The sequence below is a fragment of the Ziziphus jujuba genome, chromosome 1 (genome assembly GCF_031755915.1).
Source record: "Ziziphus jujuba cultivar Dongzao chromosome 1, ASM3175591v1".
Lineage (NCBI taxonomy): Eukaryota > Viridiplantae > Streptophyta > Magnoliopsida > Rosales > Rhamnaceae > Ziziphus > Ziziphus jujuba.
The window spans coordinates 14,633,843-14,778,021 of record NC_083379.1 but is presented as its reverse complement, the minus strand read 5'-3'; the positions used below and the strand labels follow the sequence as shown (position 1 = coordinate 14,778,021).

General features: G+C 31.0%; 13 protein-coding genes across 23 annotated transcripts; 5 read left to right on the top strand and 8 right to left on the bottom strand.

Annotated features, from left to right (window-relative positions):
- Nucleotides 1-10,598: 10,598 nt before the first annotated feature.
- On the top strand, nt 10,599-11,544 carry LOC132799945 (glycine-rich protein 5-like). Its single transcript, XM_060812671.1, has one exon. It carries the CDS (start codon nt 10,789-10,791, stop codon nt 11,272-11,274), a length of 486 nt encoding a protein of 161 aa, XP_060668654.1. The 5' UTR covers nt 10,599-10,788; the 3' UTR covers nt 11,275-11,544.
- Nucleotides 11,545-14,469: 2,925 nt separating this feature from the next.
- Nucleotides 14,470-15,480, top strand: LOC107419149 (glycine-rich protein 5-like). Its single transcript, XM_060820020.1, has one exon. It carries the CDS (start codon nt 14,690-14,692, stop codon nt 15,224-15,226), a length of 537 nt encoding a protein of 178 aa, XP_060676003.1. The 5' UTR covers nt 14,470-14,689; the 3' UTR covers nt 15,227-15,480.
- A 7,733-nt stretch (nt 15,481-23,213) lies between these two features.
- LOC107420176 (cell wall protein IFF6) lies at nt 23,214-24,170 on the top strand. Its single transcript, XM_016029079.4, has one exon. The coding sequence runs from the start codon at nt 23,326-23,328 to the stop codon at nt 23,872-23,874; it is 549 nt and encodes a 182-aa protein (XP_015884565.3). The 5' UTR covers nt 23,214-23,325; the 3' UTR covers nt 23,875-24,170.
- Nucleotides 24,171-28,833: 4,663 nt separating this feature from the next.
- On the top strand, nt 28,834-29,569 carry LOC107420096 (GPI-anchored hemophore cfmA-like). The gene has a single exon (XM_016028965.4). The coding sequence runs from the start codon at nt 28,984-28,986 to the stop codon at nt 29,356-29,358; it is 375 nt and encodes a 124-aa protein (XP_015884451.2). The 5' UTR covers nt 28,834-28,983; the 3' UTR covers nt 29,359-29,569.
- A 4,728-nt stretch (nt 29,570-34,297) lies between these two features.
- On the bottom strand, nt 34,298-40,927 carry LOC107419043 (uncharacterized). 5 transcript variants are annotated; one of them, XM_016027764.4, is made up of 8 exons: nt 40,794-40,927; nt 40,344-40,439; nt 39,554-39,621; nt 37,993-38,065; nt 36,989-37,104; nt 36,129-36,233; nt 34,751-34,850; nt 34,298-34,530 (listed from the first exon to the last, which is right to left on the bottom strand). In XM_016027764.4, exons 2-8 carry the CDS (start codon nt 40,425-40,427, stop codon nt 34,354-34,356), a joined length of 723 nt encoding a protein of 240 aa, XP_015883250.1. In that variant the 5' UTR covers nt 40,428-40,439; nt 40,794-40,927; the 3' UTR covers nt 34,298-34,353. The 5 variants fall into 5 exon arrangements, with proteins under 5 accessions (XP_015883250.1, XP_024925849.1, XP_060669895.1 ...); XM_025070081.3 differs by lacking the exon at nt 40,794-40,927 and adding an exon at nt 40,535-40,772; XM_060813912.1 differs by lacking the exons at nt 40,344-40,439; nt 40,794-40,927 and adding an exon at nt 38,508-38,602 and having other exon boundaries at nt 39,554-39,614.
- A 3,707-nt stretch (nt 40,928-44,634) lies between these two features.
- Nucleotides 44,635-45,057, bottom strand: LOC107419140 (protein DOWN-REGULATED IN DIF1 11). Its single transcript, XM_016027887.2, has one exon. The coding sequence runs from the start codon at nt 45,055-45,057 to the stop codon at nt 44,635-44,637; it is 423 nt and encodes a 140-aa protein (XP_015883373.2).
- A 13,962-nt stretch (nt 45,058-59,019) lies between these two features.
- Nucleotides 59,020-60,982, bottom strand: LOC107420538 (UDP-glucuronate 4-epimerase 1). Its single transcript, XM_016029530.4, has one exon. It carries the CDS (start codon nt 60,603-60,605, stop codon nt 59,310-59,312), a length of 1,296 nt encoding a protein of 431 aa, XP_015885016.1. The 5' UTR covers nt 60,606-60,982; the 3' UTR covers nt 59,020-59,309.
- A 15,304-nt stretch (nt 60,983-76,286) lies between these two features.
- LOC107419018 (uncharacterized) lies at nt 76,287-82,331 on the top strand. 5 transcript variants are annotated; one of them, XR_007237831.2, is made up of 9 exons: nt 76,318-76,730; nt 76,884-77,008; nt 77,158-77,195; nt 77,905-78,015; nt 78,145-78,224; nt 78,559-78,595; nt 79,428-79,496; nt 80,272-80,313; nt 81,856-82,331. XR_007237831.2 is itself a non-coding variant. In XM_016027737.4 (8 exons), exons 1-8 carry the CDS (start codon nt 76,419-76,421, stop codon nt 81,924-81,926), a joined length of 816 nt encoding a protein of 271 aa, XP_015883223.3. In that variant the 5' UTR covers nt 76,339-76,418; the 3' UTR covers nt 81,927-82,331. The 5 variants fall into 5 exon arrangements, 2 of the variants coding, with proteins under 2 accessions (XP_024922287.3, XP_015883223.3); XM_016027737.4 differs by lacking the exon at nt 79,428-79,496 and having other exon boundaries at nt 76,339-76,730; XR_007237833.2 differs by lacking the exons at nt 79,428-79,496; nt 81,856-82,331 and having other exon boundaries at nt 76,292-76,730; nt 77,808-78,015; nt 80,272-80,294.
- A 2,923-nt stretch (nt 82,332-85,254) lies between these two features.
- Nucleotides 85,255-87,868, bottom strand: LOC107420974 (cinnamoyl-CoA reductase-like SNL6). Its single transcript, XM_016030080.4, has 6 exons — nt 87,481-87,868; nt 87,152-87,309; nt 86,798-86,986; nt 85,916-86,069; nt 85,588-85,780; nt 85,255-85,471 (listed from the first exon to the last, which is right to left on the bottom strand). The coding sequence occupies exons 1-6, from the start codon at nt 87,596-87,598 to the stop codon at nt 85,387-85,389; spliced, it is 897 nt and encodes a 298-aa protein (XP_015885566.3). The 5' UTR covers nt 87,599-87,868; the 3' UTR covers nt 85,255-85,386.
- Nucleotides 87,869-92,032: 4,164 nt separating this feature from the next.
- On the bottom strand, nt 92,033-101,781 carry LOC107420960 (uncharacterized). 2 transcript variants are annotated; one of them, XM_016030070.4, is made up of 15 exons: nt 101,446-101,781; nt 101,332-101,365; nt 101,095-101,157; nt 100,915-101,025; nt 100,694-100,830; nt 100,432-100,581; nt 99,207-99,308; nt 98,061-98,225; nt 97,775-97,885; nt 96,553-96,650; nt 95,492-95,615; nt 95,233-95,322; nt 94,367-94,411; nt 93,087-93,407; nt 92,033-92,340 (listed from the first exon to the last, which is right to left on the bottom strand). In XM_016030070.4, exons 1-15 carry the CDS (start codon nt 101,491-101,493, stop codon nt 92,311-92,313), a joined length of 1,629 nt encoding a protein of 542 aa, XP_015885556.2. In that variant the 5' UTR covers nt 101,494-101,781; the 3' UTR covers nt 92,033-92,310. The 2 variants fall into 2 exon arrangements, with proteins under 2 accessions (XP_015885556.2, XP_015885548.2); XM_016030062.4 differs by having other exon boundaries at nt 100,915-101,157.
- Nucleotides 101,782-102,327: 546 nt separating this feature from the next.
- Nucleotides 102,328-105,419, bottom strand: LOC112491651 (MADS-box protein defh21). The gene is made up of 7 exons (XM_025073734.3): nt 105,309-105,419; nt 104,590-104,818; nt 103,772-103,853; nt 103,331-103,495; nt 103,080-103,121; nt 102,918-102,959; nt 102,328-102,794 (listed from the first exon to the last, which is right to left on the bottom strand). Exons 2-7 carry the CDS (start codon nt 104,775-104,777, stop codon nt 102,516-102,518), a joined length of 798 nt encoding a protein of 265 aa, XP_024929502.2. The 5' UTR covers nt 104,778-104,818; nt 105,309-105,419; the 3' UTR covers nt 102,328-102,515.
- A 3,260-nt stretch (nt 105,420-108,679) lies between these two features.
- LOC107420420 (protein NAP1) lies at nt 108,680-129,106 on the bottom strand. Of its 2 annotated transcripts, XM_016029379.4 has the most exons (25): nt 128,938-129,106; nt 127,839-128,258; nt 127,681-127,755; nt 126,383-126,463; nt 124,992-125,072; nt 124,766-124,848; nt 123,378-123,462; nt 122,082-122,207; nt 121,852-121,959; nt 120,053-120,097; nt 119,826-119,968; nt 118,240-118,372; nt 117,544-117,654; nt 117,348-117,426; nt 116,374-116,567; nt 114,954-115,099; nt 114,061-114,142; nt 113,820-113,930; nt 112,711-112,836; nt 112,487-112,626; nt 112,283-112,379; nt 110,991-111,982; nt 110,142-110,354; nt 109,267-109,802; nt 108,680-109,104 (listed from the first exon to the last, which is right to left on the bottom strand). In XM_016029379.4, the coding sequence occupies exons 2-24, from the start codon at nt 128,229-128,231 to the stop codon at nt 109,301-109,303; spliced, it is 4,146 nt and encodes a 1,381-aa protein (XP_015884865.1). In that variant the 5' UTR covers nt 128,232-128,258; nt 128,938-129,106; the 3' UTR covers nt 108,680-109,104; nt 109,267-109,300. The 2 variants fall into 2 exon arrangements, with proteins under 2 accessions (XP_015884865.1, XP_015884873.1); XM_016029387.4 differs by lacking the exons at nt 127,839-128,258; nt 128,938-129,106 and having other exon boundaries at nt 124,992-125,082; nt 127,681-127,740.
- A 5,429-nt stretch (nt 129,107-134,535) lies between these two features.
- Nucleotides 134,536-136,917, bottom strand: LOC107419649 (patatin-like protein 7). The gene is made up of 3 exons (XM_016028419.4): nt 135,845-136,917; nt 135,360-135,422; nt 134,536-135,244 (listed from the first exon to the last, which is right to left on the bottom strand). Exons 1-3 carry the CDS (start codon nt 136,820-136,822, stop codon nt 134,960-134,962), a joined length of 1,326 nt encoding a protein of 441 aa, XP_015883905.2. The 5' UTR covers nt 136,823-136,917; the 3' UTR covers nt 134,536-134,959.
- Between the last annotated feature and the right edge of the window lie 7,262 nt (nt 136,918-144,179).

Here is a 144,179-nt window from a genome sequence, read left to right as displayed (position 1 = left end):
TTACAAAATTTTCAATTGTCCTATCCTTGTTAAGGTAGATTGTTTGCTATATTACAGTATAAACATCCTCCTTAATTTCTTATATATCTTATATTATAATAGTTTAATTACTTATGACATTGCATGTACATATAGTAACATTTTTAATCAGAGAATCAAATCAAGGAAATGATAAAGGAAAGGGAAAAGTTGAAGAAAAATACAAAATATGGAGGAGGTAGAGAGCAATAAGCTGCTAAAACTCATGGTTATGCCGCCAATCGTGGGTGATGTGATAATATACTAATGGTTTATTGAGTAAGATAACTATAGGAAAAAAAAAATAATAATTCTTCCTGCTTTTAATGTGGATCTTAACTGACTTATGCCCAGTATCAAAGTTGTTTGAAACGGTTCAAAAATGGGTACAACAATTTTGTTGAGCTTAAACGTAGTATATTGTATTTGGATGGGATCCTACGATAACACTCACTGCTAGTGATGAAATAGGGGAGAATTACTTAAAGGTAAGCCTTTTTATTCAAAACAATAAATGTAAATTAATAAATGTGTGTATTTCATATATTAACACTTTTTGTATATTTGTTTCCTTTTTTATTTTTATTTTCAGTCTCATCCGACACATAAAAGTTATAGCACAAATGTTTTTGTGGACTATGAAGATTTGCAAATTGCAGCTGAAAATGAAACTGTTGCTGGGAGATGATCAATTGGATTAGGGGATGACACAGATGCAAGAACATTTAGGGTACATGAAAGTATAAATAGCGGTTTAGATGACTTGAGATATGATTTAACTACTGGAGCATTTTAAAATACTGATAAACAAGATTCTCAGTATATGTCTTCATCTCAAGGGCATTTACACTCCAACGTTATCCTTTCATTCTATGAGTTCATAAGTTCCACCAACAACTAAAAAATGAAGTACAACTGAGCTTGAAGGAAAGTCTATGTCAGAACCTTTCTAGGACCCCATATTAGAATCCTAAGCTAGCTCTGACTAGGAAAAACCCCATCAAAAATTTTGTAGAAAATTCGGCAGCATCTCTTCTAAGACTTAGACTTATCCTAGAAATTCTTGCAAAGAAAAAACACTCAAAAAAATACAATTATCTTATTCTTCCCACCTTATTATACAAGTTTTTCCCAAGATTGCAACACTCTAAAAATATAGGAAAAGGCACAAAAATAATAATTAATAAAACAACAATAATTAAAGGAGTTCCACACCCATAATTTAGTACTAGAGCATTCTAAAATTTATTTTAAGAAACAAAAGTAGCATAGTGCAAAAGTAATAATAATAATAATACAAAAATGAGAAAGAAGAGATGTTCTACTTAGATTACAACAATGCAAGGATGCAATTAACGAGCTCGCACCCTAATCGATCAGATCTACTAGTTAACTAAACCTAGGGCAACGAATTTAGAAACAAAAAAACTAGTGAAATACTAATCATCCTAGCGAATGACACCCATCTAATTACTAATAATATTGTTATTATATAAACAAAAATAAATAATAAAATTAAATAATTAAGCAAATTAATAAAATAGAATAAGTACTAAATGAGTAAATAAATAAGTGAATAAATAAATAAATAGGTCATTAGGAAAATAAGAATTTAAAATTAAGAAATTTACAAAATTATTTAAAACTATAACTTTCTCTCAAAACCTTCATTAATTCACTCGATTTGAAAGGTACTCCTTTCTAAAATCATTTTTTCACAAAATCACATAATTTTTATATTCCCCAAAAATTTAAATGGTGATGTATGAAATAACAAAATAAAAATAAAGATAAACATAAACATAAAAATAAATATAAATTTAAGAAAAAATGAAATAAAATAATTGAGATAAGATGAAATAGTACGAAACATTATTTAATAAAACATCCCAAAAATATTTGTGTAAAAATTAAAGGTAAAAATAAAATAAATTAATATGGTATAATAAATATTAAATTTAAATAAATTTAATAATTTATAATATAGTAATTAAACAATCTAAAACCATAATTTAAATAATTGAAATATATTTTTAAAATATGTACCATGTATTTATCTGATGCACCATACCATAATATCCAGTGGTGTCAGGTGGTATTTGGATTTCCAAGCATTCTTTGATACCTACAATTGGATACTTTGGCGTCCTAAGTTGCAGATGTTAACAATCTACCATTCTATGGCTAAGAAAAGGATAGCTAATATTTATTGTGCAAAATACCTGCTGACTCTCTCTCATTTAGCTTTTGCAGGATGACTAAATAATGCCTGTGTACTGATAAATAGATATACAGTATAGAATATCAATACTGTATAGTGCATCTAAAACTGTAAAAATGAATAGATTTATCACAATACCAATTTTTATAAACCGATACTAGATTTTAACAATTTACCAAACCCATGCGATTTATTAATTTGATTCAAACTATAATTATAAAATCCATGGCTTTTACAATATATATATATTTCCTCAAAAATACACACACACACACACACACACACACACACACACATATATATATTTGTATGGAAATAATTTATTATGCAAACGCGAATTACTATTTTTACAAAATAAATATAAAACAATCATAATTTCAAACACACAAAAATAATAATAATTTTTTTTTAAATTTATTTGCGTCATATAATTTTATAGAAATTAAAACAATGTAAATAACATAATTCTAGTGCTTGAAAATACATCAAAAAAACCTACCACTCACATGGGTACATAGGTCACTCCAAATTCCCCATGGATTGGTCCTTCAGTTAACATGAATACTTAAAATATTAATAAATAAAAAATTTATTAAAATACAATACCCATGAAATAATATTTTTATCGGTCATTTTACATGGGGGAGCTAACACAAATCTTGACTAAAACTAACAATCCATATACTAAAATGAAGCTTAGAGTGTACGGATCATGAATCGGATCTTACCGGTTGAAGACTTGACTGGCTATGGCCAAGATCTTGGTAGGAAGACCCAATCAACTCAGTGCTTCTGTGTATCACGAACTACCTTGAATTAAGCTAATTGAACCTCATATTTGGATTCAAAAGGGTCAAAATTAGTTGAAAAGGGTGGTGGATTGACTGAGAACTTGTCAGAATTGGAAAATCCAGCAAGCTACCATTGTTGCTGGAAAAAATCTCTAGTGCCTGTGCATTGGACATCCATTGGCCAAGAAATTTATGAAGAGGTCGGTTTTTGGATGGGTAACACAACTGTGGTGGCGGTGAGACAAGACAGTGGTCAGAGAGAGAGATCGACCAACAAAGCCAATGCTGTTGTCTTCAAAAACAGCTCGATCCTGATGCATCCTCGGTGATCTTGTTGAGATTTTTGGGCAGCCGACAGGGTTCGAGGTGGCCTTCACAGTGAGGTGGCATGTGTGATTTGTTGGCAACCAGCGATGGGAAAAAATCATGGTGGTTGACGGTCCTCTCTTTCCTCTTTCTCTCCTCTCACTCCTCTCCTTCTCCTCCAAGTGACCTAATAAAATGCCACCCATGGTGCCACTGTGCCCTTATGAGATTGGTTGGGAGGGTGACATGCAGTATGTGTCAGTGGAGTTTAAAATGGCACATTTTACACATGTGTCACAAAATAAATCTAGTAAAGTCAGTCCCATGAAAATAATTAAAATTTTACATGTTGGTAATTTTTCAATTATAAGTCGAAATTAAGCGTGTTGATAGTCTATAAACTCATATTGACAAGCACTATACAATGATACACAAATCAAGACCAAACTTAGGCTAACTTGATCAATTTGTATGGTAACTTGTTTTACCCATAACTTTTAATTGCAGTTCCGATTTTGGCGTACTATTAGTTTACGAATTCGGATTGATGTGTACTTTACCATGGTGTCTGTCAGGACCCGTCCAGAATTCCTTCCCCGGAACCCTAGACAAGCCCTGATCCCAGGGAAACCCTACCGGATCCTCCAATGGAAAATCCGGCAGAGCCTCCCCTAAATGATGGACTTACCACAAATTACCTGCACTGAAAACACACTTCTATAATCACCCCCTTATTTCTCCCGCAAACTACAAATTGTTCCACAAATTACAGCACTTCTCAACAACAACAACAGTCCAGTGCATAAATAAAACATAAGTATCCCAATAGCATACAGAGCTTTAAGAAGTGCTAAACAATCGAAATACAACAAGGCTGAAAGAAATAATACACTGAAATGAAAGAGTACGGAAGTACTTCTCGAAACACAACAGCAGCGGAAAACTTGGTTCGCTCCGGAAGAACGTCTACCACCACTTGCACCTAAGGGAACGGAATTTAAGAGTATAAGATGCTAATCATCTCAGTGAGTGACCCTAACTACTGAACACCTTTAGTGATAATAAAATAATATTAATAGCAATTAAGGAATAGAACAAATACCAACAATTAATAAATAAACAATAATAACTGTTGGAAAATAATAATTTCTCTCAAAACTCTTACCAATCGCTCCGTTTGAAATGTTCCCTTTTTTAAAACCTTTTCGCAAAACCCAATGTACATACCTCCCGAAAATCAAGGGATTAAACCATTCGATAAACAATAATTAAATAAATACATACCCCAATATATAATTAAAATGTAATAAATTATAGTAAATAATTTTGAACACCTTTGGGGTTTAAAACATTATTTGCAATTTACACCGACGCACCACACCATATACCGGTGATGCCCTCCGATACCCAGCGTCCCGAGCACCGATTGGCGGGGGGTTAAAGAGAGAAACCTGCAACGGCACTTCGGCGTCCCGACAGTACCGCTGCTGAAACCATCACCCGGCCAAGGAGGGGGGCGGCTGTGCACAACAACAAACTTGCCTGCCCACGGTCCAATGGCAATTCACGGGTGAAGTAATAACCGCGCGCTAAACCACATAATACCTGCGCGCTACCACGTGTCCATACACCATACACCAGAACACCAATACTGTATGAGTGCGTCTAAAAATAAACATTATTAACCAACCGTACCGTTTTCCAAAATTACCGTGGGAAATACATTAAATTCTCACACTTACCATCTCACATATTTTTATTTAATAAACCATTACAAAACATTGATAACCAACAAACCACAATTTTCTCAAAGTACGAGATGCAACCATAAAAATACCGTGGGCATAATTTATAAAATTTAAACAAATATTTTCGTAAAATATTTAACCCAATTATGCCCGAAAAAATAATACTGAAAACCACGTACAAATACAACCCAAATACACTTTGCTCATGCATAATAAATAAATTAAACCACAATAAAACCACAATTAAATCACACCACATGAGCATAATTTAAATACCAATTAAACATAATTAATTGCCCAAAATAATTTTTGAAGGTGGGTCACTCACCTTGAGCGCGTAAATCAACTAAGATCCTCCTCGGGATCAACTCCGTCACTCGTACGCGCACCTAAACAACCACAGTGCACCAATCAAAAAATATTAATATTTTATTCGGGTAATTCCCAAATGGGTACCCGGGGAGCGAACACCAAACGATATCTAAAGATTACGAGTTATATACCGAATCGAAGCTCGAGTGATGGTGATCACAGATTCGGTCTTAATTCCCGATGATCGGACCCGACGGGGTCAGAATTTCGCCGGAAAGCTTTTCGGGTTTCGGTTCCGCAATTCTCCCAAACCGTCGTGAATTGGTGGAAACGGATGCTGGATTCGGGTTCAGGAGGTCGAACACAGTGGACTAGAGCCGACCGGAAAACTGGGTACTCGCCGGAACAGTAACTTCCGGCGAGCCGCCGCGGTCACCGGCAATCGTCGTCGGCCGTTGGCTGTGATTGTTTGCACATTTGTAGATCGTGGGGAGAGCAATCTAACGGGACCGGCGGTGAGGCAAACGGAGGCCGGACGGCGGAGAAATCACGGTTTGAAGATTTCCAGCCCCTCGTCGGAAAACGCTCCGATCCCGGCACGTCGGTGGTCCGATGGCCGTGAAACTTGGTGGGTCGGCCGGACTTGAGGAGAGGATGAAGGGTGTCAGGCGCGTGTGGCTGGAAAATGGCCGAAAAAGGGCCAATCGGCGGTGGCTGGCGGTGGAGGGAACAACTCGCCGCCGATCTTCGAACGTCCGATCCGGGCGCGTCCGGCGGCCGATCGCCGTGAAAATTTGAGGTTTTGCCGGAAATGGGGAGAGGAACCTTGCTGGCCAGTGCGTGTATAGTAATTCGGTCGGAAAATTTGAAAAATTCCGGCGCCGGTCGGACTCTCTCTCTCTTTCTCTCTCCTCTCTCTCTTTCTCTCTCTTCCCTGATAATTTTATCCAATAAAAGACACTGTGTGACACTGTTCATGCCACATGGACCAATCAGAAGCTGACACATGGCATTTCACTGTTCATTGACTCAAAAACATTAAAATATTACGGTATCCGGTAAACTTCACGCGTCCATAACTTTTTAACCGGATGTCCGTTTTAAGTATGCCGCTAGTCTGTGAACTCGTATCGACAAGCACTTCACAACCATGCATGAGTCAAAGCTCATTTCCCTATAAATAAAAAGTCAACTCTGGCACCCCTTGGACAGTTTGGACCGCAACTTGTTTTGCCCATAACTTTCAAACCGTAGCCCCGTTTTCGACGTGCTACTAGTCTACGAACTCGGAGCATCATTCACTTCGCCACGGTACCCTGGTCAACTCAAAATCCCAACTAGAACAAAAAGTCAACTTTTGACCCACTCGGTCAACGTTCAACCTCGGTCAACGTGCAAGGATTCCGGTGCGATTTGGGATGGGGTGTTACAGTGTCTCGGTCAAAGTGAAATTTATCTCACAATAAAAAGTCAATCATAGAGCCTACTTGGTGAATCTCGGTCAACGCTTATTAAACTTGGTCAAAATATGAAAATTTTCCAGTACAATTCGATATGAAGTGTTATAGTCTAGCTCATTGTAGAATAGTAGTTCTCAAATATGATGTTTTACACAAGCTAACTCGTACTGTTGATAAACTCAACAATACTATCAATTCATTTGACATTGGAGATAGTTGTTTGGAAGGAGATCCCAAACGTCGATAATCATACCTGTTTCAAAACACTTAAGATCCTAAATAATAGAGTAAAGAAGATTGAATTCTTATAAATGACACTTGAAAAGCGAGCCAATTGGATTCTTTTTGAAATTGAATGAGTAGTTTTTTTTTTTTTTTTTGGGTTAAAGATAATTAGTGATAAATTCTATTATTTTTGGAATGCTACTTAACTTTTTTTTTCCTTATGACTTTTGTTTGTTTTTCTAATTTTAAGCTAGTAATGAAGTATGTTGTTTTTGGATTTTTAATTTTACTAATGTTGTTAGTTTTATGTAGTTTTTCATTATTTTTATCAATTTGAAGTAGTAATGAATTTTATTGTGTTTGGATTATTAATTTTATCGTTGTTAGTTTTGTTTATTTTTCATTGTTATTATCATCTTAAAGTAATAATGAATTTTATTGTTTTATTATTAATTCTATCTTTTTTCCAATCTAATAGATATACAAATAATTAAAGGATATTCTATGTTTTTTAGTACAATTTAGATACATGCAAAGACATGTGTCTTATTTATTTTGATTTTTCTCATGTGGTTCCATTCATATAAGTCTCATTCAAACATGTATGAAAATGATGAAGTCCATGAAAAATAAGAAGTGGAATAAATAGAGATGGAAGAAGAATTGTATGAAGCTTTTAGGTATGCATTTATGACAATATGTCAAGCGATTCGCTATGTGCTAAATAAGCATATAGTTATAATGCATCATGAACTTGTTCAGCATCAATTAACTAAGCAACCAAGAAATATAAATGGATATGATTATATACATAGAATATTGAATGAGGATCCATAACAATTTCGACAACTATATAAAATGTATCCCAATGTGTTTATAAAGTTATGCAGCATTATTAGAGATTTAAATAAATAAATAAAAACACCGTTACAGAATACAAGGTTTGTTTGTGTTGAAGAAATGCTACCATCATTTTTATTGATTGTTGGTCAAAATTCTCGATACTGCTCAATTCGTAAAACATTTGGTCGATCAAAATATACCATTAGCCAAAGTTTCAGTAAGATTTTAAAGGCATTGAATATAATTGCAACTAATATGATGACTAAACTTGGATCCACAATGAAAATAAAGGATTGTACAAGATTTTTTACTTATCAAAAAGTAAGCGATGATGATGATAATAATATTATTAGTATTATTGGTGTTGTTGTTGTTTTTTTTTTTTTTGTGATGATATTATTATCGTTTTCACTTTTATTATTATTTTAGAATTGCAATGGAGCTATTAATGCCACCCATATTCCAGTAATAATACCAGGATGTGATGTGAGTACCTATCATAATTGTCATGAAATAATTTCATAGAATATTTTAACAGCTTGTAACATTGATATATAATTCATATACATTCTAAATGGGTGGGAGGGATCTGCACCTGATTAAAAAGTATTAAATAATGTTTTATTAAGGAGGAACGGGCTTAAAGTGCCACAAGTTGTTTTTTCTTTTTCTTTTTTAATTGTAATTTTCATTTTGGAGTTTTTATAGCCATTTATTCATTTATTTGTTTATTTAAATTAATTTTTTTTTTTAAATTAGGACATAAAGGGTTGTGAGATGAGTTATTCAATTTTTTTTTTCACCATGCTTTTAAGATATTAAGGGTTGTAAGATAGGTTTTTTCCATAATTTATTTCTTATCACAACGCCTTTAAGATGCTAAAGATCGTGAGATGAGTTATTTCTATAGTTTCTTTGTTCCTCTTTACTGTCTTGTGGTGTTATGGGACATTATGTATTGCTTAACAGAGTTATATACTATGGTACATTGTTGAATTTTTTATTTATTTTTGTTTTACAATAATTTCAATAAATATTTTTATGAATATATTTATATTATTTTATGCCCAGTATTTAAATTATGATGAATTAATTTATGATGTTTTAAATGGATAATTATGAAGTATCTGTTTTATGATATTAATTTAGAGTACAAGTTAGATTGTGTAAAATACTTTTAAAAGGGAAAATTTTCAAATTGGTGGTAATATGAGGTATTGAAACGAAGGTTTACAATAACAAATTATTATTTTCCTACTATGCTATGCACTATACTAAGAGATCTTTATCTCGCATTAATTTATTTATTTCTAACTCATTTTCCTAGGTCTTGACATTTAGCATATAGTCTATCCTTTGCATCACTTTTCATTTCCGTATCTCATAGAAGAAACAATATTTATCTTTCCTTGATTTATCTTTAACTTTTTAAAATTCATATAAGTTGTATAGTTCAAATTTATAATTACTCTTAAAATACTATAATCTTAATTATGGACACAATAGTAACTATATTTATATATATATATATATATATATATATATATATATATATACGGAAATTCTATGGTGAGAACGGTCCGTATGAGGATCGCAGTATTAGTGACAATTTTTTATAGTATTAATGATGATTTTTTAGAAAATCATCACCAATACTATGAAAAACCGTCACCAATATTGTAGTCTACATAAGGACCGTCCGCACCATAAACAGATTGTATATATATATATGTAGTTGTGACATATAGTATGATGTGCTATATATAGTTGTTGACTGTTGTTGGGACTTACATGTTACATGTTGTTATGGTTTTATCTATATATATCAAAGTGATATTTTATTTGCATGTGTTTGGCTTATAGATTTTTCATAAAAATTGTTTAATGGAACTTTCTTAGATGGGACGGTCTAAGTTTCCTGGGACGATTTGCAGGATGCGTCTTGTCATTCTTTCTAGCTGCTGTTGTGTGATTGGTATGTAAAATATGAATATTGATATGGACTTGTGGTGTTGGTTTTTAATCATTGTGTAGGGCTTTTGGTGGCCCAAAATTACCCTATAAGAAAACGCATTATTATATGTGTATCATTTTCAAAATATAACAAACAGTACTAAAATTTATTCATAAAGTTTTTTCATTGATTTCCTATAGAAAAAATATTTTAAAAATATTTTATGAATTTTTATTTAAAAAATAAAGAATTAATTATTTTGAAAATTTATCTTTTCAAAAACACTGATCTACCGGTTACAAGTTTTAGCAAAAGGGATTTTAGATAAAATTATAAGGAATATGATTTTCGAGAAACTACTTATTGACGAACTATTATTCCCTTTGGTGATGATTTTGGATTTTAATAAAATAATTGTGCCACAAGGCAACCTCCAAATTTTTGTCAACTACTCTCAAGGCATATGTGTATTTGTACCGATATGGACGGAAAGAATTACTGGGACCAGTGCAAGTAAGTGGGAATGAATACTACGTAAAGCTAATATATATAAAGTTCGGTCAATTGCAAAACACTTGTCAAAACCGACCTTAATATATCTTCAAATCTATGATCAGCTTCTAATTTCAACCACAAATTTGGTCCACCAAAATCTAACACAAACCCACATCACCAATTTCCACTTTCGAATTAAATATGCACCTTATTGATCATGCATTAATGCATATCATGTAGTATGGAAATCTCCATATTCGATCAACAACTATAAATACCTCTCACACTTTGCTATACGCAAATTCCTCATCATACGACCTTCTGTCACTTCGACTCTTTGTTTCCAATTGTCTCTTTTAAGCCTCAGAGCTAGCTTAGCTTAGCTTCATTACTTTCTTCATTCCATTACCAAAATATGGTTGCATTCAGGTCTCTAGCTCTTCTTGCCGTGGTTCTTGGCACATGGGTTATGGTATCCGAATGCCGAGTTGCAAGAAAGGACTTGGGAGTTGATCTTGGTGGTGGTGGTGGTTTAGGAGTTGGAGTTGGTGCTGGTGTTGGCCTTGGCTTAGGAGGAGGTGGCAGTGGCTCAGGCTCTGGAGCAGGTGCTGGATCTGGATCTGGATCCGGGTCTAGCTCCGGATCAAGTTCATCTTCATCGTCCGGTTCCAGTTCTAGTTCTAGATCATGTGGTGCAGGCTCCGAAGCTGGATCATATGCCGGGTCCCATGCTGGGTCTCGAGCTGGTTCCGGGTCTGGTGGTGCAGGCTCCGAGGCAGGTTCAGAAGCTGGGTCTTATGCTGGGTCTCGTGCTCGATCTGGGTCTGGTGGTGCGGGATCTAAGGCGGGTTCAGAAGCCGGGTCACGTGCTGGGTCTCGGGCAGTATCTGGGTCGGATTAAATTGAAGGAGGTGGAGCAGAACCAAATTAATGGTCTAATGATGCGTGTTACCATTGTGTATTATAAATAAAGTAGATTGTGAAAATTATCGAGTTTCTGTGTCTGACGGTTACATCCAAATATTGTGTGGTCCAGGAAGATTATTTATTTAGTAATGGTCGTCGTTATGCTTCAATTTTATGTTTCATTATATTTCCGACTTCTAACGGTTCCCATGAATGTAAAATATAATATTTGAGTATAAAAATAAAAAAATTACCTACAATATAAGTGTTTTTTTTTTATTGGATATACAAGGAAATGATTGTTGGAATTCAAGCTAGGAACCGTTTATCATATACTTTTTCTCATTATCCAAACAACAAAATGAAATTTATTTGGGATGTCCATTTCACTTATAAAGGTTCACTCCGAGAACCAAATTAAAATAACTTCAGAATAAGAAAATAAAAAATAAAAGAATGAGAAATGCAAATAAATCTGAATTTTTTTTATAAAGCTTTACAAAAGACACATAAGCATAATTATAGGAATAATTATATGAGCAGTAAAAACAAATGATACATGCATACTCACAAAAATGAAATATATATGGGTAACAAAACAACATTTTTTAAATTAAAATTTAACACATTAAAACTTGAAGAGTAGGAAAATTTATTTTCAATGCGTTGTACAATTGGACCAAGACTACGAATATGGATAACAAAGTAACTTCAAAAGATAGAAATTGAAATGAATTTTACTATTACAGTACTTTTATTGTTCATCTATTCATTTGACAAAAAAAAAAGGCTGGTTATTTGATAGCTTCATTACAAATGGTTTTTGATATATATTCTCTTTGTAGATATCATTGATCCACAATCCAAACAAAATATGAATCTACAATTACTAGTTATGTTTTAATCATTTAAGACTATTATAATTATTAGGAGACAATAGCAATCAAAGTTTAAGTATATATTTCGGCGGAAGCACCTAGTGGCCTTTACTATGACTTTGCCAATTATCTTTTTCTTTCTTTCTTTTTGGTCTTAAGTCGTATCTCAAACGTATTATTTTTCTGTATGCTTGGTTTTGTTGTTCGTGTTGCCGGTCCTGCTGCCTTTACCTACTCAAATCCCAAAATAAAAAGAGTAGTTTCCGTTTCCTATTCGTCCTGGTTGTATTATATTGTATTGCACCGTATTTAATTTGATTATTATAGATTGTAACTTGGTGTTTTTATCAAACTCAAAGTCTCAGTAAATTGTGTTACGTTTGATACATAATTGTACCATACACCGTTAACTCGTTAATATATATTTATACCATAGTTTTCTACTGGGCAATGTTGCTTAGTTTATCCCACCAACATTGTTAGATGTAGAAGAAAAACTGGGATTTTTGTTTTTTCCCTTTTTAATAAATTAGGGAAGGGGATTTAGCACCAGATCAATCTAATAAGACCTTAGGAAATAACTTTCCACTAAAATTGGTGGAATGTGTGTAACCACTTATACCAGAGGTGTTGCCTAATAAAATAAAATTATTTATACATATTATATATATATATATATATATGATTTAGTGAGCTATTTAATTCACTTTTATTATTGACTATTTAAGGATGTGATCGATATATATGACAATATTAATTTAAAATATTTTTATTTTATTTTTAATATTAAAAAAGTAAGAAAAATAATTTTTTTTAATGAAAGTTAATTAAATTTACATGTGATATTTAAATAACACTGAATTTTTCTTTATAAAAATTGAAAAATTGATGCATTTTTTTTTTACCCGCATTTAGTTTTGTACCACACCAATATCTAACACTATAAATTGAGCTGGATAACAATTACATCAAAACTATAAATATATATATATATATATATATATATATATATATATATAAATATATCAACGTGAATGTTGATTATGAAATATCTTTTTATATATATAATACTAGATTTACCTAAATATTCACCATATTTATTTATAAAATAATGTAATAATTTTTGATTGATTTGTTTTTTATTTATTTATCTATTTAAAAATTTATTTATCCATATTTAAATTATATAGATATATTTACCAATAATATATATTGACAAATGTAACTTGGTAAATAGTTTTAGTAAACATTTTAATGTTTATAGCACCATTATTAGTTTGTGTATTATATATAAATATATATTGGTCATGTCACACACATATATATTGTATACTTTGAAAATACAAAGTTGAATACTATCCAAAAAAGAAAGAATAGTAATTGACAACATAGTAAGAATAATAATAATATACACAGGCTTATTTTTAACATTTCAAAGATAGGATTATTATAGAAGCTGAAACTATTTCTTTGAGTTGGTAAATGAAAATTGAAAAACTCACAAAATTTGTTTCCTTCAGCCATAATTAATGATTTTATTATATTTCATAAAATTGTAATCTTAAAAAAATGTATTTAATAAGAGATTTTTTTTTCTTTAAAGTTAATTAGCTATTTCGCATCATATATATTATTATAAATTTGGTGACTTTTTTATTTTTAATTAAACAAATAATGAAATTAGATCTTCTACCTCATCTTTTACATTTTTCTTTCCAACTAATAATATAACGCCATCTCATTTAATCATTAACAAAGAAATAAAAAAAATTAAATAAAATATAATAACTAAACTTTTTAAGATGAAGTGAAAATTTATTATTAACGGATTACAGATAAAAGCAATAAAAAGAAGATGAAGATTGTCATCTATAAATAACATGTGTTAATATATATATATATATATATATATATATATATATATATATATATATATATCTTCATAGTTATACATAAATATATCTTCATAGTTGAGTCACACATATAAATTATTACCAACTCTATGAGGCATGCATGTGGAGGGTGGACTGAAAAAGCATTAGCGGTGGCCAGTGGCCCAGTGTCTTTGCTGGTCCACTATAGTGAGTGGGATACAAATACGTGGTTGGTCGGTCACTTATCCAAACCGTGTCAAACTTCAAAACAATCAACTTTTCTCAGCCATGAATTTTGGACGTCAAAATCTTTCTAGCACTAAGCCACATGATACATCATCACTTCCACTTCCACTTCCAATTATAGAAACAATATGATCTCAATCAATCATACATATATATATATATATATATATATATATGTGTGTGTGTGTACAACATATAATGAAGATAAACAATATCAACCCATGTTCAAGATCGTCTATAAATATAACCTCTATCTCACCAAGCCTTCCTTAACATATACACCTTTCACTCAGCGCCTTCATTTGAGCCCATTTCTCTGTCACTCTCTAAAGCCTCAGGGCTACTACTAGTTGTAGTACTACTAGCTCTACGTACTTTCTTCTAGTTTCCATCTGATCACTCCAAATTAAACATGGTTGCGTTGAGGTCTGTAGCGCTTCTTGTACTGTTTCTACTTGGTACGTTGGTTATGGTATCCGAATGCCGAGTTGCGAGGAAGGACCTGGGAATTGATCTTGGTGGTGGTGGTGGTGGTGGTTTGGGAGTTGGAATTGGAGCTGGGGTTGGCATCGGCTTAGGAGGAGGAGGCAGTGGATCAGGTGCTGGAGCAGGATCCGGATCTGGGTCCGGATCCGGGTCAAGTTCGTCTTCATCATCTGGTTCCAGTTCAAGGTCTGGTTCTGGGTCTGGTGCAGGCTCTGAAGCTGGATCTTATGCCGGGTCTCATGCTGGATCCGGGTCTGGTGGTGCAGGCTCTGAAGCAGGTTCGGAAGCTGGGTCTCATGCTGGTTCCCATGCTGGGTCTCGAGGTGGGTCAGGTGGTGCAGGCTCGGAAGCTGGGTCTCATGCTGGGTCTCGAGCTCGTTCTGGGTCTGGTGGTGCGCGTTCTGAGGCAGGTTCTGAAGCCGGGTCACGTGCTGGGTCTCGGGCAATATCAGGGTCGGGTTGAAGTGAAGGGATTGGAGCAGGATTTGGCAAAGGCTCTGTTGTTTGTGAAATAATTAAATAAATAAAGTAGACGTACCGTCAAAACTGTTTCGAGTCCTGCGTCTTGCAATTCAAACCAAATGGATCATATATTCATGTCGTATGCTTGCTTCACAGCTAGTTTGTTAAGTTCTCAAAGTTTATATTAGTATTAATTAATTGTATTGTCTACTCTATTAGAAGAATAAATTTAATATATTTATATCTCTTTCTTAACTTCTTCCTTTTCGATTAAGAATTTTTCTTTGATAAACTAATGACGTTGAATTTAATTGGCTTGTCCTTTCTTCCAGAAAGAAAAATGAAAAAGAAGCAAAAAAAATTCCTCTTTCTCTTCCACCTATGTTTTATGATCATATACCTAAATGTGAACAAAAAATTTAAAAAAAAAGAAAAAGAAAAAAAGAAAGAGATGAGAATAAATACAAATATATAGTACTATTCGTTGTTGATTTATGGTACTTGATCAACCCTAAAACAAATACAATGCGCTCTGTTATATTGCTTACAAAATGAAACATAGCAATTAATTTCTATAGAAAGATTGTAAAAGTCACTTATGTTTTCTCTTGGAAAGTTGCACGCATGATATTTTTTTTTTTTTTTTTTAAATCCTTCTGAATTACGCTATAATGTAAAAGGAAGAGGTATGATTCAAACTCACAATGGCTATGGGCAGGTATATATGAAGGGCATATTACTAAGCTAACCCCAATGTTATAACTGATGCATCTTTGATATATAGTAACAATTTGCTCCCAGTTCTTTCATAATTTTGCACTTTTAATTATTGGCATTCATCTCTTGATGATTTGTTTCCTTAACAAAACACATACAAACTCTTCAGTGACACTGATAGTTTTCAGATGCTGATGAACTGTGGTGATGTATGCAAAAAAACTCAAGGATTTAATATTTAGGTGGGTTTTCAACCCCCCCCAAAAAAAAAAAAAAAAAAAGTTTACGTGGGTTGGATTGGCTATAGTATTAATTTTTAATCAATATATCAATAATATTAATGCTAAATACATTAAAGTGTTTATCATATTTATTTACCAAATCATACAAGAAATAATATTGCAATACTTTGTTTGTATTTGGAATTTATTTATATATTCAATGATATTTACTTCTCCATATTTATGTTAATATTGATTATCAACTAATAATTGACACATTATTTTACCATATTATTGTATTAATAAATTTAATAAGCAATTCGATGTCTACACCATCGCTGACCAACATATATGAAAAATCTTCTTCATCTAACATATATTTAAAATGTAAATAAATAATCATATATTATTATTATTATTATTATATTGATTTAAATAAGTAAACGCGCATCCTCAACTTAACAAAACAGAGGTAAGTGTTCGCCAAAAAATTATAAAAAAAAAAAAACAAAAACAAAAACAAAAACAAAAAAAAAACAAAAAAAAAAAACAAAAGAAGGTCAGGCAGATTAATTTTATAAAACAATTTTTAATTACTGCATACATGTGTACCATTATTATCTATTTCATATATATATATATATATGTGTGTGTGTGTGTGTGTGTGTGCGTGTGTCATTATTATCTAGCAATCTAGCTCTTGATTAGAGTAGATAATATGCTATGTTGATAAGCATGATCATGTGCCATATATTCTATTTGATGGTGTATATATATATATATATATATATATAATATAAAGTTGCAATATTTAAACATTTGAAAAGGAAATTGAATAATTGAACCCAAGGAATTAATGGTTTATGACACTAACCCCACTATCACCTGGATATTTAGCAAGAACGACTTCAAAGCTTCTAGATTTTTTATTTTCATATTTCCATGACAGTTGGATCTACCTATTCCTTAAAAGTTGGATAATTTTTTTTTTTTTTTTCTAAATGGTTGGATCATGATGATCATCCTGGTGCATAAAAATTTCAAAAGATTGATGGTCAGTTTACCACAAAATTTTGAAAAGATAGTCATTTTGCCACATAATATGTAGTCCATCAATTCAAACTTTTATCTTAACTTATGACGCCTAATTATTCAATCCACATCATCTAAATAATAACACAGCCACATAAAATACTATCTTCATGCTCTTGCAGCCATAAAGTACAACCATATCCTTTTGTCAACACCTTTAGCGAATACCTGTCATTGCAATACATGATTTCAATTTAGCAGAGAAGACATTGGTCTTTGAGAATAAGAGAGAATATAAAGTTCCAGCAGATCTGATATTACTTAGAAAGATGCGCTGAATTTTCCCTTAATGTGATGCTGTTTTCTTTTTTTAATGCTATGCCATGAAAGACTAAAAAACCAATTCAAAAGAAGCAAGATTGTAATCCTTAATCATATTTTTGTCCATTATGAAGCTTGTTAAGTGTCAATATGCCTATTTCATCGCTGAATAGCACGACCAATATTCCAGCCATTGATTTCTCCAATGGCGGTCAGCCTCTTTGTTATATATGTAGCACCCTGCACAAGAAATAGATCCCCATCAGATGACAAAACAACTGCTTTTGATTTTGTGAGGACAGAAAATAGCTCATCTCCAAAGAAGTGATACGTATAAAAATTCGTTGCATTTGCATGTTATGGAGTTTGTTTGTCAAACAGAGAATTTTAAAACAAGGTAAATTGAGGAAAATACATTTTGGGTATATATGAACAACTGGGAACCATTAGTTGGAGCTTATTCTTGGGAACCAAACAAAACTAAATCAAACTAAATATATATATATGAAGCTTTGACTAGAACTTGCCCTCCTACCTGTCATTATTAGTTCAACTTTATATGATATTACTCAAATTTTTTTATTGATATGGTAAAGAAAAAGAATTAATCTGCTGACCCTTGTAGCAAGGTTCTCTGGTTTATTCACCATAATCTCATCTCTTCGGCCTATTCAACAAATGTACTTTATTTTATGTTATTTCCGTCCACTCGTCCTTAAATCATATTGCCACTCTTTTCTTTGATCGTTAACTTCTTTTATTCCTCCGTTCGATAGCTGGCTATAAACAAGCTAATAAATATAAAAATTTCTACTCCGTCGATTACTTACTAGTTACGACAAAATTTGTTTATATTTGTTGAAAATCATGACTCACTTGAACCCATTTCTTTATTTGATTCATTATTTTCAATGCCAGCTGCTTTCAAATCAATAATTCATACAAGATTGTAACATCACCACATTAAAGATGAGCCTTTTTTCTTTTCTTTTTTTTTTTTTTTTTTTTTTTTGGTGTGTGTGTGTGTGTGTGTGTGTTAAGTGACGAAATTGAATATGAAATATTTTACTTAAGCAAAACCCTTACATTTTTTTTAATGGCAAATTTTCATTCGGCTAATTAATTGAATTGTAGTCAAACAATGATGTTAATTCAAATTCCTCATCTGAATTTGTATATATTTATATATAAACTTAATTAAATAGATTGAACATCCTTATTCACAAAACATCATACAATTTTGATCTGTGGATATAGCTAGAATTAGAATATTCAATCCCTCTCCTGGATCATGAATTATTGGAGTTTTTATTTCTTTGCTAATACTTTTAATAATGTGGTATCAGCTCAATAATTCACTTAAAAATTTGCAACTCAAAGTAGACTGTGTGAATTAGTCGGCTTGATCCTCATGAAATCCCCTCCCTCCAATTGTAATATTAATTTTATTTTTTTTCAAAAAAAGTTGACTGTGTGAAGTTTTTGCAAGATTGTAATATTGTGTCACCCAAAAACAATATATAGTCAATAAGAAATTTTTGTTTGTTATTCTCTAAATGAGTAAATAAGAATTAAGATATATGTATACTATTACTAAATGTAAATTAAAGTGCAAATAAGGTCACACGGCATGGTGAATAATTTCCATTAACTTTTTATTTCTTTGCTATTTTTTTTTTCTTTTGCTTGATTTTTTTTTTTATTGTACATATACAAATGAACACTGAATATATTACTTAAAATTTGAAGCAAAATTACTAAACTCATTGTTTAATTTAATTGCTTTTAAAATTTGTAAGTTCTTTAAATTGAATTTTTTTTAAAAAAAAAAAAATTTTAAGGAATAGCTGACGCTTTGACAATACATATACAAATGAACACTGAAAATATTACTCAAAATGTTAAATAAAATTATTAAGCTGGTTGTTTAATTTAATTGCTTTTAAAATTTGAAAGTTTGTTAAAATGAATATTTTTATTAAAAAACAAAATTTGAAGGAATAGCCGACGTTTTTGGACCAAAAAGCGTCGGCTATTCTATATATATATATTTTTTTGCTTGATTATTTTTTTAATTGTACATATACAAATGAACAATGAAAATATTACTTTAAATGTAAAGCAAAATTACTAAGCTGGTTGTTTAATTTAATTGCTTTAAAATTTGCAAGTTTATTAAATTGAATATTTTTTTAAAAAAAATTTTTGAAGGAATAGCCGTTGCTTTTGGAGCAAAAGCGTCGGCTATTCTTTTTTTTATTTTTATGCTTGATTATTTTTTTTGACTATATATATACAAATGAACATTGAAAATATTACTTAAAATGTGAAACAAAATTATTAAGCTGGTTGTTTAATTTAATTGCTTTTAAAATTTGAAAGTTTGTTAAATTGAATTTTTTGTTTTTTTTTAAACTTGAAGGAATAGCCGATGCTTTTGGAGCAAAAAACATCAGCTATTCTTTTTTTTTTTTATACTTGATTATTTTTTTTATTGTACATCTACAAATGAACACTGAAAATATTACTTAAAATGTGAAGAAAAATTACTAAGCTAGTTATTTAATTTAATTGCTTTTAAAATTTGCAGGTTCGTTAAATTGAATTTTTTTTTTTTTAATATGAAGGAATAGCTAATGCTTTTAAAGCAAAAAGTGTTGACTATTCTATTTTTTTCTTTTTTTTATGCTTGATTTTTTTTATTGTACATCTACAAATGAACACTAAAAATATTACTTCAAATGTAAAGCAAAATTACTTAGCTGCTTGTTTAATTTAACTTCTTTTAAAATTTGCAAGTTTGTTAAATTGAATTTTTTTTTAAATTTTGAAGGAATAGCCGATGCTTTTTGAGCAAAAGGCATCGGCTAGTCTATTTTATTAGGCAAGTTTGTTAGGCAACGCTTTTAGTAGATAAAATGTCCCCTATTTTTGTGAAAGCTTCATTAAATTTTTTCATTTTTTTTAATATGCATATAATTATGTGATTATATAAACATAGATAAGCGGTCGGTTAATCATTTTGCATGGATCTAGTGTTTAAACAATCTAATTTAGACAAAATATAAGCACAAGATCAAAGCCGAAACATTTTAAACATATATCAAGTGTTGTCGAAAAATAGCATCACTTATGTTTGTTTTTAGCGACGCTTTAACTTTGACAGTTTTTGAAAACGTCGTATATTTATTGCATTTTATCCGATATTTTAGCTTCAGCATCGCAGATTTATTTTTGCAGATACTTTTTTTTTTTTCGTAGTGTTGCTAATTTCTTGTCACAAGATCGCTATTTTCACATATGACTTAAAATAATTATACTTTATTAGTTTTTTATTAAAAAATAAGTAAAAATTAAAATGATGCATTTTTAAAACAATCGTATACTATTAGTTCACATTTATTAAGTTGTAAAGTAAGAAATTTGGATTTATTATATTTAAACTATTATATTTGGATGAAAATAGGGTAGATTTGGAAGAGTACTTGGTGTGGGCTGTGGCTCCATTTTCTTTTTATATGGTCTATAGATCAATCTTTTCTGTTTTATCTAAAGGTGGATTGCGTTTATTCGGTAAGGATTTACTGTTAAAGTATAAGTTTGAGTACTACTTGAATGAGGTAGTAAATAAATGGTTGCTTGCTAATTGATTTTGGATTAGCAAGGTTGATCTCAACCACCATTAGCTACTTAGGAAGTGAAACTAGCACAATTGGAATGAAGGGAACCATTAGCTAGGCTGCTTTCGGCAACAAACTCATCGTTGCTTCTAAAACACTATCAAATCAAAATTTAAAATTTAGTTTTAAAAATAGTTGAAGTTCATTTAAACAAACTTAAAAGCATTTACAATGGCTTGTCCATTACTTTGTCTATTACTAAAAAAATTTTCCACATCAAATAAAATGGATAATGTTTAGCAAAAATTCTCTCCAATGTTTTTGTAAATAAGCTTTATCAAGTTGATGTGACAGATTAAAAAAAAATAGAAATTGTCAAGTTGATCTCTACTTATAAAAGATCTGTTAGACATATTTAGTTAGCAATTTTTTTATTTAAATCAATTTTTGTTTCGGCTTTTATTTTTCACCTGCCTTCCAACTTTTTCTTCTTGTTCCTTGCTTGCTCAAATTTCTCCTTTTTCTATTCAAATTTCTTCTTCTTCCACTTCATTTTTATTTTTTTCTCTCTTAAACAATATCCATTGTTCAAGGGTATTTGAACATCATCATCACCATTAGATGAACCATAACCATTCCCTTAAATGCTGATTATTGGAATCATTTTTGGTATGCTGTTGGCTAACCATGTCTACTGATTTCCATGTCACTGCCTTCAGTGGTAGGGTCAACGGCGGTAAATCTTCTCCAAGGACGTTTCATAACGCCACGAAATCTAATTTCTTAAAGTGGGGATTTGGAATCTGGACCAACGAGGGTTGGAGGTGGGGTTTTGGGAAAGTGGAGGAGAATTAGGGTAGCGTGGGTAGCCTATTATGGGTCTTGAAGGGTCTCCCATGGCAAAAAACTTAATAACAGATGCTTTGGATTTTGAAGTGACCGCCCACTGACTCAAGAAATTGTTAATCTTATTCTTGGCTCTCCATGTGTACAAATAAGGCCTTGCAACATGAAGGACCAAAAATACAATCATGTTGCGTTACATTAGCATCTTTTCCCATGTAGAAAAGAATTCTTTTTTAAAATAATTTATTTGTACACATGAACACAATTTGTTATACTATCAAGTTAGAAACAATCACCATTATTTGCTTATCCTTTCAGTTTCTTCAACAATTAGTTACTGATGTTCTAAAGTAGAGGAAAGGACAAATATACCTGTGCTTTTCTATGTGCATGTGCTGCCGCATCCAGTTCAACAGGTGCTGACGAATCATCCTCAATAGTTTCATGTGTTCTATCTTCAATGCTTGACGCAGGCCTGTTTAGTCAATCAGACAGATTAATAAAACAGTTCACAACATAAAAAGATTCATTACCAAGTTAACATAAATCCAGCTGAATCAACCAAACAAGTCATTCGATCAAAAAACAAAAAATATGTTCACTTTCTTTTTTTTCTTTTTTTTTAATAGATAACTTCATCATTGATGAAAAACGTGTAGAAAAAAGACCACTTGAATTACTCAAATACTATAGAAAACAACTAATCCAAAACAAGATAACATATTTCCAACTCAAAAAAAGTAATAAGATAGGGAACATAACTATTCAAGAGTATATGGATATAAAGCCTAAAACTTGATATAATCTCGTAAAGTTCTCACATCTCGACTCTTGCCTTCAAAAAGCCCTTCCATTTCTCTCCAACCAAATTATCCAAACAAAGCCATTATTGCAAAACTCCAAAGCAATTTCCCTTGTGCTCCTCCAGAAAAGCTTTAAGATTACATATCAGTGGACTGAAGAAGTATTAGCGGTGGCCGGTGGCCCGGAGCCTTTGCTGCTCCATTATAGTGAGTGGGGTCGGTCACTTGTCTAAACTATATTAAACTTCAAAACACTCAACTTTTCTCAGCAATCAATTTTGGACGTCAAGATCATCCTACCAACCCACAATATGATATGTTCACTTCCACTTCCAATACACTTATACAATATCATACATATATAAATATATATATATATATATATAAAATATACAATACAATATATATACACAAAATAAAATACAGATATACAATATCAACCCCATGTTCAACATGGTCCATAAATATAATCTCAATCTCGCTAAGTTTTCCTTAACATATACACCTTTCACTTAGTGTCGTCATCACAGCAAATTAAACATGGTTGCTTTGAGGTCTGTAGCTCTTCTTGCACTGTTTCTACTTGGTATGTTGGTTACGGTATCCGAATGCCGAGTTGCGAGAAAGGACCTGGGAATTAATCGTGGTGGTGGCGGTGGTGGTGGTTTAGGAGTTGGACTTGGTGCTGGGCTTGGTACAGGAGGTGGAAGTAGTGGATCGGGTGCTGGATCAGGATCCTGGTCTAGTTCCTGGTCAAGTTCGTCGTCATCATCTAGTTCCAGTTCAACGTCTGGTTCTGGGCCTGGTGCAGGCTCTGAATCTGGATCTTCTGCCGACTCTCATGCTGAGTCTCGATCTGGATCCGGGTCTGGGCATGCAGGTTCTGGAGCCAGTTCGGAAGCTGGGTCTCATGCCGGTTCCTACGCTGGATCTCGAGGTGGGTCAGGTGGTCCAGGCTCGGGGGCAGGCTCGGAAGCTGGGTCTCATGCTGGGTCTCGAGCTCGTTCTGGGTCTGGTAGTGCCGGTTCTGACCCAGGTTCTGAAGCCGGGTCACGTGCTGGGTCTGGGGCAATATCAGGGTCGGGTTGAAGTGAGAGAATTGGAGCATGATTTGGCAGGTGTCTCTGCGGTTTGTGAAATAAATAAAAGTCTGACGGTAAAAAGTGTTTAGGGTCGTATATCTTACGATTCGAACCGTGATGGATCATATCACGCCTTGTTATGCTCTAAAAGTTTATTAAGTAATAATTAATTGTGTTATCTACTGCACGAATAGAGTTAGCTCCTGAGCATCCTTATTTATGTCATAATCGTATGGGTTTGAATCATATAAAAAAAAAAAATTTAATATTTTGTAATGTTAAAAAAAAAAAAAAATTATGCTCTCTACTCAATTAAAAAAATAATGATAATCTTTTATTATTTATATTTTTCTTAGTTGACAATATGACCTTAAGGTTGCTTCACCCTTTTCGCGGATTAAAAACTAATTTTTTAACAACTAATTTTTGGATAAATTGATGAAGTCCAGCTTGGATTTTTCCTAACAATATAGAGAAGCCAAAATTCATTTACTTCCAACTATGCGTTATGATATTAGCATATGCCTAAACGTCAATAGAGAAGCCAAAATTCATTTACAAATGCTTTCTATTGTTGATTTAAGGTTCTTTTTTTTTTTTTTTTTTTTTTGTTTTGAGTAAGTTGATTTAAGGTACTTGATCAATCCTAAGAATGTGCTTATATAATAGAATGATAATTAAGAATAACAATTATGGGAGCAATTGGAGTGGTCAAAGATACGTCTATACAAAAATTGTAAAAGTTGCCCAAGTTTCTCTTGGAAACTTGCATGCCCGATACATCCTCTTTTTTTTTTTTTTGCCCTTTTTTCTTTTCGTTTGTTTTTATTATATGGATTACCATAACATTATAATTTAAAAGGAGGAAGTCAGATTCAAACTTACAACTTAAAAGGTGTAAATATAAGGAGCACGTCAATTGAGGCATGTTATAAATAATATCTCTTTAAAAGTAACAACTTTCTCCTCCATTCTTTCTTGATTTTGCTCCTCATTAATTTTGGTATTAGTCTTTTGATTTGTTTCCTTCACAAAATGTGAACAAACTTTTTATTGATGCTTAAGAGTTTTCGTACGGTGATAAAGATTGGTTAACAGTAGTATTAATTTTTAATCAGTATATCAATAATACTAAAGGTGTCAAATTATTTATCAAATATATTAACCAAATTTTATAAAGGTGTGATACTGCAATTAATATTTTATTAGCTTATATTTTAAATTCATTTATTTGTTTAACGGTTCATCTATTAATATTTATGTTTTGTTAATTTTTTGATCAATAATATTTTGACACATCGTTCACCACATTATTTAGTACTTAAATTTGATAATTGGATATTTAATTATAGCACCAGTAATCAACATACATGAAAATTCTTCTTCTAATTTAATTAACTATATTTAAAAAAATATAAGTGCTTGCCCAAAAGAGAAGAAAAAAAAGAAGAAAACAACAAAACAAAAGAGGGTCAGTGATAGGCTGGTTAATTTTATAAAACAATCTTTAATTAGTGCATGCATATATGCCAGCACTCTAGCTCCACAATTAAATATTTTGCTTGCCTAAAAAAAAAAAAAAAAAACGCAAATTCTTACTTACAGCACGTTATGGAACACAAAACAAATATGTTACATGTCAGTTTTGATTAGACTTTTAGATAATATGGTAGGTAGATAATCATAATCATGTGCCATATGTATTATGTGGTGCATTGTTAAATTGTGAAAAGGAAATTGAACAATTGGAAACCAAGAAATTAATGGTCTATGGCACTAACCACACTATCACCCGGGTATCTAGTTAGAATAGATTTTATTGTCATATTTTCATGATACACTTGGATTCGTCTATGTTTTAATAGTTGGATAATGAGATCATCTTAAATATTACTGTGCAAAGAAATTTGAAGATCAGATTTATCGTCAATTTACCGCATAATAGTCCATCATTATTAATTCAATTCAAATCCATCATTATTCAAACTTTTATCTAAACCTACTATGCCTAATTATTCAAACCTACATCATCTACATAATAATACATTATTTAATTTTTTAAAAATAAAAGGAATCCCTTCATATTTATAAGTGGAATCCAATATTAATTATTAGTACAAGAACATCCCTTTTCACTTTTCTATTGGGTTTAATTTCTTTTTTATTTTGGACACCTTGTTGGTTTAAATATTAATTATATATATATATATATATATATATATATATATATATTTTTCCATATATTAATTGTAAAGCTTGTTAGTATCAATATGCCTGTTTCATCGCTGCACAGCACGTCCCATTCCAGCCATTTCGTTAATGGCAGTCATTCTCTTTGTTTTAGCACCCTGCACAAGAAATACATGCCCGTCGCAGGACAAAACAACTGCTTTTGATTTCGTGATCAGTACTTTTAAGGCTGATGAATCAAACCATTTTTGATAAATTAGCAAAGAGATTATACTTTTTTATTCGCGCCACAAGAACCAAGAAATACCTTCAAACTAATGTACCATATATATATATATATATATATCATAGCTAGAACGATAATGGAAGCAATGGAATTCAAAAGATGTATTAAAAAAAAATATATCATATAAAATAAAATACCAGTAATATCTGTTAATAGACATCAAAAAAATCATAACCTAGATGAAAATAGATAAAGGGTGACGGATCCAAGAATTATTATTAAGAAGCACGCAGGGTAATGTAATAGCATTTATTTTATTTTTTTTGAATTTTGGGCATTTATATATACATAACATTTTTTTTTTCTATATTGTAGCTAACCCAACTAATTAGATTTTTTTTAATAAATTGAATAAGTTTTCATCTTTTTATTATTTTCCTCTAATTCTATTTTTTTAGAACAATATGATTCCAACATTTTAACAATGATTTGACATTCACAATAAATACATTGCAAATTTATATAATAAAAAAATCATAGTTTAAAGCAAGAAGAGGGGGGGAAAAAAACAGAAAGAAAGAAAGAAAGAAAGAAAGAAAATTATTTTATATTTTGTTAGAAATTAATTAACCAAAAATAAATAGAGAATAAGAAAAATAACAATAAAATTAGTCATTAAAAATAAAGAATTGGCATCTCTATAATTAAAACAAGTTAAAATATTAATTAAATATATATTATCTATAAACTACAGTATATAAATATATTAGTCATTAAATATATATTATTTATAAACTACAGTAATTAACTATAGTTTTTTTTTTTTACTTGTATAATTATTTTGTTATTAACTAATTGTATTCATTATAATTGTAAATGATCATTAATTTAATTTTTGTAATTAATAAGTATTAAATTGTATTTCAAAAAAAAAAGTATTATATTGTACATAAATATTATAACTATATCTAATAAGTATGATTGTAAATAAGTAAGAGATGAAAAAATAATAATAAGATAAGTGAGCAAAATTGCATTAAAACTAAAAGGGGCCCCAAAAAAAAAAAAAAAAAAAAAACTACATAACTGAATTTGAGGTGTGTGGGAGTAAACTCAAGGGGCACATCTTCAATTTAAAAAATATATTAAAAAATTTAAAAGAAAAAAAAATTTGAGGGGGCCACGCGCCCAGCTGGGCCCTACCTAAGTTTTGGGTTGCTTTCTTGCTTTCCATTATAAAGTTATCTCATTCTACAAACTTTTATCTAAATACAAATAAAACCCTTTGGTTTTCACCGCTAAAGTAAACTCATCCTACATAAGTTTTTGATGTCCATTAACTTGGCTCCACAGAACATAGCTCATCCCCACTACATAAAGCCTAAACTTAAAATTAAGCATGGTTCTCCTAAACTAAAATAATTACAAAAACCTCTTCAAAGAAGTGACAGGTACAAAAAAAATTGTTGCATTTCCATGTCAGAGAATTTTGAGACAAGGTAACTAGAGGAAATGCATTTATGGGTTATGAAGCATTGGCAACCATTATTAGTTGGAGCTTATTCTCAGGAACCAAACAAAGCCGAATCAAACAAAATATATATGAAGCTTTGATAAGAACTTATGCTCTTCTACACGTCCTTAGTAGTTCAATTTTAGATGGTATTACCACAAGAACCGGCTGAGCCTTGAAGCAAGCTCTTCTGGTTTAATATTACCACCCCACAAGTTCAACCTTCTTGTCCACAGTCAAAGACCTCAACTATGAGCATTACCAAAATCAATGACAGTAGCTAGTTCCAATTAGTTTACTACATTAGCTTCCTCAGTCAAATAGCACTTTGAATCAAGTTACAAGTTGACAATCTCATAATTTTTTCAACGGCACCTTACTTTTCAATGTCTTCCATCATAACTCCTTCCTCAGATTTTGCAAAGCAAGCTTATTGATCTCCTCAAGATGATTAACAAAATGCTGCATGTGACCCCAAATATATATTAGGCACTAATGTAAGACATAAAAAAAAATTAAAAAAAAAATAACAAAGTCATTTTTACTTGGGCATTAACAAAATAAAACATCTTATCACAAAGTCATTAAAATTTGAAGCATAAATTTTGAGTTCGGGCCGGGGAGGAACTCATTATATTCTTAGACCTTGCATTCGTGGAGTGCATAAAATGTATATAGTCTTTTTCAAAAAATCCATTCAAATTTTGTAATCATAATATATAGCATATATTATTGCCAACAAGATAATATAGATGTGCATGCTAATTATTAATTTAGATAGATTAAATTTCCAGGAGAGCACCAATCATACTCCACTAAGTAAGTGGGGTATGAATATTATTTATATATATATATATATATTTATATATGGGTCGGCACCATGCTAATGAAAAAGTATGTGTCCCAATTAACCTCATCATCTGCCTAGAAAAAGACTTTTCCACTCAATACCTCCTCAGCCTTTCTCATCCACAAACTTTTTGTTTCATAAGATTACATAATAAGCAATGTTCACATGTTCCTCCACTTAATTCATCATGCAACAGTGATTAAAACTTCAACCAACCTCCCCATCCACAGCTATAAATAGCTTCCTTTCTCACCCTCAATACTCTGAACAAACCAGCATACTAATAATAATTCATGTATATTCAGGATCTTTTGGCTTAGTGACATCAACAATAATAATGGGAAGTTTCAAGTCTTTGGTCCTCATAGCTTTGCTTGTTGTTTCAACCTTAGGCTTAGCTATGGTATCCGAGAGCCGCCGAGTGGAAAGAAAGGACTTGGGGTTAAACCTTGGTGGGTTAGGTTTAGACCTTGGTGGGGTGGGGGTTGGTGTGGGTGCAGGGGTTGGCGTTGGAGTAGGCGGGAGTGGTTCGGGTTCGGGTGCAGGAGCAGGATCGGGTTCTGGGTCCAGGTCTAGTTCCAGTTCCAGTTCGAGCTCAAGTTCATCTTCTTCATCACGGTCTTCTGGGCGTGGAGGTGCAGGTTCAGAAGCAGGTTCTTCTGCCGGATCCTATGCTGGATCCAGAGCCGGGTCTGGATCGGGTGGAAATTAAAGGCCTTGGAAAAATGATCAGAGAAATCTGTCCACTTCGTCAATGAAATTAGAATCTACATAAATTATTAGAAAAATAATTATGTATCAAGTAATATTTGGCTGTGATCAGCTAGTCACTTCTCATATTATTAATATATGAATATAAGAAATAATAAGCAGCTATATATAGCCGAGTGTGAATTGGAATATTTACTTTTGTTTTCATTTTATATATCTGAGTCTAATGTTTATAAAAACATGTTCAGTCAAGATCAGTTTTTTTTCATGCTTCTGTTTTTTTTTCAGATATCAATCGTATAACTATCAATTTCAAGCAATAGGTTTTATTGGTTAAATTATTATACATAAAGGGTATCCCTTCTCATACTACATAATATATCATAGATTTTTTTATTTTTTATTTTTGGTCAAATATATATTATGGATATTGATATGGATGCAAAATTATGGATTTTGGTATGGTAAAGAAGTAAAAGATTTTATGGTACGTGACAAGCTAGGTTATTTATTTTGGTGCTTGCCATAAGGAAAAAAGAAATATTATGCGAGTTTTAAAAATATTCAATCAACTCTTATAATAATTATAAAAGAAGCTTCAGTATATTAGGTGTGCAGACATATATAAGCATAAGATGTATGTACGCCCGATGAAGTTTATTTTGATAATTACTTATGAATCCTATATAAATCTGATGGTTGTTAGTTTTTTATTTAGATTTTATTTGAAGAAAAAAATCAAAACCTTTTTTAAATGATGATATTATTTAAATGATATAGCATGCCGTATAGAATGTGCTTACTGCAAAGTATATGTACTCTGTCCATACTTTATCAAATCTCACATATTATATGTAAATTAAGCAAGCTAGTTACAGCAAAATCAACACCAGTACTCTTGTCCGTATAAAACCAAAGGATTCCATATGTATTCCTCGGAAATTCCCTGCTGCCAAACAAGAGAAACTTGAGACGCACAAATCTGAGCTTCCAAAACAGCAGATCTTAATTACTTTAAAACAACAGCATCCAAATCCAGTCATATATCATGGCAATATAACCTCGTTCAAGATTCTGTTTTTACTGCAATCTTATATTATAGATGTCACTACTAGTAATGATATGAACCTATAGCTTTTTAAGTATATATTTTGATTTAGTCTATATATGTTTTTAGACAAACCAATCAATTAATATGAATTTTTTCAATGGTGTTTTAATTTTTTTTTTTCTTTCCAACAACTGAATTACAATAGCTGGCCTAATTCGCATATATAAGTAATATAAGTAACATATATATTCTAATTAATTTAAGGGTGTGTTCGGGAGTGAAATTTCTACAATTCTAAAAGTGTTATAAAGATTGCAAAAATCATTTCCTATAGTGTTTGGTATTAAAAAAAAAAAAAAAATCATATAAGTGATTTTTAGTGATTTTGTTTTGAAGGAAACAATTATTTGGTGATTAATTACCTAATTATTGCAACAATTAGGTAATCACCAAATAGGTGATTATTGAATCATTCTCAAAATGGACCGTAATCATCAAATAGGTGACTATTGAATCATTCTCAAAATGGACCCTAAAAACCATATTATTAATACAAACCAGCTTGATAATCTGATTTTTAAAAAAGGTATTTTGAAGTTAAAGAAATCAGAGAAGGTGTTTGGATGGCCATTAGGGAGGTTGACTTATGAGTTTAATATTAGCCTATTGAGACACAATTTATATGTGAATGCTCGATAAACTAAAAGTTTATATATATGCACACACGCATATTAAAGGCTGAAACTTTTAGTACCACAACGCATGCAAAATGTAAGAAAGAAGCATAGCTTACTTGGGAGACAAAACAGAAAAACTATATAAAGCTGTAAAGTTCACCAAATTCGAGCCAATTCATAGCCCCACTAAAATTTGTGGTGGATACATAATGCGGCGGCACCACAGAATACTGACAGACGGCCCAAAATTATGCTTCTACTGTCGCTGCCACATCCTTCACCACAATCTTTGCCATCATAAACAACCTTAGCTCCACTGGAAATTAGAAAATGTCAACTTAAATTACTTTTAATTTAATCTTAATGCCTTGATGTCCCTTTGTCTCTTTAGTAACAATAAACTTAAATTAAATATTTTTATTGTTTTTATCTAAGAGTTTTGTTACTATTATTGGTGGAATTTCTTGTAGATAAATCTTGATGATGATGATGATAATAATAATAATAATTATAATTATAATAATAATACTGGGGTGAAATTTGTTTACTGGAAAATTTTAGATATTAACATTGTTGTGATATTGTATTATTTGTAATTTTGGACCATTTATTTTTACGTACAATATGATCAGTTGTTTTTCAATCCATCATTTACGAGACGTAAAGCTATAACTCGAAGTTATTCATCCATAAGCAAAAAGTTTATTACATGAACATATATATTAGTTGGGCGTTAAAGATTGATTATTGTAGTTCTAGACTTGTTGACAACTTAATAATTACTCACCCAAAAAAAAAATGGTGAAGCGACAGGCAGCGTGCTAGCGAATTACTATTTGTGGATTTTTTTTTTCCTTTTTTTTTTTTTTTGTTTTTTCTTTTTTGTTCCATCTGAGTGTGGGAATGTCAAACTCACATATACCATTATTGTTTGAGAAAACCCGCTTACTATTCCCAGAAGGGAGCAAATTACTATTTGAGTTTTTCTTTTTTCTTTCTGGGACATATGTAATATGCTAATTTGTTATTGACAAAATATGACTTTACAAATTAGCACTAGCATATTATTAGAAATTAACCTACGTTTTTTTTTTTTTTTTTTCACTTGCAATTTTATCCTATATATACTTCTTAAATTCTTGTTTCTGGGTTTGTTTGTGAGAAAGAGGAGGGAGAGATCCCAATAGGTTATCTTCATATATATATATATATAAAGAGAAAAGCCGCAAGTTTTAGTAACAAAATGCATGCGGAAAGTTGTCACGAAAATAAAATAGAAAGAGAGAGGCATGCAGAAAGTGAGGTACCAATGGAGACAGATATGAGTGGTATCTATCCTTTCCTTTGAAGGCACGTATTGCTTCTAAAATGCTTTCTTTCTTTTTTGACTCAAAAATAGCATTTTTCAAAAAAAAATTAGGCTTCCCAAAAAGCTTAAAGCCCAAGTTAGTGAGTTATAGTTTCTGATAAACTCTTCTAAAAGCTAGATGCTCTAAAAAGAATTTATTATTTGTCATGAAGGTGATGATCATTAGTGCATATATATATATATATATAAAATATTTTATTTTAAAAACCTAAATAATTTAGAAAGATAAATTTTTTGGACATAGATCATGCTGATTATTATCATTAATAATGAGAAATAAAAAAAAAATTCTATAAAAAAAATGTAATAAAATATTTTCCAAAACAAAGTGTAATTATTATCAGAAATATTATTATCATTATTATTATTAAAACTTGTTTTTTGGCCATATTATTATCAATAAGACTTGGTATTGGCAATAAGAAGAAAATAAGTAAGATGATTAAATACTCAACCAATTCATAACCCACTAAAATTCTTTGGGGAAATGGGATGAACTAAATGCGGCCGCACCACAAAAACTGGTGTCCAACACTCCCAACTTTTAGTTTTGCGGGCCCAAATGCATATCCTTCACCCACCACAAAACCTTCTTCTTTAACCAAAATTATAAACATCCTCCCTCCACAATAAATTAATCATAATATAACCTACTTCAATAGGACACAATGTCCTAAATTTCCACTTGATCATTGCTTATTGCCCTCATCTGCCTTTGTCTCTTTCGCACTATAGAAAACCATTGCTCTTGGGTCTTTGCATCGACGTGTATTAATCAATAATATCACCCATTAATAATTAACTCTAAACCTATAGCTTGAGATTGCTTAATTTGCAATTCCTATGTATATAGGGTATCAATGCATGATCATTTAACACAAGCACATGAGATGAGTAATTTACTTATAAATATTGAGAAAATTACTTGTAAATGGAATTACTAGTCACCTTCCCACATGTATAGTTCACTCACGTTTGTCATATACATCACTTCCCTTTTTCTTTCTCAATTCCTAGTCACAATCCAAACTCTAATTCCGAAGCTACATATGAGATTCAGATACTCATATTCGATCATTTGCATTTCCAACAATTCCCAGAATTTAACAAGATACGATTCTAGCTAGAAGATTAGATCTGAACTTGAAAAGTCAACAATCAAACAATCAATCAAAGCTTCTGCTAGTTTTGCATTATTGTTGCAACCACATTCAGAACCCAAGATATATCAACACTGTAAGGAAGAGAGAAAAAGCTTGGATTTTGATTATGTTTGGCAAGAAAGAAAAGAAAAGCAAAAGCTGGAAAGTAGTTACCCATGAGGTTCAGGTTTCACTATGCTCTTTTGACTATGTTTGGCAAGAAAGAAAAGAAAAGCAAAAGCTGGAAATTAGTTACCCATGAGGCTCAGGCTTCACTATGCTCTTTTGACTTTCGTTTTAATTTCTATAATATTTTATTATTATTGGTCATAATGAATTTTTTGTTTTATTTTATTTTACTTTTTTTTTTCCCTTCTTTAAAAAAACATCTTTTCTTTTTTTTCTTTTTTTGTCAATTAGTTACCTCAATTTTCTTTCGTCCATTTTACTTGTCTTTTGTTTTTTTTTTTTTTTTTTTTTTTCCTTGAATCTTTCTATGATTCAAACATAGCCTAAGGAAAATAAATTGAAAATTTGAAAACTACCAAATTACAAGTTAAGAGAAAACACCAACGTCACTATAATATAGACATTTATAACACAAATAATTTACTTTGGAATTATTTTTATTTTTAATTTTTTTTTTTTTTGGGTGAAAATTTACTTAGGAACATTAACATATAGATATCACTAATAAGAAATGAAACAAAAAAACTATACTAAACTGAAACAAAAAATCTTTAAGTTGTACAAAAAATTAAGTAACACGAATTAGAAGAACAACCATTATGAATATACAAGTCATCAAAAAGATCACAAGCCAAGTGAAACATGTCGTTTTTGAAGTCTTGGAGTATACTTCTGTAGCCCGTGAATTTGCGTGGCTAGTCCTTGCCAGGCTATGTTCAACAGCCTCCTCTGTAGAATCCAGTATCTGCATTCAGACAATAATCAATTTATAGATTCATCAGCCAACTACAATTACATAAAATGCACATAAAACACCAAAAAAAAAAAAAAAAAATGCAGAACCATGCTCTATTCCCCACTACAAAGCCTTATCCCAAAATACTTATTACAAAAGTATAGCCAAATAAAATCCGCAAAGTGCTAATCTTGCAAAATACTAAGTCAAACAAATTATGATATCTTACTTTTTCAGTGTCTTGCAAAGAGCGGCTCATCACCAGACTACTCTCTTTGAGTTGTCTTGCCAACCCAACCATTTCATCAGTCAAGTCCTCTTGCAACTTTCTGTCACAATCAAGGATTAGCAAAACAAAACATGAGGAAAAATGAAGACAACAAAAACAGTAATGCTACAAATACCGAAATGTTCACCAAATTTATTTACCAATAATATGTTTTAAAATATTATTGATTAGCGAATTCATATAAACTAAATATGAAAAAGTGAACATTTAAATGGATGAATGAATTAAAAAAAAAAAAAAAAAAATCCAATTTTTCTTAGAGTTTCTATCTACAGTGATTAAAAATTTTGCATAATACTACCCATTAATAATAGTTAGACGGACCAATAAAACAACAGTGACCTAGCAATATTTTGCCGAGTTGAGGATAGCCTTTATAAAGAAGCTGATTTCCCCAATCCCATTTAAAAAAATAAGCCCAAGAAACTATATTGTCAGAATACCAAGAATAACATAAAGAATGGAATACATCGTTAAAACACCAGCAATAACACAAATAACAGATCTAGGCTTATCCAAACTAAGCAGCTAAATTCTTCTAACATAAAAAGACCTGGAGTCCAGCCACTAATTGATTTAACAACATTTGGAACAAGAAAGAAGTGCAATCGCCCGTTTAAAAACCAACTTTATTTTAAGGATTTCATATGAATTCCTAAATAGGAACAATTTCAGAATCAAAGTCAATCTCAGTATCTTATTATATTAACCATGTTATTAAAGATAGAGAACTACAAGGCAATCTCAGTTTTGTCTAGAGTTTGCTAGAAGTTGCTCCAAGAGTTTTCCTTCTCTTTTCCTCCCCTCTAGGAAATAACCAAATAATTAACTAAAAATAACAAGGGAGGCCCTGCATTATCATTGATTTCCAAACAAGTAAGCAAAAATCATATGTTATTCTCATAGCATGTCTGCAAATTTGCAGGCATTCGCTTGATGACAACTCTAATATTTAAAGTTGAATTGAAAAGTGTTTTGCCTGGTCTAGAATGAAACTTAATAAAAAAATCCTACTTATAACACTTACACTCCGTTGTGGTTCATTACATTTCTTGGGAAAAAAGGAAAAGTGTTGATCCTAAAAATCCATGTTAAGTAAGGCCTTGCAACATGACGGACTAAAAATACAATCATGTTGCATTAACGTAGCATCTTTTCCCATGCAGAAAAAAATTCTTTTTTTAAAATAATTTATTTCTACACATGAACACAATCTGTTATACCATCAAGTTAGAAACAATCACCATTATTTGCTCATCCTTTCAGTTTCTTCCACAATCTAGTTACTGATATTCTATAGAGGAAAGGACAAAAATACCTGTGCTTTTCTATATGTGCATGTGCTGCCGCATCCAGTTTAACAGGTGCTGATGAATCATCCTCAATAGTTTCATGTGTTCTATCTTCAATGCTTGATGCAGGCCTGTTTAGTCAATCAGACAAATTAATAAAACAGTTCACAACATAGAAAGATTCATTACCAAGTTAACATAAATCCAGCTGAATCAACCAAACAAATCATTTAATCAAAAACAACAAATATGTACTTTTTTTTTTTTTTTAAGATAACTTTATTATTGATGAAAGACATGTAGAAAAACAGAGCATGTGAAATACTCAAATACAATAGAAAACAACTAATCTAAAACAAGATAACATCTTTCCAACTCGAAAAAAGAAATAAGATAGGGAACATAACTCTTGTAAAGTATATGCCTATAAAGCCTAAAACTTGATATAATCTCATAAAGTCCTCAGATCTCAACTCTTGCCTTCAAAAAGCCCTTCCATTTCTCTCCAACCAAATTATCCAAACAAAGCCAATATTTCAGAACTCCAAAGAAATTTCCTTTTGCTCCTCCAGAAAAGCTTTAAGATTACATATCAACAGAGATGAACAAGATTGTATAAACACCTAAATATACTCAGCTTCTTCTACTAACTAGATCCATAATTTAATAGCCACATTACAAAAAAGAAAAAAGTGATAAATGGACATGCAATTTTTTCTATATATCACGCCCAAAGTAGACAAACAGGTATAAGGTCTTCTTTTTTGCAACATATCACATTATTTAGCTTACCATGCGGAAAAAAGCAAGCAAACATTTGAGACTTTGCTGGTACATTAGCTTTCCAAATTAAATGAGAAGAAACATACAATAGAAATTAACTTACACGGCTCTCCTTCTCAGTCCTGGAGAAGGAGGAATGTGACTTTCTTCTTCCATTTTAGAAGAGCTTACTTTAACAGATATTCCAGCAAATGACTCCTTGGGTTCTTGTGTATCAGTCTGAAAATTAACCACAGAAAGAAACAGTTAGTAAAAACAACCAACATTAATATCATACGTATGCAATTTGGGGAAGGAAATATGGGCCAGAGTCATAATTTTAATATTTAGATTAGATAAAAGGGTATAATTCAGAAATCCATGGCCCAAGTGGAACCCAAAAAACTATAATACACTCTTTTAGTTCAACGAATAACAATGAAAAAAGGAAAATATCACAAATCCTCAAAACGTGATAGAAATAGCAAAAAAGGGAGAAGGAGAAAGAGAGAGATTCATCAACATTCAGGCATAAACTTAATAGAGTAAATCAGATGCAACATAAAAGACAGCAACAAGAATATCCTCTTTATTCATACCCTACATTCTGTTCATTTGATTTCATCATCTAAACCATGTAATGGCGACTCTGATAACGATCTTATGGACATCCTGACCCGCTAATGAAGATTTAATTGACAAAAAAGATATCCACTTTTTTTTCTTTTTTTTTCTGCCAATTGGAACCGCAATGGTCCTTCAGAATTGTCCACCATGTTTATCATGTAACTCTTACCTCAAAAAGAAGATACCACAATGTTTATCTTGGTAAAGAAAGGATACTACCACAATGTTTATCTTGGTAAAGAAAGTATACCACCATTCATTAAGTAGCATACCAAATCTTACCTACCATTCTCAGTAAATTAATTGAGAAAGAAAATTTTGTATCAGGGACTTTGAACTGTTAATCATAAATTTACACTAATCAATTATAGCACATAAATAAATTCATAGCAAATAGTAATCCAACTTCTAGAAAAATTACAAATTGGAAAATAAAGAAGGTTTGCAGCTTAAGCGGTATTATTTCTATTAAACCAGAATCTCATTTATTCTAATACGCACCATCATGGAAGTTAATTTGGAAGCAATAGCTTCAATCTTCTCAGAATAATCACTCACCACAGCCTTTGATACTCTGTAGAATACCAAGTGCCAACAATCACTTACTAAAACCACCGATAAGAAAGAATACAAAATATGAATAATGAGGAAAGTACTGGTCATTTGAGTTCCTAAAAACTTGAATATCTAATAATCATAAAAATTAAAGCAACTTAGATAAAAGGTTTCAGTTCAAGGAAAAAGGTGCTAAAGTCATATGTTATGTGGAAGCATATAAATATAGAGGCATCAATTTCATAGTTTACTTCTAACTTTTTTCTTAGAAACTCTTCTTAGGAATCTATGGAGATATCACAATGGTTAGACTACTCTAAATATCAAACAAAATTAGGAAGCATCTAAGTCGCTTCCAATCTACATGGTTAACTTATGAAATATCACAAGAAAAAAGTTGAATGCTCATTTAACAATAGCATGGATTGCACAATACATAAAAGTTACAGAAATAAACTAAAAAGTGAACTTGTAAAGACGCTTCTTGCACATAAAGCACAGATGGCATCAGCAAAGTAGCAGATAATCCATGAAATGGTAGGCAATATACTGATACCTATAAAAAAACATATATATTAATTATCAAATTCTGGCTTAATACGCCCTACGTGTACCTCTCATAGAATGGTCCATAATCATAGCTCATTGCTCATTCCACAAAAATAACTAAAACTTCCCACCTAGGAATTACCATCCAACATGTAACTAAGAAGAGCCATGTGTGTAACAAAGCTAATAACTTTACGATAAAGGGGTAAAAAAATCAATAAGAAAACATGAATCTATAACTAAAAGTTTTAGCCTCTCAATACAATGCCTGTGAACCGACAACAGATTTCTATAACATTGCACCATTGCTGTCTAAGAACTAACCGCCCTGCCATAATGAAACTTACAAAATTAACTAGTTTACCATAAACAAAACAATGAACATTTATTCCCCCAAAAGCGTGTAGGAAATGCATTGTCAAACCATGCATCACAAAATACAATATTTTTTTTTTTTTTTCTTTTTTCCATATCTGATTCTCCTGAATCCAAATTAAACAGTAGAGACCTTTAAAATGGACGTGACAAGGCCTTCCACGGACTACCTACTTCATTACTTAACACCAGGAATGCCTTATTTCTTTGGAGATAGGTTATTTTGCCACTCTTGGATTGTAATGCTGGAAAGAAATGATAGAACTTTTTTATGAACTTGTGGAACAGGAAACTTTATGGGACAGTACTACTTGTTTGGCTTCATTTTAGGCATCTAATCGAAAAGGAGTTTAAAGAGTTTCGTTATTAGCAACAAATTTACATCAAAGCATTGAATCTAAGTAATTGGCTTTTGATAGGTTTTTGCTATGAAATTCAATTAAATTTTTGCATTATTTTGTAAAAGCATAAAAAGCCTAAATATACTAGTTAAATGGGAATATCACAATTTACACATCAAATTCTTAGAGGAAATAAAAGCAAATAAAACCAAGGAGAGTGAAGAAAAAGAGAGAGAAACAACCTTGGTAAGCCTTCTGGTGTTCGTTCATCAGCAAGTTGTTCTAAGAGTTCTCGTAGAGTGGCAACATACTATAAAGTTGCATGTATTATATATATCAGAATTCACATATATATAATAAATCACTATCAATAACAAACTTCATGTCTAAATATTAGGGAAGGGATAGAGGGGAAAAAAACAAAAAACAATGGACTAATAGCGAAAATAAAGGAAATCCATAACGCTGATACCATAACCGAATTCATTTTTTGTATCACCCAAGGCAAAAACAAAAATAAAAAGGATAAACCATAAATATTTGGACCCTCTATTTTGCCCCTAATTCTAAAATAGGTCCTTGTCTTTAAACAGTATCAAATTTTAGCATGCCCCATAGAAAATGAGTGAGGAAGCAAGAGAAAAAGAAGGAAAAGACCAAGCTTGTCCGGCTCTTTTTTATTTCTTTGTCATCCCCTCTCTTCCACTCTCTCTTCTTCTATCTTCCTCTCTCCCTTTCTCCACGAAAGTACAATTTCAACTGTCACCTTATTCAATTTCAACTGTCACAGTATTGAATCTTTTTTTTTTTTTTTTTTTTTTTGAAAGTACCGTATTGAATATATTGATATCAATTTTATTTAAAACAATTAGAAAGCATCTATTAAGAATGTTTAAAAGTCGATGGCCTAGTTTGTAAGTGAAAGCAATATAGACTGCAAATAATACAAACAGTTAACAAAAATAAAAATAAAAAGAATACAGAAAACAAAGATAAAAATAAAATGCCAACATAATTGTTGAGCATACATACATGCACGAGTTTTGCCTGGTTTTGTTGCTTAGGTGCAGCTGCAAGCAACCTCCTCAAGTTCACTTCTGTTTTGGTAATTCCCATTTTCACAAAACCCTACAACCATTCAACATAAAAGAAATCAGCAAATCATATTTCTTCCTCTAAAAATAAAAATAAAATAAAAAAGACCAATGATTGATTCTTGCTACTTTTTTGAATCGGTAATCACAGAACCAATGTGATGGGTATGGCGCAGAAGATTAAAAAAACTGGGTGGAAAAGATTAAAAGAGTGCAAATTTTCGTCATTAATTGGCTTCTATTATAGTACTATTCTTGGCTAGTTGTGGGGTTTTTGATGATAAACTAGAAAATGAACGAACTTGATCGAAATTCCAGATTTTGTTGTTCCTTAGCTCTACAGCCAAAAGGATGAGATTTCTCAATCGAATTAATGGGAAAAGCTTACCTCAGGGTAGAACACGAATCGGAGAAATTGATTCCTCGTTTTCAGTCTCTCTCTCTCTTTTTCTTTTTTTTTTTCTTTTTTTTCTTTTTTTTTAACAGTCAAAAATTGAATCTTTTATGTAGAAATTAAGTTAATTTTTTACCCTTTTTTATTTTATTTTATTTATTTAATTTTTTTACGCATTTTATTTTGGATGTGTAAGATTAACACTGGAATACAAAATAACAGCAAACCAATGCCCAAACCAACAAGTACAACGCCAACAAGATGTGCTTGGAAGCCAGCCCACATCGTTCTCAGGCAAAGCCCACACCTGGATTCCACAACACCTACCTCGTCATGACCCGCTTAACCCACACTCTATGATAGTTTACTTTCCTTCCGCAAAACCCCATTAATCATGGGCTTAAGCCCATTAGATTCCGTAGAGATTCTACATGCAAAAAGAAATGTATACCGTCCATTCACTGTTAAAATACTGCATACTGTACATCTTGTTTTTTTAATTTGTCTTTTTTTTTTTTTTTTTTTCAAAGCTTATCCACCTCCTCCACGTAAAGGAGAAAAATCCTGTTAAGGATGATAATTTAGGTCATGATACAGTGATACGACTTGAAAAATATCTAAAGTTAACAGGTTTTGATTTTTATAAATGGATTTGGATCAAATTCGAATCAACATGTTTAATACGATTAATAAATATATCAGTTTCGGATTGATCCGTTTAATCCAAAATTGGTCCAAATTTACCTATTTAATTAAATTTGTCAATTTCAAATTGATCCGTTTAATCTGAAAAATTAAACCGTTTAACTAAATGTGTCAATTCAACACGACACGATTATAAACCTTTTAAATTATAACTTTAATATATTAAATTTACTATTAATAAAACTTAACTAATATTTTTTTATTACGAAATATCAAATATATTTAAGGTTGTATTACTAATTTTTTAATTAATTAAGAAAATAAAAAATAAAAATTAGTAAAATAATATTTATTTGTTTAAATATAATATGTTTAATACATGTATGGATTTATGGACATTAAAAAATAAAAATTAATATGCTTAAGAATATTGGAGATGTAGAAAATTAAAAACATGATTATTAATAAAAAAATTTGTATTACTTTTAGAGAAATAGTATCAGGTTTATTATGTGTGTATATATATATATATATTTAACTATTATATGAGATTATTATATTATCATATCATATGTTAGATTATTGTAAATTTGTAACTATAATTATATGGTTTTACATATATATTTTAATTTTGAATCAATAAATCACTAAATTATTTTAATTTTATATGAATTAATTAATTTAAATAGGATAATTTGTTTAATTGGATAAATTTCGTGTAAACGAATTAATTTTGACTAAATGAATCAATTTTTTGTAAACAGATCAATTTTCACGTAAATAGGTCATGTTAACCCAAATTGATCCATTTAATAAACGAATTACACAATTTGTATTATGATAGCTGTTTATTAAACGAGTCGTGATCGGATTGAAGATTTATGACATAGTTAATAAACGGATCAGATTTGAATTGAATTATTTTGACATAATTAATAAATAAATTAATACGAATACAATATAATAACACATATTGTCACCCCTACTATTCTGTAAAACCTTTTATTAAAATTTTGACAACATGGTTGATGAGATTTTTATATTGTCAAATCAACTTACTAACAAAATAACGGAAAACCATCTTCCACGGAGAAATACTTAAGTATACGAGTAAAAAATTGTACTCCTATTTATTTTTATTTTTATTTTTTTTGACCTTTTGTTTATAACGACTAAGACGTCCACATGGTTTAAATTATTTTATCAAATTAATTTTCATCCACCTGGTAATTAAATGCATAAGATCTTTTTCTTTTTTTTTCTTTTTTTCTTTTCTTTTTCTTCTTTTTTTTTTTTTTTTTTTTTTTTGGGTATAAGACGGTAATATTAAATCCATAAGATGTAGGTACTATATGACGCGCATCTTTGAGAAGAACATTTAATTTGTTAAGTGTAGACTGTAATCCCATATTTTTCATATGTATAGACAGAACGATTCACGGGTCTGGGCAACATTTTTTTATTTTTTTAATAAAATACATTTATATAAATATAAAATTGAATATAAATTTAAGTGTGGCTCCAAAATTTCTTAATTTATTTTCAATAAATATATTCTATGCTAATTATACATCAATTTCAAAATTTACTGTAATTAATTTATAAATTCATAAATAATAGATATTAATTTAACCTAACACTAATTAATCTAAACTTATATATAAAACAAAAATTAAATCCCCTTCCTTCCATGATAATACACAATGCACAGTACTACTCTACGAGGTGCAGTTACAAAACAAACAAAAAAATATTGGAATTGGTTATTAAAGAGGCCAAGGTAATTATTTTTTATTTTTTATCAATTAGTAATTCATAAATCTAATTATATGTCTTTAAATGTGTTTACATGATGTCTTTTTTTTTCCCCCTTTTATTTTGTTTCTCCAAGTATCTAATAAGTGTATTAAGATTGATAGGAGATGTCAATTTTTTATTTTTATTTTCTTTTTGACTTTATAGATTGAAAAGGAAATTGTGAAAATATTTAGTATTGATTTAATTATAGAAGATTTTCGTGATTAGAAAAAACATAGAGTTTTATTTTGATTTATAAATATATTTTTTTAATATTGATATATTGAAGATATCATTGGAGTTAATATATGTATATATATATATATATAGATATTTGTTTTTATTAATAATTTAATTATATATTTATATATATGTATATATATACAATTTTGATATAATTAGGAATCTATGAAAAAACATATTAAAGAATAGTTATCTATAGCCGTTAAATTACGAAAATGATACTATTCTTTTACCATACCATTTTGATATTGCTATTTCAAATCTTATGACCACCGTATCAAGACTCAAAACTAGCTTTATATAATTAGTTTTGGTTATGTTTGTTTTGATTGGTTTTATATTTATATTTTATAAGTATAGTCCAGTGGAAACCATGCCATAACTGATTTTACAATAGATATTATCTAACATTGTCAAGTAAGTGTTATTTACCAAAAAAAAAAAAATGCTATATATATATATATATATTTGTATTTTCCAATTTCAATCGTATATTGAGATGATAACCCATAACTCATTTAATGGAAATCCTGGAGGCTAAGATTGAGAATTTGTAAAATATATATATATATATATATATCATCTAAGGTGTTCGATTGATATGTATTTGTAAGCACATAGTGCCCACTGTAGTGTGTGCTATATGGTTGAGCCATTGTGTATTTCATTTCCATGACTTTTTATGTATGCATAGGTGAGAAGCTCTAATTGTTAAATCAGCCTCATCAAGACCCATAGCTTTATGATAGAATTTATATATTTTCTGAGTAATTGTAGGGCACTCAATTTACTATCAAATTTTGAATGGCAGCTTCTGGTTAACATATTAATATAATTTAAAATTACCAAAAGTAACCCATTAAAATAACATCACACAAATTATTAACAAATTGAGTCTAACATTATTCATATTTCTTTCCATGCAGCATACATTTTCAAATTAAAACTACAAATAATTACCAAATAAATAAAAGCTAATTCAAACACCAAAATCTCATGAACGTTTAATATAATATATATATATATATATTCAAATCTTTATAAATCAAGTTCTCATACATACTTGCATGCAAATATTTACATGCAGATGAAGCAAAAACATACAAGTCCTTATAAAACTCAATTTTTTTTTAAATTATTATTCTAAAAGTTAATTATAAACAGGAGCAAGTTGAAGACCTTCCCGACTAACAACCTCACATTTATCCCATAGCTGGTCGCTCTTTGGCAGAGCAATGGAGGCATAGGCTTTAAAGTCGGGAAGCGAAAGCGTCATGTTGACCATGGCCCGATGGCAAGCTCTTCCCATGGCCACCAGCTGCATGCAGCAAGTGTCAGTCATCAGTGGTTCATTGCTGAACAGATATCCCACCGTCTGTTCCCCGCATTCGTCTTCCATCTTCTCAACGCAGCTTTCCAAGTACTTGAACAGCTCCGGCGATGCCTCCGGAGGCACTCCATAATCATCGTATTCTTCTGGCGGAAATGCTAGTTCTAAACTTATTGGTGCAGAGACTGATTCGCCAGTCTCTGCAGACTGCGCGGTTGAAGCCGCTAAGATCAACACCGCCATCGAAAATATTAGGACGGAGGTGTTGGGAAACCTTGCCATGGAGGTCGATTGAGAGTGTTTTAAAGATCAATCCCTCTCGATTTTTGGATTGATAAGAATTGAGGGGATGAGTTTTTCTTTAATTTTTATGCGGTGAGGATGAGGAAGTTTGGTGGGGGTAATATATAACTGGTTTTGGAATTTGTTAACGTAATTACAGTTTTTTTCTGTGATTTTCTTTTAATGCATTGAAAGGGCTTTAATTGGTTTCTCAAATATTTTATTATTTAGCGGTTAAAAAAAATTGAATGGTGTAAAAGTTATTATTACATTAATTATCACAGTTTAAGAATAATTTTCTAAGGTTCCGGTCAATGTGATCGCACATGCATGATGTCCATAAAATAATCTAACTACTCAAAAACAAACAAAATAATAATAATAATAATAAATCTAACATTTCAAGAAGCATATCGTTTCAAAAAATTTATTTAAAAAAAAAAAAAAAGTTACAAGAAGCAAATTTATGTATAGGATTGGTGAATATAGATCCCGATCTTTGGTCCTATGTTTTCGTCCCCATATATCTTTAGCTTGTCCACCACCGATGCAAGGTCAAATAATTTTAAAATATTATAAGAAAATAAATAAAAATAATTAAGTGAAAAAGAAACTAGTTTTTAGATAATATGATATTTTATTACTTGTTAAATAGAGAAGGAAACACAAAAATATGGCCAAAAGATCTCCATGGGGTGAATATGTACTCACACTACACACAGGCACCAAATGTAGGTGGCGTTATCAAGTGTTCACCGAAAAAAGAATGGCTGTATAGAAAATGTAAAACCTTTTTTTTTTTTTTTCCCTTCTCTTCAAAATATCGTTATATGTAATTGCAAAATAAAACAATTATGAATAATTTTTAAAATCAAGTTTATTTAACATAAATAAAATCATCAGGTCCTGTTTGATAACAATTTATTTTTTATTTTTCTCTTCAATTATATGTAGTTTGCTTACTTGGATTGCAGTTATACATCTCTATTAACAATAAATGTAAAATGAAAAACACATAAAAAAAATTAAACACAATTTAAAATTGTGTGAAGTTTTTATTCTTTTTTTTTTTCTTCAATATTTGTAATTAATTGAATGTGTAAAAAAATTTTAATTACCATCAACTAATATTAACTAATTATTAAAATAAACAAACTACACACAATTTAAAGGAAAAAATAAAAATAAAAAACAAACTTATTATCAAGTGGAGCTTTAAACCATTTTTTTTTTTTCCCTTCTTTGAATGGTATCCATGAGCAAACTTTGGAATTTGAAAATTGAATTGAAATAGAATATGTAAACTGAATCAACTGATATAAAACATCATACACGTGGTTAGTCGACATAGTACTGTTTTATGTTGTGATGTATTTATTTCAATATTTAATATTAATTAATTTTACACTTATTTTAATATTTTTAAATATATTATATTTTTAATAATAAATTTAAGATACCTAAAAAATATAGGTCTGTGTAAAATTTCATCTTACATTTTCAACATTGGTTAAAATGATCAAAAATACCATGGATTCATGACCACATGGTTCATAGGAGTTTTTGTAGGTTAAAAGACAGGTTTATCTTTTTATATGGATTTTTAATTGGTTGTTATTTTGAAAAAAAAAGAAAGAAAAAAAAATTTTCATTTACACATCTTTGAAGTTTGGATAAATACTGGGGGTATGCAAAAAATCTGTTTGCCAGAGTAATCTGACCCAAATCAATCCATTTTGGGTGGATATCCGAGCTGATCGAGTGGGTGGCAAGTACGAGAACACCCAAACCGATTACCATCTATCAAGTTTCAGGTTTTAAAAAAAAAAAATTAAAAAAAAAAAGTGAGCTTGTAATACTTGGTTTTTATTGGTGAACATATCACTCTATATTAATATTGTTCTCAATTTAGCCACCATATTCGGTATGTGGTTTTTTGTTTCGAGATTCCCAAAAGATCCCCCATCTTTGGATTATTCTAGCTTGAAAACTCAAACCCTAAAAAACCAATAGCTCTGAAAATATCTCAACCTTATAAAAGTGACTATCATTACATTTAAACCATACTCTATTCCACATCGGACTATATAGGATTAGTTGTCACAGTCTACCCCCTTGAGGCCCAACGTCCATTGGCGGACTTGTCACTCTATGCTGATATTGTTTCCAATTTAGCCATTGCACTTGATATGGAGTTTTTTGTTCAAAACTTTTCAAGAGTCAACCATCATTGGACTACTCTCACCTGAGTACATTTAATTTCAGAGTTATTTCAAAATTTGAAACCAATCACTCTGGAAAGGCCGCAACGTTATGAGAATAACTATCGTTACATTTAAACCATCTCCTATTCCACACCATGATTATATAGAATTAGACACCAGATAGCCTATCATTATCTTTTTTTAATAAAATAATATTATATATTAAAATTAATAATTAATTACATATTCCAACTTTTTCTTTCACACAAAAATAAAAAAATACCCTAATAATCCCCAATATCTCAGCGCCTTAGATCTATGGTTTGTGAAGAAGTATTCCATTTCAACTAAATCAAGTCTAATGGATGTCCTTCTTTTTAAATCTACCATCGGTGGTTTTATTTTTATTTATTATTATTTTTTTTTTCAAATCATTGCCCAAGCTTAACCTTTCTTTAGACCTCTTCATCTTGACTTTGGTCCTTTGAGATATGTCACTAGCGATATTTCTTCTTCCCATCTTTTTCCTTCTTTTTTTTAAGGCACTAGTCAAGCTCCAAAAGGTTAGATTATGGTCTATCTCTCTCTCCTATTATTAGTTTAACTAGTTTCCCATTCAATCTTTCTCGCTCTATATCTTATTAAACATCCATTTTCTACCATCCGATCTCACTCTTACTATATCTTTTCTCTATCTAGATCATTCAACTCGATAAACCTAACCATTTTCTAATGGGTTGGGTTGAGTTGGTTCGGTCTGAAAATATATTTTCAAAATCTCAGGTAGCAACCTGATCGGCCGATTAGGTCAGTTTGGTATTTGGGTTTACTATTCAACCCTTTCCAACCCAATCTGTATTCATCTCTAATAAATATAAAAACATCTTAAGGTTTATAATAATATCATCCACATCCTCTTGAAGGAATCTAAATCTACCTTTATACATTTACTTAAGTTAAATTAATTTCAAAATCCCTTTTATTTCTTTTTATGTAATAATTAATTTCAAAGATTTGTATATTTTTAATTAATTTATATTTAAATTATATGATAATTTTTCCATTTTTTATAAAAAAAAATGATAATTTTAATTACATAAGCGTTTTAACAAACTAATTTATTTGATAAATATATTAAGTTGAATATAGTTGAAAATTTATAATATATTTAGTGGAATAGATTTGAAAAAGTATAATGCATTTTAATACATTTACTGAAATATATTTGATAAATTATAACTTAGTTAAAAAAAAAATCTTATTAAAATCCAGTTTTTTTTTTTTCCACACTAAAAAATTATCACTATACTTAGTTTAAAATTAATTAAAATATAAATTAACAAAACTTTAAAGTTTTCAAATTAATTATTACAAAAAATAAAAAAGAAATAAAAGTAATTTTATATGTAATTTAACTTAAATAAGAGTATAAGGGTAATCGAAACTCCTTTAAAAGATGTAGATGATATTATTAGAAATCTGAGGAATATTTTTGTATTTATCCCAAATCTCAAAAGGTATAAATTAAACATTCCCTAAAAAAATTTTGGTTATTATTTTATGGAATAGTGTTATTATTATTATTTTAATAAGAATTTTAAGGACTTAGTTAGAAAACACAGTTGCAGACAAAGATATACACACCAGCCTTTAGGTATATTATACTTTTCTACTCTGCAAATTAAGCAATATTTGTCGGTTAAGCTTCTCATATTCTTATTTTTCCTTTCTTTGTTTTTTTTTTTTTTTTGGATAAATCACATAATTGTTCCCCAAATTATACAAGTTTATCCCTAAACAATTTTTTGGCATTTTAATATCTGAACTCGTTAAAACATTGCTCCATTAGTCCTTTGATATATTCCATCCAAATTCTATCATTAGATGCATAAGCAAATCTTGTATTATGGATCAATTTGTAACATAAAATATAGTTTGGGAATCAATATGTAACATTTAACATAATTTCATAATGAAATGTATAATTAACCCATTATCATATTTAATCTTCAAATTACATCACGCGTTACAAATTGAATCTTAAACTATATCTTTTATTACAAATTAATCCTTTAAAAGATATGATTTTGGACTGAGAGATTAACTATGTAATGTTTTGACGACTTCGGAGACTAAAATGCCAAAAAAAAATCTTTAGGGATCAATTTATAAATGACGATGTAGTTTAGGGACCAATTATATAATGTACCCCTCCTTTTTTTTTTTTTTTCATTTTGTTTTAGTGAAATTTCTCATATCCTTATTTGCCGTCCTTGTATTTACCCAAAAAAAAAAAAAATCGTGTCCTTGTTAAAACGTACGCTCCGTCTCCCTCCTGAATACGTACTTAAAATCTGGCCTTAATTTTTAACAAATTGCAACCAAACTAGTGAAATAAATGAGAAAACAAAATACCTATTACTGTGATTTTGTTTTTGTTATTTATTTTTTCAACCTATCCTTCAATTGCACTTAAAATAAAATTTAAGTAACAAATGGAATTCCCATATAAATTATATAAAATAACTCAAATTTTTCTCATCTCAAAACTAATTATTTAACTATCAGTCATCACTATTAATTAATGACGCTTTGTTGATTGAAGGGCAACTAGTGTATCATGCACTCTGGACAGCAAGAAAAATGGGTTCCGGTAATATTCAAGTTGACACGGATTATGCTAATTTTTATAAAAGTTTACATTTGGGCATATTTGATTATACATTTTTTTTTTTATGTTTTTTGGTAAATCCATATTTGATTACTTAGATTTTGGAGCCACTGTTAAAGGGTATTGATATCCTCAGGTTTCTCTAGCCGTATCTTATTACCAAAAAAAAAAAAAAAAAAACTGCATTTTTATTTTCAAATCAAAACTTGTAATAAAATTGTATATTGGATTGCTAAAAGGGCCTTAAGAGGCATAATAACTTCTTGCCTCTTAATTGGGATGCGTGAGTTGTGTCATTATGTATGAATATGACTAGAGGTTTTAGTAAAAAAATTATTATTGTTCAAAAGAATAAAATACAATTGAATTATTTAATTGGTAACCCGATGAAGTTGTCAACGCGTAGAAAACAAGAAATAAGACAGACTTGTTAAAATGACTTATCATATACATTGACACAAAAAAACAGTCACAAACAAATCTATGTGAAATACTTTTTTATTTGTTTACATGAAAATAACCGTGACACATATTGCAAAAATAAAAAATAAAATAATAATTATACAAAAACCAATTGTTTACCAACTTTATTTACCAATCCATTATGAAAATATTTTTAGTGACATGTGTAATTCAATATTTCTCTTGTTTATTTATAGTTTATATAGGATAAATTTTATTTTAATCTTCTCTATTTTGGAATTTTACACAAGTGCATTTCAATTTTATAAATTTTCACCACTTTAACCCTTTTGGTATATAATTTAACTAATAGTTTGACTAATCAAATGGCCTTGAAATAACATATTCTGGAAAATTGCTTAATTTTTTCAATTTTCACTGTGTTAACCGAGGTGACCATGTTCTCTCCCAGGGATTGACTTTTTACTTCGTTTTTGGTTTTTACTTCAATGCGGATGCATGGAATTTTGGTTTTTACTTTAATGCGGATGCATAGTGTTTATCAATGTTTATTTGTGGAATTAGCACATAGGATTTCGAGTTGCAGTATTAGGAAAGTATTTGTCTTTTACCAAACGGATCCCCCTTATTCGCATAACTACACTTTGACATCGAACTTTTTGGAATTCATCGCTAATTTATCATTCTGACAGTGTTAAAAGTAATAGTTTGTCCAATGAAAGATCCATTATATCCTCTCTCTTTTTTGCCCTTTTTTTTCACCGAAAGTCCATTTTACCCTTATGTTTAAGGTTTTAAACTATCTTTGAACTCCCTAAAATTTGAAAATTTAATGTGTTTTTAGTAGCAGTTTGAAAACATAATTTTTACCTAATATTTTTTTAACTAATGCAACACTAATACGGATAAGTCATTTATTCATTTATTTAATTTTTTCTGTTATTTGTCATTTTTTAAGATTACCAATAACCAAGATAACTTATTTAATCCACAACATAATATTTATTAATAAAATAATATAAAAATTAATAAGAATATCATTTAAGTTTTTTGGATAATATATTTAATAATATAATAATATTTATTTTTGAATTTATCGAAAAATAATAATATATTTTGGAGAAAGAAAAAAAAATTAGAAAAACATCGAGCATGGGTTTGGGAGAGAGAAGAAATTATTTTTTTATGTATGAAATAGTGTCATTAAATTTTAGTTTATAAGAAATAATATGCAATTACTAGATTACCCTTTAACCATTAAGTTTAATAGAAGAAAATTAACATATGGGTGCTTTTGATAATTTTATAAATTTAAAGGGACGTTAATAAGGGTTTTAAATAGGGTAAGTAGTTCATAATAAATACGATTTTAATTTATTTGAATTGGACTTGTAAAGAAAGCGAGCCAATTTTAACTGAAAAACAAAACTCAAAAGGTGCTTCTAAAAATAAATCAAACTTGCAAATAGCTCATAAATAGTTTAAATTTGTAATTTATATATTAAAATTTTAAGCACATTAAATATTTATAATAAATAAAAGCAAATTAATTTAAAAATAAATTAATTATAGCATAGAGTTGAAGGTTGAGGTTTTCAGTTTGTTGCTGGACTTTTGAATTACAAGACTGAAAAAGGAAAGAAGCGGCTAATATTGTGTGTGGAAAATATCTATATATATATATATATATATATATATATATATATATATATATAATATATAGTTAATTGTATTTCAGTACCTAAAGTTTTAGGATAGTGTAATTTAAATCCTAAAAGTTTGGAATTATAAAAATTGAAAATCAAATTTGATGTAAACTAGTCCAATTAGCTAATGGAATTAATAGCGCTATTAGATAACAAAACATGCTTCAGAACTGACATCATTGTTATTGTTATTGTTATTATTATTGTTATTGTTATTGTTATTACCATCATAAATTATATTATTATTTGTTATTGTTGTTGTTATTATATGATTATTATTATTATTATTATTATTATTATTATTATTATTATTGTCAACTACATACTCATTGAATTTGTCCGAATGGGTAAATATCGTAGTCTTCGGATATATATCATAGCCTTCGGATAGGTTATCCAAATTTATCAACAGATTGTATTATCATTAATATTAATTATTATAATAATAATAATTATTATTATTATTATCATTATTTTTATTATTATTTTCTACCTACCTTTATATGTTTGGTATATTTGTGAGGCGCTATACAAAATGTATGATTGTAAATGTATGATTGTAATAAGTGGGTGGTGTAGGCGAACATGAATTAATAGAGATATTTATGGTTTATTAATCTATTTCATACATCTATATTCCCATGTTACTTTTATTGAAGTGCTGCCACTTGTAAAAATCTCTTGTAGTAAGGTAGAAGGAATAAAATAGTATATTATTGGAGTGTTTTCAGTGCAGAAAAATTTGGCACATATCGAATTCTTATGGGAGATGTTATCAGATTTTTTATAGGAAAGTCTGGTAGTGTTTCCCCAATCGAGGTTTGTCTAAAGCTCTAATAAGGAATCTTAGATGGGTTCTGACAGTGGACATCGCATTTAAACATTCTACTGAATTGTATCACATTGCACTCAAATATCATAAATACATACAAAAACAAAAGAAAAATTGTTACCTATGGTTGTCGGAGTGGAGGCCGATGAAAGCGAAAAGTAAGAAGGCTCATTTCGGATGGAGTAGTCATTGAGTAAACGAGAGCTTGTTCAGCCACGCTATCCATCGCATCTGAATATTCCGCCCAAGTGTATCACACTACACTCAAAAATTGCAAAGGACATGCCAAAACAAAAGAAAATTTGTTATCTGCTATCAAAGAAATTGAAGACTAGGCAGATGGAGTTGTCGAGTTAGCCGCCATCATCTCCGTTAAGAGCTGCGATAATGAGCCAGATGGATCTGAACCTGTGCATCTGATCATCCGTCACTATTCTATAAAACTAAAACAAACCAACCAAAAAAAAAAAAAAAAAAGAATAAATGTTACCTACAGAAATCAGAGTGGTGGACGGAGTGTAGGCGGTGGTCGACGAAGCTGAGGCCATAGATGCAAATGCGAAGGCTAGCTTGCCGAACCCATTTATTGTGACAATCATAAGAATAAGAACACAAAACAGAGAGATTAGAAAACTGCACACCATTTCTTTTTTCTTTTTTTTCTTAAAATGAAAAAACAAGTCGCAATTTAAAAATTTGTATACCTTACTCCTTTTATAGGCGCTCCCCCAACTCCTCCCACGGTGGATAGATGAACGAATGGAAAACACACTTCGTTCATTCGTTTGTTCTTCTATCCATTGCGGGAGCATTTGGGGAAGTGTCTATAAAAGGAGTAAGTTATACGGAATTTTGAATAGCCACTTGTTTTTTCATTTTCAAAAAAAAAAAAAATGAAATGGCATGCAGTTTTCTAATCTCTTTGCTCTGTGTTCTTCTTCTTGAGAATGTCACAGTAAATGGCTCCGACAAGTCGACCTTGTCTCCATCGATGACTGCTTACACTCCGCTCACCGTTTCGATTTATGCAGGTAACATTTATTCTTCTTTTTTCCAGTTTGTTTTTGCTTTATAGAATAGTGATAGATGATCGGATGCACAGGTTCAGATCCATCCGGCTCGTTGCCATAGTTCTTGATGGAGATGATGGCGGTCTCATCAACTTGACGACTCGATCTGCCTACTCTTCGATTTCTCTAGCGTCCACTTAGGCAACAGCAGGTAACAGTTTTTCTTTTGTTACGGCATGTCTTTTATGAATTTTGAGTGCAGTGTAATACATTTAGGCGGAATGTTTAGATGCAATGGATAGTGTGGCTGAACAAGCTCTTGTTGGCTCGACGACAACTCCATCTGGAACGAGCTTTCCTACCCTTCGCTTTCATCGGCTTCCACTCCAACAACTACAGGTAACTATTTTTCTTTTGCTTCCGCATGTATTTTCGATTTTTGTGCGGTGTGATACACTACGATGGAATATTCAGATGTAATGTCCACTGTCAAGACCCATCTAAAATTCTTTATCAGAGCCTTAAGCAAGCCCCCCCCAACTAGGAAAACACTATCGAACCTTCTTATAAAAAATCTAGCGGCATCTCCCTTAAGAGTTCGCAATATTCCAAAATTTTTTGCATTGATAACACTCCAATAACATACTACCTTGTTCCTCCCATCTTACTATAAAAAAATTTTCACAAGTAGTAGCACTCCAATAAAAGCAATAGGGAAATATATATGTAAGAAAGAGTTTAATAAACCATAAATATCTATATTAATTCATGTTTGCCTAAAACACCCATTTGTTACAATAATATATTTTTTATAGCATCTCATGATTATAGTAAACATATAAAAGCAGGTAGAAAATAATAATAAAAAGAATCATATATTTAAATGATACAAGTGCAAATTGTGAGAGATAAAAAGGCTAAAGAAATAAATATATTTATGATTAGAAAATTGTTATTGGCCAACACCAAACAAGACAATGTTATAACTTAAAAGGAGAAATAGTCTTTGATTAAAAAATCTGAAAATTCAAAGTCTGTTCCATGAAAAAAAAAAAATTATATATATATGTTTATTATCATTTGTGACAAATAAATTCTTTTTTTTTTTGTAATGATATTGGGATGTTTTTATAAATAATTTTCAAAAATTATTAAATTATATGTCAACTCATCAAGCTTTTATATTTCATAGGTTAGATCCTAAAAGCCTAAATTTTATATTTTTCTATGTTTTGACGACAACTTTATAGGTATAGCTGCAAGTATTATGTAAACTGTATAAATCTCGCCTGATGCTTTTAAATCATTTGAATTTCTAAAACTTAAACCATAATTGAAATAGTAAATCCTTAATATAAGCCTTTCAATAATTGACACATAAGCATAAATCATTTCAATGATGGTCACCAATTATTACAAATGGCATTATTTTCATTCAAGAATCGAACAAAAATGGAAATATAATTTTTGTTATTTATTTATTTTTTATTTTTGAATAATCTATCTTTTGGGAATCGGCTTTAATTTCCTCGTATTAAGTAAGGTCCAAAATACATATATTTTATTTTGGAGACAAGTCAATCCAAAAATGTGATACTTTTATGTTTTACAAGCTTCTAATTGCAACCACTAAAGGCTGAATTAATCTTGATATAAAAAATTAAGTACCTCTGCTGCTAATTAAAATTAATTTAAAAAATAATTAAAACTAAGCAAGAATCTTCATTGTAATTTTCAATTTGGATTTAAAAAGCAGCTTAAAATGTCTTATTGCTAGAACTCCTATTGTTTTATTAGATGTTCCTAGGGCACAGCCAAACATAAAAATTGTTTCATTTAAAAATGATGTTGCATGCACTTAATCAATCTATGACTATAAGTAGGGATGGTAATTTCGGTCATGACATAGCGACATGATTCTAAAATGACATGAAATAAATGGGTTCGGATCAATCCGTTTAATACGATTATTAATTGTGTAATTTTCGAGTTGATCCGTTTAACTCGAAATTGACTCGTTATGACCTATTTATTAAACGTGTCATTTTCAACCCGACACAATTATATACCTATTACAACCTTTTTAAATTATAATTTTATTTATAATATAATATTCAATAAGTAAAAGATATTATAAATTAAAAACCTTTATAAAAGTAATTTTCTATTATTAATTTTTTAAAGACAAAAAAAAAATCTTTAATAAAACAAAATAAACACATAAAAAAAATTCAGATCACTACCACCACAAGATTAAAGCCCTAATTGTCATTTTAATTTTTTAATGCTTAAATTATTTTTATGTTTTTTTAATTATTATTATTTTTAAATTATTTTGAAATAAAGAGCTGGATTTTCAAGTTAGTAGAATAAATATATTAATAAACAAGTTAATTTTCAATAAATAAGTTAATTTTGGATTAATAAGTTAATTTTTGGATTAACAGATCAATATTCAGATTAATAAATTAACAGATAAATATGATTCGTTAAAATAATCGTGTTAATCGAATCATATCGTGTTGACCTATTTATAAATAGATCGGTTAGTATTTTAGATACCTAACATAATTAATAAACGAATTGGATTCGAATTGAGCATTTTTAACACAATTATCAAACGGATCGACATGTGAATACGAATTGCCACCTCTACCTATAAGGCGTGAGCCTCAAGTGCAAAAGGGTGCATTTTTCACCTCATTGGGTGAGGCATATTCCTCACATATATACTTTACTCCAATTTTTTGGAATTTTTATTTTTATTATTTTGCTAAGAATTTTATGGAGTCAATTAGAAGACATATTTGGTGGCAAGAGACAAATACACCAGGCTGCTGGCATATTCTACATTGGCTCGAAAGCAATAACTTTTTGGCCCAAAAAAATGAAAATAAAAATAAAACCTCCAGTTAGTATTATAGACATCAGGCTGGAATGTGCACATGACCTTTCGAGGTAATAACCCAATGATGCTGTTAACGTGTAGAAAACTATAAAAAAGACATGGACTTGTTAAAATGGCTTCTAATGTATATATTGACTGAAAATAGACTTAACAAAAATCTATATTAAATACTATTTTATTATCTACATGAAAACCATGACTCATCAAAAAATTTATATCAAATACTGTTTTATTATCTAACATGAAAATAACAATGATACAAAAAATAATTTTTACCAACTTTATATCAATATTAACATTATATAACCAATAGTATGAAAACATTTAATTAACCTGGATTTCATTTGCTCATTTAAAATTTCACTTGTTTTTATTTAGTTAATATTGAATAAAATCTCATTTTGGTCTCTTCTATTTTGGAATTTTTGCACAAATGCGTCTCCATTTTAAGACTTTTCACCCTAGCCTCTTGCTTTTCATTTTTGGTTCACTTTATCGCTTTTTAGTACATAAGACTAATCAAGAGGCCTATAATAAAATTTTTCAAATTACAACTATATTTATGCAAAAAATCTAAAACATGAGAGGGCTAAAATGAAATTTACAGTTTGATAGTATCTTAGCCATACACGCTACGGTGGATATACATCCGCTTACCAATGATGGTATCTTAGCCATACACGCTCAAATATAATTAGACAAAACTCACCGTAACATGCATATACAAGCCTATGATAGTAAAATTAATATCTTAGTATTGCTGATGTAACATGAGCTTGCATTAAAATTTGTTTACATATAATATTTCAATTAAACAAAATGCAAATTGAAAAAGGCTGTCAAACAAGCAAAAAGCAAGCCAGTAAAGCCCTCCAGCACAAGGGAACGCAAAACCTGGATGTTGGAAGAAGAATAACATAATAACGAAGTCCAGGAAGGAATAAAATGAAGCATATAAGATAAGATGAAGCAATCCACATCCACCTTACTTGGAAACCCCGCCACTGAGTGGGCCATGCGTCCTTTTATTATTATTATTATTATTATTATCTTTTTTTTTTGTTTTTTTTTTTTTTGACCCCATAACCAAACACCACATGACACACACGTTCATCACAATCAATCACCGCGACCCCACATGTTAACCAAAAAAAATCAAAACTACTGGCCCCCACTCACTGTCGGTGACAAAATCGTCCAACCCTAAAACAATTTTTTATTTTTTTTCACTGATAATAATCTAATAAAAACAATTTCGCTTTTCCCAATAATCAAATCCAAGTCATCCACATGTTAGCACAATCGTCGGTGGAGATGACAAAACATTAATTAAATTGCTCTTTTTCAAATTCTTTTTAGCAAATATAAAAATCAAAGAGCTGCAGTTAATCATTGGAGTAATATCCTGATTACCTCTTATATTATTCTTATCATTGTTGGTTGGAATAATTTGGGAAGATTAATTATTTATCGGAAAACGACACTAGAAAAAATAGAAAAACAAAAAAAAGACAAGCTAACGTGTACATCACAATTGAAAAAGATTCGAAGAGGGAAAGAACTTGTACGCAAGAACAGTTCCTTCGGACCCACCAGAAATGGCCCAGGCCCATAAATTCCCATCTGATGTTAGCCCAAGTCACCACACCGCTTTTGTGCTGCTTTTTACACCTCACTGTCGGCGACGACTAGAACATTTAAGCTAAGTTATACGCTACTGTAACGGCCGTGCAGGAGTTTTACAGCCTGGATATAAAAAGCCATCCAGATCTTACCACCAGTTTTTAGACCAATCCAGCGGCTACCGTACGAGACCACTTCATTAGTCTTAATGGGCCCGTCCATCACAACCGTATATCACGGTTGTACCAGCTGTCCCCATCCATCTTAGTTGTCTCCTATCATCATTAATATTTTGGGTACAATGTCTTATGCCACTTCATCATCCCCCTTCAAAATTCTACAACACGGCTTTTCCCTCCTGCTCCGAAATGACCAAACCGCCCTCGGTTTCACTGGGATTTTGACTTACATGGAAAATTATATATATTTTTATATAGATATATGTATAAATTAAATGTAGAAACTAGAATATAATTCAACCTCATCCAAAACGTAAGACTTAAAAAAAAAAAAAAAATGAAAAATAAACAAACAACAACGTAAAAATGGCCGAAAACAAACATAAAAGCTTTTCATTTACACAAAATCAAGAAAATATAAGAAACAACAAACGAAAAAAAGAACCGAGGACGAGCTAGGCTTTCACCGCTCTCCTAAGTAAAGAATGTGTCTCTTTTCTTTTTTTTCTCTTTCTTTATCGTCTACGACATTTTTCTTTTCCCAATTTTCTTTTACTTTTTTTAAAAGGGAAGGAAAATTCTAGAAGTTTTTTTTTTTCTTTTTTTCTTTTTTTACCAAAAATATAAAAGAGAAAAAAAAAAAAAAAAAAAAAAATATTAATTTACAGGTTTGCCGTGATTGTAGCCGTAGTAAGAAAGATACCACCTAACAAACTTTTTCAACCCGGTCTGCAAATCGGTCGTGGGTTTGTACCCGAATTCTCTTCGAGCAGCACTGATATTCGCATGGGTGAACGGAACGTCGCCGTTTCCAGGCATTTCAACCATATTCCTCTTCGCTTTTACCTTCAAATGCCGCTCTAGTATATCGACAAGTGTCGGTACCGTCACCGGCGACGTATTGCCAAGATTGAAAATCCGATAGGGAGCGGGTCTCCGTTTCTTTCCACCCGAACCCGTGCTCTTACCCGCCGTATCCAATGATCCCAAGCAACCCTTAACAACATCATCGATATAGGTGAAATCTCGGGCCAAATCAACCCGATCCTTGCCCCGATAAACCGTAATGGGTTTCCCCTGAAGAATGTTCCGGGTGAAAGAGAAGTAAGCCATGTCGGGTCTGCCCCATGGGCCATAAACCGTGAAGAATCTCAACCCGGTGATGGATAACCCATAAATGTGGTTGTAAGTGTGGGTGATTTCCTCGCCGGCTTTCTTGGTAGCCGCGTAGAGACTAGCGGGTTGATCGGTCCGATCAGATTCGGAGAACGGGACCTTGTCATTGAGTCCGTACACGGAGCTGGACGAGGCCCAAACGATCGCGGGCTGGGGATTGGCGGATTTGCATACCTCAAGAAGCGTGACGAGGCCGGCGATGTTGCTGTGGACGTAAGATTGAGGGTTCTCCATGGCGTATCTGACACCGGCTTGAGCCGCCAAGTGCATCACGTGCGTGAAAGCCACGACATCGAAAAGCTTCTCGAGCAGCCTGGCGTCGTTGACGTCACCTTCAACGACGAAAATCCCGTGGTTATTGAGCAGCAACTTCCTCGCTTTCTTCAACGACGGGTCGTAGTAGTTATTGAAGTTGTCGAGCCCGACGACGCCATCTCCGCGCTTCTTCAAGGCTTGCGATACGTGGGACCCGACGAAACCTGCAGCGCCGGTAACAAGCACAGACATGCCACCGGACCTATGGATCTGGGCGGAGTTCCTCACCTGTTTCTCCCACTGAATACCGCCCCAAGAAGCGGTGAAATACCGGCTACTGGAATCGACAAAACTCTGGAAGCTCAAATACGACGCCGTTAGGGCAACCAAGAAGAGTGCCCACAAGAACATAGTGCTTGTAGAAGCGAAACACCGGTGGAACTGCCGGTTCATGGTGTGTGCCCGATCGATCTTGAACTTTCCCGGCGTCGACGGGAACAGCTCGTCTTCCAAAGAAGGCATTTTCTTTCTTGTGATTGCAAAGATTTTTTTTTTCTTGGGGATTTTTTTTTCTAATTTTCTGAAAATTCCTCTATTTCCTCTCTTTTTTTAAAAAAAACCAAAAATAAAAATATTTTCTTCCAAATTTTAAGATGGTTTACTAAGAAAGTAACGGTTTCGGAGTAGAAGAAGAAGGTTTTTGCGGGAGGATTTAGAAGGAAAAATGGAAAGAAAAGGAAACCTAAAAAAAAAAAAGGAAAACAAAGAACAGATGCAGAGGGGCTAAAAAAATTTTGGAGGTGAAATTTTAATTTTCTGCACCTGCTATTAGAGAGAAGGTGAGGCTGGGTTATATATAGTGGTCACCCACATGGAAGCGAGCGACAAACTATACGCGTGAACGCGTTAAAGGACGGCCAGTTTGGAAGAGAGAGAGAGAGAGAGAGAGAGAGTCCCAAACTCCTCTTAACAAACAAAATTTAAGATGAAATTACCGTTTTGGTCCCTCTCTTTGTATTTATACGTATACAAACAGGCTTTAGTAGAAGGACTATTTAGTGTTAAAAGTAGAAAATTATATATACAGATATATAGGGTGATTTTCTTTTGTTTTTTTCTCTGTCTTTACTTTTATTTTATTATTACTTTTTTAAAAAAATTATCCAAGTACGAAAATGTGAGTGGTCATTGTCCTGTACACGTTTTTTTTCTTTAATTTTTTTTCTGGCATTTGGAGATTTTGAGCGCTTTTGAGTTTTGGGAAGTAAAGTGTGAACTGTAATTTAAAAACTTAGTTTTACTAATAAATTTAATTTTAATTATTCTAATTCTCTCAGATTGATTAATTAATTATTTGCCATCAAAGTGGTATTCTTGACATTCACAAGAACATGGGCTCCGTCCCATTGCTTGTTTAGGGAAATGTAAAATCTGGATGCAGTACAATAGTATTTTACTCACTCCACAACTCTCAGAAAATAAAAATAATAATAATAATTAAGTATGTGGGATTATTTATTTTTATTATTGAGTTTTACAAAAAAACAAATTTTAAAAAATGGAAATAGTGGAGAAGTAGTACCTTCCACCGGAAGAACCGGTCGTGACTGAGGTAGAAGCAAGAGCAGAGTTGACAAAAAGACTAAATACGGAAAAACGGATATATCCCGCGTAGCCGGTGGACTCGGCGGTTGGTCTTTGTTTCGTTTTTCAGTTTTTTAGCCAAATGGAAATTGCGCGGTGCTCCTTTAGTTTGACCCTCTTCCTTCACTTTTTTTTTTTTTTTTTTTTTTTTTGTTTCTTGTTTTTTTTTTAATTTTTTGTTTTATTCTTTGTCCTGTTTTGTATTCTCTTTGACTGACTTCGTTTTTTTGCCAGCATTATAACACACTCTCTCGGTCTTCTAGATATTATTATTAATTTTTTTAGGAATTTCCAGCTAAGCAAAATTGTGGTGATGGGACCCACATACAGAGCCTTTTCTTTTTAATTTTTTAAAAATAAAAATAATATTTTTTGCCAAAATGGAGCTATTTATGGGCACATAGGCTGGCAGATCATGGGAACATGATCAAATCTCCTTATCTCACTCTCCAAGCACCGCTTTCCGGGTGTCCTCCCCATTTTTTTCTTCTGGCTATACACTTTCTTGGACTTTTCCTTTCAACCATTTTTTTTTTTAAAGAATAAATTAAATTCAATACAATATTTTATAAAAATTTGACATTTGGGGCTTGTTACGATACTCACATTTTAAATTTTGTGAATTATTTATTATTTATTTTTTATATAAAATATTTCTTTGGGGAAGAGTAAAGCTTTTGAATTGTTTTTAAAGCGATTCCCACTTAAAAATCTATAATAAATTATTAATTACCAAATGCGTAGAAGTTTCCGGTTGGCCTTTTGATTTCCATTTGATAAGCGAACAGCGAATTTAGACGGAGATGACAAATTCAAATGAGTGTACATGGTTGTTTGTATTTAATTGGATGTGTATATATCCTCAATAAAACCTTGTGCTTATTGGAAAATCAATAGAAACATGTTAAGTATTTATTTGTTCTACTGTTCTTTTCCATTATAATGTTGGGCATAGTAAGCAGAAAAATAATAATAATAATAATAATAATAAAGTAAAATGTAGTTTATCTAGATGACTGTATAAACTATCCCCAAAATGTCTTAGAAGTTAAGTCAAAATTTAAAAAAAAAAAAAAAAAAAAAAGTAACAAGCAGAACTTTATCTAGTTGGTTACTGTATATATTTAATAGCAATTTTATTGAAAAAAAGAATATAACATTATACCAACCATATGCTCGACTCAAAACAGTTGGAAAAGGGTTCCTTATTTTAATTAATTGGATTTTTTTTTTTTTTTTGGTTGATGTAGAAAAAATATAAATTTGAAATATCAGATTTTGAATAATCCAACTTTAATAGTTGCGTATGTATATTGTATTGTTTGCTTTATAGTATTCAGTGTTCACAATGCCATGTACCAAATTACTTTTTCTTTCTCCGAGGTTGGAATTGTCAATTACAAAAAGTTGCTTCAGATTTGATGTAAAATAGATATTGGAATCAAATTTTGGCCGATAGCCTTTTTTGTGACTTTGATGTTCGGATATGTATAACGATCTAATTAATAAAATAACAATATTAGAAAGTAATAGAATATGAGAAATTAAAGGAACTTTAACTTGTTTCTTCAGATCATACTAGAAAAAATGATTGAATTATTCATTGTCATTTCTTATGATTTGAAAAATATATGCCCAAAAGAAGCAGCTAATCTGACACTATTTTAATGCTCCATATCTTCTTCTTTTTTTCAATGCATATTTGGCTACCAAATTTAGTAGTTGTTAAATCATGAGAACTTATGCAGGCATGCAGGCAGTATATAAATCAGCAGAGTGATTCTGCCAATTTTTGAGATAAAAAATTGTGGAAGATGACAAAAAAAAAAAAAAAAAAAAGTATTTGTGTTAATTTTTCTATATTAAGTAAACTTTTAGAATTTGTATTCGCTAGAAGCTATAAGTTTACTCTTTCATCTTAGTTCTGAAAATAAATAAATAAGTAAATAATTGCACCTCATTAACAAGTAACATGCTAATAGGGCGTCTTACTTGGTAATGATCACGAATAGTGAGCAAAACAATCACGAATAGTGAGCAAAACAAAATTGGAAGTTCAAATTTTATTTTTTTTTGGGTAAAATGGAAGTTCAATTTTTTTTTTTAATTTTTAATTATACATGGCTTATTGAATCAAAGTCTGTCTAGAAAGAAAAATGATATTGATTTGTGATTGCTTTTATAAAAAGAGGTGATTCCTATAAAACATGAAAAGTTTACAGATGTATTCACCAAAATAAAAGTTTACACATGTAAGTTGTCCGTAATTTTATGGAAAAAGGAAAATATTGTAATTTAGTTTCATATTTGGTGACGTGTAAAAGTTTTAATAGCATATACATATATATATATATATAAAGTAATTTTAAATTATTTTTTTTTGCTGGGTCTATTTATTTGGAAGTTACAAATAAATCCAGGACTACATGAATTTGTGTCACTCTCTGCTCACTTTACCATTTTTAGTTGTCTATCTTTCTATATGAGTTAAAAATAATTTACGTCCAAAACATTAGATTTTAATTGACATTTACTTTCTAAATAAAATATTAATATTTATCCTTCACAGTTCACGACAAAGTGAAGTGTGAAGGATTCACGTTGAGGAGATGGAAGGATATGACTGGTTGTTATAATTGTTTAATTTGTGGTAATATAATAAAGCAAAAAAATAATAATAATTGAATTCAATTTTACGAAACGACATGCATCAAACAAAGTAAGAAAGACATTATCTTTCATGCAAATTAAACCATAATTTCTCTGGGATTTGTCATTGTCAAACATAACTATCATCATTCCACATCTACTGCTTATATCGCACATATAAGAAATTGCATTTATTGAGACACGGATGTCATACTAATCTTCAATTTTCAAAATGTAACCAATGCAACCGTCTATAAGTCTAAATAAAGCTAAACATTTTCTTTTTCTTTTTTCTTTTTTAATAATATTTGGATATTGGATGATTTGAGTTTTAAATCGTTATGCTTTTTCCTTTTTAATACTTCTAATTAAAATATATGGTTTGTTGAGTCCACCCTCCGGCCATGGATAGACATGGTTAGGCTGAGAAATGTGTGCTGGTTGCCATATGTATATATATTAGTAATAGATACATAAATTCAACACTTTTTTTTTTTTTTTCTCAAGGAAAGTTGAACTCTTTGTTTGTTTATTTATTTATTTTTTGGCTAGAAGTTCAACTCATTGGTGGTGAGTATGAAATATTATATATATACATCATGTATAGTTGAATTTTTTCCCTTTCTTATATAATTGATATTGTTTTATCATATATATATATGATATTGTTTATATTTTAAAATGCAAATATATTTTAAATTTAGCAGATTGTGCCCAAAAAATAAAAATAATAAAATAAAAGAAAGATAAAAAGAAATTTCACTGAAAAAAATAACCATATGTATGTTTTATTTTCAACTGAAGGCATCTTGTATGTGTCTTCTTTGTGTTTTTCAGTTTTTTTTTTTTTTCTTCCTTCTTGAAAAATCCCAACTCTATTATAAAAACTATTTTCTACGAGTAGGGTTTAATTGCTTAAAATTGATGGTGATGTATAATATTTTTCTAGAAAATTTATTAGTGAGAATTTGGCAAGCTTCCTTACCTAGGGTTAAGGACAGGGTGGGGAATAGGGGGTGTACTCCTTGTCCCGTATCCACCCCATTTATATATATATATATATATATATATACATATTTATTTAAATATATATATTTATATTTTTTATGATATTAATCATATTATAAACATTATATTTATACAATATATTTGTATAAATATATTTTTTTATGTAAAATAAATGAAGAATATATTTGTAAAATTAAATTTTAAATTTTTTCTTTTATATATAAACAAGAAAACCTACCCTATTCCAATTTTGTACTGGAGAATTTCCGTTCTGCCCTGTTTCATATGAAGTGGGGAGACGAGATTGGAATGGGCCACATTTTAAAGGGGCATAGCAGTGCCGAGCAGTCCGTTGCCATCCCTACGTGCATTCAAGCGGTCCCATTGGTTTGAATTATTGGAACTTGTACATTACTTGATAATGTACTCATTAAGAAGATAGAGGTTGTGGTTTTGGGACTTACAGCGTGGCTCTTACGTATTTTGCTTTGTAGTGTAAACATCATAAATTCATCATGATTTTGTTGATGTATGTTTTATACTGTCTTCACCTTTTAGTAGAGCTATCTGTTTAACCAATATGCATACACACACACACACACACTTGGGCCAACAAGTGTCTATGTTCGAGTCAAATATATATGTATATATATATATATATATCTATATTTCTTTTTTTTCTTTCCTTTATTGTAATTTTTAAGTACCCCAACTAATTTATTTAATTAACCTTTCGCTTAGTTCTTGCTGAACAATACAATGGTATAAAATGATTATCTTCTCGGATAGTAACAAAAAACAAATATATATTTGATAATGGTTTTATGTTTTTTATTTTTTGATTTTTAGTTCGTTATTATTATTATTATTATTAAGATTAGTAGGTTGTGTGTTATTGACTTATACTTTTAAGGTCCGGACAAAAGTCCCAAACATAATAAGATTTACAGAGTAATGCCACTTTACTATGAGGGGAAAAGAATTTGAAAAAGAGGTAAAGATAAAGAAATGGCGAAATGATTCACATTCTATTCTTGGATAAAAAGTGTAGGAAAACTGGCAAGGAGTTCCCATTATGACTGATTCTTGGTTCTACTATATTTTGTCTGACCAAAGAAAAAGGGTGTATTTGAAGTCTAAGACAGCTTTCCCTTCTCCTTATATGATTGATGTACGAAAGGAAAGTAAAAGGATCGCTGTGACGTAGAAGCCATTTGCCTATGCAGCTATCTGTTATTGGTGCGCTATTGGATTAGTGTCCCTTGATAAAAAAAAAAAAAAATTTTCATTATTGCTAACTAACAGGACTTTTGAAAAGCAAAAAATGGTCTTTGAGATAAAAGGGCTGCTTTTACATCTGTTTGGATAATTTAAGTATTTTGAGAGGAAGCTGGTTCAAAGTGGCTTCTTTAAAAAGCTCTTCCAAAATAAAAAAAAAAATTTATTTTTATATTTTCTTTTTAAAAATGTTAAAGTTGAAAAGTAAATTGATTCATAAAATTTAATTTTCTAGAATTTAATTTCGTGAAACTTAATTTTTCTTCAATAAAGGTTAATTAAATGTCTTCATATTATTGGTTATATAATGTAAATATCAATATAAAGTTGGTAAACAATTGATTTTTGTATCATTGTTATTTTCATGTAGATAACAAAACAGTATTTGATATAGATTTTTGATGAGTCATGGGTTTCATGTAGATAATAAAATAATATTTGATATAGATTTTTGTTTAAGTCTATTTTCAGTCAATACAATGTTTTCATATTATATATAATGTTAAGTCTATACACTAGAAGCCATTTTGACAAGTCTATGTCTTACTTATAGTTTTCTACACGTTAACAGCATCATTGGGTTATTGCCTCGAAGGGTCATGTGCACATTTCAGCCTGATGTTTATAATACTAGCTGGAGGTTTTATTTTTATTTTTATTCTTTTTTTCAGCAAAAAAGTTATTGCTTTCGGGGGCTGGGGTAGAATATGCCAACAGCCTCGTGTATTCGTCTCTTGCCGCCAAATGTGTCTTCTAATTGACTCCATAAAATTCTTAGCAAAATAATAATAATAATAATAAAAATTACTAAAAATTGGATTAAAGTATATATGTGAGGAATATGTTGTTGGTATCATATACACAGCGGAAGCCTGATCGAGATTGAATAAAATATACGATAAATTATGTCATTACCCATATAGATTTTACTAACCTTTTATGCTGAATCTTCTAAGCTATTCTAGTCGAGACGGATCTGTGCGTGGGTACACCCAATCACTAGAAACAAAAAAGTTCCAAGGTATTATTTTAGTATGTGAAAAAAAAATTCCCTCTGAAGGCTCTTTAGAAAGTAGTTTATATATATACTCCAAATTCTAACCTTTCAGGATTTTTTTTAATTACCTTGGGTCCAACAAATGGGTCACACTTATCTTTATTAATGGGATCTGTTACTTTATTAGCTAGCTTGGAAATTCAACGGCCACTATTAATTAAGATATTGGGGATCCAACGATCACTATTAATTAAGATTCTTGACCAATGATTTAGATTGTTTCTGGAGCATAAATCCAACATATGCCTCACCCAATAAGATGAAAAATTCACACTGTTGCACCTGAGGCTCACGCCTTATAGTCATAGATTGATTAAGTGCATGCAACATCATTTTTAGATGAAACAATATTTATGTTGGCTCGAGACGGTTTGGCTGCGCCCTAGGAACATCTATTAAAACAGTAGGAGTTCTAGTAATAAGACTTTTCGAGCTGCTTTTTAAATCCAAATTGAAAATTATAATGAAGATTCTTGCTTAGTTTTAATTATTTTTTAAAATTAATTTTAATTAGCAGAAGAGGTACTTAATTTTTGATATCAAGATTAATTCAATCTTTAATGGTCGCAATTAGAAGCTTGTAAAACATACAAGTATCACATTTTTGGATTGACTTGTCTCCAAAATAAAATATATGTAATTTGGATCTTACTTAATACAAGGAAATTAAAGCCCACTCCAAAAGATAGATTATTAAAAAAAAAAAAAAAGCATAAATTATGTTTCCATTTTTGTTCAATCCTTGAATGAAAAAATAATGCCATTTGTAATAATTAGTGACCATCACTGAAATGATTTATGCTTATGTGTCAATTATTGGTAGGCTTATATTAAGGATTTACTATTTCAATTATGGTTAAGTTTTAAAAATTCAAATTGATTTAAATGCGTCAGGTGAGATTTATACAGTTTTATAATACTTGCAGCTATACCTATAAAGTTATGGTCAAAATATAGAAAAATATAAAATTTAACCTTTTAGGATCTAACTTATAAAATATAAAAGCTTGATGAGTTGACATATAATTTATTAACTATTGAAAATTATTTATAAAAACATCCCACTATCATGGCCGCACATTACCCAAAAAAAAAAAAAAATTATTTGTTACAAATGATAATAAACATTTTTTTTCTTTTTTTTCATGAACAAACTTTGAATTTTCAAACTTTTTAATCAAAGACTTATTTCGTCTTTTAAGTTGTAACATTGTTTTGATTGGTGTGGGCCAATAACAATTTTTTAAACATAAATATATTTATTTCTTTAGCCTTTTTATCCCTCACAGTTTGCACTTGTATCATTTAAATATATGATTCTTTTTATTATTATTTTCTACCTGCCTTTGTATGTTTAGTATATTTGTGGGATGGTATAAAAAATATATGATTGTAATAAATGGGTGGTTTAGGCAAACATGAATTAATATAAATATTTATGGTTTATTAAACTATTTCTTACATATATATTTTTTTGTTGCTTTTATTGGAGTGCTACTATTTGTGAAAATATTTTGTAGTAAGGTGAAAGGAATAAAGTAATATGTTATTAGAGTGTTATTAATGCAAAAATTTTTGGAACATATGCAATTCTTAAAGAAGATGCCGCTAGATTTTTTATAAGAATGTTCGGTAGTGTTTCTCTAGTTGGGGCTTCCCCATGCTCTGATAAAGAATTTTAAATGGGTCTTGCCAGTGGGCATTACATCTTAACATTACCCCATAGTGTATCACACTGCACAAATATCGCAAATACATGCGGAAACAAAAGAAAAATCGTTACCTATGGAGTGGAGGCCGATGAAAGCGAAGGGTAGGAAAGTTTGTTCCGGATGGAGTCGTAGTCGAGCAGACAAGAGCTTATTCAGCCACGCTATCCATTGCATCTGAACATTCTGCCCAAGTGTATCACATTGCACTCAAAAATCGTAAAAGACATGGCATAACAAAAGAAAAATTATTACCTGGTGTTAATAGAGTGGAGGCTAGAGAAATCGAAGAGTAGGCAGATAGAGTTGTCAAGTTGACGAGAGTTGCCATCATCTCCATCAAGAGTTGCGGCAATGAACTGGATGGATCTGAACTTGTGCATCCGATCATCTGTCACTATTCTATAAAGCAAAAACAAACCGGCAAAAAAATTAAATAAACAAATAAATGTTACTTATATAAATCGGAGTGTAAGCAGTGGTCGACGAAGCCGAGGCTGTGGATGTGGATTCGGAGGTTGACTTGCTGAAGACATTTATTGTGACATTCACAAGAAGAAGAACACAGAGTAGAGAGATTAGAAAACCACATGCCATTTCTTTTTTTTCTTTTTTTTTTTTTGAAAATGAAAAAAGAAGTTGTTATTCAAAATTCCGTATACCTTACTCCTTTTATAGACGCTCTCCTCTCCTAACTCCTACCACAGTGGATCGAAGAGCGAATAAATGAATGAAGTGTTTTTTCCATTCGTTCATCTATCTACCGCGGGCGAGTTGGGGGCGTGCCTATAAAAGGAGTAAGGTATATGAAATTTTAAATTGCGACTTGTTTTTTTCATTTTCAGAAAAAGGAAAAGGAAATGGCATTCGGTTTTCTAATCTCTCTACTCTGTGTTCTTAATCTTGTGATTGTCACAATAAATGGGTTTGGTAAGTCAGCCTTTGCATCTGCATCCATAGCCTCGGCTCCGTCGACCACCGCCTACACTCCGGTTTCTGTAGGTAACATTTACTCTTTTTTTTTTTTTTTTTTTTTCGGGGGGTTTGTTTTTGCTTTATAGAATAGTGATGGATGATCGAATGCACAGGTTCAGATTCAACTGGCTCATCGCCACAGCTCTTAATGGAGATGATGGTGGCTCTCGTCAGCTCCGCGACTCCATCTGCCTACTCTTCGATTTCTCTGGCCTCCACTTCGACAACAGCAGATAACAATTTTTCTTTTATTTCGGCATGTCCTTTGTGATTTTTTAGTGTAATGTGATACACTTTGGAGAAATATTCAGATGTGATGGATAGCATGGCTAAACAAGCTCTCATATGCTCGATGACTACCCCATCTGGAAACGGGCTTTCTTGCCCTATACTTTCGGCCTCCACTCCGACAACCATAGGTAACACTTTTTCTTTTGTTTCAGTATATATTTATAATTTTTGATGCGGTGTGATACACTTCGGCTGAATGTTCGATGCAATGCCTACTATCAGGACCCATCTAAGATTCCTTATTAGAGCTTCAGACAAATCTCAATTAGGGAAACACTATTGAACTTTACTATAGAAAATCTGATAGTATCTCCATTAAATATTGGATATGTGCCAAAAAATTTTGCACTGAAAACACTTCAATAATATACTATCTTATTTCTCCTACCTTATTACAAAATATTTCCATAAGTGGCAGCACTCCAATAAAAGCAACATGGAAATATAGATATAAGAAATAGATTAATAAACCATAAGTATCTCTGTTAATTCATGTTCGCCTACACAATCCACTTATTACAATCATACATTTTTTATAGCGCCCCACAAGTGGCAGCACTCTTGATATATTTAGTGAGTAATAGAAAAATTGAAATTTGTAAGTAATTAAATTTAATATTGTATTATAAATTAATGGTAAATATATATTTTTAAAAAAAATTAAAACTTTTTTTTTTTTGGATTCTCAAAATGACACTTTTATAGGTGGGAACAACTTTCCCGCATATTTTCCTATATTAGTAGGAATCTAATTCCCTAGATCCATATTTTTCTACCTCATAATAAATATCCAAACAAAAAAAAAGTGGTCACGTTCTCAAGGGAATTAGATTCCCACTAATTTTACCACTATCCAAATGAATTTTTGAAAATTGATTAATTGGATTTTAGTATGTTCAATTTTTGGAATTTTATAATTTAAACCTTTATTTTTTTTTTAAAAAAAAGATTCTCATATTTTTCAACTGTTAAAATTTGGACCTTTTTGGCTTTTGACTAACAAAACTTAAAGGTCGTTTCACATGATAAATATTAAATTGTATTAAATTTTAAACTAGAAAATAATAAAGTATAAAAATTTTGAAATTAATTTTAAGAATATGCATTTATTGTTTATTTTAATTTGAAATTTGATAAAGTATATTTTAGTTTGAAATTTAATACATATTCTTAAAACTAGTTTTAAAATTTTATAATCTAATATTTTCTACTCACATAACAAATATTAAACTGTATTAAATTTTAAATAGAAAATATTAAAATATAAAATTTTGAAGCTAGTTTTAAAAATGTGCATTTATTGTTTATTTTAATTTGAAATTTGATAAAATATATTTTAGTTTGAAATATAATATATATTTTTAAAATTAGTTTTCAAATTTTATATTTTAATATTTTCGGGTTTGAAATTTAATAACCATTTTTTTTTCTTTTAAATAAAGAGTACTAAAATATAAAATTTTAATATTTTGCATTTCAATACTTTTTAATTAATTAAAAAGTGATATAGTTTAATATATGAGATGCCCGTTAAATTTTATAAAATCTTGTAGTAAAAAATCAAACAAAACTCAAATTACAATAAAAAAAAACATTTAGGGCCAAAAATGAAAATTTAAAGGCCTAAATTGCAAAATCATGAAAATTGAGATTAAAGTATGTTTAACCTTTAAAATTTCTATGTTATCCTTTGTATTTGCATATAACACAATAATAATAAAGTTTTAATGAGGATATTCTTAACTTTTTAATTGACGATAAATGAGTTCAATTTTTAAAAATTTTTAAATTTAATATAAGGTATAACCATTTATCAAATCCAAGAGCTTTAAATGATTGATCTCACTTATTCTATATCCTTATTCAATCGAGTAAGATAAACATTCTTATCACAAATAAAAAATATATATAAAAAAGAAGGGCACCGAATAAAACCTACTTTTTCCCTCTTTTTGATTCTTTCCTTTTATTTCTTCATATTTGGAGTTGGAGACTTTTTTCTTTCTTCTCGTTTCTGGCATTCTATTTCTTTGTATCAGAGTTGGAGACAATTGAATCCTTTTTGAAGTTTTGAATTTCTTTATATGAGCTTATAAGGTAATTTAGATTAATTAATCTTCAATAAAATTTTTATCTTTTCTTTATATTTGTGTTTTTGATCATTCTATTTATATTGGATTATATTCTTTTTTATCGTTAAAGATAAAATCATATTATAATATTATAGTAGCTTCTAGTATATTCATACCGAACGAATATAAAAGCTCTTCTGAAACATAAAACTCTTTTAGAAAATAGTTTCCAAATATCAATTCAAAAGCTCTAATTTCTACTGTTTAAATGCATAAGCAAAAGATATGCCTTTAAGCTTCTCAAATAGCTACAAGCTTAAAAAATAATAATAATGAATAAAAAAATGAAAAATAAAAAAAAGAAAGCGCAAGTACCAAATTAAAAACCACCTCATCTTGATTAAAGTATTTTTTTTCTTTCAATTGTAAATAGATCATAACAGTTATTTATCGTCTATATATGATTAATCTCTCAAACAAACAACATAATCATTATCGAAGGTGCCCTTAAAATTAAAAATGTTTATGTTCTTCAAAGTATCTTGAAAAAAAAAAAAAGGTTAAACTAAGAAATAATTTAAAGAAGGACTTTTAGAATTTGTTTGGCCATGAAGAAAAAAAGTTTGTTTTCAAGTTTTAATAGCATAAAATTGTTTTTTTTAAGAATGTATATATACTTTGTTCCAAGTACAAGGTCGAACGAGGCCTTATTTTTTATCCTTTATTTTTTTAATAAATTAAAAATAGCGGTAGAAATTGCCCCATCTCACATTTATTTATAATTCACCTGGGTTTTGGAGGGATCTATTTTATCAGCTTGCCTTATAGACGGCCTCTTCTTTTTTTATTAGCCCCATTTTTAAGTCCCAATAATAACTTTTGCAACACTATCTGGCAGCATCTCATCTGGTTTAATATTCAATTCATGCATATACAATCCTCATTACGTCTATTCCATATATTGCTCGACTGACCAAAACTAATCTTTCCACCTTGCAAACTGATAAATTTTCCAGTGCCCGACAAATTATATCAGCAAAAGAACTAACTCTTTTCTTGGGGAGAGCCAGATGTGTTTTGGCTGAGTTGTGGTGGTTCTTTCATTATCTATCTTTAGCCTGGCAAGCTGGTTTTAAAAAAGTGGAGATTGAGCTTGATTCTAATAATGTGTGGTGGTTGGTTGGATTTGGGATGGTGTTGGTAATTTACAGCCCTGTTCTGTTCTTATTATGGGTTGCATGAAGCTTCTGCAGTAGATTGGGAAGTTAGAGTTTCTCACATATACATAGAAGACAACAAAGTTCCTGAATTTTAAGCCAGCTTAGCCACTCATGTATGCGTGGAGTTCATTTCAAAGGATGTTAGAGTTGTTCTTTTTGCTGATTGTATTGGGTATTGTTAGTGTGTTTTCTTTTGGGATTTAACCTCCGTTGTTCTACCCCAAAAAAAAAAAAAAAAAAAAAAAAACAGAAAGAAAGAAAGAACTAACTCTTTTATTCTGGCATCTCGTCAAACATGTTTGTCATTCTCCAGATCTTCCTCACTCCACACTGTCAAAATGCATGCAAAATGTTTTCATCCTTTGCATTTGCATAACCTACACAAAGAAAAAGTCCAACATTTGCTTCTTTTTTTTCTTCTTTTTTGGTTCTTTTCCTTTTTTCCAAATTCTTTGAAACGAGCAACTATTCCTAAAATGGGAAATATATTTCAATATTCTAAATTTTTTGAAATGTACTTAGATTGGATCTTTTAATATGAATATTTCATTATCTGAAAATAAGTAAAAAATGGGGAGTTTATAATGGGCTCCAGCAAAGGCCTCCAGCAAGTGTAAGCTAGGCTTTTCTGGATCATGTTAACTGGGCTTTTATAGCTTTAAGTTAAGGGTTTGTTTAGAAGGTTGGTGTTTGGTAAAACCTATTATTATTAAAAAAAATTGACAATTTATTTAAAAATCAGATTGAAGACTACTTTAGAAATTTTGATTCTTTTACATTTTAATATTTTGTAATAAAACAATTATTCCATTGATAGGTGGTGCAGTTTATTTTATTATTGTATTAATATCTTGATTCATTACGATTGTAACTCGTCCTATGAACGAAGGTCGATTAACAATCCTCTTGTAAGTTGTTGAAAGTGTTCTAATGGATTAATTGTTTATCAAAAAGAAGTATATAATGTGTAAAATCTATTCATTTATGTCAAAATACAAAATTAAAAGAATAAAATCTACTTATTTTTGTCAAAACAAAAATTAAGAAACATCAGTAACGTACCTTTTCTTTTTCTTTTTCTTTTTTTTAATTAAAAAGCATCAGTAATGTACCTTTTTTTAAACCAAAAAAAGAAAAAAGAAAACAAAGAAAAGGACTAACATACATGTTTAAATGCCTGAATAATTAATAGGGGCATATTTGTAGCCAAACAAATTATTAGTTTGTTTAAAATGAAGATGAACTATTTATTTCAAGAATAATGCCAGAGATTTATTAAGTCTATAAATATATTTTCCAAATAATAATGTATTATTATTTTACTTATTTATATTTAAATTATATTAATTTTTCAATCAATCAGTAAAATAATTGTATGTCACCGTATATATTATTTTGTTGGACATTCTGGTAGCCTTCTTAGTACTCTTAGCATTATTTATTTTAATATACTAAAAAGACTCCCTTCTAAACAACTTAATAGCAAAAAAACAATAATTCTTAACTTAAATATTGAAGTGATAAAATGATATTTTGCTGTTTTAATAATTAAAAAATTAATATAAACTAAGTATGAATAGTTAATTGATTACATGTTAGCCAACCAACTAAAGGTGTTGGTTGGTTTCACTAGACAACTCCAAAAGATGCTTGGGTGAAACTTAATCCAGACGGTAGCTTATAAAATAAAGATCTCAAATTAGTGGGGTAGGCAGAAGGGATTACAGATTGTTTTGGAATGTGGAAAGCTAGTTTTGTTGTGGATTTGAGCCTTGTCAATTGTGTTCTTGCTAAGGTTTTGGAGCTGCTTTTATATTAAAAAGGTTATAGTAGAAATCGATTCAAGAATGATTTTGGATTGGATTCATGAAAATATTGATTCCTTTCATCCTTACTGCAGTATTGCGGAAAGAAATTTTAGATGTAGATTAGGAGGTTATTAAAAAATTATCTAATATTTGTTGCTAACTATATTCTGGGAAATTCTTGTTTAATTGTTGTTGGTTTGGGATTATTAATAGTTTAACACCAAAATATATATATATTATTAGAAAATATTATCCTATATTTATTTTTTGCTACATTTGCCAGGTGATTTGCACTCACAAAACTGTTCCCGTCCATGACATCTTTTGTTATCCGTCAGATTGGAACCCACATTGATTTCGATGTCAATGGGGCTACTGGACGGTTATGATTCATGATTTAGCATTGAAAGGAGAACACTTTCACCCGAAATCTGTATCGAGTCAAACGCACGAATTTCCCACAACCAGATCAACACCGTCGAAACCAAGAAAGACCCCATCACGAGCTGAGGTGGACGTTGCTGATGCGACCACAAGAATCGAGTCAGAATCAGCAGCATATACCGCATCTTTTCTAAAAGCACGATAAAAAAATGAGCGAAAAATTGAGGCAGAAAAAGGGAGATGATGGGCACAGGAGGAAGCCGAGCCTTGTTGCTCTGTAAATCGTCGTCGTCGTCTTTGGTTTTATTACTGCCTTCGTTTTCTTCGACTCAGCAGAGGCTCAAATCCCTCACACTTCGCAGTCCTTCACTCAGGCTTCGTCGTCTAATGGCCACGGATGCTTCATCATCGTCCCCTTCGTCGCTCACCAGCTGTGACGGTGCCAAACCTACTGCTTCTTCAAATGGCGATGGAGCTGCTGCTTCCTCTTCTACTTCTTCTACTTCTGCTTCCTCTGCCATTGATTTTCTCTCTCTCTGCCACCGCCTTAAGGTAGAAATTTGAGTTATTCTTTTTTTTTCATTTTTTTTTATTTTTTTATATACTACTTTTTCAGTTTTGTGTTTGGTTGGTGAGAAAATGTCGGCAAAGTGGAAGATAATTTTTGAGTTTGTCTGTTTTCATTTTGGTTTTACTGGGAATCAGACAACGAAAAGAGCTGGATGGGTGCGGAGAGATGTTGTTGATCCAGAATCAGTAGCGGATCATATGTATCGAATGGGATTAATGGCTCTCATATCTTCCGATATTCCCGGTGTCGATCGTGAAAAGTTAGTGCTTTTTTTTTTTTTTTTTTTTTTAACATTTTAACCTCTTAGTACTTATCATTTTTTTTTAAATTTATTTTTTCGAATTTGTTAATTGAAGTGAAACGTGAGGTGTTTGCTGAGAGTGTATTTTTTTCCCTCATAATTTTCAGGTGTATAAAAATGGCAATTGTTCATGATATTGCAGAAGGTGAATAGAATATTTTTGTTCTTTACACTACTTTTAGTTTGAATAATGGAAATGTTTAAGCGTAGGTTAAATAAATGGACAATTTCCGTGCTATTATTTCATAACATCTTCCCTTGCAATAGCGTTTTTCAATCTATTAGGAAAGTGATTTTTGTCAGGCATTAAAATGAATGGCTTAAGAAGATGATAATTGTATACTCAGCCCAAGTAAATAAACAAAATGAGGTTAACTGGCTTAAAAGAGGAAAATTAACAACTATAATGTTTTGCTAGTTTAGCTTTGAAATAACAATGGCTGTCCATGTAAGTGCTTCAGTGTAATTTCTATAATTGCTATGTAAGTTTCCCTATTAGATAGCCCATTGTTCCACTGTAATGATTTTGGCAAGCCTTTTAGCATTGGACGTGACCACTTTGTCCAGGAGAGTGCACTCACTTTGTTTCCTTGGATATGTAACAACTTCCCGAAGTTGAAAATGGCTGGATCCATAAAATGTTGAAGGAGATTTATTTAATGCCACTAGAGGTCTCTTTTATAATATAATTTTTCATATATAGTGCCAATGAGCTATGGCAGGTATTGTATTTACTTTGACTTTGAATGCTTTCCAGTATATTTGCTAGTTCCAGTAGTAAGTTTGAGGGGATTTTTTTCGAGGTCTGCCTGCGTAAGGGTCCTATTGTTTCTTGACATTTATTCCTTGAATAGCCATTGTTGGGGACATAACACCTTCAGATGGGGTCCCAAAGGAGGAGAAGAGTCGACGAGAACAGGAAGCACTAGACCACATGTGCAAATTACTTGGTGGAGGGTCAAGAGGTATCCCATTTGCTTGTGAATCGCTTGCATTTATATTAATATTAATGTTGTAAGATTGATATTTTTCTGTTAGAGAGTGGTTAACTGTTTATCATCCTTTTGTTGCTTTATTTATTTTGTAAATTTCAGCTAAAGAAGTAGGAGATTTGTGGATGGAATATGAGGAGAATGCTTCACCAGAAGCAAAACTTGTCAAGGACTTTGACAAGGTATGTTCTTAGTTCATTTCTCTTGTGTAGTGATTCTATTTTGTCATACATTTGCTTCTTATACAGTTTCAATCGCCATTATGTAATATCATATGGCAAAAGCTACCCAACGGTTTCTTTCTTTCTTTGTTTTTTTTCTTTAGTCTGTGTCTTAGTGGGTAGTACCATGCACAAGGAGGATTAGTTACTTATTATGGAAACCCATATTCTAGACTGCGGTTTATGTGTTTTTTCTTTTCCTTTTAGTTATTTTGATAGTCAGATGGATAATTGTCAATTAAGGGATTCTCTTTGTTTGTTTATTTTGATGGTAGAATTTCTTTGTTCTTTCCAGGTGGAGATGATACTTCAAGCCCTAGAATATGAGAATGGTTAGAACAGTTTTCTTTTCTCCCTGAAAAAAATTTCTCCATATGATATCATTGGATGTATATAATAAATACCATTGTATTATGAGCTACATTTAAATTCTAGTCTCACTGAAAAATTAGTCTTTTTTTTAAGAGAGGATTCAATAGTTTGTTGACATATTTGACATTGTTGTCCACAAACTGCAAGAAGCTTTGAAGCACAAGTACTCCTTAGAATTTTTTACATCACTATTCAATAAATGATGCCGTGATATGCTTGCAATATATGCAAATATGCTCTATTCATTTCAAAATTTTATTTTAATTTTAACTGAGGGTTTTTCGACTCAGCTGTGTTATAATGTTTTGATTCTTTATGGTTGGTTCGTCAATTTTGTATCTCTTATTATTGTTCAAGTCATGTTTGCCGCTATTTATTAAAGGGGCAATTAAGGTTGAGCATATATTTGTCACCACCCTATCGTTTTTATTAAGAAATCCCTGAACTATGGAACAGGATTCATTTTGCCCAAAGGCTAGCCTTTGTACTGGTTTCAAAATTTTGGTTTTGTTTTATGTTCCTTTTGAACTCTAAGTAGAAAGCTTTACTGCAGAAATGTTCTTCCTTGTTTGTGTATATTTTGGCTTATCTTATCAATTTAATCTTTGCTACTGTGTGACTGTCTGCTGGAAATGAAAAATGAGAAAATATCCCTTGCTTTAATTGAATTTTGATTTTGTGGGAGGGATTCATGGAATGCATTCTAGATTGGAGTGTACGTACTTGAGTGGTTGAGCTTGTCAGCTGAATTTCTGGAATACTAAGTCGTCTATTGTTGCCTTTTGGTGTCAGATGCTTTAAAATTCTCTAAGCACGTATTTATGATTTACTGCTGATGGTGTCTGTCATGTTTTGTTCGAGGTATGACTAGTCTCTGAGAATACATGGGTTGAAAACTTTATGTCCATCTTAAAAAGTTGGATTAGCTTGGAACTCTAATACTGTTTCTTCTTTATGCTAAAAGATTTGGTGGTGTGTCTGTTAGCTTGAGTGTTTTAGTCGAGGACCTGAAACTGTTCCAGATTTACTGTGGAACTCATATATGTAAAAACTGCACTCCCTTTTATGCCAGTAAACTTCTTGCTTAAATTAGCTCATGAGAGATTGCTTTAAGGTTTGTCAAGGGGAAAATTAGCTAATGTGTCTCTTTTGAAATTCTTCAATTGCTGATGGAGTGATGAGGATTATAGATTGTTCTAAAATTAATATATTGAACTAGAAAGACATTGCCTGATTGGACTCCTTATTGTTGGTTGTTCAAGATATGCAGAATGCAATAGTCTAGTACAAAGTGCTGTAGACCAAGTTGATAAAATAATTACAATTGTCTGTCTCATGCTTATAGCCTAAGTTTGTTATTTATTTATTTAATTTGTTTTTTTGGTATTTTATTTATATTTTCTTATTCATGGCTTAAGAATATTCCTAACCCTCTCATTTTTTGTGGTAATGCTCAGTTATTTTGTTGTTTTTGCACATGCTGCAATCATTGTATTAGGATATCACGTTATTAATCTGCACTAGATGTCCTAAGTATTGCATATTTCATGTAAACCTAGCAATGAATATGGTCTTTAAATCTTCTGCCAATCTGAGAATTAAGATTTGTACTGAAATTTTTTCTGGCTTTATGCAGAGCAAGGGAAGGACTTGGATGAGTTTTTCCGGTCAACTGCTGGTACATATCCTTACACATGTTTTTATGCTTCCATCTTTTATTTTCCTTTTTTTGGCTCTGTATGCTGAACTCATTTTAAACAACCGAAACATTGTGGAGAAATTAACACCAAATCTCTGAATAAACTAGAAAATAAGAACCAATACTCTTAGCTGATATCAAACATAGTATTTCAGCATCTTGGAAGAAACTTGCTAGTGAGCCATGTATATTTGTGTTGATGAGATGTGGGACAAATTGATGGAAATATGTTATTTTTCTCAAGAATGGAGATTTCTGTTTCCGATGACACCTGATATGGTGGTTGTTCAATGCCGCTGATGAATTTATTGTTAATGTTCAGTTATTTGATTTTTGGTGAGAAATAATATGGCAGAGGAGTTATAATAGTTCGTTGAATGTGTTGTTCTAACTAGCTCCTAGAGTTTTCTGCTAGATTTTAGACTGGGTCTTGTGTTTAGAAACTAAGATTAACAGCTTGGTTGGTCTTTTAAGGAACTTCTAGGCAGAGGTTTTAAACCATTGCCTTCCAGGGATTTGTGAATTTTAGTTTGCTTTTTAGTTTTTGACTATTACGATTGTGAGGGTGAACCTCCTGTTTATTGAAGAGACATCATGGTAGGGAGTGATACTCTTTGGGCGTTTCTCCTTACTAGCGTGAAGCATCCTTCTTCTTTTCATTACTTCAACTAATATTGGAGGCTCCTCAGAGTTCTCTCCCTTTCACTTCTCTATAAAGTGAGAGAATTGTTCTTAAAAGTAAGTGGGTGTCACTTGGTATTGATTCTGTGCCAAAACTCGTTGCAGACACATTTAGTACCTGTGTTGTAATTTGACAGTCCTGAGATCCTCTCACCCATGTTTAGTGTAATTAATTCTGCTAAGCATCCATACAAGGAAGAAGATAAGAAAAAGGAAAAAACTAGTAAGTGGGTCCAACACATGGTTTTGAAGTTGTGGATGGAAATATCCCACTGTGGCTCCTTATCAAATCCATCTCTTAAAGTTTTTGGCCATGTTACATTTATCAAAAAGAGTAAAAGTTTTGGGCATATTACTGTCTGATGCAGTTATAGAGTATTATATTGCTTAAAAAAAAAAAAAAAAAGGGAAAGCATCTTTCTGAATACATTGCTCGAGAGAATCAAAATGAGGACTGTATCACCATGCCATATGTTTGTTTGTTCGTTTGTTTTTGTTTTTGTTTTTTTTTTTTTTTTTTGTCTCTTTTTTTTTTTTTTTTTGGTTGTTATTTTGTTTCCCCCCCCCCCCCCCCCCCCCCTTCTCTATTTTATTGTTGTATTCAACTATTAGAACTGTTATGTGTTTCCATGACATGAGATAATGTGCCATTTGCATTTTGATTATCCTTTAGACTTACACTCTAGAAGGGGAAATTGCAATCTCATCAAGGGAATGCAAGAATTAAAAAAATTCTGCCATGGCAGTGAGAACTACCTTGGAAGATGCTTTAGCTTTTGCTTATTTTTCTTTTCCGGCTAATGTGTAGCACAGCCTGAACAGTTATAAACCTCCCTGCAGGGAAGTTCCAGACAGAAACAGGCAAAGCATGGGCCTCAGAGATAGCATCAAGAAGACAAAAAAAGAACTAACTTGTGTCTGTAGTTTCTCTTTCCTCAAGATTTAATCATCCTGACTGCTTTGCAATGTAGTGGTGGTGGTGCTGCAGATGATCTGGAGTTGAAGGTGGTAGCAGTGGTGGCAGCACTATTGTGGTGTGAGTGCAGTAGTGAAAGAATAAACCGTAACTACACTCTGCTCGTTCATCGCAGTCACTTACCAATGAAATTGCTCTTAACCAAAATTTCAAAATCAAGATTGATTGGAAAAAAAAAAAAAAAAAAACATTAATAGGTTGTTTAGTTTTCGTTGTACCTAACGGATCAGAGGTGGTTGATCTCTAATAAACTTTAATACTCAGATATTACAAACCTTTGTAATGCGTAGCCATTGTGAATTGTTTTTAGCTGATTATATGTTAATTGTCTTTACTTTAACATCTTTTTTTTATCTATCAAATTAGTGAGAGCAGTATTACTTTTATAAATTATGTCATGTTCAAACTCCAATTTAGTTGTTACACCAGGTGACGCTGAGGGGTGGCTAAAATTGAGTCATAGGACACTATGATATTCCATTCCTATCACACTAATGCTTTGTTTGGAGTTCATATATTATGAATAGGAAAAAAATACACGGAATTAATTTCTCATGTGTTTTCATAAAAAGTTAAAATTTTTGAAAATGTTCACATCTTATTATTATTATTATTTTTTCTCTCTTCTATTAGTTTATAATATTTTGCTGTTTTCCAGTTTGTATTGCAGGGACATCTTTCTTATTATATGAATGATTAATAATATTTGATTGTGGTTTAAGAGGATTTGACAGATTATACTTGTTTCAGTGAATTTAATAATGTAACTTTAACAAGTTTAGTCAAAATTCAACGAAACGGGTTCTTATCTTATGCTTAATATAATGAGTGTCTTTCAAAAATAACATTGTAAATCTCTAATTTGCATTATATGAATTTAATTCTGATGTGAAATATGTTTTGTTTGCATTATATGATATAAAGATGATGTAGTGGATAAATTAGTGGTCTTAGAACTTGGTGCTAAGCATCATATGCGGCAATACAATTTTGACTAAAGTAATTTTTGCCATTACAAGTATTGGGACATAGCTTTTGTAAAGTGGGGTGTTGTTCATCCATCATGGATTTGGAGTTGGGAAGAGTTAGTAATATTTAAGATTAAAAAAAAAAAAAACGTTAGTAATATTTTAAAAAAAAGAAAAAAGAAAAAAGGAAAAGTTATTAATATTTGTGATGAAAAATAAACAAAGAGGCATAACAGGAAAGTAGGATAAGAACGAGTACAAACAATAATTAGTGTAGAATTTCATACGGTAACAATTCCATCTTATGGTAATGACATTATATAATTGTAATGAAATTTTATGTACCAACCTATATTATCTAGATATAGTTTAAGTTTGAATTTTCTCATTTCTAATTATTTTTATAATAATTAAGGTTTTTTTTTTTTGAAACATAATAATTAAGGATTTTTTTTTTTGAAATTACAAATTATCTTAAACACTGTTTCCCATTACTAGAATCTATGCTCTCATAGCATATATACAAAGATGCAAATCAACTGGCGCTATTCTCTTTGTTTAATAATTAACGATTTGATATTACGAAAAAAAACCTTTCTTTATGATAATAATATTTTATGTGATATTTTACATCATCTAAATAATATAATTTTTTTTTTTTTTTACTCTTAATGATTAATTTGATGCTTTTTAAATTTGATTAAAATTTATTTTTCTTATACAGCAACTGGCATGAATGACATAGATTAGAATAACATGGATTAGCATGTAAAGTGGCTTTACGTAAAGGTCCTTATGCGATCCAAGAACAAATCCAAACTAATTAATATGTTTTTTTTCTTTATTTACTACTTAAAAGTAAAGCATCTCAGATTTTTTTAACTAATTAAAACTTCTCATTTTTTTTCCCTCTTATTTAACCTGTAAAAGTAAAAGGTCTTTTTATTTTATTTTATTATTATTATTATTTTTTTGGATCCGGAAACCTTGGGAATTTTTATCTACTTCTTAAAAGTAAACATATAGACTTTCTTTTAAAAAAAGAAAAAAAGAAAAAAAAAGAAATCTCCTAAATTTACAATGTTTTAGATGTTGCAAATTTTATTTGCACGCTTTCATTTTTATTATTATTTTACTTAGATTCTGTATTTTTAAAAAATCATCGTTAATTTTCTTTATCTATAAAAAAAAATCTGTTTGTCAATTTTTATCAGTTAACATTAACAGTTAAATATCAAAAAAAGTTAAAAATAATTAAATAATATTGTAAAAGTATAATTTTTAATATTTAATTATTAAAATTAACTAAAAAAAAAGATAAAAACGGATATATAAGTCTATTATAATAGATTTAAAAAAATAAAAAGAGATAAATGAAGTCTGTTATAATAGATTTAAAGAAATAAAAATAAATAAATAATTTTTTTAAAATGTAAAGTCTAAATGAAATAATTAAAAAAAAAAAAACCTTTTCATTTTAAACGGGAGTACTGTGGAATGGAAGTCAGCAAAGGATAAGAGTTTTTGGATGGATGGACGGATTTAATCTCCTATTCTCTCTAGTGTACGAATAAGTTATCATACTTAATATATATATTTTTTTTCTTTTGCTGAAAAACTCAAATCTCATTTAGATCATATATTATCTCACATTTTTATTCATAAAATCAATTGAAACTCAACTCTTTTCCTATATATATATATATATATATATTCGAAAGATTTCCGACCTATTTCCCACCCATTCTTGATGTGGGATTGTTGCAAGTAATGGGACTGAATCATCAAGGAGCACATGCTCTAAGCCCCTAAACTCGTGTAGTGTATGGCTCTTATTTTAGATCTCAAGTAAAACGTGGTTTTTTGGCGCATCGATCATTGCCATGTGATCTTCTTATTATTATTATTATTTTTTTGGTACATATGTGATCTGTAATTAATTTTTAAATATATATTTCTTGGAAAATGATTGATGCTTTTATTTTTTGTTTGTTTTGTTGTGCTTTTTCATGGCATCCATTATTGCTTTTTGAGACACTTTGCCAACTCAGTTTACCACCCACGTGAAAATAACAAGGGCCACAGAAACCAGCCTAAAGCGTCCAAAATCTCTGATTCTGACACTTTGGCCAACAATGCTATTGTAAGGATCAAAACCACAACCAAGTAATACGAATCAGAGCATCTACCATCAAAATCATTGAGTTTCGGTTTTTGCTACTTCACGAGCAAATTTGAACTCATGAAAAACCATCATAGATAAAAAAGAAATATTTCATCTAACCACTCCTAGTCTTCAAACCAACCACCATCAATTATATATATATATATATATATATAGATATATATAATAATTGTTTATTTATTATTATATACATAAATTGATAACATAGAGCAAACTAAAAGAAAAGGAAATCCATCTTTCCACTAATAAGCCGTGCCCTCAACAAGCTTGTCTAATTTCTTGGTTCTCAGCCTCTCAGCATAGACCTCACTCCCTTGGCATTCATACCTGTATAGATCAAAGCAAAGCATGACACATTCAGTTCAGCCTCTTATTTTACCAATAAACTTTATAATCAAAGAGAATTTTGGGTTTAATTATTGTTATTATTATTATTTTTCTACCTAGGTGGTAAGGATATTAAAGGGCTCAAGCTCTGAGCAAGCTTAACAGCTTCTTCCTCTGTGTTTACTGTCTGATTGAAACAGAAGTATCGCCCACATGTGGACCGATCCTCAAAAGCTCGAACATGAACATCAGCTAGAAAGTTCACATCAACAAATGCTAGGACCCCATTTTCATACATCTGATCTGCTCCTGTAAGAAGTTGTTTATTGGACCCCAGAAAGATTGAAATTAGAGATTGCTGCTTCAATTGAAAGAAGACAAAAGAGAGAAGAAAATGGGAAAAAAAGATTTAAGTGATCGAAGGCATAGTAATTGTATGTTTACCATTAAGATATGACATCGTGGATAGAGGGTTTTGTTGAGTAACACCAGGACCAACAACTAGTCCCGCATTTATGGATACCATGTTAAGCATGCGGTCCATGGCTAAAGCCCAAGCAGCCTGCTCAGATTGTGTTTTAGATAGGGCATACCACAACTGTATAGACACACACACAAGAGAAATCAGAAATCAAATTTCCATCCAACGGAACACCAAAATTGCTCAACTTGGATTCTATGTTATTAACACCCAATCTCAAGGTTAAAGCTAATGGCATGGGAAAGCTTTTTTACACCACTGGTTTTGTTTTTTTGTTTTTGATTTTATATTTATTTTATTTTTTGGGCCATACTAGATGCAGATACAGAACTTTCTGCAAAATAAAAGACACGAAGTGGATAGATACCATATTTTTCTCTTTGATTTTTTTCTTTTTTTTCCCCGAAATAATAATGCAATGTCCACCACTAAGGACAGTGTCCCCTCCACTTCGAATATTATCAAAAAGGTGAGCAAAGACTATTGTACAGGGATGCCTTTTGAAGATAAAGGAAAAGTAGAGGTTTCCAAAACATAACAGGGTAAAGGTTTTTCGAAGTGACCATTATGCAAATCACGTAATTGAAAATGTGGAAAGTGCTCTAAACTTTTTTTTTTTTTCCACTGGTGATGTTGATACTGACTCATTGGCATTGGTCCCATTGTTTTTTTTTTTTTTTGGGGGGGGGGGCGGATATGTATGTTGGGGCGCGGTGGGGAGGTGGGGGGTGTGTGTTGAAGAAGAAGAAGAAAGGTGATAAAAATGGTAGCTAAAGGAAGTAAATACAAGAACAATGAACGAAGCTAAAAAAAATTAAAAAAAAAAAAATTATGAATAGCCAAACCTTCATTTTCCTGCAAAATTCCTTGTTACTCCAAGACCTTTCATCTACATCTTTCTCTGAACTGATATTCTCTTTCCATACTGCTGCAGTTAAAGAAGAAGTAAATATGATTTTCTCTACACTTTGTGTTTGTGCAGATGCTTCAACCACATTAATAGCTCCTCTGACCTCCAAATCCACCATTACTTCCTAAAAAATTTATTAAAAAAAAGGTCAATACCAATTTCCAAAAAATAATGGATATAAGTATAACTACTGTGATTAACAACCAACTTAAGCATGCACACAGCACAATTTGTTCAGTAAAAGAGGAAAAGGAAGAGAAGGAGAAAATAACAGAGTTAAAAAACCTACATCATAAGCATCTGGACTATCTAAACAGCAGAACAAAGCAGAGCAGCCCTTCAAAGCCAAAAGAATTGAATGGTAATCCATAACATCCACAGTAAACACTGACAATCTCTCCTCCACTTTCTCCATGTCCTTGATTTTCTTCTTTATCTCTGTTTCTCCTGAAACAACAGACCCAAAAAAACAATCATTGAAAAAAAAAAAAATGAGAAAACCCAAATGAAATAAACAAAAAAGTAAAAAAAAAAAAAAAAAAAAAAAAGGAAGAAGAAGAAAGTAAAACCCAGCAGATTTCTCAAAGAAGAAACCAATTAAAGTTAAAAATTGCATACCATTGTCTTGGATAGCTGCATGAACAGAATACCCTCTACTTAGCAAACCTTTAAGAATCCAAAACCCCACATAGGTTGATGCATCAAGGACACAAACAACTGGCTTTTCATAGTCCATTGGAGCTTTTCTGGGATTTTTTCTTTTCTATTCCTTTTTTTGGTTGTGCTGGATCCTCAACTTGTGTATGAGCTTCTTCTCTATATAGAAGCAAAGGCGAGAAATTGAAGGTGAGATGGGGTTCTAATGCAAGAAGAGTTGGTGAACTATTTTCTTACACGTTTCCATCTACTCTGTCCAAGAAGACCATTTTTGTTCCTGTAACAGACCTTTTCTTGGCCTTTTAAACCTCCATGGGCTACTTTTTTTCGTTTTTGTTTTTGTTTTCTTTGTTTATTTTATTTCATTGTAGTTTTTCCTAAGCTGCTGACGTTCCGCGTGCACGTTTCAACGGTTAAAATTTACATGACAAGTCCAAAACGTAACAGGCTTTTTGGTTAGCACAAAAGTTTGGGGATCTATTAAAAGAATCTAACGCTTTTTATTTTTATTTTTTTGGGTAATAAAAATCTAACGATTTTATTTTATAGATATGAATGCTAAACTTATGAAGATATTCAACCTCAAAACTAGTTGGGTTTAATAAGTAGGTAGAAAACGTGATTTTGGTTAGAGGAGAATTTGTTGGGGGTTAGATGGGTAATCAAATGGTGTTTTTTTGCATACAAGCACAACTTCTGCCATGTTAAAATTTGTTTATTATTATATTATTAATTTTTATTACAAAATGCATAGTAATTTTTTTTTTTTTTGATAATGTTCAAAATGCATAGTCTGTTGAAGATGATGTTTATCAATTCATAATTGGTTATCGACACAAATGGGATTAGTAGATGATTTGGTGATTATTAATCGGAAATATTATAGGTTCACCCTTTTGTATAGATTTTTTATTTTTTTTAATCAAAAGGTATTTAAACAAACTAAATTAATAACATTTTAGTTGTTTGTCGAGATTATATGATCAGATGAATAGCACTCGTCCCTTTGGTGAATAGTTGATTACGTGATCCACATTTTTCAATGGCTAAGACAGGTGCCCTTAAACCTTACAATTATATTTGCGATGGGCCTTGGATTGTGAAATGGTTTGCAATTGTATCACAGAAAATAATAACAATAATAATATGAATTTATGCAACTGAACATTTTAATAATATCAATTTGATTCGGAAAAAGCTTGAGAACGATTTAACAAAAAAAAATAAAAAAGTAATAATAATAAATGTATTGATTTGAAATGAATCTAAATAAATCAATTAAGCCATAGTCTAATTGCACTACCAAGGTTAGATTTACAATTTAAAGGTTTTATCATTGGACTGTTACTGTGAATAAATCACCCACGAGCAGCCGGGCAATATAAAAAATAAAAAAGAAGCTGATGTCTTGTAACTGCATCATCTAGAGGTTTGGGGTCAACAGATTAGCTTCCGACCCCAAAAAGCTTTTATAAATATTTTTAATTGCTCCTTAGTCCCAACCTAGGAGTTGATCATCTTTCTACAAAAACCATATAGATTAGATTACAATTTTAGACCAATAATTGTCACATATTTAAGTGTTCATAGATGAATCTGGGTACAAGTACATCCATGTATGCATGTTTACTTACTGGGTAGACAAAGTGGGCTTTCGAGCATTAATATTGATTAGCTCTATTAACTTTTTTTCTGAGAATAAGTATACATTTTGCATTGAAATTCCTAAAAGTTTCAAAACTATCACAGAGCATGAAAGTGAAACCCCAGAATTCAGCCCCAGAAAGCATTAAGACCCATAACGACCGGTAGGGGATAAGAGATGTTTATCCTATTGCTGTTCCAGAAATTTCAAAAAGAAACATAAACGGTATTTGATTTGTACACCCAAAAAGTAATTGAAACGACAAAGACATGTGATGCCGTGGCACTAAAATAGAGTCTTTTGTTTGCATTTCTCTACACGAAGCCAACATTTCAGAGATAAAATGTCTTCATAGTTTATTTCTAAATTATTATCATTCCACAAAATTTTTTTGTGATACGTGATAAAAATTTAATTAAAAAAATTAAAATATTAAATTATATCAACTATTTTAAATTTATATTAATAAATTTTTACTATGCGTCAATTATTTTGTGAAAGAATAATATAAAAATGGATGGTTTGAAGACTGCTTGATTTTTTTTATTTTTTTATTTTTTCCATTATTTCATTGTCATGCCCGGGTGATAATGGGAAATGCAGTGTTTTTTCTTAGAGAAGTTTCCCTTTTTCCTGAAAACTAAAATTGATTTTTTTGGTAAACTCCAAAGAATTATGGTTCCGAGAATATGCCGCGTGAGAACAGAGTCAATGTCAAAAGGTGCATGAAAATCCAAAAAAGAAAATGATGTCTCAAGGGAGTGTATCAAAGAATTAATTAGCAAGAAAAACTATTCAAGGCACAACAACATTCATTTATAGCATTATTTAATTGGCAAACTACTTATTGATATTGAATAAACTTGATAAATCCGGAGCAGAGAGTCGTTGTCTCTCTCTCCGTCTAACAACAAATTATTTTAGGATCCAAAACAGATAACCAATAATAAACATCACCACATCTATGGATGAAAGGCTTAAAATGCTACACACCCTACTTGATTTAAGTTCCCACATTGACTTTGTACCAAATTCAACGTATCGTAGCGACTTAGAAAGCAAAAATTAAGTGGTCCCGGAATTATTAAACCTTATCTTACAAAACCTATTAGATCCCATCCAGCTACCCTATGAAAAAGAACTTGATGGTTCCGGTACCATCTAATTTTGTTATTATTATTATTATCCTTTTGACTTAGACCCCATATCTACATCCACAAGTGCTTAAAACCAATATTAGTAAAATATAGCTTCACACAATGGGCATGGTCTAGTGTAGTTTTGTTTTTCCCACAATAATTTTAATTTTACGGGTATATTCAATTTAAATTTTAATAAATTTTAAATTTTAAAAAATTTAATAAATTATTATAAAATTTAATACATTTTATAAAATATTTATAAGAATTTAACAAAATTTTTAAAATTAATATTAAAATTCATATTGACAATCTTCTTTTTAAATTTACTATTAAAATCCTTTTAAATTTATTATTTTTTAAATCTTTTTAAAATCAATAACTTTTTTGATATTATTAAATTTTAAAAGAATTCTACAAAATTCTAATTGGATATATCTAAATTATAATAAATTTTTATAAAAATTTTTAAAATCTAAATTGAATATAATTGGATTTGTATATATTATTTTAAAATTTAAATCGAATACCTCTAAACTTCTAAATACTTTTAAAATCTTTAAATCCTAAATTAAATACACCCTAAATGTATCTCTATTTTAGAAATTAGAGATAAACCTCCAATATAAAATTATGATAAGACATTTTTTTTTTTGGGTAAATGTGTTAATTACCTTTTTTTTTTTTTTTTTGGGTAAAAGAATGCGCCTAATTACTTATACACATAAAAAGGGGTGATACTGGAGAAAAATGCGCTTAATAGCTTGCAAAATACTACATACAGGGTTGTGTTGTGCATAACATTATATAGAAAAGAAAATAACATTTGGAAAAATAAATGCTTACTAATTAGGCTTCGTACCTTCTTTAATTTTTTGGCTGTTATTTAATTTGTGATATTGTGGGTCAAGTCAAGATTCCAGAAGGTCTCTAAGGCCATGCTTTCTTTGAGAAGACGAAACCTGAACCAATCTCCTATTCCAGTTGCATGTGGGAATCAGCTGGTCCCTGCCAAATCCAGGTCGGTATCTTTGTGTGGGCAACGCTTCCTCAGCAGCTTGGTTCATGAGCATTAGCATCTGGGAACTACATCACCCAGCTACAAAAGTCGCTCTTTTTTCTTTCCCAACCAAAATTAGATAGTTAAAATAAGCAACAAGAAATTCTCTTACAAATGGAACCAATCACTCAGATGCTTATTACAGTTGAAATGAAATCACAATTCCATTTTATAACTTGAATTACAATAACATCTACTAAAATAACAAAGACTTGAATTGCAATAGAATCAGCTCAATCATCATAGTATCATATGGCTAGAGACTCTTTTAACATCAGCTCCCAAAGACCTTGAAAATAAATTGTTGCCTGCTAATTTTCACATACTTACAAGTCTCTCTTTTAAAGCACAAAATTTTTGTTTAACCCTTGGTTTGAAGTTTGGAATTCATTTAAGGAAAAGATAAATAAAGGAAATTAAATTCCTTACATGTCTTTTTGGGAAATATGAGATTTCTAAAAATACACGTTTTCCCCTTTTTAATTTATCCGAAACATCCTTTTAAACCAAAAAACTAAAAATTAAGTACTTTATTATTTTTTCCTTCTCCCACCCTGTGGATTCCAACCTCCAAATAGTCATGAATGAAAACTTTGATTTTCTTAAAAAAAATTGGCCAAAAATACTTTCAAGTAATATTGCAAGAAATAAACCATAGAATACAGGTAGTTATATAAGCAATAAACAATTCCTCATTCGCTCTTCCCTAGTTTTTTGTGGCGCCAATATGAAATTGGAAGAATGAAAAAATGTGCATTCTACACATTTACTTTACAATGAATATTTCTATCATTTATGTCCGGCCAAGATTTTAAGGCATGGATACTACAGTAGTGTTATTTTTGAAACGTGGAACAAATGTGCAACCTTTACTCACCGCGTTTGGTATCAAGCAATTGGAGAAGGTGCAAAATAGCTAACCTCTAACCAATGTAGAAAAGTTATATTCATTCGTCCTTGAACAAGCTTGTGGGAACCTGAAAGCAGGTATGTTTTAGATGAGCTGCAGCTTGAAAATCCAGAAAAATATATCTCACAACTTACTACAATCAAATTGCTTAATACTAAATAGCCTACAGACATGTTAAAAACTGCAAATAGAAAATGCTCCACATCAATGCTAATACACATAAATGGGAGAAAGAATTTCCTGAAAAGAAGGTAGCATGTTCATTCACGGCATTGTAGACAAATCATAACTTATTTTCATATATAAAGACTCTAGACACAATGAACCCCTTGTTAAAGAATCATGATAAAACAAATATTGGAAAATTAGAAGATATTTAAAAGATTATCTTGTAGGACCCAAAATCTTAAGAAAAGCAAACAAATGCCAAAGTCCCAATATACTTGTTTAAGGGTCCATTGTTTACAAATCATATTGGTTCCAATTTTGTTGAAAGAACATTTTAAGAGAGAAGATATAAACATCTTTATGTGCTAATGTTTATGGCACATTCTAAACAATCCTTCATAGCATAGAAGAGGGGATTAGTTATAACTTAACTCACAGAGTGAGCAAGATCCAAGAAAGATAGAGTAACAATTAAATAACTAAAAAACAATCATGAATAAAATTGCAACATTACTATATACCACATTCAGAGAATAAAGAAGCTAACATTATGAAGCTTTACTATTGTATATCAGAAAAAGATAAAAATGACTCTCTCTCTCTCTCTCTCTCTCTCTCTCTCTCTCCAGGGAAGAATCAGATTACCTTCAAATGATGTGGCATAATCTTGACATCAAAGGGTACATGAAGCCATGCCTCAGGTGAATACAGTAAAAAATTCTCTGGTTTACTGGTATATACATCTGCATATCGATGGATATGATAGGCAAACGAAGATTCTTGACCTGTATCAGTTAGAAAAGTGGCTCCAAAAAATCTATTAAACATTCCCCTCATTCTGTGGCGTGCTTTCTGCCTCTCTTCATTTAGATCCTCCAGCAGCAATTTACAGGCTTCACTTTGCTGATTCTTTGGTACAATTGCATGCAATTTACCGAGCAATTCTTGTACTATATGAAATTTTGCCTTTCACCATAGAGAATGAGAGGCAAGAATGAGATTGGACTCAAATAAATGTATGGAAAAAAAATAAAAGTAATTTTAAAGATTATTGACAACCAGAACAAAGCAGTTTGTTCTTCAAAAAAAACATAAATAAATAAAAAAAAAAAATATTCAAACAGAGTAGCAAAATTTAATTCATTTCTTAAGTTTACCAAGGAAGCTGTGTCAGACAAATAGAAAGCAAAGAACTCTTAGAATCTCTCTTTGTTTGGCAAGTTTGCAAGACAGAAGCCTCAAAACTTAATATACACTTTTCAATAAATGAATGTGCTGTGTCAGGCACATATGACATACCCAGTAGTAGTAATGATGGTAATTAAAATACAAATAAGAAAGTGGCCAGCATTCACAATCAATCCATCTTTAGTAAAACTTGAGCTCCTTAAACTTATCTTGGTGTATGTGCACATTTTTCTCTTTTTGCAATCACATACTGTATATATTCTTTTAATATGGCCCATTTAGCCAGAAATACTGCATGTCGAATTTCCTCATTGCATTTAAATATAATATCCTTGTAACATCATATAGTGGCACTACGAGATAATCAGATAATTGCTTGATAGGTCATGGAAAATTAAAAATCACGAGAGTCAAAGGTACATATGAGCTCATGAAAATTTTCATGCCTGTGCATGTGTGGAAGGGATGATTCCAAAACCAATTAAAAAGATGTCAAAATAAACATACATAATGTATTAAAAGATAAAAAAGGAACACTCTATAAAATAAAAAGAAAAGATTTCAAGAAATGGTCAATAGATGTAAGTGCAGCACATGCAATAGACCCAATTCAACAAAGCTTAATATTCCAAATTAACCAAGTTTAACTGCAGTGATCCTTTTTCATCAAGCATGAAAAGAAACAGAATTTCAAAAACGCCAACAAAACATAAAAGGAAAGATGGAATAAAATGTACCTGTTCAAAACGGTAAGCATCCTCATTTTGTGTGTGGATTTCACTCTGCAATTATTACCAACACATCTTATGATATCATAATATACAAAAGAAGAGCATACTTAAATTTCATAAATATTTGGAAAGAAAGACACATGGAACTCAGATCAGCAATAAAAACCTGAAAAGCACAAGCACATCAATATTACCCCTAACATGGTTATAACTTGTAATTTTGATAATTTGTTCTTTGACAATAATGCATTATGCATTGACTAATGTATTTGTAATACAAAAATCACACAGACTAACCCAAGTTCAACATCTCTTTCTTTGTATTGATACAAAATCCTATCCATGCTCTTTGGAACTCTACAAAGAAAACCTGTAATTATCACAAAGCAGAGCTGTTGCTACACAAAAATAACATTAGTACTTGACCTTTTTAATCCTAGGAACCTCATATCCATGTTACACACCTCAAAATTATATTGGGTCCCCAATACCAGTCTAAGTTCACTACTTGTGAACGCATCGGCCACATCCTAAGCATGATTTGGCAGGAGAACAATCTAATAACATTATGGACTTAAGTGCAGCAATCTGGAAAATGCATTGAAGTATTACAAGTGATTGAGCAGAACCACATTAAAAAAGAAAAGAATGAAAATTGAAAAGGGGAAGCCTAGTTCAATAGTTAAGGCAATAATGAATGTAACATCACCAACATCTATTTTGCATATGGGAAATAAGATTTATGTGATATGATATTATTCTCCACAAATAATGAAGACGTAGGCAAAAGCAACACAATATTATCATCATTGAAAGGCACAAGAATTAAACCTTCAGCATTAATTTTGAAAGGAGCATGACAGGTGACTTACTTCAAGTTCATGGATGATAGCAGCAGTACGCCAACCAGCTTTTGAAGGCCCTCTCAGATCACTAAATAGATGATCTCCAAAGTATATCACCTGACAAGGAGAGGTAAGGTTGAGCTCAGTTTCAAATTGGTGCAAAAACAAAAAACATTAATTTCAAAGGCTTGAATAAAAATACTGATTAAAGTCTTCCAATTCTCAGTTCATTCAACAAAAAGCATGAATTATTCAAATTCAGAAGTAGATCACAGTTTAGATGCACCTCTGGGCCATTCCACTTTGTAATCTGGAGGAAGGATTTAAGGCATCCATGGTAATATATTTTATTTGGAAGAAATGTATCCACCTTTGTGAATGCTAATGTGTCTTTCTCTGTGTCATAACAACTTAATGGAGGTTCGTTCCGGAAAATAGAACAGAGGACAGATCAGCATTAAATATTTGAATATTATTTAATGTATAATTGAAACTGAGAACATAAGCAAATATTCATTACCCAAAAAAAAAAAAGAAAAAAAAAAGGAACATAAGCAAACATTACCTTTAGAGAAAAGATTAACAAAAATTCAAGACCAAACAACACTTTCTAAAAGCAATATGTGTTATGAATTAAGCTTATAATTCAGAGAGATAATATATTTAAATATTTTCATTTCAAAAGCATACACCATATATATATATATATATATATATTATATCAAATGACCTTTTATTGATGGGAAATTGATATAAAGCATAGAGGAAAGGATTGGAAATCCTCAAAAACAAAAATACAGCAAAAAACAAAACTTTAACATTAGGACAATAATAAGACTTATGAACACATCAGCCAACCATGACATCTTTCCAATTTAGAAACAATCAAAGAAAAAGGAAAATCTTTGAAAGTGAACACCAGATATGAATTTCTGGTTAACCTTCTTGAGCAGCTAATTGACACCGATATCTATGGGTATGGCCAATCACTATTTTATTTCTATTTCTTTTGTGTATACTTTTTTTCTTTTTTTTTTTTTTTTTTTTTTTTTAAGTACCTTTTGTCATGGTAAACCCCCCAGCCACGAAAATTTCACAGCAAAAGGTATGGTCTATCAATCAGACCTCATCAGTCATGTGAGGATTAAAATTCCAAAATAAGTCCTCCTTCATTAGAATTATCAGAACAATGAAAAAAAATACTATAGCGTAATCATTACTCTTATGAATGTAGGGACTATAATAATTAGTTTTGAAATCTATTTTAGCGCAAATGGAAAAGACGACAAAAAAGAGGCCGATGAAAAGAAACCAGAATGGACAGCAAAGCAAGCTAAAGGATAGTACCGGAATGGATGCTCAGATGTGTAGAATTCTGGCTTCTTTGCTTTAGCTATTACAACATCAAAAAGTTCTCTCCAAGAGTCTCTTTGACCCATAGAATCCTATCAAGAAACCAATACCGACTGACATATTCAATGACAATAACAAAAAACATCAAAACAATGGCTTAAATACATAATGCAAAAATATGGACATGCATATCTCACATGAAGCTCACATGTAAACAATGTTAAAGTGGTTAACAATTGAGTGCCAAAGCATTGGGTTATCAAACTCACATGTCACATACATGTAAAAGGCTCCACATGCAATTTTAAGACGGGATACCAGTGCATCCCTTGGCTTCTGAACAAGTTACAAGTTGGCTTTCAAATCAAAACATATTACATCTGATCACTGAGGACATATATGCTGAATTTAAATAAATAATTATCTCCAATCATACTAACTGAGAAGTATATTACAAATTAATATAATTCGAGGAATCACATGACAGAGAAAACCAGCCTAGCATGTAATGAATTCTATAATACCATTGAAAAACATAATCTCCAATCTTTAATGCATTCTACACGCTTTAATACAATTTTAAAGTGTAGGATGACAAGGGAACAAATTCCTAAAATTATGCATTTTAATTTCATGTCTATTTTTCTGAGAGAGAGAGAGAGAGAGCCTAGAACTCTTAATTAGTATATCCTTTTCAATCACATACTTCATATAGGTAGGAAAGACAGTTATGCAACAATATTCATATAATATATGCTGCTATCCTACATTTACCAAAGATGATGTAACTAAATCAAAATCCTCTCAATTTTGAATTTTTTTTAGTATACTCAGAAGCATTCTTTTATCAAGTTTTGTAAATCATAATGCTAAGCATAAACCAAAAAACATAGGTAAAAACATGGTAGGTTGATTGAAAGATGAAAATAGATTTAATGAGAACAACAATGGATCAAAAAGTAAAAAGTGAACACATATTAAATCACTGGACAAGTGCACAATAATATAGAAATGATACAATAAAGCCAAAGACTTATCTTTCAAATTTCTAAGTTTGAACGATAACAGTTATCTTTATCAAAGTGAAACAAAACAAAAATCTAATTAGCTTGACAAAACGAGCAATCTCTATCATCCACTTATATTAAGGCCACAAAAGTAATAGTGATAGAATGTTGAAAAATCATTGTGCAAAATTTCTTGTGATTTAAATTACCTCCAACATAAATTGCATCCCTCCATCCACAAAGTAATATGGTGAGTTAGTGAGCAAGAATAGCTTTTTCCCCTTTTCCCTCAGCATCTTTAGAAAGCGTAAAAGCTGACCCTGAAAATTTTTTCCTCACATTAAGAATAATTAACGTGTAAAGAAGAGTAATAAGATTAAATTGGTAACTGAAAAGATGTTACAATAATTTTAATTTAAAATTATAAAGCCAAACCCATCATATCACTTCATATAGCCAAAACACAAGAAAATTCAATAAATAGTAAGACCCTACATTTTTAACAAGGTATCTGTTAGGATCAGAAAGAATTCCTCCATGAACCAAGCCACTTTGGTGGACATACTGAATTGCACGATTTACATCTTGATAGACATAACCAGCATCAAATTCCAGCTTAGCATCAACAAAATGTTGCACAATATCTGCGATGAGGCATGCCTGCAAAGTAGCCACAGAAAATGCAGGGGTTAAAAAGAAAGAAATTGACATCCAAAAATGAGAAAGAAATTGACAATACTGAATTTTATTTGCTAGCTGCTACAAAAGCTTAAGTGCACCTGAAAATGAGCTTACTGACATCCTAAGAATTTAACTTGCAATATATTTCATATTAGAAATAGTTTCAAACTTAAAATTCATACAAAGAAAACTACAGTTGTGGCCCACCCTTCCCCTTCAACCTTCACTTTCACTTTGTTGATCATCTCTACAGGAAACCTAGACTGCTTTTGAATTACTCTTTAAGAATATTTCAGAGTATAGTGGGAATTTAAGTTCATTTAATACTTTTAGTACGAAGAAGAGCATAAAGTATCTATGAGATTGTTATCCATGACTACATAAAATGTGGTTTGCTAGGTTTATTCCTTCTTATGCAAGCCAGATATCAGCTGCCTTCAAATACACAATGGCACAATATGATAACTTATACAGGCAAATTAAGATTGCTAACACTCATTTGGCCATGTGAATGACAAAGAAATATAAATCTGGGGCCTTTAAAAAGGGTGTCTATCTAGAACTAGAACAAATGGAAAATACATGCTACTTTAAAGTGCCATCAATGTAGCGATAGGACTAATTCGCACACATATATTCAGCAAAAGGTGTAGAGAGAGAGAGAGAGAGAGAGAGAGAGAGAGAGGTAGAGATAGTGACATATTGTAATACATTCTAAGTAATATGTCCACAGCCCTTTCTTCCTCTCTGCAAATTATTCCTAGACCGGAAGATATTACCCACCAGGGTCATGTGCAAACTTCCATCCACATTAATAATATATTGTTCATGTTCCTTAGTAATGTCTCAAATGCATGTTGGAGCTCTGTCTACTGCCAACATGTTCAAATGAGCTCCAATACAGGTGTAACCATATTTACAGTCTTGGGTAAGGATTATACCAAAAACAGTAAAACTAACCTCACTAAAGCAAAAGATATCCATCAGACCAACAAGCCCCCGTGCTTGATCACGGCCAATATGTCGAGTGCCATATATCTCTGCTATTTCCTTCCTGCTCAGCTGCAATTAGTAAATAAACACTATAAGAAAAGGGGAAAAAAAATGAATTTATCAAAATCTTTTCAATTGGCTAAGGAAATGCATGCAAAAATAGTTGACCTGAGGGCAGCCAATGTGTTTCTTATTTGAAAGGAATAGCCACATATAACAGATTGATGAATTATAATGAGTTGAAAATGGAAATTCAATTAAGTATGCAAAGCAAAAGCTAAAAGATAACTGCAGAGCTATGTTTTGAATATATACCCATAAATAAAAAAGTTAGGCAATATTGATGATCTATAGAGTCCATTTTTTTTTTCCTAAAACGAAATCCATACTCAGTTCCAGAATTGTTATCCAACAAGATGGAGGTGTAAGGATGAACATGAAATATGGTTATAGGCTTGTGAACCAAACACTCCTATCCTGTATAAGAGAACGTATATTTAACTATATCAAAAAGTAGTCAAGAAAGAATCTTTGAATAAATAAAAGAAACATTTCCACTCCTATTGCATCCTATAGACAAGATGGGACAAACGTAACACCCATGGAGTAAGCCCCTATAAGCACTTCCTTAATTGGTAAAATTTGAGTTTTGATTGCATAATAATTGGTAACATTTAAGTTTTGATTGCATAACCCCATTTCTTTAAGCCTTGAGAGGTCAATGATAGCAATTCCCTCATGACCTGTACAACAAGCTCTAAAAATTAATGGATTTTCTCATGCAGCTGATTTTGAGATCAAAATTTGATGTTCCCAGCAAGTGGCTCCAAGAAAAATGTCCAGACTGCGTATAAGTCAGACTAAATGCAGGTGAAGCATAACGACACTAAGATGAACTTCTTCCAAAGAGGTTTTTGCATTTGGGGCCTTTTCAATGGTGAGGACATCTTAATCATCAATCATACTTTTAGTTCTATACCAAAGTCTTCTCGTTGCATGCAAAAATTATATACCTTCATTTTATTTTTTAAATTTTCGTTGTTGTTTATGATCCTGGTAAACACCTACTTCAAAAGCATCGAGAAGAACCTAGGCACTAGATACAAGAACCATTTTCCACAAACTTTCAGTTGTAGAATTTTAATAGACAATGAGGGAAACATTATTGTCAAAAATACTTAATCCAAGGTACCTTGCGACGACCAAAGTAACATCCATCTGGCTCTATTGTTCCAAAGAAATCCAACTTCAAGAGACACCCTTTGAGCTTATCATAGTACAATCCTCTGATGGGAAAAGTTGGATCATACTTAAATTCCGCACAAATCTTAGGATAGCGAAACTGAAAGAAGGACAGGCAAAATACGCAGTTAACCATACGTACAAGCACAAGCCCATAAACTTCATCTATCAGGTGTCAGCTCAAATGAACAAAAAAAAGCCTAAAAGCCAACCTCGTTAACCAAATGCTCTTTTGCAAGATCGTATATCAAGCTCTGTAAATTTGTGGAGTAATGTGCCAATGTGTAGTCGTAATCGAATCCGTAAACTTGAACATTGTCCAACCTCAAATTCTTATTCACATAAATCCCTAAATTTCAGTTCAAAAATACTTATAATGAATATAAAAATTGTGACACAATGAATTCAAGGGGTGGTGGTCAGAGAATAATACCTTTGGGATTCATCTTTGGCATTTCTTTGAGAGCCTCAGGGATCTTAAGGAAACTCTTTTTGGCGGCAATGAATTCTTGGCGAATCTTCTCAATCTCATCATCGTGAAGCACTGCATCTACTTCCTCTGGATTATTATTATTATTATTATTATTATTGTTATTATTATATCCACTCTCACTTTTCATCATCGGTTGCTCGGATAAAGCAATTGAACCGTAACTCCTACAGCTTCCTCCGCATCCTAATTAAAAATTAAGACCAAAAAAATAATTTATATGTATATATTCATGAACTCAAACTCAATCCTATAAGAATTTTTGGTAGATACATGAACATTCATTTCTAAACGTATATAAAAATTTTGTACAGTGATAAATTCAGAAAGACAGAGAAATAAGCCAAAAAAAAAAAAAACCTTCTCCATGTCCATGAAATGGAAAGCTCGACCTCTGCGATAGAAGAGAAGAGATGAATCAGAGAATGGCAGAGAAAATAAAAAGAAAAAAAGAGGAAAGAGAGAAATAGATACGTGAAGGGAAGAGCGAAGAGGAAGAAGAAGCCTGCGAAAGTAGGCCATGAGAATGGGAAAAGCTATTAGTCAGCTCTGCTCTGCTACTGCTGCTGCTTCATATTATATATAGAAATAGAAGAGGAAGCTAGGGCATGATGAATGAGTGTATGTATTTAGAAGAAGAAGAAGAAGGGTGTTATTTGTTGAATGTTGTTGAGGAGGGTGAGAAGGAAGGGAATGGGATTATTGGTTGTTGAATTTCCGAAAATCGAGGTTTGTCGCTGCTCAATAGGAGCCACCAGCCGTCTTTTCTGTTTTCTTTTTTTTCTTTTTTTTTTTTTTTTTTTCCCTCGTTTTCTTTTCTTCGCTTTCTTTTTCCCAACCCCCAAAAGACAACAAAAAAATGTGTCTTTTTCTTTTCATCTTTTCTCATTTTTCCTAAAAAGAATCAAAATGTCGATTCCATTTATTCTTTTTCTTCATTTATCTTTTATTTTTTTATTTGTTATTCAGTTAGATTTGGGTTACTATTATTTTGTTTTTATTTTTATTTTATATGAATCAAACTTCAAATTTAGATCAAATATTTATATATTCTTTTTATGTCTTCATTATAAACAATATTTATTTAAATTTTATAACAATCTAATTTAGGATAAGCATTAATAATCATTTTTAAATTTTAAATTCAAGATATGATATTATCAATCTTCCTACAAAGAGAGTTTGGATCCTGTCTTGAAAAAAAAAAAATATATATATATATATATATATATTTTATGGTTGCAAGAAATTGGTGCATCAATGTTAATTACAAGAAACCATTATTGATCCTTCAATAACTCTTCAAACGAGCTAATAAAGCATACGTTAATAGTAAACACCATTAGCAACCAAGGAGCAAACAAGTGTCCCAAAGATATAATTAATACCATAGAATTCAATCCTCAAATTAAACTATTAACATCTTAATTTTTGTAGTAAAAAATGCACCATAAAATTCAAAAAGAAAAAGTAATTAATGTGTTTAAATTTATATAAGTGGGATTAGACAATATATTATAGGGTGTGAGATGGTATTCCCTAATTTAGTTGGATGGATTAAGAGTAAAATCTTGAAGGTTGGGTTGAGTAGGCTGCAGACGAAATGGTAGTGGTGGTGGGTAAAAGTTTGGTGGCGGAGTAGCACCACTAGTAGTAGCAAGCTGAAGAATACTACTTGCTTCCTCTTCACCACCAAATGGAAACTCCTCCAACACATGATGATGATGATGATCATGTCCATATCCATGTTCCTGCCCACACTTTGCTACCATTGCCAGCTGATGATGATGATGCTCCATTGCTGCCTCATGATGTTCGTTTATCTACAATTTGTACATTAATATTATTATTATGCAAAACATTAATTCATATATATAATTAAAGAGCTCGCGGCAAGTTGTTTTTGCTAGCTACTAATTTGTAATCGAATAAAAGCTCATACTTACCAGATGGCACATTTGGCTATTTTCATCTTCCAGCATTTGCTCCTAGTTAATGTCACAGATCAAAAACAGAATTAGATCCTCATCTATGAAATCGATCTATAAATTATAGAGAAAAAGAAAGATATATGAGTAGCTCTGTGTCAGGGTTTTTTGATTTCTTACCTTCCTTGTAAGGTTGTCCATTTGCTGCTGTAAAATCTCCATCTGTACAAAGTCCAATCACACAGTCCAGATATTATAATAAGGAAAAGATACAAACAGTGTGGCTATGCAACTGATATACACACACACACACACACACACACACACACACACACACACACATATATATATATATACACATATATATATATATGTCTATGTATATATATATATATATATGTCTATGTATATATATATATATATATATGTACCTTGCGATATCGAACTTTGTGTAGAGAATGCTCCAGCTGATGCTCAAGTTGTTCCAACTCATCAAATCTTGCGAAGCTCAAATCCTCACCGGTGTAGAGTTTCAGGCTCAGTTCAAGATCACGGGTATCTTTTCTTATTTTTGTCAGTTCACCATGCATTTGTTCCTGCAAAATTATATTGTTTTTCTTTTATTAAGTATTATTTGGCTGGGAATTTACTAAGACTAATCATACATATATATATATATATATATGGAAATAACAAGGGACTTAATATATTAATGGAATTAATATAATATTTACCTGTTAAATAAACCATGCATGCGTATAGTAAATGCGTATATATATGAACAGCAAATATATCATGAGGTGTGTAATAATTTAAGGAAATTAAATAACTAAAATAAAATGAGAAGTGTAGAAAACTAGCAATTTTTATACAGTGTCATAGTGCTGCGCCTGAATTATTCGTGATGACATCCCTGCTGTTTCAATCTGGTACCTTCTTATGAGCTGCTCCATACTGTGAAACAATCAATAATTTATATTATTGATCAATTAATATATAGACAAAGGATCATCAAAATTAATATTTTTTGGATAGCTGATTCAATTTGGTTAGTTTGCACATTCAATATTTAATATTTGACTTGAACACATATATATCTGCCAAAGAAAAATAACATACTTAATTTTCATTGTACTCCTAAAAATATATGTTTGTAAATTTGAAATAATTTTATATCTAGCATTGTAAATAATATGTATAGCTTTAATATGTGTAAATGATCAGAAAAATTAAGTACTTGAAATCAACAATTTCTTCAAAAAATAAAATAAAAAACAAAATTAAACTTCATCCATGAAATGATTTGCTTTTACCTTGTTAATTAAATACATATATCATGCCATAAAAATGGAGGATATATATGTACTATAAGATTATAAATATGTCTTAATAAAAAGGAAGAGGAATCCAAATACAAATGAATGCAATTGGAACCTTATAATACTATATTATATCACAAGAAAGCCTAGCTAACTATATAGTTAACTACATATGCAAGATCTATATATATGGAAACTGGAAAACTAAAATCAGATCCATGGTTAATCAATTGGACCACATAAATTCTACTCCCAAGTCCTGGAAAATGGAAACTAAAAGCACACTTAATATTCATGAGCAAAATATCAAGCAGATCATCATATGGAGATTAAAAAGCAAATTAAACCTAATAAGTTTGCATCATGATCACCTGGTTGTATCACTGCAGTACTCAAACAACTTGCCATTGCCTGAGAAGATGATAAGTCCGATCTGAGCATCGCAAAGCACCGAAAGTTCATGAGCCTTCTTCAAAAGTCCTGCTCTGCGTTTCGAGAAAGTAACTTGCCTTGTGGTCTTGTTATCTATCCTTGTGATTGAAATCTTCCCACGACCCATTTACTGATTTCTAACTTAAAAAACTTTTTATTTTCTTTTATCTTTTAGTCAAAAAAGAAAAGCAATTAGTTTTCTGCTGTTTTCAGTTCTCAATAAAAAATAAAAATAAAAAAATCCCGATTTACATATATATATATATATATATATATATCAAAAGGAAACAAAAACACCCAACAATTAGCCACCTATAAAAACGGCAAATAGAGTGCATAATTTAAAAAAGAAAAAAAAAATGTTGAGATTAGGAGAAAGCTGTAAGAGTATAGTATTACTTGTTTGATTTCCCTTTCTGGATGAGAATTAAATGGGGTTGTAGAACTATAAACAAATTAATAAGAACTGCTTTACGATCAGTAGTGGAAACTTTGCTTTCTAAAAACCCTAAAGATGGTGTGTGTGTGTGTGTGTATATATATATATATAATTATATTGTATAATCAATTTTTGAACACTGCAAAACAATAGAGAGAGAGAGGAAAGGAAGAGAAAATGGAAGTGGGTTTGGTTTAGAAATTGGTATAGCTTTATTACCTGCAGGTCTTTCTTTTGCTTTTGCTTTCTTGGATTAGAAGGTTTGGTCGTTTGGAGATCATGAATACCAAGCAGCTAGAGAGCTGATCAACTCAACTCTCCATATTTAGCTCATTTTACCTTAGGAAATGGCCCATACTGTTGCCTAATATTTACAAACTTGCCAGCTCTGTCTTACATTAACCAGCAGGCCAAGGCTAACCATGTGGGGATCTAGATCCCATGTCTTCGTCTTTGTCTTCATTAGCAGTACTCCGAGTACACTCTAAATTTTATTGACCATATCAAAGTAGATTTTAAAATATTAAAACATAAACAGAAGATTATAGAAAATAAAAGAAACCAATTGATTTTATGTAATATCGTTATTTTATCAATTCGTTAAAAAATTACATCTGAATTGATAAATTTATTTTATCAATTTTTTTAGGATAAAATTAAATTTAGACATATATTATTAATGTACATAGCAAATTTAAATATTAGTGGATCAGTTTTTTCAAATTCTAATACAAATTAAATTTAAGAAATTGGACAATTTGGCACTATACAATACTTCAAGGATCAAGGAAATTGCTTAATTTTGCTTTAATTTTACATAGCCAACATTTGTGTATACTCAATTTATATATATATATATATATGGAGACTAATTGGGGTTTATGCCTGCTTGATCTTTTCATAGCTAGTGAGAATTCCTAACGTTACAAAATGAGGGATATTTTATGCTTTAAATACTAAAAATTTCAAATCCGTTTTAATATTTAAATTCAAATAATATTATCAAGCATCTATTTACGCACACATGCCACAAACGTATCTCTCATTGAACCAGGAATTGCTTGCCCATTAATTAATGATCTCATGTTCAAATTAATAAAGCATAGTGCCTAGGAATTGATTATACTATCAAATATTTTTTCTAAATTAGTTGATGGTTTCTCAAGTGACTTTTTAAAATTTCATTAATAGTCTATAATGATTCTTCCTTTTGTGTTCACAAACATATATAAAATTACTTTGCTTATTATCAAAATTTTAGTAATTTTATCAAAATATTTATCACAACAATGATGAGAATAAATAACTTATTCTTTTGATAAATTAATTGGTAATTATTTGGCTAGCAATATAAATAAAAATTATCTTTTTCTTTTTTTTTTTCTGTTGACATCAATAAAATGAGCTTCTTTTAATAAAATAATTTGTCTGCGAAGTCAAAAAAATAATAACAATGATAGATAAAATAAACCCTAATTGATAGGTTAATTTAACCAAACTAATTTCTCTAATTAATTTGGTTATAGCATCTAATTACGATTAATGTCAAGGGGAACAAATGGACATTGCATATTTACTTGCTGCATGGCTTCCACAAATGAAACAGCAAAAAAGCCTCGGCACAGCCACTGCCACTGGTGGTATACAAGTAATTTCCAATCATGCGACAAAGTGATGTCATGCTGTCTCACTCTTATCTGACAATCTACGACCTTAATTTATGAATTTTTCCAAATTCGGAAAGATTTTCAAAGACTGAATATTATCTGTTTTAGGGTGATGGGCTGCTTAGTCATAATGGAAAATTGATGGAAATTAAAGCTTGGACCAGTTTGTGATCACATGCACCTCTGTTCACACTTTTGGACCTTCTACTTCCAGGAAACATCTTAATTCCTGTGGATGGTTTTCTTGTGAAACTCAACTTGGGTTTTTTTTTTTTTTTTTTTTTATAAATCTTTTGGTAATAAGTGAAACTTAACTTGTTATCAAATATATATTCCTTTAAATTTACTTCGGTCTTCCTTTAATATATAGTTGGCCCTTAATTGGCCGGGTTAATTTTATCAAGGTCATTGTATTTATAGTGAATTAGTGATTGAATTTAAGTAGTTGTATGGTGTTTATCACATAGATAAAAACAAAAAATAAAAAATCTTCCATTGAAAAAAGGTGTTCTTCTATGGTAGATCAACAAAATTTCTGGATCCACTCTATATATTCATGTATGACATGCAAGTATGTATTTTGTTAAGATGGCTGGCAACGAATAATTGAATCCACAAACCCTAGTTTTTTTTTTTTTTTTTGTTGGCTGGTTGTAGGAGTTTCCACTAATGGAAATAACAAGACCTTGGTGGTCCCCCAGTGGCAACTTGTCCTGGATCTTTGTGGAAATATAATGATTTACCATTTGTCGATTCCTATTGCATTAATTCCACAATCTCTTCTTCCCCTTCTCTTTTTCTTGTCAGATGGCAAATTGACCACAACATTGTAATTGTATATTGATAAATATTGTTGGAGTGTCAGATTATTTTCTTCAAATCCAAAATCCATCCAGATAAAGGCCCTCAATATAATCCAAATCCCACTGAAAATTAAACGCTTTTGAAACTAAGTATTTAATTGCTATGATAAATTTTGTGAATATCATTTTTTTCTGAAAGATGAAAGTGAGGCATATTCCACCATCATCATCGACATGGATTAATTATTAAAGCATAGTTGAGGAATCAAAATCACTAATAAAAACAATATCAAGATTTTCTTTTTTTTTTTGGGGGGGGGGGGGGGGGGGGGGGGGGGGGCCCTAAAACTGGAATCAGTTTTACGTCTACTTCAATAATGGAACATCAGTCTTCACATGGTCCTTGACTTAATCGAAAAGGAGAGGACAAATGGTGGTTTTTTGGGACATAGAGGTCGAATGAAATTGACAAATACCCCATTATAACTCAAAAACAATCAATCACGTGTTTCTAAAAATAATTAATTTCCAACTTAGCAATATCAATTTCAAAAAAAAGCCCAAAATCAATCCAACTAGGGCGGATTTAGGATTTTTTTTATTAGTATTCATTTTTCCATAGCCCTACAACCCGATACATGAATATGTATTTTTTGGCTTTTCTCAAATTTTAACTAAGAGTGGAACAAAGAGACAATATTTCACATTATGTTGGTAGTCCAACAATGATGAATTGGGATATGACTCTAATTTGAAGTCTCCAATTATAATAATCAAATTATCCTAACTAGAGAAATCATGTTGCAATTTATGATTTAATAAAGAAAAAAAAATACAAAAATTAACTGTCGATAATTTCCATGACATTTAACATGAAAACCTCAAAATGTCAAAGCCTAACTGCCTAGACCCGGTAAAAATGTTAACATCCATAAAATAACTTGGAATCAAATTTGAGCTTCTTACGTGGACAGCCAAATAAATTACATTAAGTTCTTTTAAATAAAATTGATTTCCAAGTTAAAAATGAACAAATGAATTACTAAAACTATGTCACTAACGTATATATATAAATATTCAAGCACTTTTACCGGGTCACTAGCATTTTAGACTTATATCATGCCAAACAACCATCTAAACAGCTTAAATTATCAATTATATCAAGCTTTAGATGAATCAAGTGAACACAAGATGCACATAAACATAATATTTTACATATTCGTGCATTTACAAAGATACATTTATGCTCTAGAAATTCAAGGAGAAACAATAACATTAGATGTATCTATGCTACTGTATACCTTAAAAATCTTTTTTAATCTTATTTCCTCTACCCATTCGATCTTTAACTTGTCACCTTAATGGAAAGTATCATCATACCTTCCAGACCAGGACCCTAAGGATCGAAGGAACTGTACCAAAGAGTACTGGTTGTACCAGTTGAAGCATGAGCTGGAACTGAAGGCTGGATATCATTGTAGCAGAAATTTAGATAACAAGGAAAGGCCATTCAGGCCATCACCCAAAACTTGATCCATCAACAGCCTGGAGATACAAGAGGTAACAAGGATTTACATTATCAAGCAAAATAAAGACAGTAAATTGTGTAGTTCTAGATATACATGTTACTAAAATTTTAATGAACTACAAAATGCTTCATGTATGCTTATGGAATTACAAATCACCAGCAATCAGTGCATAAATTACCAGCCCCATTTTTCTTTAGTCTTGGTCTATCTTTCTACTTGTACGCTATTGGACCAGATCTTGATACAGCAAACCTGGGTAACGGACTGGGACCACCTGTGCTCCCAGAAGTTGAGCCTTCCACGAACTTCACTTTATTACGGCTTGAGCTGTAATCCAAAGGTCCAGAACGACGAATGTTCCGCTGCTTGTTTCCAATGCTTCGTAAGCTTCCACTGTCAGCATCATAGAGGTGGTCCTGGGCATGGGATGATGATCCTTTAAAATAACCTGAATCCATAGCAGTAAACTGGGGAGTTGAGTCACCACGCGGCTGCCGTAATACAGGAGATGCATGTGATAGTGATAGTAGAGGTGAATTGCGGGGGGAAACACTCAGTAGTGCCAGAGGAGAGGATGGAGAATTCGCATAGTATTGGCTATAAATTGAGCGGATAACAGCGTATGGAACATGAGTTTCAAGAGTGCTTCTTGGAAGAAATGGCGAGATCTCACAAAGTTGGTCTAGGAAAATAATCTGTGCTACGAGATGAGATCTGTGTAGAAAAGTTGAAATTATTAAAAGGTTTGTGCTACGTTAAGATTAATGAAAAACATGCCATAGAGGAGAAAGTTAGCAAGCAACAATATAAAGATGCCTTTCAACACAATTTTTTGCCATTGTACTGCAAAGTATGAAATGGATATACCGGCCTGCTTATCTCCTATAAACTAAACTTACGGATAAAAAAAACATTAAAAAAAAAAAAATCAATAGAGCAGCAAATAAGCAAGAAACATCTTGCCAAGGATTATTTCCTACAAATTCACACGTTTACTTGAAAGAAATAATTTAAATATTTGTACTGAATCGGAAGGGATCTTATTCTACATACCTATTAATTTCACTCCAAGAATCTAGAATGATGGCTGCGGAGAATTTGACAAAGAGCTGCATTGTGGACTTTATGCTTGCCTCAGCTGACAAATGGCTTTGCATTTCAGAATCCAACGTCTCACTAGCATGTCCATTAGAGAAAGACTTTCTCTGCTGATGTTCACGTTCCAATCTAACATACTCACTTCCTGCAATGACAGCACCAATGCACCTGCGAAGACATTTATAATTTAACACAGAAATAGTTGCTAGTAAAGTCATTCACAAATGGATAATACTACAAAATGCTTAATTTCTGTTAGGTTATCATCAATTCCAGAATTTTTAAGACTATACGAAGTGGAGACTCAACTGCGTATATCAAGCCAACGCACACTCAAAACTCCCTCACTTTTAGGCGATCATGTAATTATCAGAAAAAGAATTCAGAACTGACATGTGCAGCACCAAAACTTACCAAAAATGGGGCTAACGTGTTTTGAACACAGGAGACATACAACTCGGATACCATTTTAAGTGACCATCAATCTCAAAAACTTAAAACTTACAAGAGTTGAACATTAACTATGTCAATCAAGTCAAGATAACAAATGTTTAGCATCTTCCAATAAAAAAATAATAACAAAAAAAAAAAAAAAAACTAACTACACAATCAGATACTTTACTTGGTTTAACTAAGCTGTTTTAGCAAGGTTTTGGTGTTACAAATATAAATTGATAGTGTTGAGATCATTTTATGCATGCATTGCAACTAAATCAAAATAAGAATAATTAGATTTAACTTTGCATTGAGAAGTATCTAACATACTCAAATAAGAACTTTATGTAAAAAAATATGCAAACCCACTTTGCCAAGCAATGGATGTTGTTGTTGAAGCCTCCCGTTTCAACATTGAAGGCAGTGGTGTTCCAAATATTAGATGTCATAAAGCTGGCAAACAAGTACGGCAACAAGCTCCAGGAACCATCATTTGCAGTCCCAATCTCTTCCAAGATCAATCTCACCCACTGTGAGTCATGCTCAACAGAAACACCAACACTGTTCGCCACCCCTTTCATTCTTTTGATTTCCGTCATTTCAGGAAATTCTTCAGGTATATGCTTAACTATTCCAGCTAGTAAAGAATATAGCAAGGGAGCACCTTCTTCAAGTACAGTCCCAGCAGCATCAGCTAGAAGTCCACCAAAAGCCAAAGCTAACCCAGCTTGAACACAAAATCCAATCACCGTTTCCATATCAACAATCTGCTTGATTGATGCATCTCTTTCTATTCGATCACCAGAATGCAGGCTGCTGGCAACTGTCTCTAGTACTTCACGGTTTGATCGTAATGATGTGTCAATGCAATTTAAAAGAGCAGCTGTATGCTCTTTCAGCATTCTGTCTAGTCTATCGACTCCATAACCACCAAAAATACGAACAAAAGCCTTCAACTCTCCAAGATCAGTGACCGAATCAGCAAAATATCCACCAACGGGCCTTGAGCTCTTGAAGCATTTGTGAATTGGAGCAAAAAGAATTCCAGCTCCTGAAACATCCTTGATTATGTTTTCTATGTACCAGTTACAAACAGCTTCTGTGGCTGATCCCGTATGCTGCTCTGTCGGTTTATCAAACAAATGCAAAGAAGAAACTGGTCCTGAGAAAGTTTCTGTAAGCAAAACTTCCCGAATACCCTGGGTTAGGTCCATGCTAATGTGCTGCTCAGCTAAATGGATGATACCAATATGCCTGCGAATCAGTGATTCCAGGATAGAAGGACGTTGCAGATCATTATCTGTTTTCAATACTGCCAGCAGTCTCCTCCTGAAGTTCCCAATGATGCATTCTCTCATATACTGTGCAAAATAACTTGTATGTTACAATGAAAAACAGTGTGCAACATGGTTTCATTTGCTTCCCAACTCAGTGCAAGTGTGGGATGCATATATACTATGTGTGGCTACATGGTGTTATGATGAAACAGTAAATGACCTGACTGCATTTGGTTCCCACACCAGTATGTGAAAGATACACAAATATAATATTGTGCATGTGTTTCTGCATGTGCACTATGGATTTGTAACAGCTTAAAAAATGATAACAAAAACAGCACAAACAAAAACAGAAAGAGAGAGAGAGAAGGGGAGCATTCGAACCTCCCTGAGGACAAAGACATGATTTAGAACACATATGGGCTCCATATCATTCAAAACTGAGCATAAATTGGTCAGCCTCTGCATTGCAGCTTCCAACCTTCAATAGAAAACAAATACACTAATAATTTTGTCACATGAGAAAGAACCAGGGACTTGTATTTTTATATAATAATAGAATGAGAGAATGGTGATTTAGTGATATACATTTTGATAGAGCCATTACTTTCAGGATGGCTCTCATGGCCAGGCAAAGGAAATCCAACAGCTGCCTTTGGTGACTTCGTTGACGACATTGAAACTCTTGATGTATGGTTCATATACGAAGCTGCCTGCTCTGGAAGAAGCTGAGATTCCCACATCATCAGCATTATGAAACACAATTAACTTCAACCTTTCCTAATGTTACAAGATGACATAAAAATAACTACCTGAGTCTCTAGTGCACCAAATCCTCCTTCAGAATCAAGGATGTTGATCAAGCCCTCAAGGCCTCCCATTATAGATTCAATGAGAGATTCAACATAAAGGACTGCATCCCGGCCAATTTTTGTCACCTGCTTGCAGTAAAGGAGACAAATAATTGTCATTTCATTTCTCACCTTCCATATATTAGCATCCAAATCTGTACTGCATTAACTAAATAATAAAGCTTCAACCGGAGGAATGAATTCATAATCAAGGTTGTAAAAACATGTATCTGAATGTGGATCATTTTGCTAAAAATGTGTATAAGATACGCATAAAAATTATAATAGGAAATATACATAATATATTTTATGAATAATATTAATTATAATTTTTTAAATAGTCCTCGTCAGATGTTAGGTGAATAATTTTTCATAAAAGTAAAGTACTTTTTACATTGGATAAAATGGGACTGGAAATTAGATATATAATAGTAAATAAAAGACAGTCATACCTATAAAAAGAAAAATAAAAAGAAACTGTAGGGGCTAGAGTCAAAGAAAACACAAACAGAGTATGATTGTTTGACTAGCTAAGTCAACCAACAATTGTCCCACATCCCTACTCAACTACAAAGAGATGGAAAACAAGAGATAAATACAAACCCACCGGATAACTGAAAAACCAAAACCAGAACCCACCAACAAAAACTAGAAACCACCAAATAAAGGAGCAACCTTGGAAAAATCCGGTGAGGAAAAGCAAAATCTACCAAGAATAAAGGAAACACAAGATCGAAGGAGTGGAAGAAAATGTCAATGATGAAAAAACAGAGGAAAACTTACATCTAATATAATATTTTACATAAACGACACCATTTTCTTCTTGTATTGTACCATATTAATAACTATGCATGATACTAAATCTTTAAAAAAAAAATTCAATCCAAAACAACTGATAATTATGAACACTGAACATGTTGCAGATCCCTTTTTTTGCATTCTAGAGAAATGTTGCATTACCATGCTTTGAGATGTGGATAACTATTTGAAAGTTTAGGTTCTGAGCATGTGAAAAACAACTGGGCCAACTATAGAGTCTGAGCAAGAAGAGACTTGAGTTTATCTATTACCTCTTCTGGAACTATGGGGGACGCACACTCTGGAAAACTACTAGCAATTCCAAGCCATGCACAGCAATGCTGAGGACGTCCTTCGGGGCCAAACATAGTGTTTCTGAAGACCTATTAACAGCTAAGCTCAATTCAAAGTTCTTTGACAGAAAAAAGTAACAATTTCAATTTTAACAAGTTTACATTGCCCATAATAGCGAAGGAAACGGAAGAAACCACGTAGAAAAATGTAAAAACTCACTGCTGTAAGGTGCTGATGGTAAAAATACAAATTTTTAAGACTGCCATGCTTCGATAATTGAGACTCCAGTTCATCCACACATCTGGAATTGAAAGTGAAACCTTTTAGTTATTGTTTAGTTCAACCACCATTTTAATGAACAAATATTTTAACTATCAGTTGAGACCTGAGAACAAAATGATTGTAGATTAGATGCATAAAAGAATTTTAGGAATCAACCATCTGTAGGTTTCTCAAGAACTTGGCACATCTAAATATTAGTGCAGACAACTCGGGACCTTTCATACCCTTCAAAATGCAATGTAGAACTAAGACACCAAACATCCCAAATCAGCCTACAAACCCCATGGCCTCTCCAAGAGCTAAGTATCCCCTGCACTGGGCCACGAATGACCTTGTGAACTTTAAACAGTGAAAGCACAAAGGAACAAAATTCTAAAGCCACCAGCAAATAGAGGTGAACATGATTAACAAAGTTTCCATCTCACTTCCACATACATGGAATCCAATCGGACACTCACGTTAACTTTTTTAAGCAATTGGAACCCAGAAGGCCAAAAAATTTATTAAAAAAAAAAAAATTGATAATATCCCTGCTATATTTATTTATTTTTGAAAAAGAGGGGGAAAAAAAAACTCATTTTGTTGGTATTGTAGGCTAAACCATGCGATTTCCCAGCACCTTTTCCCTGAATCCCTCTACTCTTGCCCATGTCATTGGGCATCTGGACCATTCATAACAATTCAACATGATAAATGAATTGCAAGGATAAGACTATAAATACAAAAAAGAACAATGCAATACTATATGCAAGTCATAGAAAAATGTCGACATGAATCCTCTTAAAATAAAATGGTATTGTCACAACATAAAAACAAAGTCAGATAAGCACCTTGACCAATTATATGCAGCATTACCCTCCGACAATAAGCCTTCCTTCCCTGTGGAGACTGTAGCTTTTTCCAAATGTCTTATGTTTATAGATGATCGAGAAGAAGTGACGATCATCAATATATTTAACCAATCTTTCCGGAATTCCTACAAATTTGTTGCAGTTACTCATCAATTGATACAGAAACAAGAGCTACATTAACAATCAAGCCAGGAACAATGATTATCCAATTATAGCATCTTAACTTTTAACTAATAATCATCTGGAGCAATAGGTTGCTCAAAAAATCAATAAATTAAGGGATAAAAAGGATATATTAATGGGAAAGCTGATCAAACTTAGCACCAATCACTTGAATTTTTTTTTTTTGTGGTTCAAGAAATTAAACAATAGTAAACAGATTTCTAAAAAAGCCATATTTGATTGTTCTATCACGGCCTCCCTGTCAAATGCTCATATAAATTTAGGCTCCATTCTTAAAACTAAGAATGTAATTATTATGGCATAACCGTGAACTTACAGGATAATAAAGAACAATTTATATTCGCATAGAACCCCCACAAATGAAACTTCTCAAAGACTCTTTTATTTTATTTATATTTTTTTTAAAAAAATTGCCAAAAAAAAAACTAACTTTATTAATAACACAACACATTACAGAAGATTAAATAGGATAAGGAATCCTCAAAGATAACTAAATGATTAACTACATCACATCCTTCCTATTCAACAAAATTAAAGGATTTGGGATATCCCTAAACTCCTTTGAAGAAGATGACCATAAAGAAGCCCAAAACTTGATATAATCCATAAAATTCTCACAACTTGACTCTCATCTTTAAAAATCCTGACATTTCTTGCCAACCATAATGACCAAAAGAATACCATCATCACAAAGCTCCACAGAACTTTCCCTCTTTATTTGCAACTTCTCATTTGAAGTTTCATTTCATGTGTTCAGTCCTCCAGTGGTGAGAAAATGCATACTCATTAGCAAAAGCTTTGAAACAATAATAGCCTAACAGCCTCTTCTTCACTTGTAAAATCTTTTGAAATTTAAGAGTTTCTAAAGGAGGAAGAAATCACATTTAGGTCTGCCAAATATTGCCAAGTTTAGAAATTCATTCTCCAAGATTTGAAACAAATATTTTTTATGAAATGGGGAAAAACTATTAGGTCTTAACTTTTCATGTAGACATTTTATTGGGAAATAAAGTAACTTTCAAATATACTTGTACGCGTAGATTTACAAATATTAATAATATGCTAGTTGTATTAAATAACAAACTTTACATAGGGTGGAACAATGGTAACATCTTTCAGATTCACAGGATATATCAATTCTGCATTTAGAAACTCTAGAATATTCATCAAATTTGCTCAAATGAACATAAGGCATGAGTTAGTGCAGATTTCTTACCGAGAGATCATATGTCATGGCAGAACTATGTTCACCCTGTGGTTTTGGAATGTTTTCAAGGTGGTGAACAATCCGCTGAAAAAGTCCCTTCAAGCTCGCATCTAAATCAAGAGCCACCATTCCTGGAGTACCCAGCAGAAATCGAATTCTACCAGCACATGAATTAAGGTATGATAAAGCATAACCTCGAATTGCTGCATTTAAACATGAAAGGAGTTTTAAGCCTAATCCATCTATAACAAGTAAGTTATTAATTTAGTAGAAAACCATATCATCTAACATCTAGGAACGCAAGGAAAATTGCCATTCCAGTCAACAAACACAATAGCTGCAGCAAAAATACTTTTCCCCTGTAATTATCCAATACATTGGTCCTATCCAAAAACTAGATCCAACAATTTTACAGTAACCTCACTAGATCTAGCAGGTATTAAACTGTACTAAAAGCATCAAGTTAATAAATTTACAAGCTCAACAACTTTGTCATATTTCTTTTCCAACTAGAATCATAGTCCTCTGAACAATAACTTTCTCAAAATTCATCTAAAGAAAATTCATCAGCTCTGTCTCCCTGACATACACACAGCTGATTTTATACAAGCTTCAGCACTTAATTATCATCATCTTTCACCTACAACAAGCTTAAAATCATAAAATCCATTAGTGTCTAGAATATAATACCACAGCCAAGCAAGTAATATTAGAAAAGTCAGGACCAGAACTGTCAGTGCTTAGAATTCCAAAAAACAGCACACAGTGCATGCTGTCCCAGAATTAACTGTACTAGAAAAGAAAGTAGTGACCCGTCCTAAAAAAACGAAGAGAGATGTTTGAAATATTTCCACTACAATTTTGACATAACTGGCTCAACTTAGCCAAGGATATATATTCATAGCATTTAAGCATGAAAAAAAAAAGAGCATCTTATTCTTTCATTCGAATAAAATATTATCGTTATCAGATTCAAATCTAACCTGCAATATACTTGCGTACTAAACAGCATAGGCGGTCCATTCCGTCTAATAGGTATCCAATTGTTGGATCACTCGGATCCTGCAGAAGACCATAAAAGCAGAAGTCAAGCGCATACCAAGCAGCTAGCAAATTAAGAACTTAAGTAGCGATAATGATGACAGATCTAACCAAAACAAGTGAGAAAACATGACTCACAATATCAACCGGTACCATACGAGCAGTTTTGGATTTCGATGACGCAATTCCTACATGTTGAAAATACCAGATGACCTCACATTGAGCAAAGGCCAGGGCAGCGAACACCATCTGTAGCATACATTACATCAATGAAAAAGGAATCTTCAATTAGCAACGCAAGAGATAACTAGTAAATCAGCCTTCCTTTTTAAGTACTTAAAATTGCACAGTCAATGACATTGTTACAAGAAGAAAAGAAAAAACTAAAGGAGGAAAACAATCAGTATAACTTATAGTCCTATCAGTTTTACAGCAGACTTGTAATAATGTGACAAATCTCATCATACTTTCAAGAGAAAATAAAGATATACTTTTTCAAGTATTCTTCAGTGTGCGAATCATATTTAAAAGATGGTACATGGATTACCAGTATTATTTTATGAAGGCATTAGTGTAATTGAATCATTATTTTGTGATTTATAACTTCTTAACGCTCTACTGCTCTAATTAATTCTTTTTCATCTTTCGAATCAAATTTATCCATGATTTTCTGGGAGTTTCTGTTGCCATCCATTTCATTGACATTTCCCTAGCATTTCATAAATTAAATGCCAACATTTACATGGATGCTGACATTTTCTTCCATTATGATCATTTAACATAGCATATATTATTTCTCATAGCACATTTGAAGAAGTCCTAATGATAGTTTACCTGTATGTTTGGAGCCAATAAACTAGGTTGATCAGTGAAAAAGAGCACCATTCTTCCAATCTCTTGCTTCAATAATATTCTCCTTTCACGATGTATGGCATCACATGAAAGTAATGCTTGCTCATGCACTTCACTGCATTCATCATCAACATAATTGTATCAATGAAAATGGTGTCATATACACACAAAAGCACAAGTGATTTGACAACAAAGGACCAGTTTGGTATTATTGTAACTTGTAAAAGATCACTGTTAGTCATATTGTTGAAAAATCAACTGTGACATAAAGCAGCTGAATATTTGGTAAAATATACCTTTAGAAATGAGAAACATTAAATATTTTTTAAAGAGCATTTGGTACTTTTAAAGTTAAAAATAGTACAATAATATGTAATAACTGAAATGGACATGATTTGTTATTTTACTAAATTGTTATTATTAAAGTGTATGATTTTAATTTTAATTTGACTTCAAAAAAATACTTGGGAGAAAAAGAAGTGAAACTTTAATACGGCATATGGAGAGGGAAAAAAAAAAAAAAAAAAAAGGCAAGCTGAGATAGAGAAGAGAGGTATTGGTCTTGGCAGTTGACAATAACATCTGACAAGAGACCAAACATTTAATTTTTAATTACACGATTGGGAAATTGATAAAGTTTATCCAGATTTATTACAACAGCAAATAAGGTTCAAATGGTATACAAGTTATTTAATAAGGATATGGTGGAATTCTAAACCCTCTATTGGAAAAGAGGTTTGATTATATGGGGATCAAATTTAGGAAGCAACCCGTCACACACTTTTCAAAATTACCATGATTATAACATAATGGAGTTATAAAGCATTTAAAAGTTAGCAAAATTATGTTATAATTGTTTTTGGGACCCCAAGAAGTAATACCAAACAGGGTTTAAGTCATATTGAAGCATATTTGAGACATTACAGAGGATATTTTACTCTGGTACAATGCATACGAGAATCTACATAAAAAATTAGTTGTTGTTGCTGATTTAGTGGTTACCAATTCTTAATATTCATCATTCTGTCCCTATATTTCTACACCTCTTTGCTTTTCTAAAAATAAATAAATAATAAGAAGAAAGAAAAATAATTTGGACTAATATAATAACAGAAAACAACAATGCTATTTGTCTTACACTTGTAGGACTTTATGCAAAGTAATGAGATAAATGCAGAAACAGGGTTTAATATTTATTTCTCTACAAGTTCAAGCCCAAAATTTGTTCACAAAAGCATTAACTTTAAGATCAAATGTAGCCCCTAGGCTTATGGGTTTTCCCAAGATTAATACAAGTCCAAAAGCCCCTCTGAAAAATCCCAAAAGGAAAAATTTGCTCACATACAAGATCAGAACAGTTCACATATATGTTCTAGAAAATATGTCAAAAGCAGGAAATAACAAGGTGATTAACAACTTGAAAGACAGTTGCAGAACTGTAGCTTCCCATTAAAAGTTTTTCTTTTAATTATTCATTTGTTTTTGTTTCTGATACCCTCTGTTGTAAGTTCCAGTTAGTCTTTTACATTTAAGGCTAAAAATATGGAAATAATAAAAATAGTTTATACCTTATCATTTTCTCAACCTGCTTTGCAATGCTATATTCCAGATCTGCTTCTTTTTGCTTTGTACGTCCTGATTTCGCCATTTTCTTTGATTCTAAAATGCGTGGCAAAACATATAGCTGATAGTCCTCATGCAGAAGTATGTACTACATGTTTAAGGTTACCACAACAGTCATTCAGTGCATATTAAGAACATGGTTTACTGACAGCAAATAGAGGACAAATTTTACCTCATCCCTAAATAATGTAAGAACCAGATTTTCTTTAAGTAAAACCTGAAATCCAGGACCAACAAAAAGGGAGACAAAGGTCAGGAAACAAGTAACATAATATTGAACAATCACGATACACTTTAAGTTTTTATAGTAAAAGCAGTCAGTACTCAGGTTAATTTTAGCAAACAAAAGATCAGGAAAAAAGATAATAAGCGATCAGATAGGAAGACGATATGACTCTCCTTTGGAGTACTCACAAAAGGTATTATTGTAACTTCAAAATTTCAAACCTGCTTCTATAAATGTGAGGGAGACCTAGGCTTGTTTGGCAAGTTGGATTGTACTGTACCATTTCATCATATTCATGAGAAAGTAGGGCATACTATGCTCTATTATTTAGAAACATCTTAATAGTAGGAAAACCACAAACATGAAACAGATGATGCATGATAATTTAAAATGATTTGACCACAGAATTGAAAATACCAAATGCTTCGCATAGCTTACTATATTACCATATAATGAGTATAATATATGGGACAAAATAATAGAGGTAGAAGAGGATGAAGATAGCAATACAAATGTTAAATGTGTATCGTATTAGCTTGATATACATAATTGGGTATACTTCCTAAAATCTTAAGCTTTTGACGTTGATGGTAACTTAATATAGAATTAGAGTTTAGTTGTTTGTCTACTCTTATGTTCAAATCTTAATTAACCATTATTTCTGTTGATTAACTGACAATCATGTAGAATGTGTAGGAACCAATTTATTTCTCATTACTGGACATTAATACATGTAAAAGACAGCATTAACTATCTATATTAGTTTGAGATATAGAAGATACAAATTGTTGGACTCACTTCCCAATAGATTAAGCTTTAGGAATATATAAACCATTCTCTTCAAAGGAAAATTTGTATTTTAACATGGTACATGAGCTGCTAAAATATATGCTTCCATATGTAACTCCACCAAAATCATTTATAATTCTACAAAACATGTCCACCTGTTGGGGCTTAATATGCAGCCCAAAAAAAGGCATGCCTAACACGTCAAGTGGGCCACACGTGAAGAGAGTGTTCAAAAACATAAATCCTTATCGACCCACCTCCTACTAGCTTGAGCAATTAAGAAAAGTTAAGTTCTAACCATAAATATTTTGGAACTAGACAAAGAAGCTTATTTATGATTTTGATCTTTTGATAAAACATACAACCATGGAAAACACCAGACAGTCAGAAAGTTCTAAGGCAACTTAAACCAATTTTCTAATTCCTACAACCACAGGTTTTCTATTCCTCACTTCAGTCCTCAAGCATAAGAGGACTCTTCACAATTTTCATCGGAAAAACCTACTTAGACTCCGTAAACAATTAATCAGAATCAGATTTAAACTGACCCAATATAGAACCAAATTATAACTCTGAATCCTTTATTTGCTCCTACAAAATAACTACTAGAAACAGTTTTCAGGACACAGTAAAATAAATGTTTCAATTTTTAAAACAGATTACCATTCTAATTCATCCTTATTATTATAGAATGCCTTATCTCCCCATGTTAAGCATCCATTATCATGACAGTCAAAACGACCCTAAAACCCATATCATGGAAGTAACACCAACCTCACAATTTTTAAACACCATATTTTATGGAAGCTAACACTTTTATGTGCTGCGTCATAAGACATCTTTGCAATAATATCAATATCTAAAGTTCATAAACATTGTTCCTCTTGATATATGCTATTTTTAAAATATTAATTATTTCATATCTATCGAGACAAATACAATGTGCTAGGATTTACCAGGGCAATGTCAATGCTAGTGACACGAAGCAGTTCATCAGGACAAACAAGATACCCAAACAATACCCACTCTCGATAGGATGTAACATTTGCTAGATCCTGAGCTCTCTGCATGTGTAAAGAACAATGAAATCCAGCGAGTTGAAATTCGTTAATAAGCTAACTAGCTTAGTAAGTAAAAGAAGAAAGATGGTCAATCTATCTTTCTTTGAAAAAGTAACAGTGGCTACCAAAGGGTGAGCAGAATTTGTCAGAATGTCCGGATAGCGTGGATGATATGGACTTAAAAAACCCTCATTTCTAAGCTTCCTCGTATCTGTTGATAGGAAAATAATAGGACCAACTGCCTCCAATACCTGAAAAAGAAAATCTGAAATTTCATTATTTTATATATATTCTCCAATACTATTGGTTGGTTGTCGAAATCAATCCTTCCATCTTCCTAGATGTTATTGTACATTTATTAACAAATTGTCAAATGCTATTTCAATTTATAATTAGATAGTTAGAATAGAAATTGGAAGATGCTATGATCCTGCCAAATATTTTAACCATACCTTTTAGGGTGAAGTACCCTTCAGATATACTGTTACACAAATATTATTGTTGGGCCCTATATTTTCATTATTCTCAATCAAGGCCTTCAAATTAGAAATTTGTTTCTACATAGGATAATACATAACAGAGACAATCAAAGCTATGGAAATTAATGTGAACAAGTTAAACGGATGGCCTAGTATGATACTTGGGGGAAAACAGATGGTTGAAAACTATTATCATCCAAAAAGATTAAAAATAAAATAATTAGAAAATATATTTGTCTGCTAAGTCCCTATAGTTTCAGTTTTGGACCAGAAATTTGATTTCGCACAATCTCAAAATTGTATAAAATTAATTTTTGAATTTTTAATTAAAAAAATTATAGATGCATGCAATTTAAATTTTTCTATCCAAAGACTTGTTAACCTCTCAATTATTTTTCAATCATTTCTATGATATATTGAAAATTTTGTAAAATTCAGAGTTGTTCCTAGAAATTATTATGATTATTGTGACCATTTTCAAGGTACGAAATTTATTAATTTAAGTTGCCTAACGACAAGACATGCTTTGTAAAAGCATAGCAAATCTTTTCATTCAGGAGTAAAATTATATGGACATAGTAAAGGAACAAAAAAAAAGTATTTTATTTTTAAAAGTTTTTGGGATATTTCTAAGTTAGGGTCTCTATTTTGCTCTAAGATTCATAATACACCCTCTCATAATCCCCATTAGTCTTTGCTATATTATAATCCAACATTTAAACAAATGTTAAAACTGAATGTATCCATTGAAAACAAATAAAGGGACAAAATATAGGGCACAGAAAAGTCGTTGAAAATTTTACTCTTTAACTCACATTTTTCCTATGCACCACGACAATTCTACTTAACCAAAATCTTTAACTCACATTTCATATTACCATACAAGATGAGTACTGAAACCTGAATCAAAATCATAATCATAAATGAAAGCATGAGATTAACCTCTCCAATACGAGGGCTCACAAAATTTAGATCCTCCTGTAATCCTTTTAACGGTGGATCATAAGAGTCTATAAATTGAACCAATCTGTCATAAGAAAAATAAATTCGTAAGAGCCTACATCCAAGTAAGAATAAGCATGTGAAAACACACTTGAGTGCTACAAATTATCTATAAATGTTGCCCAAAGAATAATCCATGAAAACCAAACATTTCCTAAATGGGCTGTTGCAAAAACCAAACGAGAGACAATGGTAAGCAATAACATGCATCAACATGTGGCAAGAACATTTCGTGCATCCAACTATTTTAACATTTCACATGAGTCCAAAATAATAATTCTTCTCTTATCAGACATGGCATGAGAATTGAGGTTAAACGTAGCATTTGACATGTTAAATTTGTTTAAGAAACAGAAAGGCTAAGACAGGATGCAGATTTTCAAATTTTTTTTTTTTCCTTTTTTATCTGTTTTGGAAGGGGGGACCTTAACATGTATGAACAGTTTCAGAAAATATATATTTATTTATAATTTTATAATATAGAATTGTTTTTTTTTTGGCCATGCCCCACACATTTCATATCCAAAACATGTTACAATTAAAAATGATTGTTTTTGAGCAATCTAAATGATAGAGAAGTCGCTGAATTGTGTTTCTTATGGAGTGTTCTTGAAAAGGTGAGCATAAATCCAAAATAAGTTTGATAGAAGAGTATGGAAATTAGGTTCATCAAAAGCATTTTCTTAAAATTCCTATTTGTTCCTCATTGATGACACTTCTCTAATAGTTTTAGCCTTCTGACATAATTTGGAAAGCACGTGTATGTAACCAACTACGGTTAAAGTGTTTGTTTGGCTTTTTGTGCATGGCAAGATAAATACATGTGATATGTTACATACAAGAATACTGACTTCTCTGTCTCCATCTAGATATAAGAAAAAAAAAAAAATGTGCGGTAAAAACAATGAATCCATTGACCATTTATTCCTTCACTATGTAGTGGCTCCTAAATTTTGGTCCTGGTTGGTGGAGGAAGCAGGGTTAGATTGGGTAATCCAATGGTTTTGGGGGCATGAACCCATTGGTTTCTAAACTTAACCAATACTATTTAAAATACCAAACTATCCTTGCATTTAAGAAGGGTTAAACATTTTTATTCAAGATCTTAATACCAAAAAACAGATATCTCTAGCCAGCATTCACTACTAAGAAAATTGTATATTCATTCAAACATTTTAATAAATTACAAGAATGAAAGAAAATGGGTGCTATCATATAGGTTCCTATCAACCAAATTCATGAGTTAGAGATAAGCAAACTTGAACCACTAAAAACAGCCCGTCAAGCAGAATCAACAAAGATAATTACCAAATATAAGATGATCTTACCGATGATAGAAATCACAATCTCGGTCACTTCTTGAGATTGCATGCAAAAGGTTATACATTTGAAGCATCATCTTCCTTGGCATCTATCATAAACAATTATATTAGTGATTCTAAAAGCAGATGTGTTTTGACAAGCATTGAGAACTGTAAGTAAAAACTGCTAAGACAAAGCAAGTAAAAGCTCTTACAGAAACAAGAAATAAAAGAACACAAAAGGTTAACATACCTTCTCAGCAAAAAGATTAACACGGACAAAGGAGCAAAAGAGATCCATAAATGCATGTAGTATAAGCGAGTTCTGGTGGGGCTGCAATATACTGCACCAAGTTATTAGAGATATCATATGGAAACATAAACTTAATGTCTTTGTCACCAGTGGCTGAAGGAAAACCATGCAAATATTTCTATTTCAACATTCAGGACATGTTAACCATTATAACTATCTACTTCTCTCAAATACAATGACCAAAAGATGTATACTATAGAATGCCTGCTCGGAAAAGAAGTGCATTACAAATATTTAAGCTTTCATCTACCCTTTCGAAGTCAGGTAACACTGATCTACAAAAAAAATTTTGTACCCCCAATAATTCATCCTTCTCATCATTTTTTTTCTTTCCCATTTTTTTTTATATATTGTTTTATATGCAGTTGCACCTAGGTATTACTGAGCATCCAGTGTGGTTTCCAAGTGTGTTAGAGGCACCTTCATCTCTTTTTTGGCTTCATGCATGTATGTATGCTTCTAGTCAAATTTTATCACGAGTGAAGATATTCCTAAAGTTAAGTTGATGTTTTACCATGAAAACTTCAACTGCACCACAAGCTTTAGCTCTCTAGATTCAAGTTCTTCAACCCAGAGAGAGTGATGCAGAATAGAAACATGATATTTTATTTACATTACGTTTTATCTGAGGTTTTTATTACATTAGTACTTTAGGGACTTTCAGAGCTTATTCCCTCTTAGATTTGTTATCAGATTATTTTATAGTTTCCTATTTGGATAGGATTTCTTGTTTATAAAATAGGGTCCTTAAAGACAGATCACTGACTTGATTATAGAATACTTTCTCCCATTTAGATTTCTTTGCATTTCTCTATATCTATCTGATCCGCTTCATTTATTTCCTCCTAATTCTCCACCTCCTTTCATCATATTCTCATGTTCCTCTTCTCTTTCTCTATCCAAGTCTGGCATAAATATATTTAACCAAAGGTTAACTATTTGTACCAGCTGCATTGTGTATGGATTAGGAAGTCAATGCTTTGTCTTGAAGTTTACAATGTTGCAAGCACAACACATAACCATAAATGCATTCCCAAAAGTATATAAGATTTACTGGTTAGAATAACCTATTGTTCACAAATTTTTATTCATCTACAGGACTAATTTAGCCTCTGTTTTGTTTTACTTTTCTTTTTTTTTTTTCCCTAGGTCCAATGAGCAATTGCGGGAACATTTATGGAAGAATACCTCATTAATAGAACCTTTTTTTTTTTTAAAGGTCATTTGTCTATGACCTGGTATGAACTTTAAAGCACAAACTAGTGCAGCGTCCTTATGTCATGAGCAAAATATTATACCAAAGTGAAAAGAGAAGTGACTTTGATACTCACCAACAAGGTAATGACAGTACTACTCAGATCCAATATAAGTCTTAGAGCTTGTTCTCGAAACACCATCAAGTCAAGAAGAAGCTGATTTAACAAAGAAAAGCTATTAATCTATATGCTAAACTAAAACGAAGCAAATATTTAAAGCAATTATCTGACAATGAGACTAATCTAAAAGACCATTTCTTAACACAACAAAAAGTGAAACCTTCAAACAAACAAAAGTTCCTACTGTAACCACAACCAATGAAACAACAGAAAGTGAAGCTTCAAAAATTGAATGCAACCGAATAAAGGAATACAATGTAATTCTTGTTTTCTTCAGTTTTTATTTATAGAAACATAAATAGGATTTCATTGTAAATTGAATAAATGAATATCTAAAATACAAGAGTCTGGTCATCTCTAACTAGACTTGAAGAGAATAACGAGAAAATTATTGAAGGACAAGAGATAAGGAAGACTAATAACAAGCAGTCAAATGCTCGAGATAGGAATAATGCAGTTGAAAGTTAACTTGATTGTGAATATTTTTCCTTGGGAAAAAGGTTAAGGAACCTGTGGCCCTTTTTCTATTAACATCTACATTACATAATTTAACAAGGTCATGCTATAAACATGCAAGTGTTAAACATATGATAGAAATTTTTCATCCACAACTTATTCTTTTATCTGAATTCTGAAAACACCATCAAACAAACCAGAACAAAATGATAGTATTGAGGTATGTTCCTTTATCTTAATGATAAACATTATAATTTATTAACTGAAAGGATCCCAACTAAACTGACCAATTCAGGTTTAATACAGCATGAATAGACATCAAACTTGAGCTTCAACAATTTTCTTAGATCTGACTGTGCCTCGACCTACTGGTTACTAGCTTATAAATTGTCTGTTGAACAACAAAGAACTAACTACTAGGAAATGAGAAGCCACCATAAACATCAATTATACCCACCAACAAGCTCAACCATCTTCAGCATTCACAGAACCACCATAAACCAACTTTCATAAGCCCACAGGGACACCACCATTCTAAATTTAGACATCACACTAAACTAATAGAGTAATGGTAAATACCTACACCTATTTAGAAAAAATTCTGAATACCAGTAGAATTAAACCCATCTTATTCTAGACATGAAAAATACAATTATATCTGGCATGCACTAATAGTTGTCCATATTTTAGTTTAATAATTATAGCATTAGACACTGGCAAACTAATAATCCAAGAGCTTAATATAGAAATATGCGCAAATAAAAGTCTGCATGGAAACAAAAGCACTATCTGTTTACCTGAATCCATGGTTCCAAACTTTGTAAATGAAGTTCTGCATTGTCTTGCAAAGCATCCAAAGCAATCTTATCAACCTGAAACAGAGTTTACCAAGTCCTACATAATTGACACCAAAGAAAATAATCAACATTTGAAAGGAAGAACACTCAATTCTTACACGTTCAAGTTGCAACTTGCTAAAATGCTCCGGAAACTTCTTTGAGAGTAAGACACAAATTCTTGGATGGTTGGGAAACACGCCTGCTTTCCAAAAGGCTTCTGAATATACATGGCTAACAGGATCCGGATAGTCCAATATTTGATTCAACCTATACATTTTAGCCATAAGACCTTTGGCAACAATAGTGAGTTGCACTACCCACTGCATATTCAAACCCTTATTGGACCCAACTGAACTTTGAAGCTGTGCATCAAGACCGGGATTTCTATATGTCATTTCGGGACCCAAATACTCAATCCATCTTGGTGGACCCTCCAATTCCCGCGATCTAACAGCAGTGGGTGACAACGATGAATCTTGACTTGAGAAATGGGATCGTGATCTTGCCATTGGTCAATTTACGTCCCTCAAAATTTTCTGCAATTCAAGTTTCGTTGAGAGTCAAGTTTTCTAGCAATTCAACTATCCATTTAAATCATTCTTAAATCTAAACAGCCTCTCTATCCATCTCATACACCAACACTCATACCCTGTCAAAGAAAACCGAGCGTTTTCACTATTTGCATCATTATTGAGGGGGGGGGGGAAAAAAAAAACAACTCCAACCTACTGATCCTAAACCATTATCATGGCTCAGCACTCATATTTTCACTAAATTTAATTCTGTGTTCGACAAATATATATGTATATATATATATTCAAAATGACGAAGAGCAATAGCGCTCATATTCTCACTTTATTCTTCTGCAATTCTTATATTTTAATTTTTAAAGCATATAACACAAGTATAGAGATAAATTTATCCAAACCTAGAAATTCTACACTAAATGTCACTACATATAAAGCAAATAAAATACAATCAAATCAAACAAAGTACTTGGTTGCTGAGAAATATGGGGGAGATGATAAACGAACCTTGACCCAAAAAAAAAAATAACAACACGATGAGCGAAAACAGTTATTTTCTCGAAGCTCAAAAAGAATAAGAATTCTAAAGAGTTCAAAAGACTAATTTTCCTCGTTCCTCAGCCCGCATTTTCTAAGCAACCAAACAGAGCATACGAATACGAATAAGTAGCAGGAGAGAAAGGCGTACAATTTAGTGGACTCCGAGTTGAGAAACAACGCGAGTTTGGAGCAACGGAGCGCATAGAGAGCTCAGATCTGAGTATCGACCATTGTTTATGGAGTTTAGAGAGAGAGAGAGAGAGATAGAGAGAGAGAGGTAGAGTGGTTGGTCCTAGAGTGGAGGCAGTTTTAAGACAGAAGGGCGGCTTTCATGTATATATTTTTTTTTTTTTCTCTTCCTTTTTTTTTTTTTTCCCCTTGTTTTTTCACTTGTATTCGTAGTCCGTACTCTGTAGAATTAATTTTTTTTAATTTTCTTCCAATGTACTCCTCTATATATATATATATATATATTCAAAAATAATAATCAAAAAAATAATATATTTAAAAGAAAAGAAAAGAAACCGATATTTGTGGGCAAAATTTTTTTAAAAAAAAGCTGGAAAATAGTTTCAATAAAAAAAAGAAAAGTATATATATATATATATTTTTTTTTTCACTCTGCTCTAGTGAAAATACATTCTGTTATTTGTTAACATTTGTTTATATATGATCTTTTTTATTTTTTTCAATATTTCAATTTTATCAATTTTTAATCCATGTTTTGGAGTGATTTTAAAATATTTAAAATCACTTTTAAAAAGATAAAAGCAGTTTAAAGCATTCTTTTGGTTATCTTTCTTTTTAAGAAATCACCTATTTTAAAAAAATTGCTTGTGAAAGTGAAGTGAATTCATTAAAATGTATTTAATTAAAAAGATATATGTGAATTGTACATTTTTAAGTCTTTTTACCTATATTTTGAATGATGTTATCAATACTTTTAGCGAATAAAAAAATGGTGTTATCAATAATATCAAAGTAAATAAAACATTGTAATGGTATACTTTAAACGCTATTTTAATTAATTCAACAAAAAATAATTTTAGTATTTTTTTTTTTTTTTGTAATAATAAATACTTTTAGTATTTAGAAAGGTTAGCAAGTTTAGTATGATATTTAATGGTTCAACCCAACACCAACGGTAGAATAGCGAAGCAGAATATACACGAAGTTTAATTAGAAACTTTTAAATTTCAAAATAGACAATTTTTTATTGGTGAGAACTTTACAATTGTTTTGATTTAAAGTTTTTTTTTTGTTTTTTCAAGAAAACTATTTTCAATAAAATCTAAAAAAGTCCATATTTGTAGCCATGTGTGAATGTCAATGAGTCTTTATATTGGTACATTTTCGTTTTCAGTTAGCTTCCTTACGTCTCCTGGGTTATATCTCAGTGACAACACATGTTAAACGTAATAACACATAATATATATAAATATATATATACATATATATAAATATATATATACATATATATGTATAGTCCATTTATGATGTGGATGGTCCTCATGCAGATTATAGTATTGGTGATGATTTTTTATAGTATTGGTGACGATTTTTTAAGAAACCATCATTAATACTATGAAAAACAATCACTAATACTGCGGTTCTCATACGGACCGTCCTCACCATAAAATTTCCGTATATATATATATATATATATTATGTGTTATGTAATAAATAAAAAAATATATATAAATATACATATAGTTGACTTTTGATGTTAACGGAGAATTTCACAGGTGCTTGGAATTGAAGGATCCACTACATTAGATTATCAAGTGGTGGAAAATGGAAAACTTATACTTGGCTTAGACATCAAGTCAACATGATTGCATTTTTACTATGTGTGACAACTACAAGGTTTATATTGTGTTATAATAATAATAATAATAATAATGCAATCTTTCAAAAGATACATATAAATCTTCTCTTTCATATATGGGGTCGTCCATAACTTAACTTGCAGGATTGGATGTTTCCAACCTTAAAAAATAATGTTTTCGCTTGCTATGCAAGTTAATTACCTTTTCACTCTCACTCCATTGCATTACTAATGAGCATTTTTAGCAAGTTTCACACACTTGTTAAACATATTTATACTTACCATTAGCAATGGTTATACATAAAGTAATGAAAAATTACCTCCAGCTTTTTATTTAAAACTAGTTCTTAAATAGGGAATAAGCTTTAAGTCTAAACATTGCTTCCAATCATATTGCCTCTAAGTCTGGGTAACACCAAATATACAAGTTATATATATATATATATTGGTCAGGAACTAAAGCTAATAGTCTTTCTAAAAATTGCTTTTGCTATAAATTTGAATAATGTTTGAAGACATTTTTTCATCGTCTATGTTATCATTGTTAAATATGTGTATGTTCAATAAGTATTTTTAAAAAAATTATAATTTGATAAAACTTCTTTAAAATGCCTATTAGCAATAATGCAACGGTTTAAAATGAGAGAATAATCAACTTTTTTTTAAAGTAAAAATAATAATATTGTATATTTTCGGGGCCCATGAGAACACCAATCTTGTGTCTCTCAACACTGTGCTTCGTAAAGCTTTTTAGTGCACGTGGACAGTGGTAAAACAGTAAAATAATTTAAAAGTAGAGATTTAGTTCTCAATTGTTCAATTTATTATAAATTATTTTAATTTTCAATTTGATCAAATAAATTGATAACAATTTTGTCTATAAATTTATTATTACAACGGAATTAAAAGCAACAAAAGTTTGTGAGAAAAGAAAAGGAAAGTAGACAAAATCATTATTAATTTGTTTGATCAAATTAAATTAAATCAATTTATAGCAAATTAAAAAATTTTAAATTTAAATTGCTATTTTTGAAAATTAAAGACATTAATGGTATAACCATTAATCAACAAGCATAAAACTGCAATAATCCTTATACTAGATTTTTATGCCACTAGTAGGAGATTATGTACAATTATATACGGGATTGAAACTAATATTTTAATATAGAAAATACTATAATCAGAGTGGGATGCACTTCCCCTTAAAAAAAATAAAAAATAAAAAAATAAAGAGGTCGGACGCACGTTCGGACAGGGCATCTCAAATTTTATTTTCTTTTTCTTTCTTAATTAAGGGGTAGCCTTTTTTTCTGTCCTCCTTTTGTTACTAATTCAAAAGAAAATTAGGCTTTCAAAGGGTTTATATACATTGACGAGAAAGATATTTTTTACTTTATCAAATTAAAATTTATTTTTAAGGTCATTATATTACATCAAAAATTAAAAAAAATATATCAAATATGTGTTTAGAACATATTAAAATTTTATTTAGAGAAAATAAATCATATCAGAATTTAATAATTAATAAATATAATTTTAATTTTAGACTCTTCATATGATTTAATAGCTGAAAGATAAAAATTTTATGTTAATCTTTATATTAAAAATCTTACTTTATCCTGACTATATATATATTAAAAATGTTAGCATAAAAACATTAGGATTGACAAATGCAAAATGTTGTACACTTAGCTTCGGTATTAACTAAAGACGTTAAAAATCAACTTAAAATTAAGCTCTCCTACTTATGTTAGGATTGAAGGGAGGAATGGAAAAGAAATAATAAGTTTAATAAATAAAGAAAAGGAAAATGTTTATTGATAATTGTTGTTTGAATATTTAGTAAATGAAAAAAAAAATGATATGAAAAATAATAAATATTTTCATACAATAAAAGAGGGTAAATTTGAAACACTAAAAAATATTTATTAATTTTTTTTCCTTTTCATCCTTTTCCGATCAATTTTGAGAGAAAAACGAAGCTAGTTGAAATAAAAGGATCAATTTATATATTTTCCTTCCTTTTTCTTTCTTTCCATAAGTCCAAAGATAGTGTTAGATTTGTTAGGTAGGTTTTTTTTTTATTTTTTTTTATTTTTATTTTTATTTTTTTATGGTTTAGGGCTCTGCCCCTTTATACCCAAAAAATAATAATAATAATAAAACGAAATGAAATATATGAAATTTGAGTGATAAAGCTTGATCTCAAGTGCATTGAAAATGTGAAGTGTCAATTATAACAGGAATGAATGATTTTCAAGCCAATTCAATCATGAGATTTATATTCTTTAAGTTTGAATAATTTCTCATTAAAAAAAAAATTAAATTGTAAGCTAGGTTTGAATTAAAATTTATGCATATTGAACATGTCAAAAACCACCTTTTTAAAGTGTCCTATTCGATGAAAGTATCCCATTTTTTAACAGGTCAATGGCCATTTCTAAGACAATTTGAAAGGGAAATAAATCTAATATACAAGGTCCCCAAAGTGAAACCTTATATTTCATTCATGATGGTTATATTATGCAATTTGAAAATACTATATATGTGATTAATAGTTTGTTAGTTTCCAACTCATACTAGATATGTATTGTTGAATTATCACTTAAGCTAGTAGGATTTATCACTAATTCTAAAATGGGCCCTCTCTTGTAAGTCAAATTTGATCCTTACAAGTATCAGGATTTTAAATTGGTGGTAATGTGATGGTAGTGAATTCGAACATAGGTTTCTAGAATTTTATACTCTGATATCATATTGAATTATCATTGATCCTAAAAGTTTAAACTAGTATGATGTGGATTTATTATATATTTATTATGTATATCAGGTATTGTGTCTAACATGTATTAGGTATTTTCAAAGTACTAATATGTGTATGTGAGTACCTTAATTAAACCTAAACTCTCCGTGGGTTTGAGGTTTCTTTGTTGATTTGCAATGTCTCCCTCACAATACTTGGCTTGGTTGAAAAAAAAAAAACAAAAAAAAAAACAAAAAAAAAAAAACAAAATCTTGGCTTTTATTTTTGCATGATTAGTGGATATTACCGTGCCACCACACAAATACAAGTCAAATCGGAAAGAATATAGACTACTGTTCTCCCCGTTTTGTTAGAAATTGTCAAGTATAAAAGTATAATTCAATAAATTGATTAACAAGGCATTAGTGTGACAAAGATTAGAATAACCGGAAACTCCACATTTTCAGTTTCGTAGATCCAGGACGATCACGATTGAATCTCTAGTCACTTTGAGGGGTGAGAGAATATTAGAAATATTAGTATTGATGATGTTGAATAATTTGTAGATGTGTTAGTTCTAAAATTTTTATTTTTTGTTACGAGAGAGATTAAAATGTGTATCGGTTTAGATCCTATATTCATATACATGGATCTGAGAGATATTGTTGTACAAAAACTTGTGTGTAAAAATAGATCAGCCCTTTGTACACAATTCATTAACCATTGAATACAAAGTACAGGTTTCACTGATATATTACTTGTTTGTTTATTTTCCTAATTGTCTTGTAAACTTCAATAATTATGTTGTTGAAGTAAAAGCCACACCAGGGCATGTGTTTTAAAATTTGTGAGTTCGAATTTTGTGACTAGTTGTTTGGTTTCCAAAGCTAGCTATTCGAAATTGGTTTAGGATAAAAATTTTACTGCTTTTCTCTGTTGTCATTGTGAGCTTGGAATTGGATGTAACAAGTGGAGGTTAAAAGTGAATGATGTGGCGTTAGAACTTCTTTAGATTCTAATCATTCTATTACCAAAATCAAGATTAGTCCAACATTGAAACAAATTGAAAACTAGAAAGTCTCAATTGGAAACTACTAATAATAATTAAAATATCTAAAATAAAAATAAAAATAGGTCAAAACTTAGATGGTAGCAAAGTGTATTAAATCAAAAAAGAAAAGAAAAGGAAAACATCACATAAAAATCACGGTAACTTTAAGACAGGTAACAATTTGCAACAAATGCCTCCACTATAATTTGTATACATAAACAACTCCAAATATTCATAAGTATACAATCAACTAACAAACATTGTTGAAAAAAATGAAATTGAACTCAATGGTACTTTTTAACTTATAGCTTAGCTCTCCACAAAAAATAATAATAATAATAATAAATTTAGCTTAACTTTCCATCAGAAATAAGAAAAAGAAAAAAAAAGAAAAAAGAAAAAAGAAAAATCTTATGTAGCTTAGCTCAGTTCAGCTCATACTCAGATGTGTTTGTTCCATCACGAGTGGCTGCCTATGCATATATACTAACTGAACTAATATAATCCAAATCTGTAATTTCTTTTTTATTTTGTCATTTATTTCCAATTTAGTTGGATGACAGGGTAGATAAAGTTGAAGCAGAGGATGTTCTTGGAGACGGCGACATTTGCTTCAGCACCACGGTTCTTAACACGCTGGTTTTTCTTCTCTCTTGTTCCTTTACAAGATCTCCAGAAAACACTTCTATCTTCTCCAAATTTGAGCTTTGTGCAATCTTCTTCCCTTGAAATAGTACGGATTCTACATTTTTCTGTGCCAACATATCCTTTGTAGCCTCCATTATGTCTATCTTCTCCAAACCACCATTCTTATTGGCCATCACTCCATTTGCCTGAAATTATTTACAATTGTTAATTAATTGCGAGTACATGGACCATAGATTATTCTATTGTAATTTGGACTGTCTATCAAATATTTAAATTGTTTGAAAAAAAAAATTTATTTACCTGAATTCGTACATAATTTGTCATACGAAAATCTCCGAATGCCATCGAAACAGACTGATCTACCTATAAAAATTTATTAAAAAAAAAAATTATATAAAAGGAAAGTACCAAATATATTAAAAAAAAGAAAGCAGCAAATATTTTTTTGTCCTCTTATGTAATTTTCTTAGTTTAAACTTATTCTCCTGCCGACAATATACTATCATCTGTTATTATTATTATTTTTAATATATAGTGTTTGGTGGCACTTTTATCATGTCCCTCCCAACCACCGTGCATAAATCAATAGCATATATTTAGTTTTGGAACCTAACATAATATGATATGCATATTCGCATATTTTGAAAGGAGTTTTGTGGTATTTTAATTAAAAAAGATGTACTAATTCTTTTTCTTTTTTTTTTTCTTTTTTCCTTTTCATGTTTTTAATTATTACTGTACAAATATTATTAAAAGAAATGTTAAAAAGAAAAAAAATTCTTTACCAAGTCGGAAGTTCCTTCACCGGCGATTCTCACAAACCCTGACGCCGACGGCGAACAGGTCTCATTTCCGAATCCAAATGAGGATTCACCGTTCCCAAGCGACATCACCACTAAATCCTCTACGCCTTTGCATAACGGAAACTCCTGCTTATTATTCAAAACGTGAGTGATAGCCGCAGCCGTCGGATTGTTCATCGCGATTCCTCCATCAACGGCCACGATTCTCGTCCTCTGGTCAACCGACCTCATCTGGACGGGTTCCACCGAAGTCGGATCAGCCGACGTGGCGGCACACACATCGCTCATCTTAAAATCGTAGCCGTCCATTTCCAGCGCATCAGCACGGGAGAACAAGAAAGGCGCACGGGACGAGAGGTCGTAGCAGGGGATCAAAACCGACTTCAGCGTGTCTTTCATCGTGCAGTCACCGAAAGTTTTCCGGAACAGCTTCTGCACCGCCTTTCCCGACCCGAAAATCCGCCGGAAAAGTCCCGCCTTAGACGACCTGAAGATTTTCCTCCGGTTCTTGACGAGGAAATTCAGCGCCTCATCGGCGGTGAAAACAGGTCCGCCTCCTCTGCCGCGAGTGAACAAAAGAGCGGCGAGTATGCCGCCGGCACCGGAGCCAGCGACGACATCGAAGAAATCGGCAATGCAGGCGTTAGGATTGCCAGATTTCCGGCGAAGGCAGGATTCGAGGTGGACGAGGGATTTGGCGGCGAGAATGCCGTCGGTGGCACCGCCTCCGTCGATGCTGAGAATTCTGACTTTTCCGGTGTTGTCGTGTTTTGCCGATTTGACCATGTCATTGTCATTGTTGTGGAGTTTGGTTGGGTTGGAAATGTGCTTAGGGTTAGATTGGTCATAGTTGAAAAGGAATTTGTTCTCGAGGATGGAGAAGATCTCGTAGGTGAGCTTATCAACTTCGTAATTCGAGTCAATGCAGGTGAGCATGGGGAATTCAGAGACTGCCGCCATTTTTGCACTTTAAAAGCTTTTTTTTTAGAGAGAGAGAGAGAGAGTATTTAGACTGGAGAAGTGAAGAAAGAGTGATGTGGTTGATGAAGATGGGAAGGGGGAGCAAAAGGGGTTTAAATAGAGGTGGAATTTTTATTTGGAATTTGGGGGGTGTTACGTGTGGTGCGGGTGTGTGTTTGTGTGCGCGTTGCGTTGAATAATAAAAAAATTAATTTTATTCCGTGGATGTTTGTGGCCATCAGCGAACATTCCTTAAGTTTAGGCGATCAATCGCCAATCGATTTTTTATGGTAAACTGTTTTATTTCCGGTTTCCAATTTAATTATTATTATTTTTTATTATTTTTTATTTTTCATGTCGTTTGCGCTTTCCTCGTTACTTTATGGGTTCGATAGTTTATTTAAATTCAAGGGAATTAATTGCCGGGGGGAAGAGATGGAGTTTATGCATTATTCTTTTTTTCTGTGTTTATTTCGTTGCTACCTTTTTTTTTGTTTTTTAAATCATTATTTTTTTACTACTTAAAGAAGCTGCCTTTTGTGGGGATCACATTTATGATGGGAAACATCGAAATAATACTCATGTGTTTTTTATATTTTTAATTTTTAAAAGTTAAATTTTCCTATATTTCTCAAAAATGGTCCATAAAAGCACAAATCAGTTTTTTCCTATATTTCTCAAAAATCGTCCATAAAAGCACAAATCAATTGCAAAGTTACCATTTATTCAAGATTTTTACCATTTGTCATTGGTCCTAATGGTATGATTTTTGATATGATTATTTTATTATTTTTTTAAATCTAAATTTTAAAAAATTAACCTTTTTGGACCATCAAATTGCGGTACGGTTCTCATTTGTAATTGTATGACAAGTAGCATTTTCCCTTTTTTTTTTTTTTTTTTCTTCCAAGCAATGGTCCATCCGCATATGGCCCTTAAACTTCATTTGGTTGGTGGATACTTGGTGGAAATATAATTTTTTGAAAACGAAAAGCTAGTGTCCAATATTGAAAAAATGGGAAAAAAAAAATAAAAAGTTTTGAAATGTAACATTAGAGTCACTATACATATATATATATATATATTTTATCAAATCTTCTTTACCAAATAATATGCTCTAAGTGTTCCACGCTTAGCTCAATGGTACAATTACTAAGAAAACACTTTCAAATCCAGAATTTTAAACCTTAACATCCCTCTCCTCAAGTTGTAATAAAACAAAAAAAATAAAAATAAATAAACAATATGCTATAAAATTAGTGGTTAACAAAAAGACTAGATTGTGCATTCATGAAAAAGGTGAATCTAATAGAATAATGCTACGTTATTTGGTATTTAAAATTTCATATACAAATTTAGTCATTCTAGTATTATTGATTGCTGATTGACTGCATTTATTTATTTATTTATGCAAAATATTTAACGATTTTTATATTTTTTAATTCAAAATCTAATATAGAAAAATAAACACTTTTAAGTAGCTAATTAAATTGTCATATAGGTGGGTTTATATTTAGGCCAGTGGCAAATGCCCTCTCAACCATTTTTTTTTTTTAACCATCTTTATTGGTTATTTTTTATTTATTACATAATTATCACTCAAGTTTAGGCATGGGCACAACTTAAATTATGATTTTTTTTTTTAATCTATTGTTCTCTTGTTTCCTTATTTTATTTAGTTTTCCTTTTTAGCTTAATGAATTTGTCTAATCTGACATCAAATATAAAAATACTTAATTTACATGTAAGCCTACGCATATTTGAGGAAAAGAATACTATTTAAGAATATATTTTGATAGATACTATCTAAAATATCTTTCCATCATTAAAGCTATTTTTTTTTTAATGGAAAACATATCAATTTTAGTTTCCAATTTTGATACATGTAAAATCTGTAATTAAAATATTATGCACACGATGATATTTGAATAGAAAATATAAATTAGCAGTTCATGAAAATATAAATTACTAATTATGCACTTTATAAATAAATATTTTTTATTATTATTATTTTTTTAATTGTTTTCAATGCTGCTCTTTGATTAAATTTTTTAGATTTACTACTACTTGTCGACTATAATCACAAATGATAATAAATGATATTTCAAAAAAAAAAAATGTAACTCTTACCTAAATTTGGACAAATTCTTAGAAAACAATTTCGAATAAAATTTTACCATAAACCAATTAACAGGCCTTAGAACTAATAGAAAATTTTATCCATGTAGATATTTTGAACGGTACTTATTCTTTGGTATTAATGCGTTCTAATTTTCTTGTTTTTCAATCAAATTATACAAAATTCACGAATTAAGCGATTCTATAACCAAATTTTTTTTTTGTGAGCTCCCAATAGTCCAATGTTTTAGACTGACATTCATGACATTCTCTAATATTTTCAAGAGCACAAATCTTTTTTGGCTCAAACATATTAAATTAGGAGATAAAAAATCTTTTTTTACCTTTTTTTTTTCCCCTAATTATAGGGCTAAAAGAATAATCGTAGGCCTAATTGAACTCGAAACGGAGCCACCATGAGACAATATATGGTAATTATTATTTTGGTTGGTTCCAACCAAAAACAAAATTTGTAAGATATTTTTGCTGCTAGCTCACTTGGTAGACAAACAAGAAAGGTACAAGATATAAGGCTTTCCCAGGATTACAAGTACTGTCTAAATCTCTGGCTGTGATGGGCAGAAGAAAATTTGAAGAGATCCTAGTAGGGCCTTTGCAAAATGTTGATGTACACTAACAAAGGCTAGCTTTTTTAAATCCATATTATTTCTTTTAATTCATTATTATTTTTTTTCATTATTTTCTCTCCTTGGGGATTTTTCAGGCACGGTAGTGCCGACACACACTTGATACCAAATATCTTCTTTCCATCTTGATCATTAATTATAAACACATCTGTAGTACATGTATTATAGATTTTATGTAGATACATATATATATATATATATAGAGAGAGAGAGAGAGGATGGGATTTCAATCCCATTATGTCTGTCTATATATATAAGAGAGAGAGAGAGAGAGAGAGAGAAGATGGGATTTCAATCCCATTATATCTGTCCTAATTCCTATTAAGGGGTGGTACAGTTTTGCCTTCCAAAAAACAGCAGCAGGAAATGGAGAATCATACATATATTTATATATATAGGATTTTTCTCTAATGGTATGAACGGTCCATATATGGACGCATCTAAACGATGCATTTTGTATGTAAACATCTATTTTATTATATATTATACACATCAAAATTAATATTTACATTTAAAAAATATCAATTTTGAATACGATTCGTATATAAATAGTTTGCAATATAAAATTTCTATATATATACATATTTATAGAGCGAGAATTTTTTTTTCCTGAAATAAACAATATGATAACAGTATTGTATAACTTATAAATATAACTGCTCATAACCTTTTAATATTTATTCGTTATTAAATATATCCAATTAAAAAGTATTAAATATTTTAATACATTGTAAAAATGTAGTAAATCTTAACATTTTCACACATTACAATATATATTCTGTGATATTATTATACTTTCCTACTGTATCCTGAACTTAATTAACGATTCTCGTCTGACCAATTGTTTATATGTATGGATAATGTGTGTGTGTGTATATGGTCAGGTCAGCCCTACAAGCAATAAATGAAGATGATCTCAATGGGATTTGGGTACGCAAGAATATATATGAAGCCTTTCAAGGAAATGAAATGGCGATGGAATTGATAGTGTCAATTACAGTTGTCCACCGGGGACCCAGCTTGATTGCTTAGCTGTTCGGCAGGTAAACCATGAATGGTGTTGTACGGTCAGTAAGCTTATGAACAGAGACTTCTCACTCGACAATCCAAAAAGTCAGCTTCAATTGTTTTCTTTTATTTCTTCTTCTTCTTCTTAAATCTTCCATCGGTTGTTGGTGTTGTTACCCAAAAAACCTCCTCAACACACGTACACACACGTGTGCGAGCTAGCTAGCCAGCTCATTCACACACATTGTCAACTTTTCAAATCTCTTATCAGCTTCAACTATCTGTACAACCTCTTGGATTCCACCTATGTTAACAAGATGAAGAAAGTAAAACGCAATTGAGAAAAATATTTTTCTCAATTTAATTTTGCATACAAGTTTCAATTATATTATATTTCACTAATTTAAATAAATGACATATTAATAGAGACAATACAATAACAAAATCATTATTATTTTTAAATTAAAATTTTGAAATTCGAATAACAATTTAAATATGGAAAATGAAAAATTTGAATTTAACTTTAACAGATTCAATTAAACCAATCTTAATTGCCATTCTTAGCAAAATCATTATTTCCTTTAACAAAAGTTTAAATTTGGAATGATAGTGTACATGCATGGTTAATAAATTCATAGTTTGGTATTTTAATTAATAAACAATTAAATGTTCAAATATGGGACCATGAAAATTCAAAATTTAGAATAGACATTTCATTTCATATACAATAATTATTAGTTTTCTTTTCCTCTCACTCGATTTACCAACCGAAATCTCGACAAGTTGGTTGTCAAGGTAATGCAGAAATTCAATTTGGAAGTTTGATTTACCGTTACTAAACAGGGAAAAACATAATTAATTCATCCCTATCTTTTTTTATTTTTTATTTTTTATTTTTTTTTAAAAGGGGGTCAATGTTTAATTTTTTTTCTTTATTGGTCGTCTTTTGACCTATATAAAGCGACTTTTTTTTGGTTTCTTTGACATATCAGTACACACCAATAAAGAGCGACCCATCTATTGAAGTCCCTTCAATTACGCCTCCTCATCTTTAATGAATCGAACAAGAAAATAAAATACCAAAAACTTAAATATATTTTTTTAAGTGCACACGAGTTTCTTCCGGGTCCCATATATATCACTTTTTATCAAAAATCAAAATTTAATAAATATTCTAAAGGACTAAAGTCATATGAACAAACAATGCTATAGTTTAATTCTTTTTTTAAAATTTTCTACAATGCATTATGAGTCTATTAAAAGAACAAGGAAGCAAAAAATAAAAAAAAGGGGTCTATTGAAAGAACATTAATGTTCTTTTAATTATTTTTTTTTAAACTACCAAGAATTAAATATTTTATTTGATTGGTAGAAACGACAAAAGCATAAAGATATAATTTTATAATAAAAACTAATATAAAAAATTGAATACGATCCATTATTTTTAATTATAAAAAAGAAATATGGGGCATAGATTCCCATGTTAATCGTGGGTTTGACAAGCTTCAATTTCGTTGCGGCTTCCTTATCAATCACCGACGCTCAAATGCATGCATATAAGTAATAATATAGTCTCTCATTTTATTTTATCATAAAGTTTTATCTTCTTTTCTATCAGACAAAATAAAACCCTTATAATTCCGATTGAAGAACCTGAACAAAAAAAAGCCAATCGAATCCGCAAAACTATATTCTGTCACCCAAAGATTGCTGGGCTTGGTAGGGCCACCGCCCAACAAAAAATATATATTTATACCTATGTATATGTAAATATATATGAAGCGGTAGGTAAGATGGGAATTGAACCAAAACCTTTTTATTTATTTATTTATTTATTTTTTAAACTAAGAGAAAAAACAATGACCACCATGATCTTTTGTCGGACTGCATGCTCTCCCACTACTTCTTTTTTTCTTTTTCTTTTAACTGTTTTATATTTTTTTTCCCCACCCGACAAACAGATTGTTTTATTAATTATGAGTTTAGAGCTTTAATAAATGTTGGGGGTTAGTTAAAATATATTGTTTTTGATTCTGAAAATGGGTTTTATTATTTTTCTATAGTTATGTTTGTCTGATGGTGTTGGGTTTGAGGATAGAACAAGAGAATAATCTTAAAGTAAGGTTTTTGAGGGTGGTTCTTTTTAAAATGATTAGATGTTGTGTGAATGCTAAGCACATTTATTTAAGTATGGTTTTAGTATAATAATGGAAAAAATAAAAGAATTGATGTGTGTGTTTTTGGGCATGGGTAATGGGTACTCGACTTTGCTCTACTTAATTAAAAAGCTTTTGGTTTCCATGATTTAAAAAAAAAAAAAAAAAAACAATGGGTATGACAAAAGAAAAAAATGGAAGTCTTTAACACGTGTGGGAAAGAGACATGACGGGTAGGAGAATACCAAAAGAAAAAGCTTATTTTTATTTTAAGGACCACCACTTGAGCAAGTATGTGAAAATTTTGTAGCCAACAATTTATATTGAGTTGTTGTTTTTACATGGTATGCATAAAAAGTTATTTTTTATTTTTTTATTTAGATTTTGGTTGGTTGTTAAATATGCTACATTTCATTTTGTAATTTCTAAAGCAAATAATGAAAGAAAGGAAAACTATAAAATGACGAACACAGATGCTCTGGCAGTTGTTAGAGCTCTTAAAGAATGGATGTTTGAGATAATCTACACAAACAAGCTAGTTCTTATGTGGAGTATTGTCTATGTATTAGTGGTTTTTTTTTTTTTTTTTTTCAATCATGTTTATTTATTTGGTCACCTAGAGATGCTAACGAGGAGATTCATTTTTCAACTTCTTGGGCTAGAAATACTATATTTATTTATTTATTTATTTATTTTTGTGAAATATATACCTTATTTACTCCCCCTTTCATTTTTGGAATCTAGCGAGTAAGAGTAGGAGGGTGATGGAAGAAGGTGGACCGTCATTCTCGTTTTACTTTCTGAGAGCGGCACATTTTTAACATCATATTTTTATAAAATATATTTTTTTTTCTTTCTTAAATATCGTATGTTATTGACGAAGCAGATAGTTTCAGCGATAAAACGATTTTATTTGTGTTTATAAAAGTACAAATTATAGAAAATAGAGATTTTGAATATGAATTATTCTGGAAAAAAAAATCGAATGCCATATGAATTGTAGCTCCCCAACTACATTTACAATTGTAACTACCCCTTGTTGATTAATTATCTTTTATCATAATATTTGTAAACCTATATTTACAAATTGTAACTACCCCTTGTTGATTAATTATCTTTTATCATAGAATTTTTAAACCATTGTAATGGCTCCCTTTTTTTTATTTTGTTTGTTTATCATTTAAGAACACAAGGAGGAAGATTTTAAGACCAAATAAAATGGAACTAATGATTTGTGGATCTCCCTAGTCATTGGTTTTTAGCAGTATTTGCTATTAGAATTTTGATATTTATATATATTTTATTATTATTATTATTTTTTTTTGGCGACGAAAGCTATTGATTTTCTTATAACATACAAGTACATGTGAGCTTATAGATAAAAGCAATAAGCTCAACTAAAGGATAAGAAATGAGGCGTTAAAATTG

Coding starts and splice junctions, on each gene's coding strand:
- LOC107420538 (XM_016029530.4), bottom strand. CDS start 60,605: ATGCCTTCTTTGGAAGACGAGCTGTTCCCGTCGACGCCGGGAAAGTTC.
- LOC107419043 (XM_016027764.4), bottom strand. CDS start 40,427: ATGGGAATTACCAAAACAGAAGTGAACTTGAGGAGGTTGCTTGCAGCT. Junction 37,105..37,992: donor CCAAATTAACTTCCATGATG/GTGCGTATTAGA, acceptor GTTAATTTTCAG/ACTGATACACAAGAACCCAA. Junction 36,234..36,988: donor GGACTGAGAAGGAGAGCCGT/GTAAGTTAATTT, acceptor TTGACTAAACAG/GCCTGCATCAAGCATTGAAG.
- LOC107419018 (XM_016027737.4), top strand. CDS start 76,419: ATGATGGGCACAGGAGGAAGCCGAGCCTTGTTGCTCTGTAAATCGTCG. Junction 76,731..76,883: donor CTCTCTGCCACCGCCTTAAG/GTAGAAATTTGA, acceptor ACTGGGAATCAG/ACAACGAAAAGAGCTGGATG. Junction 77,009..77,157: donor CCCGGTGTCGATCGTGAAAA/GTTAGTGCTTTT, acceptor CATAATTTTCAG/GTGTATAAAAATGGCAATTG.
- LOC107420176 (XM_016029079.4), top strand. CDS start 23,326: ATGGTTGCTTTGAGGTCTGTAGCTCTTCTTGCACTGTTTCTACTTGGT.
- LOC132799945 (XM_060812671.1), top strand. CDS start 10,789: ATGGTTGCATTCAGGTCTCTAGCTCTTCTTGCCGTGGTTCTTGGCACA.
- LOC107419140 (XM_016027887.2), bottom strand. CDS start 45,057: ATGGCGGTGTTGATCTTAGCGGCTTCAACCGCGCAGTCTGCAGAGACT.
- LOC107419649 (XM_016028419.4), bottom strand. CDS start 136,822: ATGGCGGCAGTCTCTGAATTCCCCATGCTCACCTGCATTGACTCGAAT. Junction 135,423..135,844: donor GTGAAGGAACTTCCGACTTG/GTAAAGAATTTT, acceptor AAATTTTTATAG/GTAGATCAGTCTGTTTCGAT. Junction 135,245..135,359: donor CAAATTATGTACGAATTCAG/GTAAATAAATTT, acceptor AAATAATTTCAG/GCAAATGGAGTGATGGCCAA.
- LOC112491651 (XM_025073734.3), bottom strand. CDS start 104,777: ATGGGTCGTGGGAAGATTTCAATCACAAGGATAGATAACAAGACCACA. Junction 103,122..103,330: donor ACAAAGTTCGATATCGCAAG/GTACATATATAT, acceptor GACTTTGTACAG/ATGGAGATTTTACAGCAGCA. Junction 102,795..102,917: donor ATAGCCAAATGTGCCATCTG/GTAAGTATGAGC, acceptor TACAAATTGTAG/ATAAACGAACATCATGAGGC.
- LOC107420420 (XM_016029379.4), bottom strand. CDS start 128,231: ATGGCAAGATCACGATCCCATTTCTCAAGTCAAGATTCATCGTTGTCA. Junction 124,849..124,991: donor TTAATCTTTTTGCTGAGAAG/GTATGTTAACCT, acceptor TGTTTATGATAG/ATGCCAAGGAAGATGATGCT. Junction 122,208..123,377: donor TGAGCCCTCGTATTGGAGAG/GTTAATCTCATG, acceptor TTTCTTTTTCAG/GTATTGGAGGCAGTTGGTCC.
- LOC107419149 (XM_060820020.1), top strand. CDS start 14,690: ATGGTTGCGTTGAGGTCTGTAGCGCTTCTTGTACTGTTTCTACTTGGT.
- LOC107420096 (XM_016028965.4), top strand. CDS start 28,984: ATGGGAAGTTTCAAGTCTTTGGTCCTCATAGCTTTGCTTGTTGTTTCA.
- LOC107420974 (XM_016030080.4), bottom strand. CDS start 87,598: ATGGACTATGAAAAGCCAGTTGTTTGTGTCCTTGATGCATCAACCTAT. Junction 86,070..86,797: donor AATTTTGCAGGAAAATGAAG/GTTTGGCTATTC, acceptor GTGTCTATACAG/TTGTGGTATGCCCTATCTAA. Junction 85,472..85,587: donor TTAATATCCTTACCACCTAG/GTAGAAAAATAA, acceptor TGATCTATACAG/GTATGAATGCCAAGGGAGTG.
- LOC107420960 (XM_016030062.4), bottom strand. CDS start 101,493: ATGGCCTACTTTCGCAGGCTTCTTCTTCCTCTTCGCTCTTCCCTTCAC. Junction 101,366..101,445: donor CTCTTCGCTCTTCCCTTCAC/GTATCTATTTCT, acceptor CTTCTATCGCAG/AGGTCGAGCTTTCCATTTCA. Junction 100,831..100,914: donor GCCAAAGATGAATCCCAAAG/GTATTATTCTCT, acceptor ACTGAAATTTAG/GGATTTATGTGAATAAGAAT.